Source organism: Typopeltis vanoorti, chromosome 13 (genome assembly GCF_054136105.1).
Source record: "Typopeltis vanoorti isolate ZY-2024b chromosome 13, IOZ_Tvanoo_1.0, whole genome shotgun sequence".
In the NCBI taxonomy this organism is placed as follows: Eukaryota; Metazoa; Arthropoda; class Arachnida; order Uropygi; family Thelyphonidae; genus Typopeltis; species Typopeltis vanoorti.
Genome location: NC_143561.1, coordinates 44,553,224 through 44,684,481, shown reverse-complemented (window position 1 = coordinate 44,684,481; position 131,258 = coordinate 44,553,224). Strand labels below are relative to the sequence as shown.

The 131,258-nt window shown below is 33.9% G+C and overlaps 2 protein-coding genes across 2 annotated transcripts; one reads left to right on the top strand and one right to left on the bottom strand.

Annotated features, from left to right (window-relative positions):
• The first annotated feature begins 10,237 nt into the window (after positions 1-10,237).
• Positions 10,238-83,322, top strand: LOC150100106 (uncharacterized). The gene is made up of 14 exons (XM_090403213.1): positions 10,238-10,270; positions 13,273-13,431; positions 15,687-15,843; positions 19,066-19,310; positions 19,409-19,689; positions 22,170-22,230; positions 46,209-46,270; positions 46,394-46,484; positions 62,093-62,251; positions 62,609-62,765; positions 64,433-64,659; positions 64,757-65,037; positions 67,792-67,955; positions 83,129-83,322. The coding sequence occupies exons 1-14, from the start codon at positions 10,247-10,249 to the stop codon at positions 83,320-83,322; spliced, it is 2,262 nt and encodes a 753-aa protein (XP_090259339.1). The 5' UTR covers positions 10,238-10,246.
• A 5,745-nt stretch (positions 83,323-89,067) lies between these two features.
• Positions 89,068-108,410, bottom strand: LOC150100105 (glutamate receptor U1-like). Its single transcript, XM_090403212.1, has 9 exons — positions 108,360-108,410; positions 106,379-106,479; positions 103,962-104,052; positions 102,463-102,621; positions 99,782-99,929; positions 95,241-95,493; positions 92,947-93,013; positions 92,516-92,796; positions 89,068-89,299 (listed from the first exon to the last, which is right to left on the bottom strand). Exons 1-9 carry the CDS (start codon positions 108,408-108,410, stop codon positions 89,068-89,070), a joined length of 1,383 nt encoding a protein of 460 aa, XP_090259338.1.
• Positions 108,411-131,258: the final 22,848 nt, after the last annotated feature.

The following is a 131,258-nucleotide window of genomic DNA, read 5'->3' as shown; positions in this document are numbered from 1 at the left end:
AACATGTATTTTTTATTTTCTCTGATTAAATCACTGCAAATATCGATATTTAGTATCGAACAATGCGACTCCATGGTTATACAAATTACTGGTATCCATGATATTGATATACGATTATAGGTTATGAATAATAATTTATGATTGACCAATATTAAAGTATATTTTTAGTTTTGACATTTTTATGTCAAATTTTGTCCCGTTTTCAATAAACACGTTACTGTCCCGTTCAAAACGGTATGTATGGTCAACCTACCAGGGGGGGAGGGAGGGAGTCCGTTGACTTCTTTCCAAGCAGTGCACTGTATTCTGTGATTATCGGTTATTTTTGTTTGTCTTCCACTGCAGTAGAACACTGTTTTTCATCTTCAGTGCAGTTTGAAGAAGAGATATCAGAATGTGGCATTTAACTGCCTAGTAGACTGGCTAACTCACCTTTGAGTAAAAAGCCCTGATAAAGGTTCGTCGCTAGACAGAAATCGAACGCAGGTCTTTCCAACCAAACGTTTCGTTGAAACCAAATGAAATACGAAGGCTCTATATATTTAGTATATAAAATTTAATCCAATAATAGTTATTTATGTGTCTTTAAAACACAAACTTTGCGGTATTGAATAATAATAATCGTTTATTTCTATTTTTCAGCTAATTTCAATTTTGCTTTAAAATAAATCTAAGGGATATTTTCATTGGAGGAATTTATATTAGGATGAAAACTCATTCAGGCCTGAATTTCAGAATAACCTATGGAAAGGTAAGAGTGAAGAAATATGTGTAATATTTAACCGTAATTGCGAATAAAGAATAAGAATCTCTCTTGTACAAAATTTAATCCTTTTTTGACAATTATTTACATTTTTTAAACTGTTTGTCACCTGAATTATAAAATGCAGCTTTAAATTTCAGCCAAAGCAGAAACTGAAACTTCAAGTAGTTAATGGTTAACCCATAATTTTTGGAAAGTCTAGAAACAAGTTTTACCGCAATCGAAAGGCGCTTGATATAAATTCCTTTCGATCGTTAAGAACTCGGGAGTTCAAGATTATTGGGTAGTTAACATTTTCCGATTACTAGCTGAATAATTTACAAAATAATCACTATATTTTTTAAAAGAATTCGTCTGCACAACTCTTCTTTTATAAATCTCACTACTTCGATTACATTTCCAAGTTATTCTAACTAATATTAGAATAAGGAAGCAAAAGACTGAATTAATAATCATTTAGCAACCATCGGATTTACAATTCCTTTTGTGATTAAAAAAATCACAGACCGGTACTTTGTCAATCTATATTTGCTCAGTACATTTGAACTGAGGATTTTCTCCTCCCAATTTCATCGATTTTACATATTTTGTCAGAAAAATATAGGGTTGTAGGTTGAAAGAAATGTCTTCTGTTCTAAACTTGGGTTTTTCTCTCAATGTACATAACTGGTGTGAGTACTATAGTTATGAAAAAATATAGCAGGAAATGTATAGCACTGTCTTCCCCATTAATAGTTCTTCAAGTAAGAGAAACACAGGTATTGTGCATAAATTGATTTTAAATTTATTTCTCCTCACTGATTAACTTACGATTCTTTAGGCTTAGTTACAGTTCCTCATAACTCTTATTTTTCTATACGAATTCTACCCAGTGTAATATCACTATGGTCTGATATTTCTCCCTTAATCTCCGAAATATCCCCATAGTCTGCTATATCTGCAGGTTATCTGTTTTGCAACAGGAATGAGACCCAAGTCTGTATGCATAAATATTCTTCTACTTCCGTATAATGCCAGCTAACGAACGGATCTCCAGTTGAAAATGTCATAAATATTCCCTGTTCATTGAAGTCCAAAGTAAATTAATTGTCACTCCCAAAACTGTCCCATCTCCAACGAGATTGGACAGCCAAAACGCACGCACACGCAAGCACGCACGCACGCACGCACGCGCGCGCGCACACACACACACACACACACACACACACACACACACACACACACACACACACACACACACACACACACACCATCATCATTTACTTTTACAGATTTTATTGAAAAAAGATAAAAATTGCAGAAGACTAGCAGAAATCATTTGGTCGCATTTAATTTCTATTTCTCATTAAAATTCCTACATTCAGTTAGTTAATTCTGTACTTTTAAACTGAAAACTGTAGAGTACTTTACAGTAAACTGAAGTTGCATAATAAATTATAATTGTGACAATTATACAATAATTGTAGTACATTAATCTAGTGAGGTATTACAAATGAAAAATGCTTATGCAATCATTTGAAACTGCTATAATTTATATATTAATATCTCATATAATATTAGTATAATATAAATAATATTAATTTTATTTCTCTCTTGAATTCAGTGGTATCCTTGGTGTATTATGAACAAAGATGGAGACCAAATAACACTGGATGGTATTTTAGGAGATTTTCTAAAGACTTTGTCAACTTCAATGAATTTCACGTACGTCTATTGATAATCACACAAAATTACACTTACCTCAAATCAGTTCATTTTAGACTAATTTGCTAAAAATTCATTAGAAAGAACTTTACACTTAATGTGAGCAAATTTCATTGTTTGTATATATCACTGTGATTTATATGTTTTTTTTTTCGTTATCATTAACGATAATAATAACGAAACAGCCACATGAAAAAGAGTTCAACGAGTTCTTATCATGAAAGAGTTGTTATTGTTTCTTCTGTATGTTTTTATGGTATGCGCAGTAATCCGTAGATAGAGAACTATGGAAATGTCTCAAAAATTAAGTCAACGAATGTCTCCGAAATACATGTAATCAAATAATTTTAGAATGGCTTTCAGATGACGCCAATGTAGTTAATAAAGCTCCTTCTACTTTTCTACTTCACTAGAGTAAGTAGAAAAGAATCTCTCTCTTTGTCATTCGTCGGTGTATTGAAGTTATGGTTGGTTGGCATTACTGAGAAGTAATATCCTGTGATATTTCTATTCAATAAATAAATAAAACATTACTAGATAAATTCTGAGTTGTTAAAGCTTGCTTTCATAATGGAAACGGTATACAGAGCTCAAACATTTGATTACTTTTCAGTTTTGTCTGGGGGTATTTTTGAGGGTCATCGACTTATGATTGATGAATCCTTTACCGAATGGGGGCTAAACTCTGAACATATATTTCTATTTAGGAGTTTTTTTTAGCTCCTAGAAAGGATATTAGGGTTTGGATTAGCTTGATTAAAATCAAAACGCGAATTTCCAGTACCAAAACATGTCATTTTCGTATAAGACTGGCTTAATCATCTTCAGAATCATCCAAATCGGATGACTACTGTTCCTCACTTGATATAATATCCCAATATGGCATTATGCAACTCCCTCCACTGAAGGAGTACATTAATGACATCATTACGATTCAAATTAAAAGCAAATAAAAGGAACTATAGTACGATCACAGATACGAGACCCTTCGACACCTGCGCATGTCAAAAGAAGGAGAATCCATTCTGATAATAGGGTAATCAGGACCGGTGGAAGCGGACATTCAGAGTATGCGGTACATGCGTGCGCCGCTACGAAGGGGCGCAGCCGCCGGGTCACGGTTTATAAGATCATTTTTAAGAAACAAAATTTTTATCATGAAAACAAAAAATTCTTAGAATGATCATTATTAAAATAAATAAGGCCGGATACGCCGAATAAAAATTAAAAAAAAAAAATTGTATATGGCCGGCTGTTTACAATTTTGCAGTGAGAGCAGGCTAAATGCTTGCCTGCAGAATCTAAAGTGAAACGGTGAACGGTTTTTATGCGCAGAAACGAATTTTTGTACAAAACATTTGTTGCTACGTAACCAGTCATATGGTACTGTAATAACTCGATTGTAGCTTAAATATTCCAAAGCACATTACATTCGATTTTTTACTTAGGTTAAGTCTCATGTGAATATTGTAAAAATAAACTTTGTTTGTCTTTGTATAGTTTGTTTCTGATGTTATTGCAAATAACACTCTGGAAGTTAATTGTATATACTGCTTTAATAAGAATATATTAGAGTGTTAAAAACAAAGGCAATGTTGATATCGCCGAAGCTGCATGTAATAGATCTATATGTGGCATTAGAAAGATTGTTATTAAAATTTGTTTGCATGAGAAAGACTTGCAGGCTCTAAGTGTAAACATCTGTTAAGTCAGTAAGAAAGGTTCAAACAACTTTCCGATGGCCGGCAACTTACAACTAAAAGAAAGTGGAGGAGAACAAAAGGCGTGCCGAACTTGAAACTTAAGATGAAAGAATCATACCGATTCTTTGGGGATTGCCAAACTTCATGCAAGGTCTCAGAGGAGGCATAATAAACAGGGACTGAAGCAAACAGAGGGGGGGCTGCCCGGATCCAGAGATTGCTGCAGAAGTAGAGGGGGGAGACCCGGTTCGAAAGAAGTCCACAGAGAGATAGGAGAGGCTACCCGGTTCCAGACGCTATCAAAGAAGAGGCAGCCCAGTCCCAGACGTTGCCGAAGAGAGACAGAGCTGCTCGGTTCCAGACATCGTCAGAGAACATCCCAGATCCAGCGTTGGTTGAGAGAGGAGTTTTCCGCTTCCAGAAAGGAGATTCTCGGTTCCAGACGTCACTAGAGAGAAACGACTTCTAGGCCACAGACAGGGCTTTCAAATTGCCGAAAGGAGAAGTTCCAAACGCCGTAGAAGAGAAAAGTTCCAGTCCAGAGAGGGATCCTGATTGACAGTTGCAGTAGTTTCATTTTTCTTGGAGGCAGCATTTTCAGTTTCTTAGAGGCGGCAATTCAAGCTACTTGAGACGGCAGTCGTCCAGGCATTTTCGGCGAGCCCAAGTAGAGGAGAAAAGGCGAGGCAAATTTCCCGAAGTACCTTCGCTCGTAAGTTTTTCTTTTCGCCGTGGGAGAATAACCTTTTTCCGGAGCTGTACGAGTCCCGCTACGTTCCCGATGAGATATATAGCCGAAGCCAAAATTCCAGATGAAGATGTGAGATGAAAGAATTGTCATAGAACTTTTAGTGAAAGACTTTTGACTAATTGTGAGATACAGAGCCTTTGTAAGTTGAAAACTTTTATATAATTCCTCTTATAGTTGTATTAGAAAGACTTTTAAGAAATATGTTTAATGTTTAATAAGGTTAAGAAGTGTCCTTAAGAGAATCAATTGGCATGTTAGAAGTTGATATCAAATTTGTAAAGATAACTTAACAGAGAGATTTAGGTAACCTCTTTGCGAGTAAGCTTGGAGTTTAATAAGTAAAATTTGTAAACTGAGAGTAGATAACGTTTTGTGTTAAAGAAAGTATTTAAAGTTGAGGAAAAAAGCTTCTAAATTTTGCTAAAGAGTTTTTATAGAAGGATAGAGAATGCAATCTCCCTAATGTTTAAATTCGTGTATATTTCATAGTAATGTAAATAAATGTTATTTGACTTTCTTGTAAACATAGCACTTAATAATATAAACAAGAGAGAATCTGAGAGAGAGAGAGAGAGAGAGAGAGAGAGAGAGAGAGAGAGAGAGAGAGAGAGAGAGAGAGAAGGCGTGCACAGCTAATTAGAATAACGGAGAATAAAGTATAAAGTATAAAGTAAAGAAAAAAGACATCACAAGTAATTAATAGAAATTACAAGTATACAAAGTTAAATAATAATAAAAGTTTACAATGTCGCAGTAATGACAGGATAGCAACAGTAGATTTATAACAGTACGTATCTCAGTAGGCTACTGATAGTGGCGCAGTGCGGACTATTGTTTCGTCTCTGTGGCGTGTTGTGTAATAATTTCTTGTGGGTATAAAATAGAAATGGAATCAAAAATTTAAAAAAAAGTTATCCGGTGCACAAAATCGTAAACGTCATGCTGCGAAAGAAGCATATATTAAGAAACAAACTGGGGCTCTTAATAAATTTGTTAAAATATTAAAATATTCTGATGCAGATTGTAACCAACTCGATACATCAGAAATCAGAGTTGACGAACCGTGCACATCATCCAGTTTGCATGAAAGTACTATTGCAACTATTAAACAAGATAACAAGACGCATCATTTAAGTGAAAAACAGTTAGGAGAAGATTTAGTTGTAGTTGACCAAGAAACTAACACATTGTTAGTCTCTATAAATTTAGAAGATCCAGGTGAATAGGGAAATATTGATGAAAAATTACGAGTTGTTTTAATTGAAATGGGGCCTGTTCAAAAGAAAAATATAATATATCCCAGATATGCATATGGTCGTAAATTTGGCGACACGTATTATAATAGAAAAATGGAAAACGAGCAGCTCGTACCAAGAACATGGCTCATTTATTCCGAAACTTTAAATTCTGTTTTTTGCTTTTGTTGCAAACTTTTCGCACCTACTGAATAAAGTAGTCTTGTAGAAGCTTATAACGATTGGAGAAATATAAGTACAACTTTGCATAGACATGAGACTAGTTTAACTCACATTAAAAATTTCTTAAAATGGAAGGAACTTGATAAAAATTTAAAAAACAAAACTACTATTGATTACCAGACTCAAAGCATGTATGAAATGGAAAAGAAACATTGGATGAGAACGCTTGATTGAAATTATAAAATTCGTTGGTAGCCAAAATTTAGTTTTTCGCGGATCATCTTAGAAATAATATGAAAGGAATAACGGCAATTTTTTAAAATTAGTCGAACTGTTTGAGAAGTTTGATCCAGTTATAGAAAATCATGTTGAAAGGCCCCTACAACGAAACAATAGAGTACACTATTTGAGTAAAGACAGTCAAAATGAAATATTGGAAACTTTAAGTAACGCAATCAGGGATACAATTTTAGTATCAATTCGAAAATCTATATATTATTCCATAATTTTAGACTGCACACCTGATGCAAGTAAAACAGAACAAATTACCATTATTATTCGCTTTATTTCCTGTGACAATGGAATTGTCAAGATCAGGGAAAACCTTTTAGGTTTTGCAAATGTATCAGATTCCACAGGACGTGGTTTATGTACAACAATAATGGAACAACTGGAAAAATGGAATATTCCCATTGAAGACGTACGAGGTGAAGGGTATGACAATGGGGCAAATATGAAAGGGAAAACAAATATGGGCTCCAAAATTTGCTTTTGAACAAAAATCCTCGAGCGTTTTATGTGCCATGTGCTGCTCATACTCTAAATTTAATCATTAACGATGCAGCCAAAGTGAATGCAGATACAATTAGTTTCTTTGCAATTATTCAAGAAATAAACAATTTCTTTTCATTCTCTTGCAAACGTCGGGCAATCTTTTTAAAGTTCGTAAAAAATTTAACATTGAAACAGCCATCAGAAACGCGATGGGAAAGTAAAATTAATGCAATCCGCCCTCTACGATATCAGTTAGGAGAAATTTACGATGCACTTTTTGAAATTTTAAATAATGAAAATTTTAATAAAGAAACTCAGCATGAAGCACAAACATTATGTGCTAAAATAAAGGACTACAAATTTATTTGCTCTCTTATAATTTGGCATGATTTACTTAATAAAGCCTGTGAGTAAAATGCTTCAAGACAAAAATATGAACATTACACTTGTTTAGAATCTATCGAAACTTAAAAATATTCTTACAAGAGTATCGATCATATACAAATTTTAAAGAAGTTCTAAAAACCGCAAAAGAACTGAATGAAGAGGTGGATGGAGAAGAAGAATTTAAAACTGGTACGGAAGTTCGATGACGAAAGAAGACAAAAGAATTTGACTACGAGCATCATGACGAAAACGCCACAATCGCCAGAAGATAAATTTAGAGTGAATGTGTTTTATACACTTCTAGACGTTGCAATGTGTTCGTTAATAGAACGTTTTGAACAACTAAAAACATATTATGATAATTTCAATTTATTGTATAGATTACTACATAATAACGAAGATTTACGAAAAAATTGTGACGATTTAGAGATATTCTCTTGAAGGACGGCGACAATAAACACGTAAATACAATAGAACTATATGACGAGTTATGTGCTTTCCGGGATATTTTTTGGAAGGCTAATTTAAATATTCAAAACCCTTTCGATATTCTTAATTTTATTGTGCACAATAATTTATCTTTCCCTAACTTTCTAATTGCTTTAAGAATATTATTAACCTTACCTGTTAGTTTAGCGAGCGGTGAACGTTCCTTTTCCAAGTGGAAATTGATTAAAGCCTACTTAAGAACAAGTATGTCACAAAAAAGGCTTGTTAGTTTGGCGTTAATAGCTATTGATAATGATATATGTGCGGAATTAGACGTTAAGACCATTATTTCTAATTTTGTGAATATGAAATCAAAAACCTTAAAATTTTAATAAAAAAAATTTCAAGTATATTTATGTAATTTAATTTATTTTCTGTTATTCTGTAAAGATATTATTTTTTGAATACTTATATTAAATGTTCTAATTATTTCTGAATTCTTTTATTATTTTCTCATCTATCTTGAGTTTCTTTTAATTTCCTAGAAGATAGTTCCAATTATAAAAATTTTTTACAAGTTACTAAGAATTTTGTAAAATGCAAGAATTTTTTTAAACTTTAGTTCAAATAAAATTTACTTTAATTAAAATTCATTTTAATTTTGTTAGCGATTCGGGTCGGTGAGAAGGCTATAATCCCTGTATTATTATATTCAACGATTAAAGTGAAGTGGTTTTTATCAAAATTTGCTTTAACGTTTGAGAATTTTTTGAATATTCGGGTTTTTAATGATTATCCTGCCTAGGCAACACCCCAGGTTCGTTACATTTAGCGAACCAACGTGTGGCTGTTCTGTCAAAATTTATTTAAGAAATTTAAAATAATTGAAATTTTTATTATCGTAAAAGAACCACACACACCCGGATCGTTACAGGGGCGCTTAGACAGAAATTGCATGCGGGCGACACTGAAGGTAATCATTACGTATTGTAGGATGAGTGTTTTTTATTATTACAGGGCAGAAAATTAACTTCTCTTTTATGATCTTTGTAGTTTTTAAAGTGGTAACTGTTTTCTTGTATAGCAGATGGAAAATTTTAGGTATAAAGCACGTGATTTCCCGTGTTGGTGACCAATTCGTATATCGCCTTATTTCTTTTTCCCCTTATATATATATATACAGGGGGTTCGGGATAAATTTGACATATTTATAATTAATTATATTTTTCCCTAAGTTACATGTATTAACACACACTTCTCTTCATTTAAAAGTTTGGACCCTTCTTCATTCACATACAAGATGTCAGAAAGGATGGATAGCTGGAACCCACCTGAATCATGGAAGAGAATAACTTGTATCATGATGATTCGTGCCCGCCATCAAAATAAGGATATTACGACTGCTGCCCAATGCTCCCTGAATACAGTAAAAACAATCAGGCATGAACTAGAGACTTGCAATGGTGACTACGAGGATGTAGCAAGAAGAAAGATCCCTAGCAGACGATCTGATTGCGTTCGTACAGCAGAATTCCTCGCAAATCTGCAGGAACAGGTGTTGAAGAACCCTGGCATTGGAATTCGGGCTTTGTTCGTGGAGTTGCTAACTGTAGTCAAGCCCTGGATAACAAGGGTAGCCAATGGTAGGCCGTATGTATGGCAGCAGGATTCGGCCCCTTGCCACACCTCTGGGAAAAGTCAAAAATGGTTGTCTGAAAATTTCTACGACTTCACCAGTCCAAATGTTTGGCCTCCAAACTCCCCAGACCTTAACCCCATGGATTATTTTGTATGGGGCGCAGTTGAAAAAGACACCAATCGCACTTCCAGTAATACAAAAGCCCAGTTAATGGATAAAATTAAAACAGTTTTTGCGGCCCTTCCCAGGGAGACTGTAGCATCAGCTTGTTCGAGGTTCCGAAGCAGAATTGAAGCTGTGATCGATGCTAATGGTGGTTATTTTGAGTAAATCTTGTTGATAGTATTGTAATTAACTCTGCCTGTAATGTTTTTTTGTCAATTCATTAAATTTAATAGATACAAAGAAGATTTTCTTTTTCCTTACGAAACTGTCAAATTTATCCCGAACACCCTGTATATATATATATATATATATATATATATATATATATATATATATTAAATGTACATTATGGTGATCGAATACGTCGCATGATACGAAGTTACATGTAAATAATTATGTCTGGAACTTCTCACTTGATGATATGCAATCATTTTTTTTTTTAATAGCTATTCCTTAATTAAATCTCCCAATAACCTGTGGGGAGCAAAGACTAATAATGGCACTTTTACTGGCATGTTAGGACTTCTACAACGTGGAGTAAGTAGCTTTCCAAATTTAGGAAATACTGTTTTATTTGATGTTTAAGAATTAACATTGTTTGTGGATATATATATATATATATATATAGATTGATTTACTCGGTTGTTGTACATTTTTATGAAAAGATTGAATGACTAGAATCGAGAGAAATGAAAGCAAAGTTTATTAAATGTCACTATTAAATAACCAGAGGCCCCTGTTCAGTGTTTTGAAACTCGGGGGTTGGGCGCCAGGGGGAGGACCCCTTAGTATATATATTTATATAATATGCATATCACTCACACACACACATATATATATATAATCAGCATGTATTGTCGAAACTATAGTTTGCAATAACTACAATCTGGATGGAATTGAATAAAATTTGAGATTTACGTTGTAAACCTAAAAATGAATGCATAGTAATTGTGCTTTAAAATTTATCACGAATCAAAATTAAGCAGAAGAAAATTAACTGTAACCTTAAGATTTTTACAGAAATACCGCCTCCCAATCGTGTTCTTTTAATAACATGATAACAGCATTCAGTGATGAGCTATGGAAATTTTAACAAAGGGCTTACATCGCCGAACAACAACAACAAAAAAAGCCCTATTTCACACCAAAACTTTTTATTAATACAGTTTGTGTATAAATTCCAATCAAAAAAGTATGAGAGGATAAAATCAACTTGTAAAGGCTATAATTTTTAAACAAATATTTCATGATCTAAACATGAAATATTTGCACACAATCATCTGTGTTAATTTATCTTACATAAGAAAAACATTTTTAACTATCAAAATATAATAAGAATGAAATCTTTTAGGCTACTGGTTTTACCAAACGATTGGCTACCAGAAGGGAGAAGGATAAAGATAGCGCATGCGCTTATTTTATTTTCGAACTTGGCCGCATTTGTTATAGAGGAGTTGAAACAATAATTCCAAATAATCTATACACTGCTGAATAGACTAATTTTTGTTAGGTTACCGTATGAGTTTGTTGCTTAATATGTTTCAAAAAAAATTTTTTTTTCAAAAAATAAAAAAATAAACAAGAAGAATAAGGGGCTCTCAAATTTGAGAAACAAATTAAGAAAACGCTCGTGCGAGCTCCTTATTGCTCACCACTGCCCGCATTATATATACAGTAAAACCCCTTTTTTACACTTTTCAGGGGACTGATGGAAAAAAGTGTAAATAGCAGGAAATGTAAAAAAACATTTAAAAAAGGCTAAAAGATGACTTACTGCTAGTATGTGAGCCTACATACTAGATTACAAAATTTAATAACTGAAAATAAATGAATTTACAATGTACTTACATTTATCTATTTAAAAAAATCTTTAATTGTTGATTGTTTTTGCTCTTCATTTTTTTTTTTTTTGACTTAGCGCCATATTGCTTTGCATTGAGTTCAATGCTTGACCTGTTTATTTACTATCGTGTTCAAAGTGGACACGGAGAGTCCACGATCTTATGCTAAATGCACACGCATGCCAATTTACACGTCGCAGAATTGTCATCTTTTCTTCTACCGAAATACATTTTTCTGTCTTTTTTCTCCATGTTACTATCCACTACCGCAACTTTCACACGGTAAATTACGGTGCCGAAATTCTGCAATATCAATTCGTACTGTGATTGAAAAATCACGGTATCGCTCATCACTACAGTACTGCTGCATGCGCGCAAGTCACCGTGATGGCGGAAACGAAATTACAGCCGAAAGCAACGCCACCTGAGAACAGAAATGCGCAGATTTCCGCTGAAATCGATTCGAAAATCGGTATTGCCACCGAGAAAAAAAACGCAAAGCACGGGAAATAACGTCCACATCAAGTTGTTAATGGCGGGAAAACAATGCATCGCGAGAATAGGCCTTAAGACGGGACCAACAGAAAATGACGTAAATGGCAGGAAAACGTAAATTGCTGGAACGTAAAAACGGGGTTTTACTGTATATATATATATATATATATACACATATATATATATATATCCTCAACTAAACCTGCCTTTTTTTACCCGGTTCCAGATCGGGAGTTAGTCGATCTCTGTCAGGGGCAAGTGGTTTTTTCTTTTTCTTCTGGAAACTTCAGTTTTTCATCCCGTAAACTCAAGGAAGTCGACCATAGAACCGACACTCTTTTTAAAAGCTAAAACAGTGTTACTATTAGGAACCACTAGATGGCAACACTTCTCTGTCGCCTCTCCTAACTGGATACTGGGTATAATTACTGATACTCTTGGGCCAGCTATCTCTGATTGGCTATCAGTGTAGGGTGAACCGTCCCCTCAGTCTCAAATAGTTAGGTAGGGCTAACCCTATACAGGAATAAAAGACGTTAGTTGATTTATTATTTTTTATGTATATAAGCATGTACTGAAAATGTCTTATGTACAGAAAATAATGATGTAATATAATAATAATATGACACTTCTATTTCCCAAAGGTTGTAGGAAAGAATCCTATCTAACATTTTGGAGACTCAGAAGCAGTCTCAAACCTTAGCCAATCTGAGACAGCTTCCTTAACTAGGGAAGACAATTGCTGCCACTTCACAGTTCATAATTCTAACACAATATATTATTGTCTGAAATATTGAGGTTATACGGTCGATTTTCTTCAGTTGTGGGATTGAAAACCCCAGTTTATGGGAGAAAAACCTAATTATCCGAGCCAGAAATCGACTACTTCTGGAATCTGTCAAAAATCCTTAATCAGGTATTTTCAATTAAATGGTAAGTTGCTAGTCTCATACAAAGGTAATGGTTTTTGTTTCTCTCGGAAGCTGGGGCTTTTGGTGTCTCAATACAAGCAAGGTTCAATTCTAAGTTGAGCTCTAGGTTCAACTATTTGATAATGAATGACATCACTATAAAATAATTCTATTACAAAACATCCCTTTTATAATTGCTGGCAATTATTTCCACTTGTTATATCAATTAAAGCACAAGCATACTTTTAATTCATTTATTATTAATTATTATTATTTTTTTAATTTGGCCTAGGATGCTGATATAGCATTGGGACCTTTTGGAATCACTGAAACACGTGCAGCTGTAGCGCTTTTTAGTAACCCTATTGGAGAAGGCTCTTTTAGTATACTGGGCAAAGGTTCTTCTGAAAATTTTAACATTTACTTTTTATTCTCCATGCTTCCAGAAAGCGTAAGTATAGAACTAAAATGCTGAATTTATGTGAGACCAAACTTATTTATAATGCCTCAGTTTGTTTACTTTCGAAATTAGCTTTATGAAAGATCTATTTGGATATAAATCTGCGTGATATAAATCTGCATTTTAGATAGAAATCTGCATCTCAGAAGATTCAGATGTTTGTGCCTTTCCTAATTTGGGATCAATAACGAGAGTAAGGTAGCAGACGAAATTAGATCACTACCAAAATGTGTTAAATATTACAAATAAAACCCGATATTGTTCAGTAAGTGAGGCTCTGTATATTTGGATTATGTATTTCTCTGCATGATCGAAATAAATACGTGAGATGACTCAAAGTAAAAAGCAATTAAAATCTTAAAAACAACTTAAAACGTTTGGATTATCTCACCTGTAAAATGTTCCTCTATGATTACAAGACACACTTATTATGTCAGTTATAAAAAGATGCAGGATTATTTCTTAAATATGATTACAAGACACACTTATTATGTCAGTTATAAAAAGATGCAGGATTATTTCATAAATATGATTACAAGACACACTTATTATGTCAGTTATAAAAAGATGCAGGATTATTTCTTAAATATGATTACAAGACACACTTATTATGTCAGTTATAAAAAGATGCAGGATTATTTCTTAAATATGACTTATTGTCAACCAAGCACAGATATGAGCTCTATAGATTGTTTTCATTGTAGGAAAGACAGAAAACATTGTGCTGCTTAGAAGCATATGCAATCGACCTCTGTTCACTTACATATAATTATACACGGATAAATCTGATTAAGGGATAATCCAGCTTCTTTTAGTATTAATCCGGAATGCTGTATTTTTATTTCGAAGAAACTGTTGACCGGGTGGATGCATTTTTATATAATAAATAATGAATATTATTTATTTTAAAGAATAGCCTTTTATGTTTTAAGAAGATTATCGGCTATCTGGGGTACATTATATGCCTTTACTTTAGAATGGTTACTACTATTTTATGAATGGGATCTTTTGGAAAGCCATTGCGCGTTTAACTAAAATAAAGAAAAAAAAATTGCGTGTGTAATCCGGCAATTTTTGAGAAAGGAAAGCCTTGTGAAATGAGAACAGATAATTTCGCTCAGTTATATACATATATATATATACATATATACATATACATATATACACATATACATATATACATATATATATATATATATATATATATATATATATATATATATATATATATATATATATATATATATATATGTAGAAAGTTTTTTACCTTGGGTATATTATGTATTCAAGATACCAAGTCATTTTATATAAACTTGGTTTTTAATCCTAATTCCCAAGTAAACAAACAGACAAGTAAGTCAAGTTTGCGCCTGCATGTAGTGCAAGTCTGAGGCAACTCGTGGTAACGTAGTGACATTCCGAGGCAACTCGTGGTAAAGGTGGATTAAGCTCCGATCACGTTCCTTAGTATTTTCCCCCTAATGTAAAGCACATCCCCTTGCAGAGATGTTTGATGTTATGCATTAAAGGCAATGGTCACTATCCATACCGGTTTCGACCTTTATTGAGGTGTCGTCAGTTGGAGCCAGACCTGAAAATGCTAAAAATGTCAGACTTGAAAAGGCTCTGCTCGGCGGTGGGGGAGCCTGTCACGGTGTAGAGCCAACTGAGTTTTTGACTTTCTGACTTTTATTTTTATTAGGTGAGAGAAATTTCATTGAGAGAGAGAATCTGGTGGGAGGCCCTCTCCCAGCTTACTGGAGGCCTGAAGAAGCTTGAAAATAGTTCCATATTTGGTCTGTAAAGCAGGGCTTCCGATTATGTAAAAATATTGAAAAACATTTTAAAAATATCGCAATCCCCTCTCCCCACACAGCAGTTTCCAAACAGATGAATAACATCCACGATACTTATATACGATAGATTTATAATCTCTCTTAGATGGAATTACATAAGAAAGACAGAAAAAAAAACAGTATGATGAATAAGTTCATATAGCCAACTAATTCGAAAACCGCAGATAACATCATCAAATAATTTGACAAGTAATACAGAAAAATCAGCGAATTGTTGATAGATTCTTAATAATACATTTTATTATTAAGACGGCTGTTGTTAACTTCTAGGCAGAGACAGTAATTTTTTTTAACTAGTGTTCACAATAAATAATAATAACCAACTAACTAACAACTGTTTTCTTTAAGATTCAGTGCAATTTATTTTTAAGGAATCTTGTTTTATTTTAGGTATGGATGGGTCTTCTTGGATCTCTTTTGGTAGTAGTTACAGCTTCATCAATAATAACAAATTACCGAATATCCAGTTCAGAAAGTAACAAAAAGAAACTGTTAGTGATATGGCAGCGACATTTTTGGAATTATTTCAAACTGCTGTTATCTCAAGGTAAAGTTTCAGTCTATGTCAGCTATTTGTCCCAATGAATATTATGTATATTATTAATTATAATATTGAGCAATGACAGATGGGAACAAAAAGTCAACAGGGTGTTAATTGAGGAGCAGAACTTGCACAATGAGGCAATATCCAGAAGTCTTATTAATGGCTCAGCTATTTAAGATTTCTGAAATGCCTTTCAGATGAAAGACAGTAAAACTAAAAAAGTATAAAACAGTATAAAACAGTGTATACATTTTGCATTTTATTATTAACCTCTCTAAGCAACCTCTTATCAACCTCTCTAAGCCCAAGGACCAGTAAAATGCCTAAAACAATTTTACGGACCACTAAGTTATGTATTTTTTTAAAAACCTATCTGGGGATTATCAACATTTGGGAAAAACTGTGCCATTTATAACATAATAAGTCTAAAAGCATGTTTTGAATACATATGGTCAAAGTTTAATTAATGAATTAATTACTTACACACAATAAGACGATTTCTGTATTTTGTTTTTATTTGAAGGAGTGATGAAAATTCTTACAAAGATAGGTTGTAGAAAACTGTTTGACGGTTTTCAATGCATCTTCAGATAATTCGGTAAATTCACATCTCACTGAAGGCGAGATCCAGAATCGAGTCGAACCAAGATCAGGGAATTACATTTTAAGCCCATTGTCACTTGAAAGCTCAGTTAACTATTCTTTTTTCGATAACGAAAGGTCGTTCTCGTAACTGTAAGCCTGAAATGGATCGCGAACCCAAAGAAATTTTTTATAAAAGTTATTCGGAAAATATGTTTCAAAATTCTGTTTCAGAGTTTTTGAGGTGGTTACAAACCCTTTCCAGAACTCAGAATCAACAAAAATATTATTTTCCACTAAAAAGGATGCCAATATTTTCAGCGAATTTCCGAATGAAGCAAAAGTTGTATATATTAACTGGCCATTTCATCGCAGAGTACTGAAAATAACTTGTTATTTAACAGTCGAGCCATAATAAAATTAACTAGCTTTACAGAATTATATAGCACAGTTTTAAATTCTGGTGGCATTCCTTTGGAGGCTAACGCTTCCCTATATATGCAACGATGCACCCAATTCATATTCGGAGCTACTTCCTTGATCTTAGAAACACTACTATGCGTGCTGGTAAGGGCGTGAGCTACATCCAAACAGAAGCCCATGCATTTTCCCCACTGGATCCCTTTGTGTATTATGTAATTATTGAGATTGTGAAATATTTTTTCTTCAGTTGTTCTGGATGACAAAACAGAACGAATATCGTCACGAATGTTGTTATCATGCGCATATCTTACATAGCATATTAACTGCGCATCATTTGTAACATCAAGTAGTCGCGTCTATTTGTAACACATATTAAGGCTCTTCTGAGAACTGAGATTCTACGCCACCTGCCATATTATTAATTCTGCGAATGACGATGTCATTTGAAAGAGGAATCAAATGAACATCTTTTAGTATCCTGTTGCCAAATATAGTTTTTACCAGTTTTTACCACATCTTTTATAGCTGGAAGTAGTAAATTTTCCTCGATAGAATGAGGTTTTCCTGTTTTCGCTATTTGCAAACTTCATGCTTCCAGCTCCTTGCTATTAATCGAACCCATGGTAGCAACTATATCTTTCTCATTTAATGTCCCTAAACGTCGCTGAAAAAATTCAATTGGCTTATTTTTCACACCACAATGTTTAGTTTCTGAATCTCGTAGGAGTTTCGCAGGCTTCATGCAGTCGTTCGACAACACTTCATAACACAGAACACATTGAGGTTTCTGTTCACTTTCATCTCCACACCAAGTAAACCCAAATCCCAAATATGAATTGTTATATTTCCTACCGTATTTTTTCTTTGAACTTTTTGTTGCTTCTACTTTAATAATATTAAATTTAACTCGCGGTTACAACACGTGTATCACAATTAGGATTAGCATTACCTCTTTCATTTGCTTTTCTTTTCAAAGTCCTAGTTCTAAGCCACTTTTCCATTATAAAAAAAAAAAAAAACGTTTTCGAGAAATATATAAATACTGGGGTTAATGACACTTTTTCCAAGTATCGCTTAGCACTTCTGAAGATATACTGAGTCTTGGCTGAAGAAGGAAAACCTTCAATAATAAAAGTCAATAAACAACAAGCAATTCGTTGAAATGTGGTTTCTTCATTTCAACGAATTGCTTGTTGTTTATTTGCTTACTTCAAATCTGACAAAACCGCAAGGCAATAAAATCATATTGTTCTTCACTTCACCCCTCTTTTATTACTCGTCATTCTGCCGCAACTTTTTTTTAAATATCCATTTTATTTCAATAATTTTTACTTACTTATTCAAGTTTGATTTGTTTTGTTTGGATAATTAAAAATATATGTATTTATTTATTTAATCAAGCCTGCCTGCAGACCACCTGTCCCAACAAAATGTTTGGTGTACACTTGGAGAAGTATATCCCGTTATCATCAGACGTGCTTAACTGGCTATAATTCCATTTATAACAACCTTATCTATGTGAATCAGGATTCTCAGTTCTGTTTTCAATCAAGTCCAAAACAAGAAACAAACTGGAGCCTGAACATAATATGAGGGTATCTATTTAAAAACTGTACCAAGAATAAAACTGTTGGTGGATAAGAAACAGAATCAAGGGTCTCACTAGTCGATTTTTCTGCAGTTTAATAAAGATTTTACAATTTTATGATTATGTAATTGATTTATTTAGCGAATCAAGTTTTTATGAAAACTTAATTACTGTTTATTTCTTATATTCTTTGAATCTGTATGGTAAATATATTAATTTATTTCTAATTATAATGAATAGGGAGTACCGGATAATTTACTAAAAGCCAAGGGGGGGGGGTACGGGCACCAAAAGGGTTAGGATCCCCTGTCCTAAAGGAACGGGCACAGGAAAACGATTTTTGTTCTCCCGGAAACTCGTTTTTTTTCGCTCCGTAAACTCATATTGTGATAGTCTTGAACTAGCTATCTCTGATTGGCTACTCATGCAGATTGAACTGCTTCCTCAGTCTCAAACGTTTTATAGGACTAAAATGGTCTCGCCTACTCCCTATATTGGAATAAAAGGCGTTGCTTTTTTTTTTTTTTTGACAGGAAACTAGGTTTCGAAGATAATCGTTACAGTTGTCTTTAGTAAACTCAGCTGAATGCAATATGAACAATATATGCTTTATATTTTTATATTTCTAACAGATTCCTATTTCTTTCAAGGAATTACAGAAGAACGCTCTCATTGCAAACTACAACTTAGAATAATTTTAGCAGTGTGGATTTTGGGACCAGTGCTTATCGTAATGAATTTATTTTATGGCATAATGACATCATCTCTTGCTGTTCATAAATATAAACATGAATTTGATTCTTTAAAAGACATCGCATCAAATCCTACTGTTAATCCAACAATTACAAGAGGAACCCAGCTCGAAGCATATTTTAGAGTAAGAGATTGTGCTTCAAGTTTAATCGCAATATTAAATATTTTTTCACATTTAAAGTGATTAAAATTTATAAGATGAAGTTCTATTTTATACTACAGGAAAGCAAAGATGTGCTTCGAAGAACTATGTGGAGTAGGATAAAGAATCATGTGATGCATTCTTCAACTACCGGGTCTGTAGATTACCTTAAGAAGGTCGAAAGAGGAACAGCTGTTCTCATGGATGACACCGTGAGGCTCACGGCTATTGTAGCAGATTACAAGAAGATTACTGGACATTGCAATTTTCATGTTGGAAAAGAAATATTGGTTCCTTATATGCGAACAATGGCTTTCAATAAAAGAATGCCTCCTCAATTATTGGAAAAATTTAATGTCAGGTAAGCAGGCGTATTTATTACAACAGAATGTTACAGTCCATGAACTTCATTACTGGCGAGGACAGTAATGAAGTTCATGGACTCTAACATGGACGGATATAGACCACATTGGTCTGTTCCAATATGGTTTATATCCATCTAATATCCTCTTTTGAGGTCTACCCGGCTTTCTCTTTCCACTTGGTTTATATTTTATTAATTGTTTAGGATATCAAGTGTTGGCTATTCGGTTTACATATTGTTTCCAATTTTGTTTGTAATTGTTTAGTTCCTCTTCTATTCATTTTATTTTTAGTTCTTTTAAAATATTTTTGTTCCTTTTTTGGTCTAATGATGTGTATTTTGTAGTTCTCATGAATCTCATTTCACTTGTTTTTATTTTTTGTTTATCTTGTTTCTTTATTAATTAAATTTCACCGCCATATAATGATGTAGGTACTGCTAAAGTATTGTTTATTTTCAAGCGTGTTTCTTTTTTTTTTTTTACAATAATTGGATTGAGTGTTCTATTTATCAGGCCTCTAATCTGTAAAAATTTTGAAGCTTTTAATTTTATATCTTTTTCGACTTCATATGATATTTCACATCTAAGATAACTTAAAGTATTTATCTGTTCTATTATTTTATCTGTTCTATTATTATTTTATCTGTTCTATTATTAATAATTATTTTACTTCTAACTAAAGTTTGTGCACAAAATGCCATTGTTTAAGTTATATCTTGGGATATTTTCATTCGAAACTGTTCTACACCTATAATGTTTAAATTATATGGTGGTTGTGGTGATGGTGGGCGATAGATGGCGTTGGTGTAGTTGAGGTTCGTTAGAGTTGGTGGATAGAGTGGTGGGGAGAGTTGTAGAGCAAGTGCCCTCCCTCGATGAGTCAATGGACTCCCTGGAGGTGTGACGTAATAATAATAGTAATAATAATAATCTGATATTATTACCTGATCATCTACAAATAATAGCGTATTTATTTTGTTATTCCTGGGAAATTACTATACCTGCGTTATTTCATTAATGTAAATATTGAAAAGTGTTGGAGTCAGAGAGCATCCCTGTCTTACTCCTTGGTTTATAGATTGTTTTTCAGATATTTTTTCTTTTCTTTTTATTTTTATTTATGCATTTCATAAAGTAAATATTCAATATTGCATGTAGTAAAGTATTAGATATATATATTCTTTGCAATATATCAAACAGTATATATCTTTTTACTTTATGAAATGCTTTTTCGTAATCTATAAACAAAATATGAGTTTCTAAATTAAATTCTCTTATTTTTTTCTATAAGCAGTTTTAAACAAAAAGCTGCATCCATTGTAGAGTGATCTTTTCTAAATCCTTTTCTATAGCAATTTTTCACGGAATATTTTCAATTTTGTATTAAGTATTCTACTACACATTTCGTAAAATGTATTCAATAAACTCTGTAACTAGCTGCTTTTGTTTTATCCCCCTTTATAAATATAGATATTACTATACTTGTATTCCATTCCTTGGTCTATTTGTATGTATTTTATTTAAAAATTTTAATAATCTCTGATGAAATTTTTTTCCAGAAAATTTATGCAGTTCGGAGTTTATCCCATTTTCTCCTGCTGATTTACTATTTTTCATTTTATTTAGGTTGTCCTTTAATTTTTTCTTCGCTATTATATCATTTGAAGCATGAAGCATTTTATAAGTTTTTGGTGTAATGCTTTTATGTTAGTATTATCTATCCAAAGATCTATAAAGTAATCCAACAATTCTTTTAAATCTGAATCTTTTTAATATTTTTAAAATCTCTGCTGAAAATCGTCGCTGAACTGGAATAATAATAATAATAACTCTTTATAGATGACAGATGATCCTAGACGAATTGGCATTCAAAACTACAATTATTCTCTACAGCCAAAGCTCAGTTTTAAAATCTTTTTGTAGGATTTACAGCGCTCCTAATTAGGTTCTTCAATAAAACAATAAATAAAAAAGGACACAATAAGATACATAACCTCAATATGTCGTTTTAAGTGTCACTGATAATGAATGATGTAATTATGCCAGAATGCTATTGAGAAACGCAAAATATTACTATGAATGTGTACGACGTAGTACCCAAAAATAACCGGAATTATTAATTTTTTAAAATTTTTATTAAAGTTTATAATATCATATTCTAGTCCCCTTCAAAGTACTCTTCACGGGAGGCAAAGCACTTGTCTCAATGTGTTTTTGCACTGCTAGAAACAGTTCTGGAACTGTTCAACTGGAATACTGTTTACTTGGAATACTTTCTGTGCTAATGAATGATGTTACTACACACAAATATTATTGTGAAACTGTGTTTATTTTATTTTTTTATGATGATTTAGACTTTTTCACACGTGTTTTTTTTTTCTTTTGATAGTGTAAATATTAATGTCTATGACAATTATTCTGATTTTGCTTTGCATTTATTTATTTATTTTATTTATTTATTTATTTTTTATTGTAGAATTTCCAGACTGTTTGAAATTGGAATTACTGATCGTTGGCTAAAGCTTCAGGAAGTTATGGTTAGATCAGATTGCCATCAAGTAAAAACAGACAAAGCTCTCTCTCTTGTTGGACTCTTCAAAGTTATTATAATATGGACTATAGGTGTGAGTTTAGCAATGACTGTTTTAATATTAGAGTGGATGTGGTTTAAATGTTCAACTAAACAGAATATCGTTCAAGATATTTTATGAACAAAATTCTTGATATACTTTAACTTGGTAATGTTAATTGTCTATGTTAATCACATGCTTTGTGCAGTTTAAGAAAAATCTTTCACTTCAAGCCTGTAAGACATTACACAATTGCATGTATAATCATATCCAGGTATAATTGAACATGCTTCGATGAACTGAATGGATATCATACCAAGTCAATATTCTAATGTAGAATATTGACTTGGTATGTGGTTACGTGGTCATTCATTAACGTAGTCAAGCATTTTTACTGAAAAAAAAAGTGAAGTTCTACTTGCATTCTGATATTTTAAACTAAATTAATTTAGTTATTATTATTATTATTATTATTATTATTATTATTATTATTATTATTATTATTATTATGGACCTTTAGAGGGCGCTGTTATGCGAGTTTTCGAAGATTTATGTACTGGTTTTAGTGAATAATTCTTGATGCATTTCTTGATATGTGTACGTTACATACACCATAACAGATTAAGAAATATTATAATTACTGCATGCAAAAAAAAGGAAATTTATATAAAATGATTCAATAACCAATATCGTTAAAATGAAAAGATTTAACACATTCAATGAATCATTTAAATATGTATATGAAGAAATGTAAAATACAGAACCGTCCACTCAGTCTCAAAAAGCTAGATAGAGTTAAAAGGTCTTTCCTACACCTTTAAGGGAATAAAAGGAGTTAGTTGTTATTATTATTATTATTATTATTATTATTATTATTATTATTATTATTATTATTATTATTATATGGAAAGATGAAAACGTGTCACAAATTTGATAAGAAATAGGTCTTAAATAAAAAATACTTAATAAATTGGTCAAATAAAAGCAAAAATGAAATGAAGTATAAACCATGATAGTTTCTAGCAGAACTGCAAGAAGCAATTCACAAATTATATAATTGCATCGCATTTAATACTTCTCAGGGTGAAAGCAACTGTGCGTATTGTAAATATTATTTACTGTGATGTAATATATGCACTGTTGATGTAATAAAAATAATCGTGAATAAAAATTATTATTATTATTATTATTATTATTATTATTATATATTCACTTATCCAATTTAGAAAAACTTCAGTGAAGAATCGTTTCAATGGTGCTTTGGAGACCCAATACACACCAGAAAATAACCGAATCCCTAATGTCAAAGCACAAAATTCTGAGTAAAAAGAATCTACGACACTATGTACCGTTACTAAGATACTATTTCAACAAGACAAACAAAAATAACAGAGGAAACCCATCAGATGACCACACCAAACACAGCCTTTTACACAACCAGGAGTTATAACAGTTTGTATGGAGGGAGGAACTTTATACTCACATAATTCAATAACTTGCTATATAAACACCTGAACAATTACAGAACATTAAAAGCTGAACTGTGGAAATTGTATCAGCACACTTAGAACTGCAACAGTTCCATACATTTCACATAAAACATATTAACCACCGTAACAAAGAGACTAATAAAAAGAAGAAAAAAAGTTAAGTTAATCGTTAATCCTACTGGCTTCAGAAAAGCTAACTCAAGCTTTGGAGTTATCTTAGTTGATTACTCCCCATCGTCATACTTCTCATTTTCATAAATATATCATTTCTGTTCCACAGATCACATTATCCTGTTATGCATGTAATCTAGTCTGAAATTGTTATTATTGGAGCAAAGTGGAGGGCACTCCTTTTCATTAATATATTATTTCAATTCCTTTACTTTACGTAAGATACACACATACTCAAATATACTTAATTATTCAAATGATGTTCTTAGTCTTCTATAAACCTAATTTATTTGAAACAAAAAAAACGAAGTATTTATTGCATAAAACATAATTAAATTAATATTAATATTAAAATTACTCAACGTAATGTAATAACATTATTTGGTAAAAATATGACTATTATTATATTATATATAGTGTCTCCCCTCATCTCATCTTCTTCATACCCTCTTTTACCTTGCGGTGTCGAGGGTTTATTAATCATCGGACCTCAAACCGTTCACATGATAAGGTGGTCAGCCCTGCTCCACGGTGTATCCTATCTCCTGTAGTGTTGAGTTCTCAAAGCCGGTTCCTGCTTTGCTGGATGAAAACCCCCAGGATAAACTGGGAGAAAAACCCTACTGTCTCCACGCCCAAGACCGGCTAACTTGGCTATGGCTGAGGAAGATCTTTCAGCTCTTCACGTCACCACTTTTTCGCCTATCAACCAATTTCTGCAACCCACAAATCTTCAACCTGTTCTCATAAGGTTCATTCGATAGACCTGCTATCATCTTGGTCACTCGCTTCTGGATCCTCTCCACTTCCTCCCCATCAAGAAGAAACTCTGGCGCCCGGATCTGGGCACAGTAGTCAAGATGGGGTCTTATCAAGGCTCGATACAGAGGAATAATAACTTGATTGTCTTTGCTCGTCAAAGTATTCTTCAGTAACCAAGTGATTTGATGAGCTGATTTAGCCACTTTTGCAATGTGCTCCATAAACTTCAACTCCCTATCCACCAACACTCCCAAATCCATGGCCTCGTCAATCTCCTGGAGTACGGTTCCACTAATGTGGTATACTGCTGCAAATTTATTATTATTAATACCCTTATTATTATTATTATTATTATTAGTAGTAGTAGTAGTAGTAGTAGTAGTATTAATACACTTATATAACCGTGAATTATATATGGTAAATTATCACTGTTATTATTATTAATAATAGCAATACATGAATGATTATTTTATACCAATCACAGCTTATCTAAATTATAAGGATATTTTAAATTTAAACTTTATACAGAACCAGAAGCAGTAAAATGTAGTATTGCTGTCTAAATTGTGCAGGGTATATGTATGTAATTACATGCAATTTATTTCAGAGATAATAAGTAAGTCTTCTTTTTATTATTATTATTAAAATTATTTTACATGCATCAATTATACTTATTATATTATAAAAAACGTTTGTATTACAGTGTGAATATATACTTCTGTGTACATGTAATTTTTGAAGGAGAATAAAAAAATAAAATAATATTTGCAAGCGTATACTTCTGTGGCTAATTGGTTCAAAAGACATACTTCGGTGATTACACCACATTTTGTTCATTATTCAGTTATATAAAACACTGAAATAATAGTTTCCGACAAGTTTCGTAAATCGTAGGATTTACATCTTCAGGGGTAAATAGTATAACTTAAAGTATAACTTTAAGTATAACTTTAAATAGTATAACTTTAAGTTATACTATTTACCCCTGAAGATGTAAATCCTACGATTTACGAAACTTGTCGGAAACTATTATTTCAGTGTTTTATATAACTGAATAATAAAAAAATGTGGTATAATCACCAAAATATGTCTTTTAAAATAATATATATTTTATAGTACTCCTCTTTACATCCATCAACACATATCAACAGTTGACTGCTAATTTAAAAAAAAAATTAGACATTAGATTATCATCTTAAAATACTACTTTTCCACAAAATATCGAAAAACACTAACAATTCCATATCGTATATTCTTATTATTATTCCTTACCTCCTCTTTTACCTATATATATGTGCATATGTAATGTATACATATATGAAATTTATAGGTATATGCAATGTAAATATGTATGGATGTACAGTATGCAATATATGTAAGTGTATTATCAACTAATCCTCCTAATATTAGTATGCAAAATTATACTACTATTACTATACTACTACTACTACTTTTTTATTAACTTTATTATTCATATCTACTTGCTTACTTCATACCGATGTGTACATATCAGCATACAAGTACTTTCACATATGATATACACATCTACATTGTAATCTTATGAACAATGATACTTAACAATTTTACGACTTTACAATTCTGTACTACACATCTGTACAGTTTGATACATTTACTTTCATTTTTTTAATAATTCTGAGAAATTACATATATATATTTCGTTAGCAGTACTAATAATATTTATAATACATTACAATTGTGAATAACAGATACTTGCAGGTTAATAATATTTTTATATAATAATAATATATATATATATATATTTTTTTTTTTAAATAAATTATATTTTTGTTCATTACTAAAATATTTACACATATATATACAATAGCTATCTTGAGTATAATTTTACAAAATTTTTCTACATTGGATTTCAGTTAAAATTTTTAATAACACTCTTTTCCTATGTATTGTGCATTTACACAATGTTAATATTAGAACGAATGTTCTAATATTAACAGTGATGATTATAAAGAATTTTTTTTTTTTTTGAGTGAATAACTAATATAATAATAATAGATTGGGAGGCATTTCTGCTTTCTTCCTGAAAGTTTTGTAGACTTATCTGAAGAAGATGATAGATGGTGGTGGTTTCATGGTTATGTTTCTATACTGGCCGCAAGCCAGGTGTTGATTTTACAGTTTGTTGGTACGTGCTTGGAAGGCTTCAACTGCTATTACACAGTTTAACTTTTTTTTTATTTTTGCAAGTAGGGTTGGATTTGGACATGGTGTGTTTGTTTGTGTCCTTGTAGTGGCGTTTTATGAAAGGGGTTTGTCATAGTTTTTTTTGTGTGTGTGTGTGTGTGTGTGTGTGTGTGAGAAAGAAACAGGAATTTCTCTAATTTTCTTTCTCGCTATAATAATAATATTAATATTAATATAAAATAATACTTTTTTTTGTTAATATAATAATAATATTTTATTGATTGTTAAAAATATTTACACATACAATAAACATCTTGAGTGACATTGCAACTTATAATTTTACAGAATTCAGCTCTAAGTGCTGCATTTCCTACATTGGATTTCAATTAACATTTTTAATAATACTTTTTTTTGCCTCTGTATTATGTATTTACAACACATGTTCTTCTAATATTCACAATAAAGATTATACAGAATTTTTGAATACAGAATATACAGAATCCGTTTATCTCTTCTTTAATTTTCATTATTACCAAGTACCTTATCAAAATAATAATAATTATAATAATAGTAATAATTTTTTTAATAGTAATAGTACTTTATTGATTGCTAAAATATTTATGTATGCAATAGACATCTTGAGTGACATTGCAACTTATAATTTTACAGAATTCAGCTCTAAGTGCTGCATTTTCTATATTGAATTTAACTAAAATTTTTAATAGTATTTTTTGCCTCTATATTATGTATTTACAGCACATGTTCTTCTAATGTTAAAAATGAACATTATTCAGAATTTTTTGTATAATAATTTTTTTTTGTTTATATAATTTTTTAATTATAAGAATAATTTATTACATTATTTTTTTATGTTACATAAGAGTATTGTATTAATGACATTATCGCATAATAATCAGTATCTTGTGTATCTTCTTTATTGCTGTATACTTTGCTAACTGTTTTATTACATAATCTGCTTCTTTGGTTATAAAGATTACGTGTGGTTGAGTGAGGCGAGTTAATCCCAACTAATTTGAAGCTTGGGTTAGCTTTTGTGAAAAGTGTGGGATTTAGGCTTCACTATTTATATTGTTGCTATTGTTTATGTATGGGATGTTGGCATTGGATGCTGGTGATTTGTGATGAGTATATTAGTGTTAATGGTATATTAACTTTGTTGGTATATTTTCCAGAGTTCGTGTTTTAATGTTCTGTAGTTATCTACGTGTTTTAAATTTCTTGGTAGATTGTTGAGTTGCGTGGATATCTAGTGTGACCTCACAAAAGAACCGTATGAATTGTTGAGGGGTGTAGGGATGTAGAGGGTTGTTGTGGGTCGTGTTATACGATATGTGTCTCTGTTGTTTCGATAGGTGATGTTGAAGTAATTCCTTGATAATGCCATGTAGTGTTTCAGGTTTTTAATGCTCAGAATTCTGTGTATTGTCGTATACTTTTCGGATATTGGTTGTTGCGTGTAAGGTATCCAAATCACTGTTGACACAATATTTCTGTGTAATGTTTCTAATTTTGTTAGGTGGCTGTTTGATGTATTTGCATAGACTGTTATTCCGTATCTGAGTAGGGATTCGCAGATACCGTGATATAGGTGTATAATAATAATTAATATATATTTTATATATATAATATAATATAATATAATATAATATAATATAATATAATATAATATAATATAATATAATATAATATAATATAATATAAATAATAATAATTAATAATAAATAATAATTAAAAACTAGATCTTGTGCAAGAACTCTTTGACAAACGTAACGAACAAATAACAAAAAAATCTAGCGAATATGAAGATTTGGTAAAACATAATAATTTAACAGTGATAGAAGTGTTGCAAACGGTAAAAGACATTAAAATCAGCATTAACACACTAACTGACAGGCAACACAAGTTTACGAAAGACGCATCCGAACTCGTCAAGAACTTAATTCCCTAAAACTACAATACGAACTTTTAAACCAACAACATAAAAAAGACCTTGTCATAAACGGTCTTCCAGAAACTGCATCCACAGAAAATATTAGAGACGTAGATTTAAAGTTAGGCCATGCAATTGACATCCCCTTACAGCTTAACGACATTCAGACCGTAAATCGGATTGCTACGAAGAGCAAAAAACAAGGCTTGCCATGACCTACACCAGTCATAGTTCGTCTTACAAGCAAGTCCACAAGAGACAATCTCATAAAAGCTAGCAGACAGAAAACAAACAGTTGCTATGGACTTGAACACATTGCAAGACAATACGGCAATCTTCCTATCGGAATATTTAACACCATTCAACCAGAATCTGTTGTACCAAGCAAAAAAAGCAAAAAACAGAAAAAAATTGCCAATGTTTGTGGATTAGAAATGCCAAGATATTTTTGAAAAAGCCACAAACTTCAAAGCTGATACAAATCAAAAGCTCAGAAGATATAGAAAAACTGCCACAGTGAAAATAAAATCTCCTAATTAGTTCAAAAAGAAGACCACAACAAAAATGAATGCGAACCATCAAGACAGATGTAATAACATCAAGAATATATCGGCAATTTAACTTTGATCAGATCTTTCAGATCATTCATTTGACCTCTCAAACATCAGCCTACTTCCAATACAGCAATCAAATCAATAAAAAATATGTAACCCGTGTCATCCTTAGATAAGCTTATTAAAAAGCTTCAAGGTTGCAAGCTGAGATATTACATCTCAACCGAGATCAACAGAAAGAAAAAAGAATTATTTATTACATTGAAGTGCTGTAGTTACAGTGCTAAAATACATTAAAAGCAAAAATTGTAAAATATAACATATTGTTATACTATAAATGCTGTTAAAAATGTATTCTTATTCAATAGCAAACTAAAAATTACCATCCATAGCAGGGATGCATAAACTTGTTAAGGCCGAGGGCCGCATAGTTCCACTGTTACTTATGGGAGGGCCGCCAAAAAAAAACTTGAACGTTATCTACCATATATTGTTTATTTTATTTATACCTATCATAAGTGTTACAAAAAAGGTAATAAAAAGTAAGTGAATTTAATTTGATGCGTGACATTACACTGATTTGACAATTGTTTTGATATTTGGTTCGAGTTTTGCAGTAGCCAACCGCAAAATTGATTCTAAATTTTCATCACTCAAGCGGTTCCTATTTTTCGATTTGTTAATAATCATGACTGAAAAAGTTTGTTCACAAATATACGTTGAGCCAAAGAGGCTTTCACATTTTAATGCATTATCTAGCAACCATTTATAATTTTTTTTTTTTTTTTTTTTTTACAATTGACACAACAATAGAAGTTTAATAAATTGCCTTCTTTAAATTTATTTCGCAGGTTCTCATCGTTTTGAATGTCGGTAAGTTCAAGCTGTACTGATTCGGGTGCATTTTCGGGCAAAATGGCAAAAGGATTGCTAAATAAATCTAGAGACGGTTTCACTTTTTTAAAATCAGAAAACCAATCCTTGCAGGCTGATATCAAGTTATCAATCTTTTCAACATACACAGTTTTGAAGTTGACATTGAACTTTTCAGAAACTTTCTTATAATTAGGAAAATGGATGTGATTCCCTGACTTCAGTTGAATTTGAAATAGATTTAATTTGCACTGAAAAGACAAAATGCGACCGTAAAGTTGAGTAACCAATTGATCTTTGCCTTGAAGTCGCGTATTTAACATATTTAAATAATTAGAAATGTCAACCAGAAAGGCTAAGTCACATAATCAATCCGGATTTTTTATGTCAGGGACGTTTTTGTTTTTTTCAGTCATGAAGATTTCAATTTCATCAATTAAATTCAGGAACCGCTCCAATGTTTGTCCACGACTTAGCCACCTCACTTCTGTGTAAAAAATTAAGTCACATATTCACTTTCAATGTCTTCAAGAAACTTTTTGAATTGTCGGTGATTAAGGCCACGGAATTTTATAAAATTAATCGCTGAAACCACAACTTTCATGACATGTTCAAATCCAAGTTTCTTAGGGCACAAGCTCTCCTGGTGGATTATACAGTGGAATTGTATCAACTCATCGTCGTGCCGTCCCAAATGCTGTTTCAATAATGTTACCAATCCAGAATTAGCTCCTATCATGGAAGGAGCTCCGTCAGTCGTGATACCTGATAATTTTGTCAGATCTAAATCAATTTTAGAACACTGTTCCAAAAGCCCAGTGAACATGTCATTACTTTTCGTTTGATCTTACAATGAACTCATTCCAATCAGTCCCTCACTTACCTCAAACTCTTGCGTTATTCCACGTGCAAATATTAACAACTGCGCTGTGGAAGTAATGTGAGTTGATTCATCAACAGCTAATGAAAAATAGGCAAATTTCTTTGAATAAGATGTTAATTGGTCCACAACAAAATCCTTTGCATTTTCCGACATTGCAGTAATTCTCCTTTGCAGAGTCATCCTGTTTAACTGAATTTTCTCAACATTTTTGGCTGATTCAGAACAAATTTTTTTAGCAGCTATCTCAAGGCAATCTTTAACGAAATCTTCGTCTGTAAATGGTCGGCGCCTTTTTGCTATAAGGCGAGATATTTCAAAACTTATTTCTGTTGCGATTTCCGAATCTTGAATAGGTTTTGTAAACATCACTTTCTGACCTGTCAATTCTCGTTTCAAAAATGAAATCTTTTGTTTAAGTAGTTCTTCGGGTAGATTTGAAAATGTAGAATGCAGACTTTCATAGTGTCTCCTTATATTGTATTCTTTTGGTATGGCTACAGCACTTTTGCAAATCAAGCACACGATATTATTAAACGACTGCACAAAACCATATTTTTCGGTCCAACTATCCTGAAAATGCCGTTTTTCATCCTGTAGTTTGCGTTTCCTAACTTGGCCCTGCTTTATCCATTGTAGAATTTATTTAATTTATTTTTTACCGGTTCCTAGGGGTGATAATTAATTGTAGCAAGCACCTACGAAAAAAAATACTCCTATGACAAATACTCCTATGCTTTGTGCATGTACCATGTTTAAAAATTACCTATCGTGTAACTTGTTAAAGTTAAAATAATACACGGTGAGACGGGCCGCCAGCAAATCAACGGAGGGCCGCATGCGGCCCGAGCGCCGCGGTCTGTGCATCCCTAATCTATAGTAACTATTATTAACACATTATACAAAAAAAAGGAAAATTTGTATGAAATTCATTGTTAAAAAAAAAACTAGAACAACATGTTTTGTAAATGCATAATATGCAATCATAATTTTAATAATAAAACTCATTGAATTAAAAAATACTATTTTTATTATTATTATACGTATGTAATGTTTAGAATTTTTAAATTTTGTAATTTCTATAATTTTATAATGTAATTATTATATGTATGCAAGACATAATAAAGTGTTAAAAATTATTATTATTATTATAGAATATATAAATAAATCATGGTGTCCCAAAAGGCACCATATTATCACCTACTCTATTCGACATATACATTAACGAAGTTCAAAAACTGGCCACACGATGTCAAATATATCAGAATGCAGATGACCTAACGCTACTAGCAGTCCATACAGACATCAACACGACTCTCTCCAAAGCAGAAGACCTAAATGAAATCACAACTTACTTCTACCAAAACTCAATTATAATCAACGACATCAAAACGCACATGTTAATCATAAGTAATCCGAGAATCATGCGCACCGCACCACTATCGCTACAATGTTACACATACTGCTGCATTAATAACAAAAACAACGGCCAATGTCCTGAAATCACACCAGTAACACATTCAAAATACCTAGGCCTTTACATAGATTTCCATCTCAAATCAACAAAACATATAGAATACCTACATACTGAACTATGCATTATTGCAGCAAAACTTTTCCAAGCAAACAACGACCTGATTCAAAACTCCAATATCACGGTCTCTGCGAATTGCCACTCAGGTACGATATAACAAAGTCAATGGCAGTAAAAGTAAAGTCATTCACTTTGGCGTGATTAGATATCCAATGTGGACTTATATTGGTGGAATTATGCTAGAAGAAACCGATGAGGCTATAGATCTTGTAGTGTTAGTAGATAGGAAGTTGAAGTTCAAGGGCCATTTGGCAAAGATAGAAAATATAACTCAAAAGATAATTGAAATGTTGAAACGAACGTTCACATGTAAAGATAAGGATGTCATTTTGCCGCTTTACAAGGCCTTGATAAGACCTCACTTGGACTGTTTTGCGCAAGTCTTGTCTCCTAGTTTCCGCTGTGATTATGATAGACTGGAGATAGTACAAAGGAGAGTGTTAAAAATGATACCAGGATTGTAGAATACTGATTATGAAGACAAGTTGAGAATTTGTGGACTTCAGACACTATCAAATATGAGAAAGGGGTGATATGATTGAGACTTACAAACTTCTGAAAGTGTTACACAGGATTTCAACTGATGGGAGTTTTCATTTTATGGAGGGTGTGGAAAGGACAAGAAGGCATCCTTTGAAACTGAGAATGAAGGCACCAAAGAAGGGAGTGAGGGCTAGATTTTTTTCTCAGAGGGTGGAACGTGACTGGAATGCTATTGGATGTTGTGAATGCAAGCAGTGTGAATGAATTTAAGAATAAGTATGATATCTGGTATGTGTGTGTGTGTGTGTGTGTGTGTGTGTGTGTGTGTGTGTGTGTGTGTGTGTGTGTGTGTGTGTGTGTGTGTGTGTGTGTGTGTGTGTGTGTGTGTGTGTGTGTGTGTGTGTGTGTGTGTGTGTGTGTGTGTGTGTGTGTGTGTGTGTCCTCCTTCGACCAATCTCTTACTCCCTGGACGTCTCTCTTAGTAATAATAATAATAATAATAATAATAATAATAATAATAATAATAATAACAACAACAACAGCAGTTATGCAAACACATCAAACAGCTATCTAACAAAATTAGAAATATTACATAGGAAAATTGTTTCAACAGTAATTTGGAGGCCTCATATATAACATCCGATCACCAAACCGCTTATGGAAAACAGAGAATGCTGCATTATTAACTGAAACACATTATAATATTACTAAGGAATTACTTCACCAACACCTATCGTTACAACAGAGACACCTGTCGCATAACACAACCCACAATAACTCTCTACATCCATAGACCCTTCAACAACTCATACAGTTCTTCTATGAAATCACATCTCATATCGACGCTACTCACAACCTCCCAAGAAATTTAAAACATAGACAATTCCTGAACATTAAAACACGAAATATGAAAGCTATACTAAAACAGTTAATATAGCATTAACACTAATATACACTTCACAAATCACCAGCAGCCAACGTCTACATTCCATCCATTAGTACCAGACAACATAAATAGCGAAGGCTAATCCAATCCTTTTCATAAAAATGAACCCTAACTTCGAAGATAGTGGGATTAGTTCGCCTCAATCAACTAATACTCATAATCATAGACTGCAAATTATTGTAATGTATACGTAAATAAGGTGTATAAAAATAAATGATGATACTGATATGGAAAAAAAAGTATATGTATTTATATTCAAAGAAAAATATTAAAAAGAAATTAAGGTACACTGAACTGTGTATACAAAATTTTGTACTGAACAGGAAATGTAATGTTTTTATTATATATATATGTAAATACTTTGTATGATAATAATAAAAAAAATATATTATTCAAAAAAATATCGATTTAAATACGATTGTAAAAAAAATGAAATCAATGCATTCAGCATTCCTGTTGCATGTTAACAGAAAAGAAACTGAAAATGTAAATTGTAAATCAAAATTAACTGTAAATTGCAACTGAAAAAAAAAAAGATTATTATTGATTAAAAAAAAGTTAAAAGTGAAATGAATCCATTCAGTATACACTGCTGATAACAAAAAGAAACTGTAAATATAATTTATGAATTAAAATGAACTGCAGAGTGAAATATAAATGTAAATGACAAAATGCAGAAAAGAATTATGTAAACATTTATATAAAATTATTCCACCAACAGTATCGTGAATACGAAAAATATCTCTCTCTTAACACATTAAACGAATCATTGTAAATATATCTGTTTAAAAAAATCTAAAATACATTATTAATATTATTATTCATGCATATTTAAATAAGATATTTACTTAGTATTCTGTACTGAATATTTGTAATATATAAAAATGTAATAGAAAATACTTCAACTGTATCTTTGTAAATATTCTGTATATGTGAAGAGGATAATAAACTTTTTAAAAATTATTATTATTATTGTTATTCTTATTAGTATAGCTTGCATAATAAACTGCCTAGCAGTGTTGGGAGGTGACTGAAGCAGACAAAATAGTTAAATTACTCAACGATCATTTTTGCAAGTGTAACAATGAGGTGGAGATATTGCAGTCGTACTGTAGATGCGATAACAGTTGATGTGGAAGCAGACGTAGATGAAATAGACGTGCATAGGATATTACAAACCTTGATGTGAAAATTTGTGAGATTAGATGGAATGTAAACCAGCACATTACGAGAATGTGCTAGTGGACTGGTAGCGTCTTTGACTGAATTGAGGAATCATAATCAGGACCCCAATAAAGAAGTAATAAATTATTGGCCGCTCTGTCTTTTAGCAGCCTTAATATGAGCCTTTGAGTTTCTTATTCACCTATTATTGTCATTAATCTGAACAGAAAATAATGCCTGAATTATCCATTGACATTTCAAAGAATGACTCATAGCATTGTTTTTCATCCAGGGTGATTTACAGTTTTATATTAAAGTAGTAGAAATAGAAAGTAGATATTAGTAAAAAATTTACTTTATTTATTTTTTAAACTAGTAACAAATAAATTATGCTGGATTTTATTTTATTTATTTTTTTTATTTTGCAATTTTATTTTTTGTATTATAGAAAATTTATCAGTAACGGATCAACACTGATTTAAAAAAAAAAAAAAAAAACGATTTCCAAATTCATGCAGTTTCGGAGGTTATATTCAATCTTTAGACTGTTTTGGGTACAGTCAATTTAAATATTACAGACCAAATTTCTTCTTCCGGTTTTATCAAAAATATTAAAATTAATAAGCATTAGTTTAATTAAATTCAGAATTTACAACAATATTCAACTAGTGAATATATTTAGCAATACGGTATTAATCATAAAGAGTGGTGTTTCATATCGTGTTGCCTATTTCCATATACCTCTAAATCAATCCTAAATTAGCAGCAGCTACATGCTTACACGTCACTGGTGTTTGGATACCGTATTGAAATCCAATATATTCATCACTAGCTACTGTTTTGGTGAAGCTTCATAGCATAATAAAACTGTATTCGTTGGGTTTGTGTTCTATGCAATTGAAAACTACTAGTAGTTGTAAGTATGATATATGTTATCATTATTTTGTTTTGATATTAATTATTACAACCATTTATTAGAAAAAGGAGTTACGTATTGGATTCTAGATCTTTATTTCCTTAGCAAACTATTATTAATAATGTAAACAGTAATTATATATTATTGCTATGGTTTAAACCTTGTCCTATGGTTAAGTTCATTGAAAATTGTAATATTTTCTGCTAGCTAGTAATCCATTATAAAAATTAACATTAAATTAAGAATTTATTAATCTAATTCATATATAAACTATGTGAATTAGAGTTCCATATTTCAGTTATAGTAAATTTAAATTTTGCACATCAGTTTTCTTCATACGGATTTTTTAAAAAAAATTTTTTTAATTAAAATATTAGACAAATTGGTGAGGATTAGTTTAATGAAAATTTCAGAAAATATATTTACAAATCAGTTCAGAATTAAACATTCATTAAGTATACACAAGCATTCAGTTCGTACTACGCTAGATGAATGCAAATTAACACAAGTACTTTTTAGATATTCAGAATTATGATAGAATATTCACAATGAATGAAACGTTAGAATGTCGATGTAAAATCGTTAACTGGTTTAACGATTTTATATCGACACATGTCTAGCTCAATTTTGCACAGTCAACTGTTTCGCAAACGATTCTGTATTGATCGCGTCTGCTAAGAGAGAGCAGGTGAAATATAAATTAATGTAAATATTAAACGAGGAATAGAAAATGAAAGCAAAATTTATTCTTTCCAACACACACACACACACACGCACGCACGCACACGCACAAATAAAAACATAATTTGCGGAATTCAGCATTAAACGTTTCTATATAAAAGTTTCTGCACTATTATACAGGTAGAGAGAGCTATTCAAATTATGTCCTCGAGAATAGTTCAACGTGTATAATAATAAAGTCTTCATGGAGTCCGAAGACTTATCGCAGGAGATCTAACGCTTACGTTTTACTCAACAACTATTGTACCTTGAATTGAAGACGTTCAGTGTTGAACACACACCACTTACTCCGGCAATACATTCCAGTCGTTCACCAGTTGCCATACAAAGAATCTCCTTTTCAACTTCTTAATTGACCTTTGCATACTTTTCAGGAATGACCTGTCGTTCTCCCATCACCAATTACCTTGTGCAACAATTACTTTTATGTAATCATATCACTTCCCCTATTGAGGGAATATTGTCTCAAGACAATATTCCCTCATTTGTCCTTATACTCAATATTTCAGAGTCATCATCATCATCATCATCATCATATGTTCACTAGACATCCACAGATGCCGTATGGTTACTCCGATGCTCGGTGGTGTGCCACACTAATCCTCGCCATGTACTCCTGTTGTATGTCTTTCTGGAGGCCTCAACTCTCTGAAGATCAGTCACTCCACACAACCATTCATTCATCTCAGTGACGGTCTACCACTTCCTCTTTTTCCAGGAACTTTACCTTCTATTACTGTTCTGAGAAGTCCTCCTTCCATCCTTTCTATGTGTCCAAAATATTTTAACTCTCTTTTGACAATATCCTTAAGCCTTAAAGTTCTACTGATCTTTTCTAACGCCCATTCATTTGTACGCATTTCAGTAAATATCTCCAACAGCCTTTTGTAACACCACATCTCAAAAGAAAAGTTTCACATCCATAAGTCGCTGTTGGGAAAAAAAATTGCATCTAAAATCCTCAACTTTGTTACCATGGAGAGATCCATCCTTACAGATTTTAGACAAGTCTCTGACTGTTGTTTTAGCCATTCCTAATCTTTTTCCGACTTCTTCTGAACAGCAATTCTTGATATTAATAATGGATCCCAGATATTCAAACTTGCTGACCTCCTCAATTCTTTCTCCATTAAGGTACAATTGTTTCTCAAGAGCTTCCCTGTTTCCTTTGCGAACCGTAATCTTTGTCTTGCTAGGATTGAGTTTAAGTCCTCTGTTATTACTGATCTTGTTAACTTTATCCAGAATTTGTCCTAGTTCTTCTTTGTCATTACAGAGGAGTATGAAGTACATATTCCTCTGTAATGAGTATGTACTCATTACAGAGGAGTATGTACAACATACCTCAGATTACTGATCAATCTACCACCTATCCTAATTTCTGTCTTGAGCTTATCCATTGCTTCATTGGAATATGGGAAGGACACACACGATGTCCTCCCCATATATACTTAAGAAGTGAGGAGAAAGTAAGCATTGTTGCCTAACTCCTTTTCCAATCTGAAGCCAATCAGTTAATCCAACACCTGTTCTTATTGTGGTCTCTTGTTATGAACCTGATAGTGTGTTGAGAAAAACCAATTCTTTTCATTATTTCCCACAGTTTCACATGCTGAACACAGCCAAAATCTTTAGAGTAGTCTAATAAACACATTACCAGAGGGAGTCTAAATTCTTTATATTTTTCTATGATCTGTCTAAGGCAAAGGATCTGATCTCTGGTGTGACCTTTCCAAAAACCTGCTTGTTCCTCGGCCATCTCTGCCTCAGCTTTGGCATCAAACCTATTTACACGATATTCAATAAAAGTTTGCTTGAATGAGATATTAAACTAATAGTTCTATAGTCCTTGCAAGCGTTCATATCTCTTTTCGAAAGTAGTGGTATGAAAATCGACTTCTTCCAGTCTCTAGGCCATGACCCTCTCTTCCATATCCTTATAATCAATCTATGAAACACTCTTATCCCTTCATTCGCTGTGGCCTTAATTAACTCTGCTGGGATTCCATATGCACCTGGGACCTTATTGCTGTTCAGCTGTTTAACTGCTCTTTCAACTTCATGCAACAGTGGAAGAGGTTCCAAAAATCGGAATTTTCCTCGTGAGAGGACGCCTCCAAAGTTTCTTTATCTACTATATTGTACAGTTCCTCACAATAATTTCCCCCTCTGTTTTAGGATTCCAATTCCTCTATTAGTATCCATTCCTGTCTTTGACGACATTTAATTTGGGCTTAATCTGATTTATGATCTATGCACAATCCAAATGTGACATGATTAGTGCCTTATACAGTGAAACTATTACACCTTTATCCGTAGTCGTCGGGATCTTTGCATTATAAGAGCAATTTTGGGGGTAACATTGTACCCAAGGTTCCCCCCCCCCCCGCAAAGGGACACTCAAGGTGTAGAAGAAGCGATGTGTCCCCTAAATGTGAATTCAATATTCACCAAGATACCCAAACCCTCGCCTCTTCTACCTCCTGCAGCAAAGTTCTTTCGATAAGATAAACCTTATTCCTCATTGCATCTTTTCTGGCTAAAATGTATAACTTTACACTTAGCGATATTGAAGTCACACCCTACTTTTCTGCCCAAAGCACAGCCTATTCAAATTCTCATGAAACAACATCACATAATACCTTCCTGAGATTGCTCTTCCTAATTTAGTATAATCACCAACCAATTGAATATCACATAACAAACCTCAAACTATACAATTGATAGGTAAATTAAACAACCTTCGTCCTAGAAGAAAACCCTTCGGTACCCCACTCCCCACTTTCTTTTTTCGGGACATTGCACTCCTGTACACACGCTGGCTTCTATCACATAACCATCATTGTAACCATGTTACCAATTTACTGTCCACTACAATACTGCTCAATTCGAAAGTAGTTTGTAATGTGAAAACTGTAATAGTGCTTTAGCAAAATCCAGATAAATAACTGTATAAACATCCCCTCTGTACAACACGTTACTTATCCTCATTATAAAATGTAACCAGGTTACTAAAAACAAGACCTCGCCCGAACATACCCATGCTGTTCTTTGAAAAGATTTCCATTCTCACCAGTGCTGGTTTGTATTCTGTATCTAGCCTCTCTATCGCTTATACCACTACATCTGACATATACATTGACCTACAGTTAGACACAACTGACTTGGATATCCCCTTATGCAGTGTGGCATTAATTTTCCTTCTTTCCATTCTTCTGGTACTGCTCCTGTTGCCGAAACCTTATCGCGGACACTTGCATATACATTGCTTATCATCTTCCCCTCAATACTTCCATTTTTAAAGTCACCTATTATTATTATTACCCTTCTGTCACTCATTAGTGTCATCAGTCTAAACATTTCAGAATCCCTTCCCTCTACATTTCTTGGCTTGCAACAACAACCCACTAAATATCCAAAATGAATGCTTACACCAACCTCACATCAAATGCTTTCTTCAAGTTCCGCGTAGAGGGGGGGGGGAGACACAACTCTTCTGAGGACATCAGTAATACCTCAACTCCTTGTTTATCTTTTCTGTCTTTGCGAAAAATGCTATAACCATAATACTGTATTCTATTTCAGCACACACGATCCACTTATCAGAGCATATGGGTTAAGTAGTTAATATACATACATATTATATAAAAACACGGTTTAGTTTTAAATATGTCATTGATTTATTTAATGTTTCATTAAACTTGTGTTTGGGATTCGCCTTGGTTGGCTGACTGGATAACACTTTCATTGTACAACCATTAGGTTGTGGTAATGGGTCGTTGCGGTTATCTTTACGTGGAAAATGATATTTCATCGTCCTGTATAAGACAACCATAACAATATTATTAGAGGATAAACATGAAAAAAAGTTTCATGTTTATCCTTTAGAACGGAGTTTCCTTATTTTATCACACTTAGCCCACCTACAGTACAATGTACGTTAGATTTACAATCTTTGATGTGTAGTATTAACATGACATACCTGGTGATATTTTATGTACTTTTCATTATAATTGAAAAAATAAATAAATCATACAAATGGTTGTTGATTTGCAACCAATGAAACAGAGGAACAGGAAGATCAAGGAAGCAGTTAAACAATATAACTGTAACGCTGTTTTTTGCAGACTAGATTTATACACAACAGACATTTACCAATTGGTAGAATACAGTGATCTAACTCACTGTATCTTAAGTAAATTTTATTGCTGAATTGTTGTTGCATACATATTTCTGTACATATTATCTTATTCATAGCAGTAATCTTTGAGTGAACTTGGACAATGTCGATCATTTATCAGTATTGCTGTTGTTACCAATAAGACGTTATTAAATCATCGAGAGCGACAATGTCGTCATCGCAGAAATAGCATGAAAATATTATTAGTACTAATAGTATTACAAGCAATGAAGCGAGTATTACCCATACGAAGTTATTGACAAAGAAGTGTTTGGAAAAATCAATTTAGGCAACCATGTGATCATTTACAAAATGTAAACAGGTGGACAATATGAATAGTAAATGAGTGCGAAGAGTTAGTGGAGCTTGCAAAGGGAACATAAGTAGGGTTTCGTTTCTTCCACACAGGATACAGTACTTTTAGTACCTAATTAAGCTTAGAAAAAATAATAATAAATAAAGTGGAAAGGAGCAGGATACAGTACTTTTAGTACCTAATTAAGCTTAGAAAAAATAATAATAAATAAAGTGGAAAGGAGATAAAGAATATTGCTAGACAATGAAGATTATCACAACTTATAGGAAACTATTGTACTATATTTGATGGAAATAAAACAGAATATCTGAGTAGGCCAGATCTTGATTACAAGCCTGGATGCTGAGGTTATTTTTCATCGAACCATTTGACTGGAACTGATCTGCAGCCGACGTAAGCAAGATGTATGAATTCAATATATTATGCAGTTAATTGTATATGTTCTCTTGCAGTTTGTCTGTTTTTAAGGATAAAGAAATTGAGTTTTTGGAGAAAAATTCCCATCACTTTCAAATGATACAACTTGTGATAAGTCGCCCGGTCCTAATATTTCATTTCAAGAAAATTCTTTCTATGTAGTCTAAGCATTAGAGTTGTTTTTTGTTTCTTATTTGAAAACAAAATGTGCACTTTCATTAGCGCACTGGCGATATTTGTCTTTCATCTGAAAAGATCTGGGTTCTAATCCCGTGTAGGATGTAAGGAACCCTTCATGCAGACTCTTCAAGTAAAGAAGAGTTAGCGCACCTTATACAGATGTGACAAGGAGGATGTTCATTTAGTGAAATAGGCAAACATTCTAGAGAATACAGCACAATTAAGAGCTATAAATGAACTAGCCTTATAGGTATAGTAGCTTTAGACATAATTTTAAATTTAAAAATATCCTCATTCTTCCAAGTAATCACTGTCAATCTGGTTGTGGAATTTTGAGGATACTGCAGTCTGACTGTAATTATGTCGCCTACAATCTGCAATGCAGTTTGGTAAGGCACACATTTGAATATGATATTTTGCTCCTGCACCTCTTTAGAATGAGACTGTCTTCTCCAGGATATATTTCATATATCCGATCTGCACCTGGGTTGCGTCTACAATGATACCCGTTTTCAAATACTTTGGTATAGAGATAAGATGCTTAAATATGCTTAACTATTTTCAGATATAAATTTTCTGATTTCATGGATTTTGCAATCTTTGTTGAAATCACATATTTTGGTGTATATAAAAATTTAGTTAAATAATTCGTATTCTAACATCTTTAATATACTAGCTCTGCTGTATTTTGTAATGATAGCTGTGTGTTATTCAAGTTTTACTTGAAAATAAATCTATGTGATATTTTCATTTCAGAAGTCTTAATGTAATTAGGATGGAAAACCATTCCAGCCTGCACTTCAGAGTAGCCTATGGCGAGGTAAGAGGGGAAAATAATATTTAAGTACAATTACATTTACAAGATAAGAAACTCTCTCTCTCTCATATAAACATTTTATTTTATTTTAAATTTAAATGCTTATTTTTTGTAAAAAAATGATTATTTTGAACTTTCAAAATAATCATTTTTAAAGCTCAAAATAATTATTTTGAAATGATTAAATTATTTGAAATTATTAAATTGATGTCTGTTTTCTCAGTTGAGAAACAAAACCTAATTCCGAACTTTACCACAGAGGAAAATTAAATTTTAAGGAGTTTATTTCCTAATTAGTCGACTAGAGTGAATAATGTCCGTTTTCTATGCGTAACATACTGAATAATACACTGCTTGGAAAGAAATAAACGTACACTATAGTGTGGTGAACAAACAGTCATGGCGCCCACCTTATCAAGATTTTAGGACCTTCTGCCTTGACTGCAGAGGTCAAGGCAGAATTTTGGGTGGTTCTGCCTTGATCGCACCCGACGATCCAGTTCATTCCATAGATGTTCAATGGTTTGGACTCAGGGCTCAGTGGGCCAATCAAGTGTGGTGACGTTCATGTTTATAAACCATGCAGTTACAGCAGCACCCTTATGACACTGTGCATTGTCTTGCTGAAGGACACAATGGTCAGTTCCTTAGAAACGCAACAAAGTAGAAAGCATTCGGAGTTCAATATTTGTAGCACCACAAACAGAGTTGTGTATAACGTAGCCTAGTCCTATGCCAAACCTGAAATAAAAAAAAAAAACAGGACATCATGACACCGTCACCTCCAAATTTCATAGCTGGGATTACTCACTCTGGTAAGAGATGTTCACCGGCATCCGACACGCACACACCCGTCCACCAACCATAGTCTGAAAAATATACGGTTATAGGTTAAGAGAAATGTATTCTGTTCGTAACTTCGCTTTCTCTCATTCTACTGTGTATGAATGCTATAAATATTTGTATATAGTTATGAAAGAAGGAACCAGGAAAATGGTTTCCTGGTGCCTAGGTAGGGTATCGTTGGGAAGGTCGTTTTGCTTTTTTGTTCACATATCTTCTTGACATGTGCACTGTCTTTACCATTAAGAGTTGGTTAAGAAAGGAAAAGTCAGAAATTGTGTATAACTTAGCCTCGAATCTCTGTTCATGGTGCCACGAACATTGAACTCCGAAAAGTATCTGAAATTCAGGACAATGCAATTCTTCCCACTTTGTTGCGTTTTTGTGGAACTGACCATTGTCTCCTTCAGCAAGACAATGCACAGTGTCATAAGGGTGCTGCTGTAACTGCGTGATTTGTGGACACGAACGTTACCACATTACCACACTTGATTGGCGCATAGAGCCCTGACCCAACCCTATTGAGCCTCTGTGGGATGAACTGGAGCTTCGGGTTGTCAAGGAACGTTTGCCCATAAGAGTCCAGGACCTCATTACATGCCTACAGGAAGAATTGTCCAGAATTACCATTGATTGATATTGTACACTTGTCGAAAATATGTCATTATATCATTGGCAAACTTATTCCCCTTCCCCCAAATTTATGGAAACTTACGAGTATGTACGCTTAGTCCTAGTTCCCCATAACTCCAATTTCCTACCTAAATTAGATCCAAATGTCCGTAGTAGGCAATCATATCCCATATTCCAACACGTATTTGAACATTCTGTACACTCAGTGGGTTATTTATTTTGCCCAGGGAGGGTTAAACCTAATTTTCCAATACTAGATAAATCTTCCATCTCCAACTGAAAAGACGCTATGAAACTTGATTCAAAATCACGTTCTTTCCAACGACTAGGTATTTGGAAAGGTCTTTTTACTTTTTTGTTCACATATCTTCTTCATTTGTGCTTCATTTAGCACATAGCTAAAATGATTTCTTAGGTATATTTCTTAGTATATTTCACACGTCTTTCTGAATTGAAACAACAAAAAAAAATGGCACTTCAAACTTAGAACTTAAATTGAACAACAGCCTATTATTTTCGACTTGTTTGTCTGAATGAATAACAAAGAAAATCCGTTTTTGATTTCCAAAACAGTAATTTTTCTCGCATCAAATCTGAAAAATATAGAATTTGGATTACTTACTCAATCGATGATGATACTGTTAAAGTTGTACATTTAGTAATAATAATTGTGCAAATTATACAATAATTGCTGTGTACATTGCTATTCTGGTGAAAGTATTAAAAAATGAAAAAAAAAAGCATTTATTTAAAAACCACTATAATTCATCTGATATTAAAGTTTTATTTCTCCCTTTGGATTTAGTGGAATCCTTGGTGTATTATAAACGAGGAAGACGATCAAGTGACATTAGATGGTATCTTAGGAGATTTTCTAAAGACATTGTCGTCTTCAATGCATTTCAAGTACGCCTAGTTTTAATTGCACAATGTTTCCAACGCTAAATTTAGTTCATTGTATCAATTTAGAATTATTGGTGAAAAATTCATTAGGAGAGAATTCGGGAATTAGAATAATCTTTTCTTGTTTATAACTGATTTATATGATTTATTTCATTATCATTATTAATATGTAATGCTAAAAACAAATCTACATCATTCAAAAAGTTCTCTTCATGATTACACTTCAATAATTACACTTTTTTTCTTGTGTACATTTTTATTGTATGTGAAAGAATCCATAGATAGAAAATTACAGAATGTCTTAAAAATTAAGTGAACAAATAGAGAGAGCAAGTCTGAAAAACATAGCTGGGATTGATGTGTACACATGAAATATTTCTTTGCCGAATTACGTCATCAAAAATATTTCGAAATTACTTTCAAATGATACTATTGAAGTTAGTGCAAAACTCCTCCGCTAGAGGAATAGAATCTCTTGATCATTCGTTGCCGTTTTGAAGCATTATTGTGGGTGTGCCTAGTTTGATTTTTAGTCAGTCAAAAAAAAAAAGCAGAGTGAAAAAAAAAGGAATAAATTTTATTTCAAATTAAAAAATTACGTGTTTTTGAGAAAATTTCACGTCTTTGATGTATGACGAAATGCAACCGTTTAACTGGATAAATGCACAAACCAAGCTGCATCTGTTTGTAACGTTTTTTAAAAAAAAATGATTATTTAAAACATGAAACATAATACAGCACACGTTTTCATGGTTTTTCAGAGTTTTGATAAGATATTTGAAAGAAAAGTTGCTCAATTTGGGGAAAAATATTGATGACTCGTGCTCTCGATGTTAGAACATAGAAAACATTTTTTTTAACCTACCTACCCACAAAGATAATGTAGGTTTATTCGCAGAACGATTCAAATAAAAAAAAGTATAAAAAGAACTTATGTATGCTTTTCTTTCTTTCTTTTTTTTAAACAGTTGGAAGTCGCAGTCATTGAGGAGCACACCATTCAGTCAGTAAACACATCAATTCAAAAAACGTAAAATGTGATTTTATTTTTAATTTGTCGTGATCGAAGAAGTTCACATGATAATAAGTCACATGTACTTTATTAAGTGTAAAAATTCTAATTTCATGAAATTTAAGCATTTTGTTTTTTTAGCTATTCATTAAGTAAAGCCCCCGATGATCTATGGGGAGTAAGGAGTAAAAATGGTACTTTTAACGGCATGTTAGGACTTCTACAGCGAGGAGTAAGTAGTTTTCCAATTATATATATATATATATTCATTTTTAATATAAACTGACTAAAAACCCGAGAATTATAACAAATTTAGATTTATTATTTGAAAACGCAACATGTTTCGTCGAGATTGACTTCATCAGGCGTTAAGAACATATAAAGATATTAAAAGACACTGAAATAAACATTGAGACACTCTAAAGCTATACAATTATAAAGTTATGATATTCGACTGTAAATTACAGTTATTATGAACTTGTGCTATAGTCCGTGTTAAAGTTCTATTGTTGTATACTTGTGCGTGTGTGTGGAACCACGCGATCTCCAGTACCTAATAGTAGAGCTGAAAGAGTCAGGCAAATTATAGCTGAGATTGTTGTTCATATGAAGAGGGTCCAAGGTGATTTCTTTTGACTCTACAATGCGGCGTTCTACCTCATCATGGCAAATGTGTAGGTTTGAAGTTGTTGTCCAATTTACTTCATGTTGGCGGCTTTCGTTGTTCGTGTTTATTGAAAACAGGATATGGCCTGACAGGTCAGTTGCTCTGGTTCTCTTATAAGCAATGTCTCTCTGGTACTCCTCGAGATATAGGAGAATAGATTTCTCCGTTTGGCCATAGTAAGGTTTTCCGCACTCACATGTGACTTTAGTAGTAGGGGTGGCACTTCTGACCAGATCAAGATCAAGATAAGATAAGGAAAGTGGGCGTGTCTTCCTGACGTCATTGTGAGTGACGTCATGATTTTGGAATTTCCATGTGGGCAAGTGTGTGAATGGCTTCAGTTCTTGTGTTTTGGTTCGCGTATGGGATTATGGGTGATTTTTTTGGTTCGCCTATGGAATTATGGGTGATGATAGAGATAAGGATTCGTGTTGTGATTGGTGGGACAGTTTAAACCAAATGCTTCCGTTGTGCGTGGCTTCCTGAGTCAGGAATTTCCCTGGGAGCATATGTGGTCACTGGCTTCAGTTCTTGTGTTTTGGTTCGCGTATGGCATTATGGGTGATGGTAGAGATAAGGATTCGTGTTGTGGGTGTGTGTTGTTTTCAGATGTAGATAAGTGACGTCATTTGTTATTTGTAAATAAATGTCGTCATTTGTTATTTGTAAATAAGTGACGTTGTTGTTTTGAATGGAAAGGATGATATTAGTGGATAAGAAATCGTGTCGTGATTGGTGGGACACTTCTGACCAGATCAAGATCAAGATAAGATAAGGAATCGTGACGCGAATGTTTGTTGTTATTGAGTTTGGAATGATAATTTAATTTAACTATATTCTATGTCACTCAAACATACAGTTTTTTTTTCTTCTATAGATGGTTGTACTAATTTTCCAATACATTTTGGGCATTTCTTTCCTGTTAAAGTGTGGGAATTCTTAGAGAAAGTCGTGATGGCTCTCGTGTTTCGAGTTTTTCTGAATAATTAATTATATACTTAAAAAACCTGTCCTTAAACACACATACACACACACACACACATATATATTAGATATAAAAAATCGCTAATGTATCCATGTTGATACTCTAATATATACCCTATGATTATTCTTATGGAAAAAAAAAAAAAAACTATTCAGTATTAGAATTACGCTTACCAAAAACATACGAGCAGTTGTTATGTTTAAGTTAAATGTGACACACATCTGTCATTGTCGTCTGTGGAAATTCTTAGAGTATGTCGTGATGGCGGGTGTGATTAGATTTTTATGAATAATTAATTATATACTGGTGTCACTCAAACATACGGTTTTTTTTTTATTTTTATTTGTTTTTTTTTATTTTATATAGATGGTTGTACTAATTTTCCAATACATTTGGGGTATTTGTTTCCTGTTAAAGGGTGGGAATTCTTAGAGTAAGTCGTGATGGCTCTCGTGTTTCGAGCTTTTCTGAATAATTAATTATATACTTAAAGTACCTGTCCTTAAACACACACACACACACACACTAGACATAAAAATTGCTAATGTGTCCATGTTGATACTCTAATATATACCCTATGATTATTCTTATGGGAAAAAAAAAAAAAACTATTCAGTATTAGAATTACGCTTACCAAACAACATGCGATCAGTTATGTTTAAGTTAAAAAAGTACTTACAGCTTTCCAGATGACTCTTCGAAATTCGATTATTCCAAAATAGTTCAATTTTATATCCACAACACAACACAAACACAAAAACCACAAAGAATGAAATTTCTGTAAATACTGTAACCTGAACTAGTTACTTCGTCCTTTAGATTACGGAGCGTATATGGTGAGGTTTCGTCATTGCAATATCCCCCAGCGAGCGCTTTTCTTCAAAGGGGATGACATGAGTCACAACCGTAAATTGTGAATTTATTTTCCAATTTAGATTACTATCCGAATGGTTCGTTCTCTGTTTAATTCCTTCCCACAGTTGCTCATGCTATGTTTCCTAAGCATGGTAGGAAAGTCTATGCGCCTTTTTGTTTAGGGTAAGTGTAATTTCCTGTTTCGAATTCCGAGTGCTGTTAAGGTATGGAATTCTGACAAGTGAAATTATTTTTTTTTTTTTTTTCAAATTGAATGGCTATTTTCTGTATTTTAAAATTCAGTTAACTACATATTATAACCAGAATAACTGAGTAAAATAAATAAATTGTGTGTGAATTACTTTCCCACACTGTTAATTTTCATTAAGCTAGTTTGTAGATAACTGAGTGACTCATTTCCGGTCAGCCAGTCATCGTTCTTTTCATAGCCGTATATAGCGCTTACTTCAAAGGTAAAATATTTCCAGGGTAGTGTATTAGTCAAGCTTTCATGTGAGTAATGTTTACAATAGTGTTAGGTAGCAAAGATTTGTAAATGACCTCATGTGATCTTTGAGACCTAACTTGTGCGCATCACTTCCTATCCTACACATATTGCACTCAAGCTTAATGTTGTGACTAAGAGTTTTCGAGGTGTTACTCTACTGATGGGTAGCAAAGGTTCGTAATTTGACCTTGTCTGATCGATGAGAACTAAATTATTCATTGTCACATGTTGTGATTATTGGTTTTCCATTGGTTCTGATTTTTCCCACACTGTTAGTTTTCATTCATTAACTTTGTTTCTAGATAACGAACAAATAAGACTTTTACTTCAATGAATCAAAAAAAAAAAATTCTCTGGTTACTTTGTGGCATGAAATTTCACAAGGAAAAAAAAAAAAAAAAAAAAAAAAAAAAAAATGTTATCTTCTTTCTTAAATTTGTATAACACATCTACGACACCCAATTTGTTCATTTAATTTACACATTTTATTGAACGAAATATTATTTACAAATTGTATTTACTGAATCTAACAATACAGAAAATAAATAAATTGAAAAATACATCAAAGGTTCTTCCATGGTTGTGGAATTACCATCGTATGGTTTTGACAATGTGATTCTCATCTGAAAGTTAATTTTCATTTGGTGGTTGTTTGTTGGGAATTTATTACTGTAGTAGTAAAATTAAGGGTTGCATATTTATATTTTCGAATCCAATACGTATACTTCAGAGAATTATTAAAAGCACAGAATCTTTCGTTATGTTTCCAAAAGCATTTAAAAGTACACATTATGTTTTCACGTTTTGGGCATCCAATTTCATTTAAATCAAGAACAGGCCTCCCTATTAACTTCGTTAATGTTTTTGATTTTTCTCTTCCTTTGGCAAGTAATATATGATATTTGCATGTTGATTCTATCATCCAATCTCTTAGTTTGTCCAAAGCTAGTGAACCAATTTCCCACTTCAGCTGATGGTTATATTTTATTAACCAAGAATTCTGTTTTTTAACTCTTTCAGGTAATTCTTTCCAACTACAAGGTGATTTTGTCACTGCATATCTTACACTAAAACCATCAGAAATACAAATTTCTTTAGGAAATAAATTTGAACTGCTATTCAACAAAAATTGTACATCAATTATCCCAATGATAAGTGAAAATTCGTATTTTTCACCCACTGTCGATTTTTCATAATCGTTTTCCTTCATTCTTCTTCTTCGATTACTTCATATGGCACCACAAATAAATAGTTATTTATTATTATTTCACTGATTATTAGCTCTGATCGTATACTTTATGGTAACTTTCGTTTACAAAATTCTAAACAATTAGAACTTTTCACAAAGAAACTTTCAATGAATTTGTGGCTCACCCATTATTTTTGCATTACCAAACACAAATCACAAAACAGCAGCTGCAGTGGATGAACGATTACCTTAAGTCCAAACTCACTCGACTCTCTGGTATTTCCTTATAGTACTGTTTACACTTACCATCCCCTACCCTGACCGTTCCTTCAAAAATGAACCTTTGCGCAGATGACTCAACGACATGTTTTCACATGCTGTTGGATATACTGTTGGTGTGTTTTTATCTTACTTTGTGTAGGGAAAGGTAAAATTTTGTATATGTGTTATCTGTAGAGTACTAACATTTTCTCTATGCCAAACTTTAAAGAAGTGTTAAAGTCACGTTTTGTTGGTTTAATTAGATGCTTCTCTCTTTCTCTCTCTGTAAAATAACCAAATTCTAACAGTTCGGATTTTCGATTATGTGAACGATTTGTTTTCAGATAACTCAAATAATGTCAATAGATAGCATTAGACAATTTCTAAAATAATCAATACATGGATTTTCGTTTTCAACACTTTTTTTTTTTCCTGTCCTGGCATTAATTTCACAGTTGTGATTTTTTAAAATAATTAAACAGAATTGCATTAAGATATAAAGTTGTGGATTTAAATATCAAGATCTAATCAGAATAACTGAGTAAAAATTCACTGTGGAAAAACACAACAACAAAAACACATCTTTGTTCATTTAAGTTTACAAATGCACATTTTATTTTGCTGAAATACTATTTACAAGTATATTCACTGAGAAAAATTCGAAACATGTAATTACCTAAAATATTTCACAATATTTAGTTAGACTCTTAACATTTTCCAAAGAGTTCAATGAATAAAATTTTTGTTACTCACTGTTTCTTGGTTACATTACATCAAAATAGCTGGTCACGCAAAAGAATTTTTAAATCAGATACCATGGTAACCACACTTCCATACGTTTGATATTGTGTCAGTCTGGAAATGACACCATGCCTCGCTAAACATTCTGTGTATTCTTTTGTCAGCAAATATACACAAACAGTTTTTGTAAAATGTTCGTAAATGTCCCAAAATAAAGAATCTTTATCGAATTGGATAAAATCTTGAAAATCTAATTTTACCATTGATGAATTTAAATGTTGAGCGATAATTTTTCCCATTAATCTGACAGATGGTAATTCAGTTTCCAAAAATAGTAAATGATTATCAATGTCGTACATTTTTGTTGAAAATCTCTCAGCTTCTTCACAACTAATAGAAAAAACCTTACTTCCAGCAGCTCCTGTATCATCAAGTATTAGTTCCCCATCTTGGCATTTCAGAATATAACAATCACCGAGGTCCATTTCGTAGTCAACTCTTCTTTGCAAGTAGCCGAGGATATCAGACCACTTCCTGCGTAATTTTTCCCAAGTGGTCTGGGATAAATACATCACAATGTACGTGTCTTCTAAAATAATAATCGGTTTCCATCCTTTTAGAGCTAGGTGAAGAGTTTTGTCTCGTGCTATTTTCCTGAAGAAAGAAAATTTCAATGACTTTTGTGGCTCACCCATTATTTTACTTTACTTTACTTTCCTGGATACCAATCACCACAACACAATACGATAACTTCACAGGATGAACGAATTGTCGTAACTGCAAAGACACTTGACTCGTTTATTTTTCCTTATAGTACTGTTTACCTGACCCTTAACCCTGACCGTTCCTTCCAAAATGAAACTTTTGCGCAGATGATTCACGGACATGTTTCTACATGGTGTTGGATAAACCATGACGACAATGACGGATGTGTGTCACCCTGGGAAAATTCCAAGATATCTTATCTCAAAAACATCACCCACAATTCCATAGCCAAACAAAACATGACAACAATGTCGTTATGTGTTTGGATATTTCTGGGGAACATATGTCTCTCATACTGTGATATCACAGAGGGTGACAGATGTCTTCCCTGCAAAGCTCCCCCAACCTAACCCCATCACCCTAGTCTCACACCATCCCCTCTCCTCCAGAAGATGTCTGCTCAGCCTAGTGGAGATGAGTGAGCTCATCGTTTGCGGATATCTTTTAGTGATGTCACCTCCAATTGATACTGATAACTTTTTTGGGAAAAAAAAAAAATTTAAAAAACTGGTTTTTTATGATAACTTTTTAGGAAAAAAACGCGTTTTTTATGAAAACTTTTTTGGAAAAAAAATAAAAAAACGCGTTTTTTTATTTTTTTTCCAAAAAAGTTTTCATAAAAAACGCGTTTTTTTCCTAAAAAGTTATCATAAAAAAAAATCAGTTTTTTAAATTTTTTTTTTTTTCCCAAAAAAGTTATCAGTATCAATTGGAGGTGACATCACTAAAAGATATCCGCAAACGATGAGCTCACTCATCTCCACTAGGCTGAGCAGACATCTTCTGGAGGAGAGGGGATGGTGTGAGACTAGGGTGATGGGGTTAGGTTGGGGGAGCTTTGCAGGGAAGACATCTGTCACCCTCTGTGATATCACAGTATGAGAGACATATGTTCCCCAGAAATATCCAAACACATAACGACATTGTTGTCATGTTTTGTTTGGCTATGGAATTGTGGGTGATGTTTTTGAGATAAGATATCTTGGAATTTTCCCAGGGTGACACACATCCGTCATTGTCGTCATGGCTTATCCAACACCATGTAGAAACATGTCCGTGAATCATCTGCGCAAAAGTTTCATTTTGGAAGGAACGGTCAAGGTTAAGGGTCAGGTAAACAGTACTATAAGGAAAAATAAACGAGTCAAGTGTCTTTGCAGTTACGACAATTCGTTCATCCTGTGAAGTTATCGTATTGTGTTGTGGTGATTGGTATCCAGGAAAGTAAAGTAAAGTAAAATAATGGGTGAGCCACAAAAGTCATTGAAATTTTCTTTCTTCAGGAAAATAGCACGAGACAAAACTCTTCACCTAGCTCTAAAAGGATGGAAACCGATTATTATTTTAGAAGACACGTACATTGTGATGTATTTATCCCGGACCACTTGGGAAAAATTACGCAGGAAGTGGTCTGATATCCTCGGCTACTTGCAAAGAAGAGTTGACTACGAAATGGACCTCGGTGATTGTTATATTCTGAAATGCCAAGATGGGGAACTAATACTTGATGATACAGGAGCTGCTGGAAGTAAGGTTTTTTCTATTAGTTGTGAAGAAGCTGAGAGATTTTCAACAAAAATGTACGACATTGATAATCATTTACTATTTTTGGAAACTGAATTACCATCTGTCAGATTAATGGGAAAAATTATCGCTCAACATTTAAATTCATCAATGGTAAAATTAGATTTTCAAGATTTTATCCAATTCGATAAAGATTCTTTATTTTGGGACATTTACGAACATTTTACAAAAACTGTTTGTGTATATTTGCTGACAAAAGAATACACAGAATGTTTAGCGAGGCATGGTGTCATTTCCAGACTGACACAATATCAAACGTATGGAAGTGTGGTTACCATGGTATCTGATTTAAAAATTCTTTTGCGTGACCAGCTATTTTGATGTAATGTAACCAAGAAACAGTGAGTAACAAAAATTTTATTCATTGAACTCTTTGGAAAATGTTAAGAGTCTAACTAAATATTGTGAAATATTTTAGGTAATTACATGTTTCGAATTTTTCTCAGTGAATATACTTGTAAATAGTATTTCAGCAAAATAAAATGTGCATTTGTAAACTTAAATGAACAAAGATGTGTTTTTGTTGTTGTGTTTTTCCACAGTGAATTTTTACTCAGTTATTCTGATTAGATCTTGATATTTAAATCCACAACTTTATATCTTAATGCAATTCTGTTTAATTATTTTAAAAAATCACAACTGTGAAATTAATGCCAGGACAGGAAAAAAAAAAAAGTGTTGAAAACGAAAATCCATGTATTGATTATTTTAGAAATTGTCTAATGCTATCTATTGACATTATTTGAGTTATCTGAAAACAAATCGTTCACATAATCGAAAATCCGAACTGTTAGAATTTGGTTATTTTACAGAGAGAGAAAGAGAGAAGCATCTAATTAAACCAACAAAACGTGACTTTAACACTTCTTTAAAGTTTGGCATAGAGAAAATGTTAGTACTCTACAGATAACACATATACAAAATTTTACCTTTCCCTACACAAAGTAAGATAAAAACACACCAACAGTATATCCAACAGCATGTGAAAACATGTCGTTGAGTCATCTGCGCAAAGGTTCATTTTTGAAGGAACGGTCAGGGTAGGGGATGGTAAGTGTAAACAGTACTATAAGGAAATACCAGAGAGTCGAGTGAGTTTGGACTTAAGGTAATCGTTCATCCACTGCAGCTGCTGTTTTGTGATTTGTGTTTGGTAATGCAAAAATAATGGGTGAGCCACAAATTCATTGAAAGTTTCTTTGTGAAAAGTTCTAATTGTTTAGAATTTTGTAAACGAAAGTTACCATAAAGTATACGATCAGAGCTAATAATCAGTGAAATAATAATAAATAACTATTTATTTGTGGTGCCATATGAAGTAATCGAAGAAGAAGAATGAAGGAAAACGATTATGAAAAATCGACAGTGGGTGAAAAATACGAATTTTCACTTATCATTGGGATAATTGATGTACAATTTTTGTTGAATAGCAGTTCAAATTTATTTCCTAAAGAAATTTGTATTTCTGATGGTTTTAGTGTAAGATATGCAGTGACAAAATCACCTTGTAGTTGGAAAGAATTACCTGAAAGAGTTAAAAAACAGAATTCTTGGTTAATAAAATATAACCATCAGCTGAAGTGGGAAATTGGTTCACTAGCTTTGGACAAACTAAGAGATTGGATGATAGAATCAACATGCAAATATCATATATTACTTGCCAAAGGAAGAGAAAAATCAAAAACATTAACGAAGTTAATAGGGAGGCCTGTTCTTGATTTAAATGAAATTGGATGCCCAAAACGTGAAAACATAATGTGTACTTTTAAATGCTTTTGGAAACATAACGAAAGATTCTGTGCTTTTAATAATTCTCTGAAGTATACGTATTGGATTCGAAAATATAAATATGCAACCCTTAATTTTACTACTACAGTAATAAATTCCCAACAAACAACCACCAAATGAAAATTAACTTTCAGATGAGAATCACATTGTCAAAACCATACGATGGTAATTCCACAACCATGGAAGAACCTTTGATGTATTTTTCAATTTATTTATTTTCTGTATTGTTAGATTCAGTAAATACAATTTGTAAATAATATTTCGTTCAATAAAATGTGTAAATTAAATGAACAAATTGGGTGTCGTAGATGTGTTATACAAATTTAAGAAAGAAGATAACATTTTTTTTTTTTTTTTTTTTTTTTTTTTTTTTTTTTCCTTGTGAAATTTCATGCCACAAAGTAACCAGAGAATTTTTTTTTTTGATTCATTGAAGTAAAAGTCTTATTTGTTCGTTATCTAGAAACAAAGTTAATGAATGAAAACTAACAGTGTGGGAAAAATCAGAACCAATGGAAAACCAATAATCACAACATGTGACAATGAATAATTTAGTTCTCATCGATCAGACAAGGTCAAATTACGAACCTTTGCTACCCATCAGTAGAGTAACACCTCGAAAACTCTTAGTCACAACATTAAGCTTGAGTGCAATATGTGTAGGATAGGAAGTGATGCGCACAAGTTAGGTCTCAAAGATCACATGAGGTCATTTACAAATCTTTGCTACCTAACACTATTGTAAACATTACTCACATGAAAGCTTGACTAATACACTACCCTGGAAATATTTTACCTTTGAAGTAAGCGCTATATACGGCTATGAAAAGAACGATGACTGGCTGACCGGAAATGAGTCACTCAGTTATCTACAAACTAGCTTAATGAAAATTAACAGTGTGGGAAAGTAATTCACACACAATTTATTTATTTTACTCAGTTATTCTGGTTATAATATGTAGTTAACTGAATTTTAAAATACAGAAAATAGCCATTCAATTTGAAAAAAAAAAAATAATAATTTCACTTGTCAGAATTCCATACCTTAACAGCACTCGGAATTCGAAACAGGAAATTACACTTACCCTAAACAAAAAGGCGCATAGACTTTCCTACCATGCTTAGGAAACATAGCATGAGCAACTGTGGGAAGGAATTAAACAGAGAACGAACCATTCGGATAGTAATCTAAATTGGAAAATAAATTCACAATTTACGGTTGTGACTCATGTCATCCCCTTTGAAGAAAAGCGCTCGCTGGGGGATATTGCAATGACGAAACCTCACCATATACGCTCCGTAATCTAAAGGACGAAGTAACTAGTTCAGGTTACAGTATTTACAGAAATTTCATTCTTTGTGGTTTTTGTGTTTGTGTTGTGTTGTGGATATAAAATTGAACTATTTTGGAATAATCGAATTTCGAAGAGTCATCTGGAAAGCTGTAAGTACTTTTTTAACTTAAACATAACTGATCGCATGTTGTTTGGTAAGCGTAATTCTAATACTGAATAGTTTTTTTTTTTTTTTCCCATAAGAATAATCATAGGGTATATATTAGAGTATCAACATGGACACATTAGCAATTTTTATGTCTAGTGTGTGTGTGTGTGTGTGTTTAAGGACAGGTACTTTAAGTATATAATTAATTATTCAGAAAAGCTCGAAACACGAGAGCCATCACGACTTACTCTAAGAATTCCCACCCTTTAACAGGAAACAAATACCCCAAATGTATTGGAAAATTAGTACAACCATCTATATAAAATAAAAAAAAACAAATAAAAATAAAAAAAAAACCGTATGTTTGAGTGACACCAGTATATAATTAATTATTCATAAAAATCTAATCACACCCGCCATCACGACATACTCTAAGAATTTCCACAGACGACAATGACAGATGTGTGTCACATTTAACTTAAACATAACAACTGCTCGTATGTTTTTGGTAAGCGTAATTCTAATACTGAATAGTTTTTTTTTTTTTTTCCATAAGAATAATCATAGGGTATATATTAGAGTATCAACATGGATACATTAGCGATTTTTTATATCTAATATATATATGTGTGTGTGTGTGTGTATGTGTGTTTAAGGACAGGTTTTTTAAGTATATAATTAATTATTCAGAAAAACTCGAAACACGAGAGCCATCACGACTTTCTCTAAGAATTCCCACACTTTAACAGGAAAGAAATGCCCAAAATGTATTGGAAAATTAGTACAACCATCTATAGAAGAAAAAAAAACTGTATGTTTGAGTGACATAGAATATAGTTAAATTAAATTATCATTCCAAACTCAATAACAACAAACATTCGCGTCACGATTCCTTATCTTATCTTGATCTTGATCTGGTCAGAAGTGTTCCACCAATCACGACACGATTTCTTATCCACTAATATCATCCTTTCCATTCAAAACAACAACGTCACTTATTTACAAATAACAACAAATATTCACGTCACATTTCCTTATCTTATCTTGATCTTGATCTGGTTTAAAGTGTCCCACCAATCACGACACGATTTCTTATCCACTAATATCATCCTTTCCATTCAAAACAACAACGTCACTTATTTACAAATGACGACATTTATTTACAAATAACAAATGACGTCACTTATCTACATCTGAAAACAACACACACCCACAACACGAATCCTTATCTCTACCATCACCCATAATGCCATACGCGAACCAAAACACAAGAACTGAAGCCAGTGACCACATATGCTCCCAGGGAAATTCCTGACTCAGGAAGCCACGCACAACGGAAGCATTTGGTTTAAACTGTCCCACCAATCACAACACGAATCCTTATCTCTATCATCACCCATAATTCCATAGGCGAACCAAAAAAATCACCCATAATCCCATACGCGAACCAAAACACAAGAACTGAAGCCATTCACACACTTGCCCACATGGAAATTCCAAAATCATGACGTCACTCACAATGACGTCAGGAAGACACGCCCACTTTCCTTATCTTATCTTGATCTTGATCTGGTCAGAAGTGCCACCCCTACTACTGACTTTGTATATAACTGGAAATTGTAGAAGGTTGTGAGATTGTTTATAGTTGCTGAAACTTGATCTTATTTTTGGAAGAGTCGAGAAGAATTTCTTTAAGATTCTACTCAGTTTTTTGGATAGTGTGCTGATATATGGCAAGGAGATATAACCTTTGGAGTCGTTCTGTGTCTCTACGTTGCTACGTTGACGGTGGGATAATTGTTTGTTGATACTTTTTAAAGAGTAGCCATTGCTTTTAAAGGTCCATTTAAGATGTTGTAGTTCTTTTTTTAGTTCTTCTTGATCTGACAGTACAGATCTTGCACGATTCGCAAGAGTTGATATAATACCCAACTTTTGCGCTGGATGGTGGTGTTAGGACGCAGGCAAATATCTGTCCGTGTGTGTTGGCTTTCTAAATATAGAGACTTTTATTGATTCAGGCGTCTTGGTGAGTTTAACATCAAGGAAACAGAGAGAACTATTTTCTTCAATCTCCATGGTCAATTTTATATCCTGATGGAGGTTGTTTAAATGGTTAAGAAACCTGTGAAGATTCTCAATACCATGCTCCCACATGAGGAATATGTCGTCCACATATCTAAGCCAAATTCTTCGTTTTAAACTAAAAGAGGAGATTGCCTTTTGTTCAAAATCCTTGAAAAAAATATTGGCTAATATAGGAGAGAGGGGGCTTCCCATAGCTAATCCTTTGACCTGTTTATATAGTTTACCTTCTAATTCAAAATAGCCAGAGTTTACACAGTGAGATAGCAGAGAGAACATTTTATTTGAATCTTGTTCTTTAAAATATGGAGACCTTCTACTGTCGGAATGTTGGTAAAGAGTACTACCACGTCAAAGCTCACCAAGATGTCAGAAGATTTGAGTTTAAAGTCCTTGATTTTAGAGACAAAATCTGTTGAATTTTTAATATAAGAAGATTTTCCCGCATAAGCTTTTAACGATGACGCCAGATATTTAGATAATCTATTGGTGGGTGAGTCGATGCTGTCTACTATAGGTCTCAGTGGATAGTTTTCTTTATGTACCTTAGGGAGACCATAAAGCCTTGGAATCAGTGGGTGTAAAGAACGGATGGAAAGCCGTGTATTTCGCGGAATTTCTGTGTTCTTTTGTAGGAGATTATTGGTTCTATTGTGTATTTCTCTTGTTGGATCTCTCTCAATTTCCGAATAACTATCTGACTCTAACAATGTTAAGATTTTTTCTTGGTAGTCTGTTTTATCTAGAACTACAGTCGCATTCCCCTTATCAGCTTTTAAGATGACGATATCCTTGTTAATCCGTAGATTTTTAATTGCAAGTCTCTCACCAGGGGATATATAATCAGAAGGAGGTTTTGCGTTGGTGATTGCAAGAATTGCTTCCCATCTTAGTTAAAAGTAGTTCTTTAGGAAGGCATTTTGGTGCCAACACAAAATTTAGACCTTTTTCGAGAATTTTTACTTCATCGGGACTTAGCACGTAAGACGATTTGTTAATCACGAAATTTTTAAATCTGTTATGACAATTATTTAGAGTAGACCTTTCTTGTCTTGACTTCAGTAAGTTGAACTTTCTGATTAGCTTGTGTTTGTTTAAGTTTTGATATCGTAATACGCGGTGTGTACTTAATTCTTTAATGTAATTCCAAGAATCAAGGTCTAAGCAGGCTGCTAATTGGTTTTCTAATGATGTTTTTTTCTGTAAAAAGCAAAGATAAATGCATTTTGTATCGCAAATCCTCTCCGTTAAAAGATCTAGTTTAGCTTTAGTGTAAATTCGGTGCGCTCTTTCTGTAATAATGATTTCTTTAAATTGTAGGAACTTTGTAATAATTGAGGAAAACTTACATCTTTTCAAGAAGATAAGTCTGTTGATATTAATTCCAATGCTGCTGAGTGTCTTCTGATATGCTTTCTTAAGTGCACAATTACCCTCGTCAGAAGGGTTATATTAAAAATGAGCATATTCCAACCCTGAGTTAATAGTAGTAGGCATATATATATATATATATATACATATATATATATATATATATATATATATATAGATAGATAGATAAGATAGATAGATAGATAAATATATATATATAGATTGAAAACATGGTATCGGATATACATATATACATATATTATGCGAGTTCAAGTCTTTCATCATTGGCCTTTAGAGTATAGATGTAGGGCTGAGATTCAAGATGTAGAAGTGGAAGACCATAGAATGATATAACGAAAGAACAACAAAAAAGTCTTAGTTGATCAGTATTAACTGTTTTGCTGCGGTACTTATTAAACATTCAGTCTTTAAAGCAAAAATCTCCAAAAAAAGAAAAAAAATACTAAAAATCTAAAAACTAGTAAAAACAATAAAAAATGGACTGGGGACAGCCTGTAGTCCCTCCTACCTCGAATAAATCAGATGAAACTATTTATAATGATGACAATGAGATGAGTAGTGTGCTGAGATTTAATAGACTTGTAAAATATATGATTGTTTTGGAAAGATGAGAACTTGGATTTTTACCCTGTACGATGTTACGACTTGTTGGTACCCTCTGCTATTTTGTTCTTCGCTTAAATATATTTTTGCTGTTCTAAGAATCATGAAAAATAGGAGGTTTCGATGGAGATTTCAGTTTTCGTAGGCGAAGAGATGTTTTTTTTTTTTTTGCAACACAGGACTTGCAATTGAAAGATATTTCTACTACTGTTAGGGGACTTCTGAAAGGTGTAAAACTATATAGAAGATTGAATGAATTTTTCTCCAAAGTTGAGGACTACTGACTGAACGTAATTAGGGCAAATAACGAAAAACTTTCCATGGAATCGGAATCCTGTGGGGCTTTGACAACGTCTCTCCCTTTTTTTTTTGGGGGGGGGGATAAAAATCGTGTAACTGCTGTCAGAGTCGGCAGGTACGTCTGCAGTAGATAAAAGCGTTAAATATCGAGACCAGTATAAATATAGATTTCAAACAGGCCGAGAGAACTCAATAATAAGCCCATCAAGGGCGGGGATTTTCCATGGGCAATTATATATGCATTTTGAAATATTTAATTGCCTCCATCCTAGTAGAGAATGGAGTAACTATGGGGAAAGCAGTAAAAATTTTGTTTTCAGTAGTTGCAAGTGACAGTAATAAAAACATAGATTTCTGATCAGGGTGGGTTTTTCTCCTAAGCTCAAACAAACTAAAATAGTAAAAGGATCTGCTGTTTGTTAAATACATTCTGTTGTATTAATCTGTAAACAATGGATCATTGTTTATGTAAGCGGAATTCATATATATATATATATATATTTTTTTTTTTTTTTATATATATATTTTTAATTTTTGTAGGAAGCTGATTCCATGCTTGTTTGTTTATATAATTAACCTTATAATCAATCCCCACACTATGAGTCAATTAAAATACAGGCAGGCACAATTTTAATTCATTTATTATTAATTATTATATTTTTAATTTTGTGTAGGAAGCTGATATAGCATTGGGCCCTTTTGGAATCAGTGAAACACGTGCAAAAGTAGCATATTTTAGTAACCCTGTTGGAGAAGGCTCTTTTAGTATATTGGGCAAAGGTTCTACAGAGGTGTTTGACATTTACTTTTTATTCTCCATACTTTCAAAGAGTGTAAGTATAGACCTTAAGTTACGAATTTTATGCACTATAAAAGATCTGCTCGGATAATTCTGAATAATAATTATGCAATTCATAAGATTCATATGTTTCAATCCCTAATTTTATAACACAATTTTCATAAATTCTTTTTGGAAAAAAATAATAATAAAAGAGAAATATATGAATTGCATCATTAATATTAATAGTTTACCAATAATAATATTTATTATTAATACAAGGTGTTGTACTCTTCTAGGTACAGTAATTAATTTTTATGATAAATTAGTTTCCGCATAACCAGCTAACTAACAACTTTTTTTCTTTAAGATTCAGTGAAATTTATTTTTAAGGAATCTTGTTTAATTGTAGGTATGGATGTGTCTTCTTGGATCACTATTGATAGTAGTTACAGCTTCAACGATAATAACAAATTACCGATTATCCGATTCAGAGAGTAAGAAAACGAACGTGTTAGTGATATGGCGTCGCCATTTTTGGAATTATTTCAAAATGCTTTTATCCCAAGGTAAAAGATTTCTCTGTCTTCCCAAATTACTGCATTTAAACTTTGTATTTTATAATTTTAATCTTAGGCATGAGAGGTTGCGAAATGTATACCACTTTAGTATCATGAGTGGGACAAAAAAGTTAAGAGAGAGAAGGAATATACTGATTTCTTTCGTTTCTTGTTTCTTTTTATTTTGATCAAGTGGAGATTGTATTCCTCTGAAAATCCCATGTTATATGAAATGAAAGAAGGAGAGCAGTGTCGATGAATCCGAAGTTGGAATTTTTAGTTTTTTTTTTATTTGTTTGTTTTAGACATAGATAAAATGGAGAAACGATGACAAAATTATACAGAAAGGCATAAGTAAGAAACAAATAGTCAGTGTGTTTGAAGATTATTCGTATGTCATTGTGTGTGTGCGCGCGCGCGCGCGCGTGCGTGCGTGCGTGAACGCGCGAAGTGAATAGGTAAACTTGGTGCTCCACAAATACAACCACTACATGAGTTCTGGATCTTTGTAACTGACTTGTTTCATAGTGTTAGATGAATGGCTGATGAGAGCAAAGAGAACAACAGAATGGATGTTGATTGAGAAGCAAAACTTACACAGCTACAGGATACTTATTTATTTATTTATTCGTATGGGGTTCACCACCCCCGTTCCTCCACCGTTCCTTAGCACTGGTTGAGCGCTCCTAATGAGGTATTAAGTATGTATTTTATGATCGTAGATCCGTAAGTGTGTGTTCACGAGCCGGTTTGCCTGTTCTGAGGCACGACAAACCCGGGTTTCCTGGTGAAAAAATCCTCCCCCCCCCGAAGAGACTGGCTAACTCAGCTTTAGTCGAAACAGACGAGATAAAGGTTCCTCACGTCATGGACGGGAATGGAACGTAGGACTTTCTGACCAAGGGCTTCGTCTATACCGACTAAGCTACGAAGGCTCTTACAGGACGCTATAACATGTAGAACAATTGTTGGTCTAAACTGTTCAAGATTTTTGACGGATGTCTTTCTGATCGTAGACCAAATGGGGAAATAAAGTGTACGGTTGGCATAGCAGAGGTAATTTCCTTTGGTTTATCTATGAAAGTGAATAGAGACAGATGGTTAGCTTTGTCATTGGATGATGCTAGGTTGGTACCATCTGGATGTCACATGAAATCTCCTTCCTCTCCCTTCTACGTATTAGGCTTACTGGTCTGTTACAAGGCTAACATAAGCCCTTCTAAGTCGTACCGGTCCCGAGGATAAGGTGACTAGCCCTATGCCTTTCTGTATATCCTGTGGCTGTAACTCGAGTGTTCACGCGGTCGCTTTTCCTGCTTGCGGGAGGGAAAAAAAAACCCAGCTAAACTGGGGAGAAAAACCCTGCCGTCCACGCTCAAGACCCAACTTGGCTATGTCTAAGAAAGCTGCTCACGTCGGCGAAGGAATCGAACTCAGGACACTCCTTTTCCAGGCATATGATTGCGAAGCACATAGCCACTAGGTTAACCGCGAGGTCTGTAACATGAAATATTTAGTCTTTTTTAAATTATAGACATCTACGTTTATTTAGTAACTAGGTTTTTATAATAAGCATTACAGTTTCCTTGAACGAAATCAGATGAATGCAAATATTAACATATGGAAATATGTTTTACATGTTCATATTTCGAAAGGATTCCTTTTTTTCCCCCAAGGAATTAAAGAAGGACGCTCTCATTGCAAACTACAACATCGAATACTTTTAGGAGTGTGGTGTTTGGGAGCAGTGCTTGTTATAATGAATTTATTTCGTGGTTCAGTGACAGCATTCTTTGCTGTTCATAAACATAAACACGAATTTGATTCTCTAATGGACATCGCGTCAAATCCTGCTGTTAATCCGATGATCTCAAGAGGAAATCAGCTCGAACCATATTTTAGAGTGAGCATTTGTGTTTCAAGTTTAATTATAATATCAAATTTTTACACTACATAAAGTAATCTAATTTTATACAGTGACATTGTATTTTATATTTCAGGACAGCAAAGATTCCATTCGAAGAGCTCTGTGGAGTAGGATAAAGAATCATGTTGTGCATGCTTTAACTATAGCGTCTGTAGATAATCTTAAGAAAGTAGAGGAAGGAACAGCTGTTTTAATAGAGGACACTCAATGGATCACGGATATTGTAGCAAATTACAAGAATATTACTGGACATTGCAATTTTCATGTTGGAAAAGAAATATTGATTTCTTATACGCGAACAATAGCTTTTAATAAAAGAATGTCTCCTCAGTTATTGGAAAAATTTAATATCAGGTAAGCGTGAGTTTTTGATAATACAATATGTTACTGTCAACACTGGAATTTCTGTTTTTAAAATTTTTAGGTTGATTTCCCATTTAAAAAGACTTCACTCATGAAGTAAATTAATATTCAGTTTATTAAAAAAACGTTTATTTTTTATAAGTTATTTAATAGTAAAATAATATTTAAGATGATACTGACTGCTGGCATTCACATTTGCTATTCAATATTATTTTGCGAGCTAATTCTCAAGTGTAAAGGGTTAATTCTATGATTGCATTTCGTAAAATGCGTCATTTCATATTAGATTTGTTTTATCCTTCTTTATTTGTGCATATAATAAATATAAAAACTGGAAAATTAATGACTGTGCATCATTCATTACAACCATGAAGTGATGTTGACCGGCTGAATCTACAAAGAAGAATAGGTGGATGGCGTCTGCTGCAAGTGAGACAGACTGTTGAAGAAGAAGAAGAAGAAGAAGAAATTAGTTTTTGAAAATACATCAATAATAGTACTGAGCAATAACACTGAGAAAATCCCAACACAACTGTCTTACATCAAGAACTGCATCCTCCTTTGGTGTATACTCAAGCCAAATAGCCTCAAGAAACAATCAATGCTTCCAAAACGGAGTTCCAAAGAGCAAACTGCTGGAAACTTGCAGCCAGCCTGTCCAAACGGCAGCCGAATCTTTTTCTCTCTTGCTGAAGCAATTGGTCGTAACTTTTATCCAACACTACTCCCACCCTATCATACCCAAATGACTCTAATGTATCATCATCTGCAGAAAAAGCCAATCTACTGGCTACACTTCACACCTCCAACGCACGCATAACGGATCGTAAATTCCCCACAACCAATCCAGATGCCCAATATACAATATCACTATATCCTTTCACCAGAAAGAGATCTGAAAAATATTGTCCAAATTAGACACACAATAAACACTCCTAGACCTTATGGCATTCTTCCAATTGTCCTGAAGGTTGGTGCACCAGAACTGATTTCTACCTTATGTCCTGTGCTGTATCCTATATACTCTCTTACTTCACTGGTATCTATTTTACAGCCTGAAGATTGGCGTATGTTCAACCCATTCCCAAGAAGGGTGAGAAATCACTGACATCAAAATACTACCCTATCTCACTCACCTCAGTTCTATTCAAGAAATGAAGCACGATCATTTCCCAATTTATACAGTACCTCGAGGACACTCACCTAATAAACGACCGCCAGTTTGGATTCCGTTGCTGCCGATCAACAGGAGATCTTCTCTGGATAAATGCCTTGGAGAAGTTTGGTGAATCTGAAGGGATTGCATTTGATATCTCCAAAGCTTTTGGCATTCCCGGGTCTGGCACAAAGGCTTACTAAACAACTCCCATCATTTGGTCTGTACTAGAACTTCCTCATTTATATTGTTCAGCGTTCTGTGTGGACGCGCACTGTATGTGTGTGATGGTAGACGATTCCTTATCCTCTCACCATTCAACTAATGCTGGGGTTCCACAAGGGTCTGTTCTCTCACAAACCCTCTTCCTTCTATATATCAAAGACCTACTTCGGTTGACTTCCAACTCAATACACAGTTTTGCATATGACAGAGCACATTGCACTCCACCTTTTCATCTGATAAATCTTACTCTACACAAATCACCTCAATCTTCAGAGCATCAACCACCACTGCCCTCAATTCTGATTTCTGAGTTCGGATAACCTCGTCAATTTCAATGCTAGTAAAACCCACTTTTGTATTATTTCTCACAGAAAGAATCATTTTTCTCTTAGTATTATTTTTGACAACACTATAATTTCCAAACAATTTGAGATTTCTCTTCTTGGAATTACCCTGACATCAATCCTCTGCTGGCATAAACACATCACAACCTTTGCATCCTCAGATTCTAAAAAAACTAGGATTTCTCTTTCGCTCAAGAAGTTACTTTACCTTCGAATAATTATTAACCTTATGCAAATGAGAAATTCTACCCAGCTATTGAATACTACTCTCACATTTGGAGTGGGACTCCTACGAGCTCCCTCAAAATGCTTGATTCAATGTAGGAGAGAGCAATTACATTGATTAATGACCCATGTTTTACCAACTCACTTCCCCCACCTTCGCACAGACTGGTTTTTGCAATTTGTGTATTCTACAAATATTTCCATGGCAAATGTCATCTGAAATAGCATCAATAATTCTCCCACTCGGTACCAAGTCCGTTGAACACATGCAGCTGCCGTCTAACATTTCTTCACAGTACATCTTCAAATCCATAAAACAAGTTCCTTTTCCATCCTTGTTGCTGCTGTAGTCTCCTTATCTTTTCTAAGGAATACAATATACACGGTTTCAAATCAAATATAAACAAATTTCTCCATTCACAACCCACTACCTATACAAAACGCATGATCTACTAAAACTGGCATTACTTGGAACAGTTCATATTTTACGAGGCTTGTTGATATTCTTAAATTCTTGGGTAGAATCTGAATTGCACTTTATCACAAGTGAAATCGTTCTTTGAGAGATATCTTGGTTTGATTGTGTTTCAATTATGTGAATATAGTCATAATAATAATAGTAGTAAAAATTGAATGTTACTAAATGCAAAAGCCACTTTGAAATTCATTTTTTATATTTGTTTCAGATCTTTTGCATACCTGTCTTGTGACTAATGTAAACATTGATGTCTATGACAAATTGCTATTCTAATTTTTGCTGTTCATTCTTTTTTTGTTTTATTATTATTATTCTAGAATTTCCAGACTGTTTGAAATGGGAATTACAGATCGTTGGCTAAAGCTTCAGGAAGTTATGGTTAGATTAGGCTGTCATCATGATAAAAAAGACAAAGCTATCTCTCTGGACAAATTCTCCAAAGTTATTATAATATGGACTATAGGTTTAGGTCTAGCATTATGTATTTTAATATTAGAGAATATATGGTTCAATATTCAAATAGTTTATTTATTTTAACTTGATAATATTAATTAATTATCTCTGTAAATCCAAAACTTTATGTAATTACTTCTGCGCATGGCAGAAGAAAGCGAATCCATTCCAATAATTGGGTAATCAATGAGTTTCGTGGGATGAGTGTTATGATTACACGTCGTAAAATTAGATTTTCTTTTATAAACGTTCCAGTTTCTAAAGTAGTGACTAGTTTGCTTGCACAACAATTGGAAAATTTTACTTATAAAGTACGTGGTTTTGCGTGTTGTAACGAATTCGTACATCGACAGAATAAACAGATATTTTTACACTTTTCCCACTTAATGAAACTTACACAGTCCAATTCAAAGCAATCCATTCTCAGATTCAGTGGCGAATTCTCCATGCTTGCTATGCTTGGTACGCAAGCTCATTAATTAAGAAAGAGTAATATTTATTTGTTAATAAATGAATGCATTTATGAGCATTCTATTTAGGCTTTTATTTTGGTAGACAAAATTTGCGCGGCAATAATTGAGCTTTGCGTTGTGTATCGAACGCCGATGCTTGCTCGTCTAGTCAAAGCTACCTTGGCTTGCTCGGTTGTCGGAGCTTACAGGTCCTCGCTGCAGCACTGTGATTTCATGCGCTCGCATAGCCATATCTGCTCCCTTCATCGTCTTAAACATAAGGCCATACACAGATCAAAGTAGCTCTAGCCAGTGAGCTTCAGCCAGCCTTTACAAGTGTGCGTGTTGCTTGGGAAAATTAAGTTATAAGTTTTATGACGATGTTATTGACTAGTTCATAAAGAAGAACCGTGGGGTAGAATTTGTATTCAAGTAGCTAAACTAAAAAAGATAGAATATCATTTGTAAAATAAATGTTGTATTTGTATGATTAAATGTGCATAAATTTCTAAATATATAGTTTTAAATGGTCAGTAATTCATTATTCTCCTAATCAGACTTCAATCACACTCACTCCCTGAAGGATAAAAAGAGCAAGCGTGAATTTCAAGAACAGCATTCGTTCCTGCTCAGATTAATATCTACAATTCTGAAGGACAGTTCCAGCTCTTTATTTCTCGCAACCTAAAATCTACTTCGACAGCTGAAGAACTGAGCTGAACTGAACTGCTCAGTTGGTTTATGAAAACAGCATTGTATCAAATTCACTATGAAAATTGAAAGATATAACAAATGATCATTTTTAGACATTATACCCATCCGCTCACCATCAGGTAATTTAACATTAGTTTATAGAAAACCCACTTTTACTGGACGTTACATTCTTCAACAATTTGCACATCATCCTTCTCAAAAGACAGGAATCATAATGTATTTAATTCAACGAGCTAAGACTAGTTGTTCAACTCCCCCATCAATTACAGGAAGAACTCTCAAATATCAAACAATATATGAAAAACAATATATGCCTTCTCCGAAAGGACTACACAGCATCTGTTTGACTGCTACAAATCTAACCCAAACAAGAAGGAATCAATACATGGGGTTCCAATCCCATACATATACGCCATTTCAGAACCGATTTCAAGAATTCTGTAAAAAAAAGTGATTTAGTAGCTACTTATATTCTTATTAATAAACTTTCAACGTATTTCCCCGTTGATATGTATGCATAGAGGGGATTTATGTGTATGTGTATAGAGGGGGGATTTTACCTCTATACACATAAAAAGTCTAACGAAAAGAATTTCTTAGCTGCGTTCTTCAAAATTGCAGCACATACAACATTTAGAGGTTACTTTTCTAAATGTCGTAGATGACAAGATAACGTTCGGACTTGTGTATGCATGTTATACCTAAACAAAGAAATTATATAAATTCGTATTATAAGCTGCACTATTATATTTAAATATACGCTATACTGAAATAAGTAATGTGACATTCCCTATTGTAAAATGAAAGAAATGCATATTCCTGTCATCACTACTGATCTATACGGCTATATAAGACAACCCACGCCTTTTAATAACTCTCAATGGCAAGTATAGAAATTACGTTATATCTGTTTATGATTGTATGGGCAAATGTCGGTGTGATGGATGCCTGGGAAATACCTTATGCGTGAGTACATTACTCTGATTATGAATTATTGTCGTGAGCTCTTTTTTTTTTTTTTCTGGAATGGATTCATATCTTTTGTTGTAGTGTCTGGAAGGATGATCATCAACAGATATGCAACACTGCTGGGTAGAAAATACCACTTATCGTAAATTTATGTAACAGATCGATGGCTCTTTAAAAAATGACAATGCACCAAGTTATACTGATGGTGCTACAGCTGCATGGTTGTATGGAAATGATCTGAAAAAAACTCCGATATCCTGCAAGGAATCTCAATCTTTAACCATACAAAGCACTTTTGTTATGAACTGGATCGTTTGATTCACACCGGATCACTGCATCAAACATAATTTACTGTTATTAATATTACAGAAAAATGGTCCAAAATAACTCATATATATATATATGAATCAGACGATCGAAAACCACCAAATTTTCTTTTACTGATAGTGCATTTTCCTGCACTATAAAAAGGGATTTTTTTACATATCAAAAGGGATATGTAAAAGGGATTTTTTTTCCTGCACTTTTTCACATCTGCAGCTGAGTTAAATTGACTGCAGGATTCACTATTTCAGCAACAAGTTTGGAAACCAAACTTATTACTTACTTTTGCTCCAAGATCTTTAAAATAATCGGTCAGCTATCGGTGATGACCATGAGTGGACACTAACAGGAACTCAGGCAATGAAGCAATGCATTAAGCATTAATTGCGTGTGTTCTTTTAGCCCTTATCACTGCCGAATGAGACGTGTACCTCACTTTCAGTTAAAAATTTCATATAAAGGTTCTTCGTGTCCTACACAATTCGGACTCATATCTTTCCAAATGGTTAACTTATGTTCAATGGATAAAGTGTTTATAAAGGATTCTCGCTGCAAAATGGATATGGATACTCACGTGGGTCATTCCAACCGAAGTACATGTTGAAATGTCCTAGAGACTGCACTATAGTAGCCGTTTCCTAAAAGCTGTACGAGGGTTTTGAGGAAATCTTGTCTACACAGGGAAATCCCTTCCTCCCCACACAAGAAAACAGATGTTACTGTTTAAATATAATGAACAAGCTAAATTATTTGAGTCCTGTCATTATCTTGAATATGATGAAATTTGTATAATTAATTTGGGCAGGTCATTTCCAACGGACAGGAAACAAATCGTTGATTATATATTTAACAAATGAATTGCTTATTTAAAAAAAGTGGAGGTGGATGGCTTAAATATTGAATTTACTTGTAAATCTAGTGAATAGAACATGAAAATCTAACTCACCACACGAATTACTAATTCGCTGTGCATATGTAGAGAAAAAAAGGGAACACATTTATTCAGAAATATCGTAAAACATTGTAAAAACAGATAAAATATTGTAAAATAAAACATCGTAAAAAACAGATAAAATATTGCAAAATGTAAAATGAGTGTTTCAGTATATTAGGATCTTCATCACAGGATCTTTATTACAGTTGAAATAAAGACAAGACCTACTTTGTGAAATTGTGTACCAGTGATGACATGCTTTCAGCTTTATTGTTATGCACTAAGTAATGGACGTTTTTAAGAGCGACTCTTGAGAATAACGTATTACTATAATGTGTTATTTTCAAATCATGAGCAGAAGTCTAATACGCTCTGAATAATTAGAACGATGTAGTAAGCTGAAAAACAACATATTCAACATATTCCGTGTCATACTTACAGCTGATTATTATCGAGCGTTTTTCATTTATTATTATTTTTTTAACGGAAATACAAAACTAATAATATTAATGCGCCCATGTAAGTCAAGGGAATATCGCTTGGGATTTTTTGTTTGCTAGTGTTGAAGTAAGCATGCTTTGACCTTGCCAGCAAACGTTTCAAACTGTGTCTTAATCATCTTGCTTTTAACTCTACAAATCGTTACAAAGAGGGATATTAACCTCCTTATCTGTACTTGTCAATATGTGTATCCAAGTTGTCCTATAAGCTATTTTGGTTTTTAAAACATGCCCTCTGATCTTCAAATTCTTACACCATGAACAAAAATCAAATCCAAAGCTTTGCCAGTTTCTTAATTCACTTCTATCAGTGCAAAAACACAGCTTCAAACTTTTGATTCCAAAGTGTAAATTATTCATTATATCCTACCATTTGTCAAACTAAACCTGTGGCTATTATTTCTCTTTATTATTTTTTTTAACGTAGCATGCTAATCTTTAGTTCATTTAGATGAATACATATTTCTTGATTACTGAATAAAAACCATAAAAATAAAACGTTATTTTATTATGTTTTCTGTCACTACCAATACGAAGTGCATTTCTAGAATAAAACAGAATTCAATAGTCAATAAATAAAAAAGAATTGACATTTACTTTAAGATAAATATATCCATGTAATCATTTCAAAACTCAAAATTGGAGTCAAATTTTATTAAAAAATAAAATTATATCGCATCCACCAGGAGTTACAAATAATATTACAATTATATCACCACTTTATGATAGTATGGTAATATTACAATTAGATTATTTTTTTAAGCGATTTCATTATAAAGTGCGAATTTCATGCATTTGTATTTGATTGTAATTTATATCTTAGCGATTTGACACGATACTACAGTATACGTTCATGTTTTGTCTTAAGCTTTTTCACGAACCATTGAAGTTCTTTAGCTGTGGACTTCACAACCGCGACTGTCTCGAGGATAAGGTGGTTGGCCCTATGCCTCCCCGTGTGTTCGTGGGGACGAAAAGGGTTTTTCGTCCCCACGAACCTCGGGTTTTTCGTCCCCACGAACCTCGGGTTTTTCGTCCCCCTGTTCTGGGGGACGAAAAACCCGAGTTTCCCGGTAAAAAAAAAAAAAAAAAAAAAAAAAAAAAAACATAGCTCACCGGCTAACTCACCTTTAGTCAAAAGAGATGAGATATAGTTTGCTAACGTCTTGTATGAAATCGAACCCAGGTCTTTCCGAGAAAAGAAGATTCGTCTGTACCGACTGAGCTACGGAGGTTCATATATTCATGTAAGTTTACTTATTTTTATGAAATATTACATGCAATTACATTCAAAACTGAGATTGTTATATAAGTTTCAGTAAATATCCCGAAACATTTGTTTGTCTTATAAAAGAAAATTTCACGATATAATTCAAATTTGATGTAAATTGGAACAAATATCATTCATTATATTTGACGCCAATTTAAATATGAATACTGCTTATATTAGGCACAATAAGTAGATTTAATACACTTGCAATGTTGTAACAATCTGCAAATAATTACTAAATCCCTTCAAATTTTTATTTGTTTTGATTCATTTGAAATCGTTGTGATATAAAATACAATTTTCATGCATAAATCATATACATTAAAAATTTAAGTATAGAAAAATACTAAAAGAAGAAAAAGATGAGAGAACAAAAAGGATAAAAGAAAACACACTAAAAAAAGTTTATAAACTAAAATAAAATAGAAAATTATGATAATTTTTGCATAATGTTTTTTGCAGACTAATACACCTAAAGTAATAAACGATAATACACTATATAATTAGCAGTGGGAGAAGAAATTAGCCTGGATCACTATTTTCCTTCCACCTGGAAACTGGCTGACGTAACTCCTATACATAAGCCAGGCAAAGACCCACACCTACCGCAAAATTATCGTCCAATCAGTCTTATCTCAAATCTGGGTAAGGTTGCAGAGAAGGTCATCCTCTCACGACTCCAAACCTCAGTAAATGACCTAAATATCCTCCCTAAAGAACAGTTTGGTTTTAGGCAACACCACCCAGCAAATCCACAGAATTGTGAAATACATCACCACCAGCTACAACTGGCACCAGTGCACAGGCGCTGTTTTCCTAGACTTATCCAAAGCATTTGACAAAATCTGGTATTTTGGACTCCTGCAAAAACTTATCTCAGCCGGTACCTCACTAAAAATGGTTCACTTAATCCATTCATATCTTCAGAATAGATCAATGCAAGTAAAAATCAACGGTTCTACATCCTCCCAGCACCACATCTTTGCTGGAGTGCCGCAGGGATCTCTACTGGCTCCATTGCTGTTTTCTGTATACATGTCAGACATCCCACACAATCCAATGACTTCCATTTTGGCTCTGTATGCGGACGATACGGCAATACTAACCAGATCTCTCAAACCCCATTTCATTACCAGAAAGCTTCAAGAAAACATTCTAAAGCTGGAGGGTTGGTTCTCTAAGTTGAGATTGGAAGTCAACCCCCAGAAATGCTCAGCCGTTCTTTTCTCAAAAATGCCAATGTCTCCTGTAGGAGATGTGTTACTATTCAATACTAAAATTCCCTGGCAGACAGAAACAAATTACTTGGATGTGATTCTCGACAAAAAGCTATCTTTCAATCAGCACACTAAGTCTGCGTGCACAAAGGCATCTAAAGCCATAGCTCAGATCTATCCGCTAATTAATAGAAACAGCAAGCTCAGCAACAGAATCAAATTGCAACTATACCAGATGACAATTCGTCCTCTAATCACCTATGCCTCTCCGGTCTGGAGCCACACCTCTAATGCTAACATTATCAAAATACAGCGAGTGCAGAACAAGTGCTTGAGAATAATTCTGAACGCCCCGTGGTATGTTAGAAACAATCAACTCCACAGAGACACAAATATTCCCTATATTTTCTCTTTTCTGCAATCCTTAGCATCCAAGTTTTTCCTAAAGACGTCCACACATCCCAACGATTTGGTTCAGCAAGCTGCAGCATACGATCCAACGGACATATTCAAATACAGAAGACCAAAAGCTATATTAGCCTCCTTTAGTGATGCATAATATCCATGCCCTTTCAGGGCGAGCAATCTGCTCATAAATTTTACCTTCACTGTAACCACAACAGATAGCGGGGAATATGAAAAGCATCTTGCTTCACCCCTAAAGTCATAAATGCCAATTGTCAGTTGTCAAAATTAGTCTGGGAGTCAGGAAGGAGAGAATCCATGAGATGTGGTGATTAATACCCTTGGAAGATAATGGATGGCGATGCTGTAGCCAATGAAGGTCTCACTGAGGCTCGGCTATTGCTGTTACCGTCCTGCCATGATCAGAGCTTTAATATACCCTTGGAAGATAATGGATGGCGATGCTGTAGCCAATGAAGTTCTAACTGAGACTCAGCTATTGCTGTTACCCTCCTGCCATGATTAGAGCTTTAATAGCTCAATAACACCTTATCCCTACACTGTCCTCTACAGATAACGGGGAAGATGAAAAGCATTCTTGCTTCGCTACTTTAAGCCAGTCCTTATAAGGATAAGGACTATAGATCATAAATAATAGTGACTGATTAATAAAAAAATATACATTTTGAGATGAAACCATGTAATTCTTGTGATTTCATTACAGTGACTGATTAATAAAAAATATAACAGTGACTGATTAATAAAAAATACATTTTGAGATGAAACCATGTAATTCCTGTGATTTCAAATAACAGTAACTGATTAATAAAAATATAACAGTGACTGATTAATAAAAATACATTTTGAGATGAAACCATGCAATTCCTGTGATTTCAAAGCTAGAGTAAGCTTTTATAAAGAGAGTGGAATATCATATTTACGTTCTTTGGTTGTTTTTATGGAGAAAATTTGACTTTATTATGATTTTTGTATATTTGATCCAACTTCGAAATACAATCTCATCGTATCTCCATCTGGCCTGATTAATGTAGAATAAAGAATATAATAATTGTTTTATATATAAATAGTTAAGCTCACTTTATATACAACAAGGTCTGAACCTTTAATGTGTTTGTCATTGAGATTAAATACTAAAAAATATTTCTAACTTTGAAATCGAAATTTTAGCCAATGTATATGTCCCCCTCTCCGAATAAAATCTATATATTAAAGATTTTAGAATAGGAAATTAGATTGAATTAAATTAATAAAAAATAACTAAATAGAATTAAATTCTGTTCTTAACTTAATATAAAAGATCTGTTTTTTCGCTTATGTAATATTTATATTCTGAATTTCTGTCAATCGAATAAACGAAATGGAACGATGCTGTTGTTACTAAATGCATAAATAATCCTGCCAAAGATGTGAAGTTGAGTTAACTTGTCTCAAAGGGAGATGGTGGGGTTTTTCCTCCCAGAAAAGAGACTAACTGACCGGAAGAACACAACACAAGTATCAGACATAACACACTGGCCTATTAGCCTGTCTTAGTGGTAAGGATATAAATTCATAAAAATACCATACAGCAACTGCAACACGTTCGACATGATAATTGTATTATTCAGTACCATCTTATATAAAGAATAGGGATAAAAAATCAGTTAACGCCTTTTATTCCCTTATAGGGAATAAGTGGGTGAGGACGTTTTAGTCCTATTTAACTTTTGGAGACTGAGGGGGCAGTTAAATCTCCACTTGTAGCCAATCAGAGATAGTGGCTCATAGCTCTCACTAATTTAAGCAGCCTGCAGTGAAGAGAAGGCTCAACAAGTGCCGCCATCTTGTGGTCCCTAACTTTAACACAATATTTTAATGTCTGAAATAGTGTGGGTTCTATGGTCGATTTTGTGTTTACGGGACGAAAAACCCGCTTGCCCATGTCAGAGATCGACTAACGCGGGAATCAGTCGAAAAAAGGATTAGAAAAAGTTTCTCCAGTCGACAAATAGAATCGAACTTGCGACACTCTTTCTTCAGTTAGTTTAGCGCAGGAGTGCAATCACCATTTCCATTCAGTATATTTTATTAAACCAATAACAAAGAAATACTAGCTGTAAAAATAAATACATCATATATTTACACATGCTTTAACCTCCTTAAGGGTATTACTATTTGTTACAAGTAATGCATTTGTAAATTTACTTGTCTTAGTCATTAACAGTGAATACATAGATGATATCACATTATTAGTTACATTCAGGTTTTAACTCTTAATTCCTTTATTTTACTGTTATTAACTATTTAGATATTAGCTATTTCGACACACCGTTATCTGATTATACATTTCGATTTCTTAAAGTTTACTTAGCATTCCAGAAATTGCCTCATTAAGTGATGCGCTGTCTCTCTCTCTCTCTCTCTCTCTCTCTCTCTCTCTCTCTCTCTCTCTCTCTCTCTCTCTCTCTCACACACACACACACACACACATATAAATCTGGTCGGCCATATGAAAGGTAGTCATGGTTAATTTGATGCAAAATGAATTCCTAAGGACTCCCATTCCTCTGCGTTAATTTTTTTTTCAAAAAGGATAGAGTTCCCCATGACATCTTGGAGGTATCTATGTAACTTGGGATACTTTTGCAACCTGTTCTGTCATACATATGGTCACACTCGCATGTCCAAATAGTATACATACTGCAGTTATAATAATTATGATTGTTTGCATTCTGATTAACTTTTTTTTCGTTTAGCCAAAATATTAGCTTTTCATTTATTATTTGATTCTGTGGCATTCATTTCTTTACATGATTCCCAATTTCTTCTGCTTTTTTACAATAAATCATCATGTGGTAAAGTGTTTTTGGCTGTTTACAGAATTGACAGGATGCAAGACCGTCCAACGGTATTTCTTTTACCACAACCCACGTTTTGGTTGGCAAACTTCGTGATGAACTTCAGAGAAAAAGGTTTTTATAGAATGGACTTATTGGAAGAGTAAATACATTGTTTAAAACGGAGTTTAGTTTGATCTCTCCTCTTTTTTGTTCTCGATGCTGAGGTACTGGGAAATGTTTCTAGTTAAATTTGCATATATTGCTCTTGATTTGGTATGTAGTAACTTCTCAATGCCGTAACCATTTCCACTGAGATACGCAGGCTTATTTAAAATAGGGATTCAGATAGCTTTTTTAAGATAATTGTTTATATAATTATATTAACTTGTTTCATTATATCATTTGTATTATGTTTATAATTATAATTTGTATTAAGTTTGTAATTATATATAGTATATATTTGTAAAATGGTATCATACGGCAGAATAACAACAACCTCTCTTATTTTGTCTTCGATTTCATCTGAAATGGAATTTTAGAACTTTCGTTGCTTTTTACAGTGTGTCATTAATTATCTCTATTTCCTTGAAAATGTTTTAAACTAAAAAAAAAATCCAGCACAATCTCAATATGCATGTCAAAATTAGTATGTTTAGAAGAAATGTTATTTGAGACTGGCTAACTTAGTCTCAATTGAAAAAGTCCACAAATGTTTCTCAAATTCATCTGGCAAAACTCAAACTATTTTTGCTGATGAGGGTGTGAAGCACAATCTGTCTTCTAAACGCGTTAAATTAAATAAAAAAAAAACTCATTTATTTAAATTGACATGGAATTACATGGCCTTTTTAATAAATCTCATAAATAAGTCCTTTCAGTTTTTGAGAAGGTTTTTTCTCAAAAGAAACTAGATTTTTTTTTCATTTTGCAAAACAACCTCTATAGAGTCAAAGTATGACAGGCAGCTAATTATCTGTTTTCTTTAAAACAACTTGACAGTTTTAAACCTTTTATACGCTGATGTCTAAAACCTCAGGACGAACATTATGTCTGAAGATTAGAATCTCAAATTAACACTAATCAGCTTGTGAAAATTTGTGTAATTGACAATTTCGAGTAGCAAGTGGGTCCACATTCAAATTTTCGAATCGCGCACAACGTGATCACGTGGTAGCATTCGAGGATAAAAGGCTACGCTAAACGAATTGTGTTTGAAGGAAGCTCTTTTCGCGAAGGAATAAAGTTGCAAACTTGGATGTCTTTTAATGTCTCAAATACATCATCTAGATCATTTCACAAGGGAAAGAATTCTTTGAAAGCTCGAAGGCTGCAGAATTATTGATACTGCAAGAGAGTTTGGAATATTACACAGTGTTCTATTCATCTGCTCTGGGAAGCGTTTCAAACCAATGGAATGTGTTCTAGATGTTTGCTAAGAGGTCCTCCTCCACCATTGAACATGAAGACACGGTTTTGATTATAACGGCAAAATGTAATCAACGCACTAAGGCAGGTCAGCTTACAAGTTGGCTCCATTCAAGCGCTGGTACGCGGAAGTCTCGACAAACTGCGGCCTATAATCTGCGTCCATTTATGCACAGTTCATTGCATAGCATGTTTTCAGTGATGTTGTATCCATAAAAATTGGACAAGACAACAATGGATTATGTACTTTTTACAGATGAGAGTTAGTCTTTCCTCCGATTCCAGAAGACATTTGATCTGGGATGAAAGTGGTAATGCTTACCATTGCGAGACTGTTCTTGAAAGGGATAGATATGACGGTGCTGGGGTCATGGTGTGGAGTATCATTATATTTAGTTGAGACGTACTGAGCTACAAGTGCAGGTGTACAATATTGCAACCTGGTGTACAATATTGCAACCAAGTTCGTCGACGTCGTGTTCGATTGTTCTGTGATGTTTTAGGCGAAGAACCCCTTTATATGTATGACAATGCAACACCACTAAGATACTTCTAGACTGATATTGGTCGAATTCGGTAGCCGGCAAGCCCCTCATATCTCATGAGAACACGTTTGGGACGCAATCAGTAGACGCATTTCTGCTCGGCTTGAAAATTCACTCCACGAAAACAACAAGGGCTCATCTTTGCTCTGAAGGAGGAGTGGGCTGTTTGACTCAAGCAATGTATAACACATTTTTTTGTGTAATATAATTTATTAGTATGTTGGCAATAGATTATGTCCACGTGCAGTCATGAATATGATTCATATACAGGTAAAACGTCGTCCTTAGTTTTTGGACACCTGTGTATAATAGCAATCTAAATTTTTGGGACATACATAAAAGTAGGCTAAACTCCCATGAAAGTGGTTAGTGTACGTGCTCCAACCAACATGGTTTAGAATCCTATTGTGGAAATGAATGTTTGCGATTGTCGTAATGTTGGAGATGAATTTCATCGCTCGCTTTGAAATCACCGCTTGGCTTATTGGAGGCCTGAAGTGGCTTGAAAAGTTCCACGTTTGTTCTTTAGTGTAACCCCTTTTGGATTATGTAAAAATAAGTAAAATGATTAATGGTAAAGATGGTTAATCAATGAGTACAACTGGTTAACTATCACGTTCTTCTTTATCTTAAGGTAAAGGATGTAATGGTTGATCTTCTATGTTATTTTAGAAAAAACTGAGACGAAGGTAATTATTATTATTATTATTACGCTACATCTCCAGGGTATTCAAGGACTCATCGCGGAAGGGCACTCTACTTTACTCTACTTCGCTAAATACATCTCACTCTCTTCACTACTACTTAATTCTCCTTCTAGAACACTGCACTACTACCATCAACACCATCTACAGGCCATCACCACCAAACACAGTATTTTTGTCTTTAAATTGGGTGTGTTTTGAAGGCTAATGGATGGGTAGTTTGACAGGAGACACCTAACGTCTGTTTTCTTTTCTTTTTTTTTTTTTTCGAATGTGCTGAATATATATTTTTCTTCAGTGTTTTTGTTTTTCAGCACATTACAGCTAAAATGTAAAATAATGCAAAATACTATTGTACGGGGTTCAGCTATGGGGTGCAACTGGATAGGTAGCTTTAGGATAATTAAAAGTATATTTAATATTAATCGTATTCTGATAATAATCTTAAATATACGAAAGTCCACAGACAGTATTTGGCAATGCTTCTGGCATGGTAAAAGTCATTTGAATTAGTCTTCTGTGCAGGAGTTGAAGGAGATGAGTGATATAAGAGATCAGCTTTATCCTAGGTTGTTGTTTATGATGTGCCATCTTGTTACAAAAAAGTTGAAATAAAAAGAGATAGCAGAAGTTGCGGAAGATATTCTTTATAAGGTAGCAAAAGGTGAGACTGAGAGAAAACTCAGTTCCTGTACTGAGGCGATTTTTTTCCATTTAGTCCTTGCAAAGTCAGATTTGGATTTATTAACAGATTTATTGTATGTACTCCATGTAGGTTGAGAATGATTCTGAAAAGGGGCTAAAATTAATTTCGTTTCAATAAATATTGAAATCATTTGGTACAGTTATGGCTTGCATCTTATTATTACTTAAATAATAAGATGCAAACAATAACTCATGTCTTCTAGGTTGATCACTAGAATTCGAATGGAAAGTAAGATGGAGTTGTATACAATAAAATCATTTAGGAAGACAACTTCTTCTCTAATGGATAGAGTGCATATAGCTAATACATCTTTAAAAACACATCACAAGTTATGGATTTATGACCTTTAACTTCTCTTCCCAATAGTGATATTGTCATCATCATCTTCTTCTTCTGCAGCTTATCCCACTTAAGTAGGGTTTCAGTTTTTAATGCGTCTCCTCCACATCCTCCTGTCTTGGGTTGTAACCATATCCAAGATCTTCATCCTCAAGTGCTCCTCTACCACTACCTCCATCTCTTCTTTGGTCGCCCGCGCTTCCTCCTCCCTTGCATATCCATCTGCATTATCTTTCTTTCCACATACTCGTCCTCACCCCCCCCCCCTCAACACATGACCAAATCATCTCAACCTTGCTCCTGTATCTTTGCTCCTAAGTTCGTAACTTTCACTGTTCCCCTCACATAGTCATTTCTCAGACGATCCTTTCTGGTCACACCGCACATCCACCTAAGCATTCCCATTTCCGCTATCTCCATCCTGCTGATGTTATTATTACTCAAAGCCACAGTTTCCATAGCATGCACCATTTCATTATTTCATTATTTATTTCATTCATAGAATTATTTCATTTCTTACCTACACTGTTTCGTCGTAGTCTTCTCTACTATCAATGTCTTGCTTCTGATTTATCTATTGCGATGATATTTGGTAACAGCATATTGCAGCTTTCTCTTGTTTGTTTAGTTCTTGATTTGGACCTTAAATATGTTACTTATCTCCTCTTTAACGTTTAGGCCATCTAACATTCATGAAACAGAATATGCCTAAATTCCTTATTTAGTCAGTTTCGTTTCATCCGTATATGTTTAGGCTTTCCTCAAAGATGTGTTTTTTTTGTGATGGATTTTTTTTTTTTTCATTTCGTTATCTTTCTAAGTTACCTATTTTGATGGGGTTTTTAGAATACGAATATCAAAATGGTTCATACTTTTCTTACTTGTATTTCTTTTCTTTTCTTTTTTATTCTGGGATATTTTTAATTTCATTGTTGCCATGTCACAGTTTGTAATACTTCTGTTTTTGGGTATTTTTCTTCTTTTTCGTCAATACCATGCGGTTGAAAATAGCTCATCAATGTATTTGTGTGTGTGTGTGTGTGTGTGTGAGAGAGAGAGAGAGAGAGAGAGAGAGAGAGAGAGAGAGAGAGAGAGAGAGAGAGAGAGAGAGAGAGAGAGAGAGAGAGAGAGAAAGAGAGAGAGAGGACGAACGATTGATTGGTTTGTGAAATCCAATGACCTTGTTGCAATAATCCTTTAAAAAAACAAGAACGATTATCAAGGACTTTACCTCTGTCCTGATCAAGAGTATCCCAATTAGCACATCAGTCTTGTTAATTTTTGCCCCAATTATTCTTCCCTAGATTGTGATCGCCTCTGAGAAAAATTAGAAAATTATATGAATGAATGATCAACAGACTGGATTATATACTAAACAAACTGTTAGACCAAACCAAACAGTTTTTATCTTAGATGTGAATTTAATAAATAGCTGTATAGGATTTTGCAATTCTTCGGGGACCCCTTGAAGAGCAATATTTATATGAAAAAATGGTTACTAGCATTGACAATACAGAATGGCTGCAGTATCTCAGTACAGGATTATTTAAATTTTGATAAAAGCCTTGATGATAAACGAAAGAACAAAACGATGCACTGAATGAATAAAATCATTATCAATATAAGATTTTGCCTTTGCCTCAACATAAATAAAAACACATATCACTTTCCCTTCATCCTTGTATTAAGCTACAATTCTTCTGAAGGAAAAAAAAACGAGGATTGTAATTAAGTATTATTCGCATGAACGCGAATTTTATTTCCGACTACTTAATTAGAAACTTTTATTTAATACCATGTAGGTCCTCGTTTATCCAGAATGATATCAAATATGTGATTTGACATAGATTCTAAAAGGTATTGGATTGCTATTTCGTCTACAATATCACAGGCATTCACGAGACAGTCCTTTAACTGTTTCGGATTTGACAGAAGATGACTTTGATCCCGGATCTGTTTTCCTAACATGTCCCACACATTCTCAATGGGGTTCAGATCTGGGTTTTGTACTGGGTAGTAAAGATGGTGAAAGTCGCTGGCAGGCTCACTGAACCACTTCTGAACAATTATTGCTCAATGGACAGTAGCTTTGTCGTCCATGGAACAACCGTCATCTGCAGGATAAAAAGTCGGCATTGCAGAGTGGACTTCATCGACAACAATGTTCAGATATTCCTTAGAGGAGACCCGACATTCGAGCAATATCATGGGACACGTTCTGTACCAACAGAACATGCCCCATACCATGACCCTATCTCCAGACCCCTTGAGTTGTGTTTTCAAGGCATGATGGGTTTATTGCTTCACGGGACTCCCTCCAAACTCTCTGCCTACCTTCGGTACAGAACAAAGTGTACCGTAAATCGTCAGGCAACATCACTTTATCCTCGTCTTCCAGTGTCCAGTCACGGTATTCATGATACCATTGTAGACGAACATTCCGGTTCTTCGCAGAAATCAGTGGTGTCCGTATAGACACGCGACTGCCGATACCGATCCGCTTCAATTAGCCTTCATTAAATGCTTCGGTCAATTGTGGCACAAAAAAGCTTATTTTGTCTTGTGCAATTCTTCTCAGACGGCGGCGACCTTTTTCCTGACAGAATGTCTTAGAACCCACAGTTATACTTCTTCGACAAGCAATATGGGTTATTTTTCCACTGATTAAACAGCGAAAAATAATTTAAAAATAGCGAGATATCTCTTCTTTTGAGAAACCAGTCAAAATCGTGTCTGCAGGTAGAGAGGGGCACCCGTAAGCCTTTTATAAAACTAGAATGATTCTTTCTCCCTCACATTGTGATTAATACTATTGACGATTATTGACCAGTAACATTCTTAAACAGTTGTCTAGAACATCATGAGGCACGTGAATGATGGTTACGTATATCTGCATAAAGTTTCCAATGCAGTGGCTGGTATTTGTATTATATAATATAATATACATCATTAAATATAATACGTCGATCAACAATGGAATGCACGCTACAGTTTTTCAACTCAGACCACTTACTACTAGTGGCCCATTGAGTGCAGTTAACCTTTCAAATATATAACTTAGCAATGAAATATCTGTTTACACACGTATATACTATCATGAAAAAAAAACTATACTGACACCAGTGTTTTTTCTTGAAAAAAAAATCCCGCATCAGTTGTATCCTATGTAGTACAGCAAAATGAAATGACAGTGGATGTGGTTAGGAATTTCTGGCTTCCATCGATATGTTTCTATATTATTATATCAAACAGGTCGTGTGACTGCAGCTGTGTTAAATCAGCTGTGGCTGATTTAATGCATCTCCTTTAAAACTTTAAAGTCATATATGCATCTCCATATATGACTGATTAAATCAGCTGTGGCTGATTTAATCAGTAATATATGGAGATGCAATGATCAAAAGAAACAAGTAGACTACATCATCTTAGGCGAGTGGTGCTTGTTCATGTCACATATCGTACGTGCAATACTGTATTCCTTCACTCAGAAATTCAAGGCATCTTTTTCGAAATTTTTGCTAGAACATTAAGTACTGAACTTCATGACCTTTTATTCCAAGACAGATATTAAGTCAAAGATCATTCTAAATAAAAATTATTACTATCATTTTCATTTCATTTACGCGGTAAAAACACGCTAATTAGAACTAGACGGTTTAAGGAATCTTTTTCAAACCATCTGAAGCGTTTACTATAGTACTTACGTAAAACGTTATTTACTGGTTTCTATTGTTTCATGGTGTTATGAGAAGTTTCTCCAAATTGGAATCCTTTCTAATGATGTTCAGGTAAATATACTCCGTATATTATGTTGACATTATGAACACGTGTCGCCTTTTCTGTGAGGCTTCTACGAAACGACCCAGTTGTTTATCAACATGATAATGCACTGTATTGCGTTGCTACAAGGACTATGGCAGTTTGAAGAAATGGAAATGCAAAAGTTAAAAGGGTCAGTACAGTATGTTGATGTAAACAGTGTACAGTATTATGGACACTGTGTTATCTTCGTCGTCTACATAATGGAGTATGTTGCTTGTTAAAGGAATTTTAATAATATCATGCATATGTTGCTTCTGTGTCTCCATAGGTTACCTGCAATTGTTTGCTTCGGATTGATTTTATGACGGTTATTTGATGATGTTCTTGTACTGCAGATATTTTTTTAAAACATCCAGACAGATATAGGTCTGGTTATATAAACACGAATTATAGTGATTTTGCCAGTGTAGATATGCAATGTTATCAAGAAATTGCATCGAGTCTCACGATTCGATCAAATATGCCAATGTTTGCCTAGACTCTCAAAATTAAGTTTCACAGCCAAAGTAGTAGTATTTTCTTGATCTATTCAACTGTTCAGAATTTGTCTCACACATCTAAGTTTCATCTATGAAACTTAGACGTCTAGGACAATTTTCCAAGTTTTTATTATTGTTAAAACCTGTGTACTGATCGGTATTGGCAGACTCGTATCTGGCTAATATTGCTCTCTTTGTAATTCTCAAGATTCAATCTAATATTGAAAAAAAAATCTCAAGCAGCAAGATAAAAAAGCAAAGAAGTAGTATGAATTTATCGATTTGCATTTTTTTTTTCTTGCATTCATCCTTCTTGCTATAAAGAGTATTCTTGTTTATTTTTAGCTTATTTCCTCTACACTATCTTACCAAAAGTCCCAAGGTATGTGCAGATGCGTCTTTACGAAATTAATAACGAATAATACAATGTGTCGTATAAGTTACTACTCATTTTACATTTTAGTCCATACCACACATTTTCTATCGGCTTCAAGTAGGAATTCCATGCAGATTACTGGAATGTTTCTCTGCTATTCTCTTCGAAGATACATGTATAATCATTTATAATTATCATTTATAATCATTGCTTTTGTAACGGAGTGGGCTGCTTACCACAGAATTACACAATGCAGAACAATTGTCATGACCATAAGTGTAAGGACAATTATTCTAAATTATTTTAATTTTACTGAATAAATTTTCAGTAAATTCATGAAATTCGAACGAGGAAGCGTACCATGCAGCAAAAACATCGTCAATATATTTGTACCAAACATTTGACTTAGGAGAAGAACGTTGAGAATCTGTTGTTCAAAACGTTCGATCAAATAATTTGCTTGAGTAGAGGAAACAGGAGATCACACAGTAGCTCCTTCTATCGGTTGATAAAGTTAGTTATGATAGCAAAGGTAACTTGAATTTATGATATAAATTCGAATGATTTTACAATATCAGGAGGGAAATTATTGTGTAATTCTATTGTGTAATTCTATTGCAGCAATCAGAAGGATGTTCGTGTTAAAATATCTGTGGGTTGTAATTGTTGATAGACGATTTGACAGATTTTGGAGGTTTATTGGTCGGACAACCAGTGCATTTCACAATAAATCTTAAGGGAAATATTTTCTTTAAGAATTTTGATGGTTTCTTTATCACAAGACTGAACTTCATCTAGGGAATTATTAAGTTTGTCGATTTGCAATTGAGTAGGATCCCTGGAAAAGGATCTATAGGTGGTAGAAGGATTAAATTTTATAGAATAGTTATTTTTATTTTGAATCACAACTGCACGACCTTTGTCAGCTTTGGTAATCACTCTGTTCTGGTTGCGGTTTAGAAATGATAGAGATAGAATATTATATTTCGATAAATTGCTGTGAGGAAGTAAGGATTTAAGTAGAATATATGCTGCTTGACAACGAGTTTTACTCTTCAAGGAATCAAGATCTTATAAAAGCTGCTATCAATACTATTTCCTTATTTGCTATTTTATTGAACACTTTGAACAACATATTCTCGATGTTTTTTCTGATTAGCCATCTATTTGGCACAGATATGCTGATGAAATGTTTTTGTTGTATTGAATTTTTCCTTATCGGAACTTCACGAATTTCTTAAGATAATTAATCCAGTATACTCATCCAGTAAATTAATCCATTAAAAAATTTACACTTGAAATAAAAGATAACAATTGCTTCCCCTTTCTAATCGTTCTTATTTTGCGTCATCCTATTGGCAATCTACACTTCTTCGCATAGAGCAAACTTTCTTTCTATCCAGTCAGAAAACTAAATTCCTTTCTAGCGCCTTTTCGGAAGACAAAGTATTCATCCACTCTTTTTTATTATGGGCAGACGGGATATTCAGAGGAACATAAAGAGTATATTTTACTTCAAGAGTCCTATAAGTCTGATTTGGCCAGCTACGCCTTATCCACTAGGCATACAATTCATTGGAATGAAATAAACTCTTACACGAAAGTTACATTCTTCTTGAGGTATTATATAAAGAAAGCTGTGATGCTCACAGTCATAAACAGAACCCAACAAAAAACTTAAACTTTCCTAATTTTGGGAGGTAATCGTAAGTAGCGCTCCATATTCTTGTATCTCCGAAAATTGTTTAAATTCGTTTCTTTGAAGTCTATTACGAGTTTGTTGTTGTAGATGGAGTAATTCTCCTGCAGTTAATAGCATATGTTGTCACGCGCTTGCAGTTTAAATGTCCTTATTGTGTTTTATCTCTTTTCAGCTGGCTAGGAATTCTAGCCGAAAATTTATATTAAATAATCTTTCCTAACGTAAGTTGCATATTTTATCGCTTTTTTTCAACACAAAGGAATTATAACTTTTACTTTATGTAAAACGGATAACCTATCATACTTAAAAGATGCTTTTATGTATTATAAACATCATAATTTATTTAAAGATCTTTTTATAAAACCAGAACAGGTATTAAATTAAGTATTACATTTAAATTCTAAATTTTTCTTAAAATTTTTACTTAGTGATTAAATCTTCTGCAAACAAATTTGTTTAATTTTTTTTTGTTATTAGTATTTATTTTATTTATTATTTTTTACAATCAGCTTGAATGAAAATGCTGAACAATTAACGGACACATATTTAGTCTTTCTTGAAAAATGCCTAGCAAAACAGTTTTGTTTACTTCAACGAATGTCCAGTCCGGTCCAGTGATGCACAAACGTTATTTGACGCATAATTTAAATATATCTGATACAGAGAATATTGTTGAGGAATGTTTTTATTTGTAATCTTTATATATTTTCTACTCAATACTAACTGCGATAAACATTAAAGAATATTATTAAGGGATATATCCAAATTTCATTAAAACAGTCTTAGAAATATGGTATATCTGATTAGAACCCTTATCATCCATCAACTAGAAATCAACTATAGCACGCGCTATAGTTGATTTTTCTTAAAGTGCAGGGAATGTAAACAAACTCTCCTTTCTTAATAAAAATATTTATTTACGTCAACAATAACTATCGGAATCTGATGACTTTTTAAAAATCATTTAATGTTACAAATATTTTTTCTTCTGTTGATCCAGTTTTCGCCTAGAATCGCATTAAATCATTCAACGGGCCACATCAGGTCCACGGGCCATACATTGTGCATCCCTGATATAGCCGAATAAATACAGAACACCAGCTGAGCTTTAAAAGCGCAATCAATTCTGACGTACCATGTATTAACCTGTCAAAACAGTTATCTCTTAATGCTAATGGAAAAACCTTTATTGTTTAATATGTAAACATAATTGTTTAAAAACATAATAAACTCCACTGAAAAAAATGTTCTGTACAATATAATTTTAATAAGCTAATTTAACATGAACGTTTTAACATAAATACGTACGGCTGTATATGTTTGAAAATATATTACGATATTTTTATTATGATATACATGACTTGTTTTTAATTTTGAGACTAACCTAAAGTTTCTGAAATAGCTGCTTATTTATTAATTACTTACGATGTTTTTTCGCTCTTAAAGTTACTTGAGAAACTATTATTTCAATTACCAAAACACAGAACGATATAAACATTCCATTGATCCAAAGAAAGAAAATCGTGCTGATTTCTTTTAGGTTTAACGGCTTAATCGTGGTATCAGGAGCACATTTCCACATACTGAAATTTGCATCTAAATTGTATAACCATTTCTGGGGCACACCAGCTTGTAAAAACTGTCCAACTCTAAAAAAAGATTTAAAAAAAGGTATAAAATTGCTATTCGTCAATATGCACGGATGTAAATGAAAAATAAAAAGTTTTAAGAATAATAATTAGAAACAGATAAGCAGGTTTTCCTGTATGGGAAAATGCATTGATGTGTAATGTAAGAATTAAAAAATATTAAGATTGGGGACACATTCAGAAAAAAAATGAGCATTTATATCCAAAGTAGAATTACATTTTATATATAAAAGAAGAAAGAAAATAAGACTAATTTATAATTTAACCAAAAAAAAAAAAGTTTTTCAAATTTTTAGGATATAATAAACTTTGTCAATACACCTTTTCTTTATTAATATTATTAGTAATATAATGGTAATACTTAGGTTGCTATAAAGGGAGATTGAGTAGAATCAATCGACCGTGAGATGCGGTGATTGATTCATTCAATCCAATACCCTTGGAGGGTAATGGATGGCAATGCTGTAGCCAATGAAGTTCCAACTGAGGCTCGGCTATTGCTGTTACCCTCCTGCTATGCTATGATCAGAGCTTTAATAATAATAATAGCTCAATAACACCTTATCCCTACACTGTCCTCTACAGATAACGGGGAAGATGAAAAGCATTCTTGCTTCGCCCCTTTAAGCCAGTCCTTATAAGGTCTATATAAGGCTATAAAGGGAAATCAGTAGCGGAGAAGAAAAACCCTTGGATGGTAATGGATGGCAATGTTGTAGCCAATGAAGTTCTAATTGAGGCTCGGCTATTGATGTTACCCTATTGCCATGATCAGAGCTCTAATAGCTCAATAACACCTTATCCCTACACCGTCCTCTGCAGATAACTGGGAAAATGAAAAGCATTCTTGCTTCGCCCCTTTAAGCCAGTCCTTACAAGGACTATAAAGTGAAATTAATAAAAGCAGATTTGAACTAGCTTTACTCCGCTCTTTTGCTCTTCAGTGATAATTTATTCATTAAATAATTGTCAACAAGGTGAACTTCTTTGATAACTACTGATGTAATATAAACTATCACTTGCAATATGAGCGTCCTCATAGAAAAAGTGCATTATTTCAAATATGTCAAAGTTTCTTAATTACGTAATTCCACAGTCTAGCATAATGTGAAAATGTTTGTTAAATACAATTAGATATTTTATAATAAACTTCATATATTTATAAATGTACCTATTCATGAAATGTATTCTATTTCACAATGGCCACATCACAATGGAGATTGTGATGTGGTTCTATCTAGTCACCTAGAGAGGATCCAGAGACGAGTAACAAAGATTGTTACAAATTTTTTGAATACTCCAAGAGAAAAGATTGAAGGTCTGTGGGCTCCAAAAATTAGCTGATAGGCGTAAGAGTGCGATATGATAGAAGAATTACGTTATTAAAAGGGTTTTATAGGATTGATACTGATGACGTTTTTCTGTAGTGCAGGGAGGGAGAGAACAAGGGGTAATCCTTTGAGTTTGTTGTAAAAGTGTCTTTGTTGTTGTCGTTGTTGCTGTTGTTAGTGTCGTCGTGTGTGATTTTCCCCATCCGTCCCTTAGGACATGTTGGGCCCTCCAATGAGAGATTATAAGTATGTATTTTTGACTGCAGATCCGTAAATTTGTGTTGACGGGCCGGTCTAACTGTTCTGAGGGACGAAAAACCTGAGTTTTTCCTGGTGGAAAAAATTCACCTTTAGTCGAAAGAGACGACCAGATAAAGATTCCTCACGTCATGGAAAGCGTGTGATAAACAAGGATGTTAGGACTAGATTTTTTGCTTGGGAGGGTGGCGAATGCTTTCCAAAGTTGGTTGTGAGTGCTCTGGGAATGAGTTTAAGGAGAAGTATGATAGGTACTGTGTGAATAATGAGTAGTGTGTCAATGTAGGGTCTCCTGCGATGAGACTTCTGACTCAATGGAGACCGTTATAATAATAATAATAATAATAATAATAATAATAATAATAATAATAATAATAATAATAATAATAATAATAATAATAATAATAATAATAATAATATCAACAACAACAACATTATAAAGAGTGTTCTGACTTAAATTAGAAATAAATAAAATGTTAAGATGTTTGAATTTTGATCTTAGCTTTGATGTTATAAGTCAAAAGTTAATTATTATTCCCAAGATTTTTTTAAAAATTCTGTTTTTGGTTATAAAAACTGCTCAATATCATTAATTCAAAGATGACTTCAATCCAGTATTACCTAACATACACTTCGAAAGAAGTCAACAGACATTCCCATGGGCAAGGTACATCGTACTGTGTAACGAGTCATGCGTTTGTAACGGGTAAATTGGTGGAATATGATGCTCCCAAGTCAGTGTAACTATGTTCATGTGAAATGGCTGCGAGAAGGGAACTGACGGAGTTTGAAAGAGGCTTTGTGAGAGGGTGCCATGTTGCAGGCCTAACTATTGCGCCATTCCAGCTCAACAGTCAGTCATACCATACCGAAATGGAAGCGCGGAGAGTCAACTGCAAGTGCTACCCTCAGTGAACCACCCACTATACTCACTGAACGTGACTGTAAGGTGCTACAAAGTATGTAAAAACTCTGTCGCAGCGTTGTATGCAGAGGCTCGCTACACGGGTTTCAATGACAGGACCACAATATGAAAGCCCCGTATTGATCGAACAAACATCGTCTTTTGTGGTGCAAAGCACGTATACAATGGGAGTGAAAGCTCGGAAAGCTGTGTTACGGAGTGACGAATGACGCTACGCCCTCTACCGAGCACATGGACGTAAGTATGTAGAATATAGATATGGCGGATGTCCAGTGAACATCTTGCATAATTCCAACTATGAAATTCTGAAGTAGCAGTGTGATGGGGTTGTGATTGTCCTTCCTGATTTGGCCTCGAACCTCTGGTTCTAGTGGCATGAACATTGAACTACATGAGGTATCTAAACATTCTGGACAATTCAATGGTCCAGAATGGTCGCATTAATCGCTATCGTACTTACGGAAAGTATGCCCTGTAGGATTGTTACAGTCATCGCAGGGAAAGGAGGTTCTACATCTTATTAAGGTGAGCTCCATGGGTGTTTCTCACTCTATGGTGTCCGTTGACTTCTTTTCAACCAGTGTATATAAGCTACTGGATATTATCTACGAATTGACTATGATGAAATACTGTAAAACAAACACAAGGGATCCTATTTAATCATAAATCTTACTATATCACGGAACAGATTTAGTTACTTACTTATTATTCACTTTTTCAACAATCCTTCTGGGCATATCTTTCTTCATAGCCAATACGCCTTGGTAGTGATTAAATGTTTCCTTTGCAATATGAAAGCGGCAGCTTCCTTGATTTTTTATAAAGTTGGTCGCTTTATGTTGTAACTCTATAATGTCTGCAAGAATAACATGAGTTCCTTTTTCAACCTTCTTCAGCATTGAAGAAGATCGGACTTCAGAAAAACTTCGAGTATGATTCTTCATGCGTTTCCAAAGGGCTAATGAAAAATCATTGCTGCTGTCCTAGTAAAAAAAAAGAATCCAATGATGAGAAATAATAAGCAATTTTAAAAAACTATTTATGTCATATACAGTGATATATACCGTATGATATTCTATACATTAAACTGGACGTTAATAAAAGCTTTCACTGGAGTTAACTTCACGACTAACCTTTTGTATTCTTAGACTACGGACTTCATGCTTAGCCATTTTGCAACCCATCATAGATATATCTACTCTATAATATAAAATGATAAGCTTTTTTTTTGTAACGTTTTTGTGTCACATTTTTGTCGAGGTATTTCAAACGTTTCGAAACTAAGGGCAACAATGAGTGTCGAGTCTTCAAAATTCGAGTCATCAAGGAGAATCATCAATTCAAGGAGAACAAGCCTACTCCGGAAATCAGGAGGTAGGCGCCAAGGGGGGTGGAATCCCCCTTTCAAGTCTTCAAAATTCGAGTCATCTAAATTCAAGGAGAACCGACCTACCAGTCCAGAACTCGGGGATGGAGCATGCGCTTGGGGGATCCCCCTTTCGAGTCATCAGAATTCAAGAACTGACCTACCAGAACTGGCTCCAGAACTCGAGGGGGTTGGACACTGTAGGTGCCATGGGAAGGAACCCCTCCTTTCCAGTTTTCAAAATTCGTGTCATCAGAATTCAAGGAGAACCGGCCTACCAGTCCGGAACTCGGAGGGATTGGGCCGTAGGCTCCAGGGGGGGGGGGAGGAACCCCCCTTTTCGATTCTTCAAAATTCAAGTCATCTGAATTCAAAGAGGACACCAGGGGGTATTTTCCGGCGCCCAGCCCCCCCGAGAACCGGCCTACCAGTCCAGAACTCGAGGAGAGAACACGCCGGGAGGACACTCCTCCCTTTCGAGTTTTCAAAATTCGAGTCATCAGAATTCAAGGAGAACCGGCCTGCCAGTCCGGAACTTTTTTTGGGGGGGGCGTTGACGTCAGGGTCGCCCTAGTATATATATATATATATATATATATATATATATATATATATATATATATATTTGTATGTAGATTTACTAGGTTTAACAACTCGGTGTTTAGTTCATTTAAATTATATATATATATATATATATATATATATATATATATATATATATTGATTAATCCTATTTTATTATTTTACTTAGCTAATCATACTCTATGGAAAATGATTCCTTAATCCTTAAAAGGATTGGCTTAAAGAGGCGAGGCAAGAATGCTTTTCATATTCCCCGTTATCTGTAGACGAGAGTGCAAGGATAGGTGTTATTGAGCTATATAAAGCTCTGATCATGGCAGGAGGGTAATAATAGCAATAGCCGAGCCTCAGCTAGAACTTCATTGGCTACATCATTGCCATCCATTACCCTCCAAGGGTACCATTTTCGTCGCCTTGTACGACATGCATGGGCTGCAGTAGAGCTATTCTTATCTCGGCCACCACACGGGTAAGAAAAATTATCTTAAAGTTCTTAAAAGAACTGGGCGATGGACTGAGTCCTTGACTCTTTATCCCGTCATCTGATTGAAGAAAATCTGTGTGGATAGAGTGTTATTGAGCTAAAAAGCTCTAGTCATGGCTGGGTAACAGCAATAGTCGAGCCTCAGTTAAAAAAACGTCATTGGCTACAGCATTGCCATTTGTTGCCCTGGGAAAAAAATTCCTTTTTTATCCCAGGGTAACAAATGGCAATGGGAAAAAAAAGGATTCTTTTTCCAGGGAAAAAGGTATAAATCCTTATAATCCTTATAAGGACTGGCTTAAAGGGGCGAAGCAAGAATGCTTTTCATCTTCCCCGTTATCTGTAGAGGACAGTGTAGAGATAAGGTGTTATTGAGCAATTAAAGCTCTGATCATGGCAGGAGGGTAACAACAACAGCCGAGCCTCAGTTAAAACTTCATTGGCTACAGCATTGCCATTGATTTCCCTCCAAGGGTACTGGATTGAATGAATCAATCACCGCATCTCACGGTCGATTTACCACCTCCTGGAAAAAAGGTCTAACCTTTATTTCTATTTATTATAAATATATTACATAGGAATTCATTTGGTGTTGGTTTCTTAATAATTAATTATATGTGAATTTTGGAATAAAATATAATTATAATATCGTATTTTCTTGCATTTGTTTATTTATTTTTCTGTTTCTTTGTTTTTAAATAGCAATCTAATAATTATCTGAGAAATGTTGTATACTAAAATCTCTGTTGGGCTAATAGTTGGTTACAAATATTAATATTCAACTTGAGCAGTTCGATGATTACATCGAATATCAATTTCAAATAGTTTAACATATAATAATTTATCAAATTCAAATAGACAACAATATGATAACAGTACTGATATATAAAATAAGGATTTTTAGTGTAATTAGCAATGCTATACTTTAATTTTTTTTCACAAATTTATTATGATATTGATTTATTTTGATATATATTCTGATATTAAAAATTTACCGTGAATAAAATTTACTTGCCTTAAAATATGCTTCTGTTAGTGATCCTCTGGTAATAACTGGTATAATTTGCGATTGCTGGTAGAGATCTTGAAGGGAATCAATCTCCGGTAAAGCTATATTTATGGCTATCATTGAAGTGAGAGTACCACGTAAGATAGACATTACGATAAAAACCGGACCAAGTGTCCAAAATATATGTAGCAATCGTATCGATGTCATTCCTCTCGAATAGTTTACACGCTGGATTTTACCTGAAATTAAGAACGTCTTTTAAATTCATTTCCAAAATTTTAATAGCTTAATAGCATTTTCATGGTATTATGGAATACATGAAAAACACTTACGGCAAAATTCAAAACACAGTTTCTGAAAAAAGAGAAAGTAGGAACATATTAAGTATCTGAAATAAAATATTTTTGCAATTGAATTTCGTATTTGCTATTAAACTATAAATCGATTAATTTAGATAAACACATTCGATAAAATACATGAAAGAAAAAACACCCATATATAATTGTCATATCAGTACTACAAATTGTATTTTTAATTTTAATTTTTGAATAAATTTGAATAAATATATTACATTACACAGACAAAGGGGAAAACAAAAAGCATTTTATGCCTCACCCAGCAAGCCAGTAACGTTGTTGTTGTTGTTGTTGTTGTTGTTGTTGAATAAATAAATAAATATATGGTGATTGGTTGCAGGGTGATGAAACAGGTGATACTTGCCGCTAGATACACACGGTGAAGAAATTGTTTTTTTTTTTATTTTTGATTATGTTTTTTATTTTCAGAGGTGTTCCATGATTCTCACATTGCACTGGCCCCAACCCAACTCGATATCTACTTACTCCGTCCCCACTCTGCACGAAACGTGCATGAGGTCAAATTGCTGTGTAAGCCCACTAAGGGGACAAATGATGGATACTTAGTTTAATAGGGAGGTAGGAAATTAGAGTTGAGGCCAAGTGGGAACACAACTCTCCCACCTCAACACTACGCGTTTTCTGATCTGATCTGATCTACGAAACTATGCTAGTAGACTTTCTGGTCTACAATATTTTGTGCTGGTAGGTCGTTTGATCTACTGGAATTTGCTAGTGGACTTTCAGGTCTGCAGGGCAGTTTGCGGAGCGGCTTAACAGTGTTTCATGGACCAGAAATGACTCCAGCTAGCCGACGTCGTGAGATTAGATACGGAGAGCATAAATGATATCTTGCAGCCGTCATGTGCATGAATGTTTGTGATTATATTATGGAGACAACTACCGTGTTAGAGCGAAACTTTAGTTGAATATAAACCAAATAAACACTCGACGTTTCGACCTTCCTATTAAGGTCATCATCTGGAGCATACATATATATATATACAGAGAAACAAGTTATCCTTTGAGGAGTGCCAAAGAAAAGAGATTGAACGAAGAATTCACCTTGGATGAATGGATGGATGGATGGATGGCTTATGGGAAAATGAGAGACATATTCAGAAGTGACATCCCTATGAGTCTAAAAAGGAAAGCTTTCGACCAGTGCATCAAGCGCTTCACACGCTCAAGAAGCTGTTGAAGAAGTTTGAGTCAGAGTGGCAAGATTTTCTTAATTTGTATGCCCAAACACGTGATCTAGAAGATGAAGACGAGGAAATGGAAGGGGAAATCTCAACTGTCCCACCACCTAAGAATCCCCGACGGACGGGCTTCCAGGGGGGGGGGACACACAAATAAAAGACATAGGACTACAGATGATCACATGGAGGAAGATTCATCTACTCAGGATGTCCCGGATAAAAAGGAAATAGTCCCCCCCCCCAATTATTCTACAGGACAAGGAAAAGTGGACTCAGTCTCACAGACCCTCAGGGAACAGGATATAGTCTACTCCTAGACTAAAATGATGGACAACTCTATATTGCCTCATCACACTTTCGCTCTGGCTAGAGAAAGAAATCTCAAGGTAATTCCCCGAAGAGTTGCTGAGGGAATCACAACTGATGCGAACACTGGAGACCTCATCAATCAGGGCCTGACCCCAATTAAAGTAAGCAGGATGCTTAGAACCAATAAAAGGCCAATGCCATTAATGCTTGTAGAAATCACCAACATCCAGAAGCGGATTTATGAGTTGAAAGCTGTTCTGCGAATTAAGAATAACAATAGAACCGCTCAGGAAAAAGGCATCAGCATGGCAGTGCCATAGATACCAAAAGTTTGGTCATGCCCAAAAATTATGTAAGGCAGAATACAGGTGTCTGAAAAGCCATCAAACCAGCACCTGCACCAAACCAAGATCAACGCCAGCCAACTGCAGAGGGCCTCATCCCGCCAATTACAAAGGGTGCATTCTCCGCCCAAAAAAACCGTGGGGGGAAGTAAGAGCTACTCAGCCACCCACAAAACTGAGAGGATCATATGAAACTGCAAATTCTTAAGAATCCTTCGTACCAAAAGTCAGTCCCTACCCCGCATGCAGCTAAGCACGGAATGGCACACACCGATAAGGAAAAAATTCGAAGGTCTAATAAATAGCCTGGAGGAGCAATATAGAACTTCTTACGAAAACCTAAATATTAACCTCATTTACAAAGTTCGTCGATAGGCTAAGCGCATCTTTAGACAAAAGACAACTCAGACAGCATCACACCCCCCCACTACTCCAGCAGAAATAATCAACATCATAAAGCATTTAAATACTAAAAAAGCACCAGGTCCAGATGGTATCACCAATTAAACTATAAAGGTTCTCCCTCGAAAGTCCATTGTGCATCGAGTTAAGATGTTAAGATGTTAGGATGATTCCCAACACCTCATGGTTTATTAGAAACACCCAGATCCATAGAGAGAGACCAGAATTCCATACATCTTTCTTCTTTCATGATCTTACTGAAAAGTTCTTCACCAAAGCAAGCACGCACCCTAACCCACTAATCAAACAAACCGCTAACTACAGTGCAGCAGTTTACTGCAAACATAAAAGATCCAAATCAATTCTACTTCCAGTTGAACTCAGCTAATACCACTGCCCCTAAAGGGCAAGCATAAAGCTCCAAAGCATCCCGCACACAAATTTCCTCACTCAGAAAAAGGGGAATATGAAAAGCATGTTTGCTTCAACCATCTAGTCAGTAACGTTGCTGTTGTTGAATATTTAGTGTTTAACATGATCGTCATCCAATAGATGCTGTCGAATAGTTTTAAATAAATTAATAAGTAGCGATCCCATATCTTTCCACGATGAATAATTTTCTTTTTTCTCCATATGCGTATCTCCGTCTTTGATCAATATTCTTCGTTTTTCTGTTGGTAATTTAAAAGTAAATGTAAGGTGTAGGCTTGAGCTTTCTTTTTATGCGATAGAACAGATTCTATTTTTTAAAAATTATTTATGCATATATTTTACAACTTGTGTTTAAGAAACTTATTCGTTTGTAGTTCTCATAAAATGGCATTCAGTTTCATAAGTGGCACTCACATATACTGAAACTTAAAAAAAAAATCAGATGGCTGCAGGCTTTGATGGTATAAACATAGACTTATTACACAGTGCATGAAAATTTCCTACAAATGTGTGAATTACTATTGTTAAAAATGTGTCATTTCAAGAAAATGGCTAAAGCCTTTTTAGATAGTGCATATAAAATGTATAGTAATTAATAGAAGACTGAAAAATATCTCTCATGAACATTGGGAGAACAATGGATTTATGGCATTAATATTGCACAGATTATGTATATCTTAGAAGGCTATTTTTATTTATTTATTTATTTTTTTATTTTTAGCAGCGTTTCTCTAAGTCTGCCAGCCTACCTCCCAGGGTTCGGCAAAAACTCTTTAGGGTATGCGAGGAACTTTTCTTTTTACTTGTATATTTTTGTCTTTGAACTGTCACACATCCATAAGTGCAGTTCTATTCTATAATTAATTTTTCAATAACCAAAAAAAATCTAAAGGAAGTTTTAAACAAACAGTGTCTTTTGGCATGCATCTGCTGACCCTTATTAGGGTGTCTGATTGTCGACACAACTGCGTTCGAATCAAATAATTCGAACTATTTGCATTAAAAGTTTAAAATGCAAATAGTTGGAACGGTCCTAACTCTTCACTAAGTTTCATTATTCAACTTTTTTTATTGTTGAAAATTTAAATTTCATAAATTTTGTTTCTACTGTATGTTTATTGGATTTCTATATGGATATCAAACTAGAAAAACAAAACTAGCAATCAAAACTAGGCTAAAAGTGATATTAATTAAGAGGTTAATTTTATTCTTATGTCCTTTAAAAAGAAAGAATAAAAGGAACCAACAACATGTTATATATACACTCAAGACAAAAATGATCGTGTGTTGATCTTTTTGTTTAAACCGTCGTTTCTCTTAGGACAGAGAAACGGTGAGCTTGCCAAGTCACTAGAAAAACTTTGTTTTTACTTCACGTTTGTAAATTTATTACAACGTAAAGATTCATGTTTGAATGAAATATTATTATAACTTTTGCCTAATTGCCTTTGATTTTATTGATTGATTACAATTCGCTCTTACCTTGAAACAGCAAAAGTGCACAGTAGTTCCACAGATATTTTCCCAGTACGAGATATATTTTCTGGGATTTCCGACCATTAATTATTAGATGAGTTCCTAGTGTGACAAAGCTAACAAGAATCAACGACACAATCAAGGCAACCCACACCTAAAATGGTTAAAATAAGAATATCCACTGATATTTTTCCACCGTAACTTTTTTTAATTGCAGTATTAAAAAAATGTAGTCATATTATTCATAAAGTTTTAAAATCAGCTAATAATTAATATTATTAATTATCTAAAAGTTAGTACATAATATGGAATATTTAATCATTTATGGATGGTACACATGTGTTGATAATCTATGAAAGAAAAAGAATATTGTTAGTTAACTAAAATATTTCGCTGTCTGCAATGGTGTGCGATGATTCAGTAAAAACTAAATCGGTATATTTCGGTAGAAAGTAATTTATCGAAATAGAATCTATTACAATTTACATTCGTAAAGCAAATTATTTGTAACTTTATTACAAGTTTATTCAGTAATAGAGTTGCACGCATATTCTAAAGAACAGAAAGACGAATGTTGAAATCAAAGTAGGAATGTTCGAAATAGGGTGCACATTTGCCCGAAAAAAAATATATAAATAAAGCAAAAGGAACACTACCCAACTTTATTACGGAAAGAAAGAAATAGTATTAAAAAATGATAATTGTAAAACAACTAAAACTAAATAATTTATAGTTTTTTTATAACTAAACCGGAAGTATATCTGAATGATAATGGACGAGCTCGAAAATGAATGGATTCCGTTGTTTCGGATTACATCTGAATCAACTTGGAGATAGGATACACTGACTCTTAACTGCTTCTTCTTTGGTCGTTTTGATTCTTCTTTTGCAAGAGATTGAGCATGGAAGAAAAAGATATTATATCTTTTTTTTTTTTTTTTTTTTGTAAGGAAAAGTTTATGTTCCTTACATAAAGGAACATAAATTTTCTTTTAAGAATAAATTTATATGGTGTAAAACACAGTAAACGATGCGTTTCAATGGGCTTCTATTTTGTGGGGAAAAAAAAGGAAATTAACATGTTCCAAAAAAAATTAACAAAATTAACAAAAGAAAATTAACAGAAGAAAATTGACAAAATTAACAAAAAAAAAAGGGAACTGACATGTAAAATCGCGATTTATTGTCATTTTTTTCAAAAGAAAAGAGCAATAAATCGGAGAATATCAACTGGAGAATAGCTAGAATGCGACTCGACTCTTGAACTACCAGGAAAAAGTTAAATTCTGCGAGATGGTTAGGAAAATCCGTACTTCAACTTCAGAAAGGCCAAGTCTATGATGCCAAGGCATTCAGAGAGATAATGTTGCAGGGTGTTTATCGATTCTATAAAATACTCATCAGACTTCCAGAAGGGTGGCATGAAAAACAGATTATTTGTTTAGTATAGCAAATTGCGTTTAAACCATACTAAAGCTGTTGATATTGTGGATTTTTTTTCTTGAGTTAAGAAACTATGGCTATGAGATTAAGTAAGCCCAGTTTCCTCAGGATAAACACTGTCACATGGCTATGCAGTGAACCAACTCACCTTCACTCGAACAGTCTCTATACTGGACAGGATTCAACTGAAGTTTTTGAAAACGGAAGGCGTCGTGTGACTAATTTACGAAGGCCCTGTTCATATTATAGAGACGGTGCAGATAAACCATTGAAGTCGTCATTTTAGTCTCAGTAGGAACTTGCACATGACGACTTGAGGTGTAAATCATGTAATAACTTACATAGCATGTTTCCAAAATATTCACCCGATTTACAGCTAATCATCCCTGTTTTTTCTAAACATCATCTCCAGTGCTTCTCATACGATCCCTGCACCAAGGACCAGTCCGTTATGTGAAATTACCTTTATCCCCGAGATATAAGGAGTGTCTTTAGGACCCATTTAAAAAAAAAAGTGATAATTGCACATCGGACCTGGAATGTTGACAACAGAGTCTTGAGGATACTACAGGACAATACTCATGTTCGGTGTATCTTCTCTATTATAGAACTGGTGAAACATTATGTCTTCGCCTTTCTTGCATCTAACTTCCCAAATATTGCACTCTGGAATTTTCTCATTTTCCACTGTTGAAAAACGCACTCGTAGTCAGAGGAGGTTGCTGATCCCAGAAAAGTTCCTTGGATCTTTTTTTCAGAATTCGTTCTAGGCTATCTTACAGGATATCAATTACATTAGCACATATATTCATTAAATACATTTCTAGTTAAAAAAAATGAAATAAAAATAATATTCGGAAATAAAATGCATTTCATAATAACAAGGCACTTTTTAAGTTTATATTCACCACAAACCAATCGACACCACTTACTGTTAATATTTCTTTTTGTTGATCGATTTTACTTATGAAAAGTTAGAATTTACATTTTTGGCTTCTTATTTATTATTTTATTTAACATAGAATCTTTCTTATTAATCCAATTAATATAGACCGTAGCTACAACGTATGTTTCATTACCATGAAACTATACATTGTAGCTGTATAGTTTCATGGTAATGAAATTATACAGCTGGTAATGAATAGTTTCATTATTGTAATGATATTATATTGGCAATGATAATGGTACAAGCTGGTAATGAATTACACTTATTGCTTTATTTTAGTTTCCTAATTTGTTCTTACCTCTGATGAAAACACTTTGAAAACAGCAAACATGTTATCGTGGGGAGGAACACTTCTTCCAATAATTCCATGAGTGCCAGAACCAATAGTGATACTGAAGATCGACGCTTCAAACCGGTTGAAACTTGGTCCGAAAGGTCCTAGAGCGATGTCTGCTTCCTGATAAATTAAATTAGCTTATAGGGATTTTTTTTTATATATTTCTCTTTGAATATGTATTACGAGAATGCAATTTAGTTAAAATGAATATAATGTGCGAAATAAACCGAAATACTTTCATCTGCATTTATACACTAAATGTATTATTATTATTCACAAAATCGAAACACAGTCAAAACAAGATATCATTCAAACAACAATCTGACTGGCAATAGAGGGCAATTTACATTCCACCTAAGAATCTAAGAATATTCTGTCAGGTAGAGTCGTAAAGTATGGACTGTATTTTGTAGATAAGTTGTGGTCAATACGTTTATGTTTAATTCTTGTAAATAGTTGGACAGCTTCTTTGAAATTGCACCAAGTGCACCAGTAACTATTGGGATGCCTGTGTGTGTTTAAGCCACAGCTGGCTAACTTCGATTGTCAGATCTCGATATTTAACAGTTTTTTTCCCCCAGTTCTTTGTTGTTGACATTGTTATCAGTGTGTACTGGGATGTCAATAATCCAAACTTGTTGATGTTCAATAACTGTGATGCCAAGACTATAGTGTTCGAAAGGCTAATAAGTGTGTATACTAAAGTCCCAGTAAATGTTTGCTATTTCGTTTTCCAGTACTGTCTTTATTTAATGCTGCCACCAGTTATCAGAAGTAGGAAAACCATTTTTTTTTTTTTGCATACAAGCCAATCACACTAGAAGACTCGAGATTTGCATGGAGATGTTGAGTCACCTTTCCTATTTAGTTGTGAAGGAAGAATAATCTAGGTAACATGAACTATGATTCACAAAAAATGCAAGGCAGTGGTGGTGGAGTAAAATTTCTTGACACTAATTAAACTCTTTATATCAGTACAATAAATAGTTTAACGCAGCGTACATGCCAAATGAGTATTTCCAGAAATTCGTCAGTTAGTCGACGATGCCCTCTGTTTGGGAAACCTCATATGGGTTCTAATCCACTCTACGACAAGAAGACTCTTAAGAATAGGGGTTTTTCAAATCAAGATAATTATTTAGTCTCTTGTGGAAATATTTTTTATCTCACATAACAGAAACAGCCCAAGTAACCAGACGAACACACATCTAACAAACCCCATACCTTTGTTTGTTGATTCTGCGTTAATTTCATGGAGAATCCCCAAGTTTATCCAAGATCTATGCTGATGGTCAGGGTAGTCTAACATGATGCTGGATGTTTCTAATATACTAACCGCTGAGTGTATTTCTGCTCAAGTTTTATGCAATCGATGCCAATGTTTATTGAATGGAGTGATTTGTTTTTATTATTGATTGAAATCTATTACTATATGTAAAGAAAGATAAATCTTGTTATACCTTTCTGTGCAAGAGTCCAATCATTCCACTGAAGTTGTTACTGGATCTCTTAACTCCCCATTCACCATCTTCTGGTTTAAGTAGAGAATAACTGTGAAATAAATAAAATGAATTTGGGGATTGAATTTTGAAGCAAAATTCAATAATAAAACTCTACATTTGTCAATTTCTTGGTAACTCGATGCAAAATATTTGACTAATAACAGGAAGGATGCCGCTCTCTTATTATTAACACGGAATAGTTTCCTTTCGTTGGGTGTTGAACTTACACCCTCTATCCAAAAAGAAACCGAATTTTTCGAAAATAGAAGAAATTCACTAGTTGCCCTATCAGTTGTATCTTTTTGTTGTCAAACGCGGCAACCCTAATTAGTGTGGTATCAACTGTTTATGACATTTGTTTAATTAGAAGCCGAATTATAGTGTCAAGAGTGAAAGTGTGTTTTGACTAACGGTCGGTCGTCACGATATTCATTCCGTACGCGACGAATTCTCGCTAACAATCGCTTCAAAACTTCGAGATCAAACTGATCATTATCCCTTTGGCCAGGAGGAACGAATTTTTGTGAATAGTGCCCTTGGAATCGTAGAAACAAATCAGCATTGTCTTTACTTTTGACTTCTCCAAGCGACTTTTTTTCGGATGCCCCTCATCTGGTGGTTTCCACTCAGCGCTCTGGCGCTTCGTTTTTGGCTCATACTCAAAACAACACGTTTCTTCACCAGTAACGATCGGTTCAAGGAAATTTGAGTCCTTACGCGTGGCTTTAATGAGGTCACTGCAGTGTTCAATTCAATACATTTTTTGGTCGTCGGTCAACTTCTGGGGAACAAATCGCGAATTCAATTTACGAAGGCCCAATCGCTTGGTCAAAATGTTGTGCGTAGTTGATTTTGGAATCACCAATTCATCTTCAATCAAACTTACGGACGATTTCGAGTTTTTTTTCTTTGATGAAATCACGCACTTTTTGGATGCTAACTTCGCTCAGTCCAATTTTTGGACGGCCCGGCTTTTCGTCGTCCTCAAGCTTCTCACGACCACTTTGAAATCGCTTAAACCACTCGTAAACTTGGCTACGGAATACGCATTCATCGCCGTATGCTTTTTTGAAGCATTTGGTGCGTTTCGGTAAAAATTTTACCAAGTTTAACACAAAAGTCAATCGCAGCTCTCTGTTTGAAACTGATTTTCCGACCGTTCGTCAAAACGCAATGTCACTCTTGGCACTATAACTCGGCTTCTAATGCAACAAATGTTATAAACAGTTGACACAATAGTAATAAAGATTGTCGCTTTCGACAACAAAAAGATACAACAGGCAGCGCCACTAGTTTCTCCTATTTTCGAAAAGGTTGGTTTCTTTTTGGACAGAGGGTGTATAAAATCCCAATCCACTTGCACCCACACATATTATGAATAAACGTAACTTATATTGGTCACTCAGGCTACTGTTATTAATAATAATAATAATAATAATAATAATAATAATAATAATAATAATAATAATAATAATAATAATATGAGTACTCGAATACACCCGTACAGTTAGCCTTGCACTTTAAGTGTGTAAATCTACACTCTCATTCATTAATGATTTACTTTCAAAAAGTTTGGATATTAGGAATTTAATTAACATCACCTAATGAACTGTGAATAATCTAATAAAAATTGACTGAATTATGAAATTAGTTTTATAAAAAACTAAAAATCACATTTTACTAAAATTAGTCAATATTTTATAATATATAAGCTTAATTAAATTATGAAAAAAAGGGATCGAACTATCTCGCATCTTAAACAATCGTACATCTACTTCCAGATCATTGCGTGAACTAGAGACACGAGAAAATTTCCCATGATTCCTCCAAATGGTGCCTACAAGCTTGTTAGGCCTATAAGCACCATTTGTTATTGGTCTTGGTTTTTAAGTCTTTGTATGGATGAAAATAAGAAAATTCTTTATAGATAAATAATTTTTTCTATGCTTTTTTTTTGTTTAGTTTAGATTATATGTTGTTATTTTTTTATTTTATTCGATTTTGTGAAGTTTAATAAAGTTTAATACACTTTTATTGAATTTACTATTCATGTTATGCGAAATTACTTAAGAAAATTAGCAATGAAATTAAATAAATAAAATTAAACAAATAGTATTAATGTGATAAAATTTTATTTCATATTTTAAAGGTTCTATAAAATATATATAGTAAATGAGAAATAAACTTTATTGAAAAAGAAACCAGTGACGTATTATCTACACCTCTTTATTCCAGTTTATCCTGGTTTTGTATAAAAGAGAATGAAGGGAAATCAATTGGAAATTTTCTCCGTCTTGTGCAGCTGTTGTATCGATCTGATTCGATGTTTTTCATTACCTGAAATATTTCGGCAATGTAAAAGCTAATTAAATTACCTGCAATTCAAGGTATGAACCAGAGATACGAGAAAATCTCCCATGATTCCTCCAATTCGGATTTCACTTCCGTGAACTTCTTCTATGACCCATGGAAACCACTGCATAATAAAGCATACATGAAAATAATTATATTCATGAACTCAGGCTCATTAAAATGCACTTATGAGAGTATAAAAAAAAAATTCCTCTTATATGATTCAATTTCTTGGATTTATACAAACTTTATTAAGACATTATATACAAATAAATTACAAATTCCGGAAATGTATAATTTTATTCATTTTGAATGCTAATTATTTTAATAATTTTATCTTTTGCTAGAGAGGTCCTTTCATTTAGAGAATTGGTAAAAGTCGAAGATGAGTAGATTCTGCAACCACTGTCTCATTTTCAGAATCATTGTGTACCATACATTGAAAACAAAAACAATAATCTTGCTGATCCTCGCTGTTCACATACATCTCTGACTCACGTGGATACTACAGATCTTTCTCTGTGTCCCAAACCACAGGAGGAATACGAGAATACTTTTCTCTTTGTTTTCTGAAGGACCTTTTTACGTTTATCAGGGGCGAGGAAAAATACTCAGACCAGATTTTTTTTTGTAGAAATAGCATACGATATTGAATTATTTTTACTGATCTTTTTCAAAGTAACCCTTCTGATCATTATTATGTAGAGATTTCAACAATCTTGCCTTTGTTAAATGCATCGTTTCTTGTAAGCTAGTTTTGGAATCTGGCCAATATCGTATTCAGCTGAATATCTGCGACATCTTGCAAATACTTCCCTGTCGAATGAGAAAGAAGAAACTAGTCGGCGAGAACACCCTGGTGTTCTCGCCGACTTGGAGTATTTACCTTTTGAAGCTCGTTTTATAGATAACTTGGTGAACTGACCTTGTGGAAAAAATTCTTGAACCACAGAACCAGCCTCAGAGAAAGTCGATCAGAATTATCTTGACATTTGATGAAACATGCGTAGCATTTTATCGAACTTCTCAAGATAATAGCAGGAATACAGTTGTAACAATTTTTTTCTGTTCCTTCAAAACACTCATGCCAAAATGAAATGAGATGTGATTATGCCAAATTTCGCTACTTTTAGTGGTTTTCTTACATCGTTTCTATCAACCATCCAATGTATATGTGACTTTCGTTTCTTAAAGCGACAGTTCATTTGAAGAATATGGCAAGGCTATACAGTATTTGATTTTCATTCTTTGATATATACTATCTCAGATGTGTGTGTGTCTGTGTGTATGTGTGTGTGTGTGTGTGTGTGTGTGTGTGTGTGAGTGAAATGAAAAAAAAAACATATCTATCTCCATATGATACCAACTAATTCACTTTTAGCCAAAGAAGAAGAAGGGGGGAAAAACTTATGAAGGTTCTCGAAATTTGGATGACATTTGAACCTAGGTCTTACCAACCAATGGGTATCATCGATATTGATTGAACACTATTTATGCTTCTGCACACGCGCCGTGGTTGCAAGAACAAGGAACTCATTTCCATGTAAGAGCTTAGGTGCCTAGAATGTAACGATAATTTTCAATGTTAAGGGGTTTCATGTTTCATGAACAATTGACTACTATGTGCTATATTTCTGCTTTATAAAAGTGGTAAGATGCAGAATTATCTGTTACATGTCCAGCCAAAGGATATGTGACATATTCGAGAATCCAGGCTTGGCTGTCATTAATATTTGGAAGCTGATTTTTCGTTATTATGTTTTTCACGACTTTATCGTTTTCAGCTGAATAATGGTCAGAGTTCTGTCAGGTATGTTTTCAAATTGGCTTCAAGAATCTCCTAGATCATTTTCGAGTAAAAATGAAATTATCCAACTATCTAACTCATATATATATATATATATATATATATATATATATATATATATTTATTTATTTATAATTTATAACACACACACACATATATATGTATATATAAATATTTTTAATTAATTTGGAACTTACCTCTACGTAAGCAATCCTTAAATGCTTCATGTGAATTAAGCTTCCAGTCATATTATTATCTACAGAAAATCATATTAAAATTCAGTGAAGTACTAAAATTTTAATTAATTAATCCAACTTACCTTTACTTTATGATCAAAAGTACGTAAATTACTAAGCCATGACCTGTTCCTTCACAAAACCTATTTGTTTACTAATTTGTGTTTTTATTTCAAAATAGTATGATAAAATGTAATTTAATTTTATAATTATTTTTATTTAGATAAATAATTAATATTTAAAAAAATATTGCAAATAATGATTAAAATAATGATACACGTAATTGTAATTTTGATCAATAATTTCATAATGATGTTAATTTTCCTTATCATTAGTTTAGCGAAGTAAGTAGTAATCTGGTCACTAGTGACCAGATCAAGATCAAGATAAGAAAATGAATCGTGACTTGATTGGTTGTTGAGATGATGACATCATTGTATGTGTAACATCATGGGTTTGGAATGTTTGGAATTTTTCTGGTGACCATCTGTGTGTGTCACGTCATGTTGTTTGTTTTGTTGGTGTATGGAATTGTGGGTGATGCTAGAGATAAGTATTCGTGTCATGATTGGTGGAACACTATGAACCAAATAGGGTAGGGTGAATGTGGGGAAGTGAGGTCAGTGTCCTGGATGTGTGTTGTTATCAGATGAAGATAAGTGAAGTCATTTGTTAGTTGTAAATAAGTGACGTTATTGTTTTGAATGGAAAAGGAAGATATATTAGTGGATAAGGATTCATGCTGTGATTGGTGGAACACTATGAACCAAATAGGGGTAGGATGAATGGGGCAAGCAACGTCAGTGTCATGGAATGTGTGTTATTATGAGTTGTAGATAAGGAAATGGTTTGTGTATGGCATTATGGGTGATGGATAGTGATAAGATAGAGTTTGGAATTTCGCTGACCTCCCCCTTTCTGGCAGGACATCACATAGTGTGTCTGGTTTGCATATAGCATTGTGGGTGATTTTAGAGATAAGGAACAGTGACGTTATGTGTTTGGAAATTTCTGGGGAACATATGTCTCTGTGACATCAAAGTGTTTTGGTTTGCCTATGGAATTGTGGGCTATGTTTTCAGATAAGATATCTTGTAATTTCCCAGGGTGCCACAGACACATCCATCATCGTCTTCTAGTTTTTTTTGGATGTCTATAGATGGTAGCACAACTTTTCCGATAAGTGTGATTTTTTTCCTGTTATCTCAACCACACACTTTATTATTTTTTTTCGCATATTCATAAATCATTCAAATTGTTTGATTTGTCTAAAATTTAAGATCTTAAAGTTCAATAAATAAATAAATTGTGTGTGAATTCACTGTGATTTCAAAAGTGATCTTACTTAAATATGCATAACACATCAATGACACCGTTTGTTCATTTAAGTTTACACATTTATTTCACAGATATTCGAATAATTTGATTTGTCTACATTAAGATCTGAAACTTCATTACTTTTGCTAATTAAAGTTATCTTTTTTACAAAATGTTTTGACTATTGGTATTTTTAGATTACAATCAAGATAAAAACCAAGCGGTGTTTTAAAAAATAAATTAAAATAAATGGAGACTTAAATGGATTTCTAGACTACATACAAAAGTTGTATGTAGTGTAGAATTTCTAATGATATTTACAGTGTTTACAGTCTTTCCAGAATGAGGACATCTTGGAACTATCATGGTTTTCTGACTATTCTAAATTCTTGATTTTTAACATATATTCACAGCACAAAACACAAAAACACAAGGTCTGAAATGCAGTTGACTCTTTTTCCTTATAGGTAAATATGTGCTTCGTTCCTTTCCTTCACTCACGGTGGCACTGTATCATTTTCATTCACCAATTTGTTGTCTGTACTTGCGAACTTTTTTGACTGGGGGACTTGGAATTCTCCTGGTCTTACTTGAGGGCTTCATAATACTTCCCACACGCAATCCAAACTTCACATTTTTTGTGATTCACATCCTCCCTTTGATGTTTTATGTGGTATTATCATTTTGGTGTTTGAGTATGGGAACGAAATGTTTACAGATAACTCAAACATTGTAAATAGGTGGCATTAGACAATTTTCTAAAATAAATAATTACAGGATATCATTTTCCCCAATTTTTGTTTTCTTCTTTTCTACACCAACCTTTTTTAAAAGTTTGGTAACATGATGGGTTAAAATATCTACAGTCTCTCTGTAAAATAACCAAATTCTAACAATCGTACTTTAACCATGACTGTTGTTTTCCTAGTCTGGTGGTGGTGGAAACTACAGATATAGTTAAAAATTGTCACTTTTCAGGTGAAATCTTCTCTACTAAAAATTCTGGATATTAATTTAATACCGGATTCCTTTTGCCTCCAATAGTTGACACAGTTTCTTGAAATATTTGAGGAATTGCATGAACAAAAATGACTTTCAATTCACTGAGTGGATTTTCAAAAAAAAGGAAGAAAGAAAGAACAGTCTCTGATTAGTTTGTGGCAAGAAATTTCACAAGAAAAAAAATAATTTATACTTTATCAATTTCAAAAGACACATTACATTATTATTAGCTATCACATCTGTCTTTTTTTGTTCACTCTATTTTACTTTAAATATCAGTTAACTACATTTTTCTAGCCAGAATAACTGAGCAATAAATAAATAAATAACTGTGTGAATTTTTTCCCCACACACTGCTTATATTTTCATTAGTCTTTCTTGAAGATTACTCATTAATTTCCGGTCTTAATTTTCGGTCCTTTTTCAGTTCCCATGGTGACTAAGTGATTTTAACATTCACATGAGTTGAACTATGGTTTTTACAGTAGATGCAACAATTTTCCATTAACTCAACATGTCTTTTCCTGACTAGTATCATCCAGTGACCGACACATTCGCATCTCTAGAAGGGTAGAGATGTGATTTTTTTTTACAATAATTAAACAGAATTGCATTAAGGTATAATGTTATGAATTTTTATATCAATTTGTAATCTGAATAACCGAGCAAAGTTTCACTGTGGAAAACGCAACAATAGCACACATCTTTGTTCATTAAGTTACAAATGCATATTTTATATTTTATATTGCTCAAATATTCAATCACCAAATGCTACCAGTCACACTTTAATTCCAAAGCTCTGAACTTATGTAACTGAAATTTATTTATTTTTCTTTCTTTAGCATTAGTAAGTTTCAAATAAATATTTATGATCACAGCAAGCAAGAAATTCATCAGCTTTTCAAAGTTTTGAAATTCATACCCATGTTGTCAAAATTAAAATAAGTAAAGAAAGAAAGTAAGTAAGAAAGAAAAATAAAATGTTTACCTTCAAATAACTATTTACGATTGCAGCAAGCAAGGAATGCATCAGTTTTTCAAAGTTTTGAAACTCCTACCCATATTGTTTTCATCATTTGGTATCATTTAAATGAAGAAAGGATCTGCCTATTAAGTTCGTTGATGTTTTTTTTGATTTTTCTCTTCAATGATGAGTATTATTTGATATATGCATGCTGATTCACTTGTTATCTGCATGCTATGATACCTTTTTATTTTACACAACAAACTTTTTAAGAGGTTAGTAACTTGATGGGTTAAAATATCTAATGTCTCTGTCTGTAAGTAAACTAATATAACAACCTTTTAAGCAAACTAATATAACAACCTTTTAAGTAACTAATATGTCTGTCATATCTCTTCTTTTCAGCTTGTTAACCAATTTCTATAACCTAGAAATCTTGTCTATCCTCATATGAAGCATCACATAAATCTGTCACCGTCTTGACCAGTCGCCTCTGGATCCTTTCAGTGTCTCCCACATTTCCGAGAAACTCACTGACAATGATAACAATAGTGCAGATGAGGCAGTATCAAGGCCTTATAAGGAGGTGTAATAATCTGTTTATCTCTGCTTAACAGGGTTCTTCAATAACCAGCTAATCATATGAGCTATGTTATCCACTTTTACAACGTGACCTCTGAACTTGAATTCAAAGTCCACTAGTACCTACCCCTCCCCTTCCTAAACACATAACTTCATTCATTTCTTGCAACCCAATGTACACAGCTGGGAATCTCTTCATCCAAAAATGCATAACCTTACACTTTGCAACATTAAACTGGCTGTCTTTCTCTTTACTCATATACAGGTATCCCTCGATTAACGCGGTTCATTAATCACTCGATGTTACTTCGTGTATCAAAATTGCGTTAATCAATCTAATAATCAATGGTAAAAATTACAATTCGTCCATGATCGATTATTGTATTAATAATTCGTTTTATATAATACTCTTTTAGGAAAGATAAAAAATGAATGCAAAGTAAATGTTTAATAAATGCTTGTACCTACATTATTTACTGCAATTTTTTTATCAAAAGAAGTTATCGAGAGTCGTTTGAACAGTTTTAGTTTTTTTCTTATCGGCATAAATTCTACGATAACAAGCAAAATGACTCTCCAGACCTCGGCAAACAAGGTCTGGAGAGTCATTTCAAATATAACTCATGATGGCGAAAATTAAGTGGATATTGAATCCAACATTATTTCATAGCCCAATATAGAAACAACAAGAATTTCGTGCCGAATATATAGACACTAAAAGTTTCGGCTGATGCAAGCATAACCAACCTCATGGGCAACTCGTAGTAAAGGTGAAGTAAGTTTCAGATAATTTTCCTTAGTGTTTTCAATAATGTAAAGCACATCTAGAGGACATGTATGATAAATAAGCCTTTGTCTCTCTGTTTCAGTAATACATGATGGTTTATTTATTTTCAGTTACAATCTAAAAATTATTGAACAAAGAATAAAAAAAAAAACAACTAAAACATATTATTCTGACATCGGAGGTCGCGGTATCTCTCAGATACAATTTACTGTCAAATATCACAAACCTTTACATAACATGTGCTAAACCAAACTGCCAGCAAAAAAACAGTTTGGAATATCACTCTACCATATGAATGCACAGCTACTTATGACATCCAGGCTATACACTGAATTGTGTAAGAATATTTATATTAAACATTTTGCATGTATCTGTCAGATCAGCTGCTAGCTCCGCATGGTTAAAGGCGCGTTAATCAAAACTCTTCCCGCGTATATCAAGGAATTGCCGCAATTAATTTCGCCGCGTTAATAAAATCCACGTTAAGCAAAACACCGTTAAGCAAGGGATACCTGTACTGCCAGTTTATATAAGTTGTCCTTTGCAACATCTGTGCATTATTCTCATTAACTGTTACTGTAATCAATTTTACATCATCATTAGCAAATAACTGAATATTCCATTCATTTCTTATATAACACTTTAAAATTACATAAGAAATCTTACAAATACATAATAAAATTATTAGAAATATCTAACAAAATCTGTTTGAACTGTAAAAAACACTGCAGTAAGTAAATCGTGACATGTTTTTTAAAAACAGTTTATCCAAAATAGACCGGAGTAACTCTAGTACAGGTAATGCTTTATTAGATACAATCCAGTTCGTCCATTAGAATCGAATCCACAGAGTTGTTCCTGGCTATGTAATAGATATTGATGAGCAATCTCTCTCTCTTTCTCTTTGTGGTGTGTGTGTGTGTGTGTGTGTGTGTGTGTGTGTGTGTGTGTGTGTGTGTGTGTGTGTGTGTGTGTGTGTGTGTGTGTGTGTGTGTGTGTGTGTGTGTGAGCTTCTGCATGCGTACTTCCGTGCAATAAATACGATATGGAGTTATCTGTGTGACCTTGAGAGCTACACATACCGACCACTGAATTGAAAACATTTATGCAGATGTACATAAACGTTTCTTACACAGCGTGCATTCAAAATAGTTGCCTAGAAAACATCACCATCTGTTCTAGGCAACTTTTTTAGAGCTGCTGCTCAGTAACCGTCAATAGTGTTTATCACAATGGGAAAAATAAAATATCTTTCGGAGTTCGATAAGGGCATATTGTAGGTGCTCGTCTGGTTGGCGTCACGATTTTAAAAACAGCATAATTGAGATATCCTGGATGTTTAATCAGTGGAAAAATAACTCACATTGCTTGACTGAGAGGCGAAGTGGTCTTAAGGAACCAGATCGTCGTCATCTGAGAAGGTTTGTACGACAAACAGAACTTCTTGTGCAGCAATTGACCGAAGTATTTAATGAAGTCTGTTCTTGACCCATATCTCACAGAACTCTGCCCATGGAATTGAAGAGGATCCATGTTGGCAGTCGCATGACTATGCGGAAGCTACTGATTTCTGTGAAATTCGTATATAGTGGTGTCAGGAACGCCATCACTGACACTGAAAAAAAAAAACTCATGTGGTCCGACAACTCGTGGTACACCTTATTCTGTACCAAACAGTGTGGCGGGAGCCCCATGAAGCAGTGAACCCAGATTGCCTTGTAAACACAATTCAATGTTCTGGAGGTGGTTTCATGGTGTGGGGAATTTTTTGTTGGCACGGAAGGGTCCCGTGATATTCTTGGATGTTTGGGTGTTCTTCAAAGAATATCGGAACATAATTGCTGATAAAGTCCATCCTGCAATGTTGAATTTTTATCCAGCAGGTGAGTGTTGTTTCACGGACGACAATGCTACTGTAGATCGCACAAGAATTCTTCAGCAATGGTTCAGCGAGCAGGACAGCATCTTCCCTGGCCACCACAAAGACCAGATCTCAACCGTATTGAGAATGTATGAGAAAAATGTTAGATAAACAAATCTGAGAGCAAATTCCTTTTCCATCAATTCTGAGTCAGTTGAAGGACTCTGAAATGAACGCCTGGTATGTTTCAGACGTATATGCAATTCAGTACCTTGTGGAATCTATGCCAAACTGCACATATGCTGTAATTCGTGCTAGAGGAGATCCATCGCGGTATTAAATGAAAGTTTCTAATTCAATGGCAGTTGGTGTCAGACTTACAGGTGAGAGTATCACTGGAACTGCGATTCGGCTTCATAGTGAAAGGTTTTATATATGAAATGTATTTATATTTTTTTAGTTTTAAATAGATTTTAGGTAACGTAAATTGATGAACTAATTACATAAATATATTGTATAATTACTCGAAAAAAAAAAAAACAAACGAGACAAAAAAAAATTGCTGTGTTATGAATAATAGCAAGAATGTTTAGGGAAATTTTTGGTATAACCGCAAACATAACAACAATATTCTCTGGATAGCATTTTCATATGGGATTGGGATTTGTATAGAGTTTATGATTGCATGGGTGTAAATTAGCATTTTGCAAAAAAGAGAAAGCCTACTTTTTTGGATGCCGAGGAAGATTTTGATATGATGTATTTGTGCCAGGAGAAACTGGGTAAAGAATAGTCCAAGCAGAGAGAGAGAGAGAGAGAGAGAGAGAGAGAGAGAGAGAGAGAGAGAGAGAGAGAGATCTGATCCTGTCCGGTGGTCTGTGGTATTGAGAGTAAGGTAGATGAGCTGAGATTTGTGTTTCGATGGCATTGAAAGGTTAGCAGTTTGTCCTCACTCCATTGAAGGACGGTTCCTAGATCAATGTTTAAGGCAATGGTTAATGATGATCTTGAAGCTTCGAATGTCTGAGCATTTCCATTCTTTTCCAAATGCGTAAGATGAGCGGAAAGTACCATCACCTACAAAAGCTGTGAATGAGATCAGTGGTGATTGAGATTAGTTCCTTTATTTAGTAGTACAGAAGAAACAGAATAGGTGATAGGATACAACATTTAGGGCTTTTTTTTGCGTTGGAGAAGTTTGAAGAAAGGGATTCATTCACAATGACATGAAATGGTTAAGACTAAAAATTTAAAAATTTGGGAAAGATAAAACCTTAATAAAAAAAAAAAAGGTTTGCCTCACCGACAGAAAATAAACAGATAACAAACAATAAAAATAGAAATAGTTAAAATCGTGTTAACAGAATGAAAAAAAAAATCAGAATGATTTTAAAACAGAAATTTAGAAACTGGGTGCTAAAAGACCAGTTGGAATATCAAGAAAACGATAGAAAGATGGAATGCAGTAAACATGCTCACAATATTTCTAAGACCTAAGTGGAAAATGAAGTACTTTTACTTGTTCTATAGATTCTCCATTGAAAACACATATAGTATTTTTCTCGCTGCTGCCTTTTTTTTTTCTTTCTTTCTTTCTAGTGTCTTGCCAATTTCCATACTAAATTTATTACAGCAGTTATCTACTTTAATTAAAAAAAAATCTGAAAACTTGTAGTAAATTTATTTAGGAGTACATCCAAATCTGCATAAAATGACGACCTGAAATTAAGATCTCAGATTTAGTGAGCTTTCCTTCTTAATGCCGTCTATAAGTGCTTTTCATATTCCCCGCTTCTTCATATCTGTAGAAGAAAATGTATGATGGGGTAATATAGCGCTATATAAGCTCAGATCATGGCTTATTGTTGTTACAGGAGAGTAACAGCAATAGTCGAGCCTCAGTTAAAACTTCATTGGCTACAGCACTGCCATCCATTACCCTCCCTGGGTACCCATTTTAGTCGCCTCGTAAGACATGCAAGGCTACAGTTAAACTATTCTTATCCCGCCCACCACACAGGGTACATAAAAAAAAAAAAATTTGCTAGATGGGCGAAGCAAGAATGCTTTTCATCTTCCCGTTATCTGTAGAGGACAGTGTAGGGATGAGGTGTTATTAGCTATTAAATTAAAGCTCTGATCATGGTAGGAGGGTAACAGCAATAGCCGAGCCTCAGTTAGAACTTCATTGGCTACAGCATTGCAATCCATTACCCACCTGGATATCCATTTTATTCGCCTCATACGACATGCATGGGCTGAAGAGGAGCTTCACATAATGTTCTTCTGCAAGTAACGTATTAGAGCAATCTATAATAAAATAAATGGTGTACCTTTAAGAATTATTATATTTTTCAATTTTTAAAATAATTTAGTTTCAAAATATTAAAAAGTTTGCAGTAAATATATATGCTTTATGAATCCTTAATTTTAATATTTCATTTAAATTTTATTCACAATTTCATAAATCCGAAAGCGATCATGGACAAATCTTTGTTTCAGAATAATGATTGTCATAGGAATAATACTTCCGTAAACTGATCAATTAACCCAATATAAATTCAATAGTGTGCATCATCTTTCATTTTTATGTAATCTTCCTAATATGGAATTATAATATTGATTATTACAATATTTCATTATGATTCTTTCGTTACTTTTTTGCTCAGAAATTCGTCCAAACAGGATAAAAACTTCCTTTACGAATTAAGCAATAAATAACACTTACCTTTCTTCATGAAGTAATAAATAATACTTTCTTTATGCATAACCCATTGAAGTTTATTTCCTAAACAGGTTTTTCTGTTTGGATACAAATAACGTACATTTCCACTTGAGTATTAAACTTCCTTTGTCAAACAACTCTACCTTCCCATCATAGTCTTATTGTTTTGTAATTCCGTGTCGTTGTTAGGAGTTACCAGTGAGAGACTTGTGTAGTATGTCGAAACAAAAAATGGTTCTCGTATATGAATTGTCGTTAGGGAAATACTCTTTAGCAACACAGAACGAAATGCAAGAAATGACACGCAAACCCAGAATTCGAATTGCGTACGTAATCTCATTACGTCTTCAGTAATATTCATGACCAAACTGTAGACAAATGTTTAGATATATTTTGAATTAAATAAATCCCTCGTCTCCAAACGTAATTATCTTATTTATTGCTTTTTCTCTCTCCTTCTTTCACATGAAATTTAGACGTTAGTTAAAAATTCGCAGCGGATTTTTGAAGCAGTTTTATGCATACAAAAATTTTGAGAACAATATATTATTTTATTAGGAAAGAGTAAAAAGGAACTTTACATACAGTTTAGCCTATAGCTATGTGACTCTACTGCTAAATTGCAGATTAGGCACTTCAAAATGTTTATAAGAGCAATCTTCATTTTATGTTTAAAATCGGACCCAAATCAGAACGTATGATACAGTTGCGAGTAGTTTGGTGGATGCTTAGTTAGTGTATCTAAATACAACCTATTGTCGCCTTGGAAACATGGAATTATTACAATGTTATGTGACTAATGTTTGAAAAGGATAAATGTTATTATTATTGTCATAATATCAGAAAATAAAACTTAAAATCATCATGTAAAAGATATAAAATAAAATGGATCTGCCAGAAATATACAGGGTGGCTATAAAATAACTTTCCCTCTTTGGAGGCATCTGTAGATAAAACCAATAAATCTTTTTTCCCGGAAATCATCTCCGCATGCCTTCGAAAATCTCAATATAAAATGTGGTCTCATTCCGTGTATTACTTTTAGCTACAGATACCTCCAAAGAGGAAAAGTTAATTTATGACCACCCTAAGTAGTAGTCAGGGCAGGTCACAAGTGACCAGATCAAAATCAAGATAAGATAAGGAATCGTGACGTGATTGGTTGTTCAGATGATGACGTCATGGGTTTGGAATGTTTGGAATTTTTCTGGGGAACATCTGTGTGTGTGACATCACGTTGTTTGTTTTGTTCGCGTATAGAATTATGGGTGATGATTAGAGATAAGGATTCTTGTCGTGATTGATGGAACACTATGAACCAAATAGGGGTAGGGTAAATGTGGGTTCCCCACATTCACCGGTTTCGACCTTTATTGAGGTCTGATCAGTGAGTAGGTAGACCTGCAATACCAAGGTTTAAGTGAACAGAACTTACATATACTCCTACTAACGAATTGCCATACCGCTGTACCCATATATTATTATTATTATTACGATAAAGAGGCTATTTTTCCGGCGGCCTAAATTCAGTTAAGGGGATAATAAATCCCTCATTATTTTAAAGCCGGATATGAAATTCGGAGATCGAAGTCTATCGAAATCTAGGAGTTTCATGCCGAAGAACTATCGGCGAGTCCAAGCGTAAGTCAACACCTGGGTAGTACAACACTAGGGCAACTGAAAGTTTATTTTTCACTTGGTTTGACAATAATAAATTTAGTTTAATCCAAGTGTGAGCAAACAAAGTTTGCGCCTGAAAGTATCTTCTGGACTGGGGTAAGGTAGTACAACATCGGGTAACTAGTAGCAAAAGTGAAGCAAGCTAATATCACTCCTATCTCATTATCTTCCATAATGCAAAACACATACAAAACACATGCAAAACAGGTAGAGATGACCTTGCTAATGCTTCTGCTGGTTATCTCCACTTGGGCCTGGCTCCCACTGAAGAGACCTCAATAAAAGTCGAAACTAGTCTGGGTAGTGGCCCTTCCCTTAATGCATAACATCAGACATATCCGCAAGGAGATGTGTTTTGCATTATGGGAGATACTGAGATAGGAATGTTGGTAGCTTGCTCCACCTTTGCAACGAGTTCCTCGGTGTTGTATTACCTTACCCCAGTCCTGAAGATACTTTCAGGCGCAAACTTTGTTTGCTCACACTTGGATAAAGGATTAAACTAAATTTATTATTACTAGGGCAACTCGGAGCAAAGGTGGATAGATTTCGATCTCCGAGTTTCGTATCCGGCTTTAAAATAATGAGGGATTTATTATCCCCTTAACTTAATTTACGCCCGCGGAAAAATAGCCTCTTTATCGTAGTAATAATAATATACGGGTACACCGGTATGGCAATTCGTTAGTAGGGGTATATGTAAGTTTGGTTCACTTAAACCTTGGTATTCCAGGTCTACCTACTCACTGATGAGATCTCAATAAAGGTGGAAACCGGTCTGGGTAGTGATCTCTCCTCATAATGTAAAACAGCAATACATCTTCTAGGAGCTGCGTTTTACATTATGAGAAAATATTAAGGATTGTGACGGAATTTGCTCCATCTTTGCTCCGAGTTGCCCTAGTGTTGTACTACCCAGGTGTTGACTTACGCTTTGACTCACCGATAGTTCTTCGGCATGAAACGTTTAGATTTCGATCTCCGAGTTTCGTATCCGGCGTTAAAATAATGAGGGATTTATTATCCCCTTAACTTAAGAGGTATAATTATTATTTATTTTTTTAATGTGACTCCAGCCCATGAAAATTTGTTGTGGACCTAGAGTACATTCCTACGATCATGGGCTGTTATGAGAATAATCATTTATCCATTAGTGCTTTTCATTTAGTCAACATTCCACAATTATAAAAGTTCATGTGTGTGTTTGACTCATCTTGTTTTTGAAAGTGCGACAATTTATTAGCGTTTTTGTATTAAAGGGTTTGTTGCGTGCCCAAATGATAGCATATATGGTCGTTGACATTTGTTCACTTCAACTAATCATTTAAAGTTACACTTAATGCAGAAAGGAATGAACAGTCAATTCTGAATATTCCTAATGTAACGTACTTCTCTAAAAGTCAATACGGAGTTGGAAAGTTTTTGTTTCTTTTTCTTTTTTAATTTTTTTAACATCTTACTTTTTTCTCAGTATAACGGATCATTTTTTATGGTAAAGAGTTGTACAAATTCCTTATTTTTCTAAATTAAGGATTATTTGCTATTTCTGTTTTCACTTTTAGTTTTTTTTTTTTTTTAATCTTAAACTTACTATCTGCGAATATAAGAACAAAAACTTAAATACTCTATGCTCGATGCAAATTTATTTCATATTTAATTATAGGTATATTTTATATAGAACTATCAGTGCATGGCTCAATTGATTTATGCTACGATATTTTGACGCACTCTGACTATCAAAAACTAAAAAAAATAAAAATCGGTATCGTTGTTAAATATATGGGAAGAATGCATAAAATTCCACGAATGAAAAGGATATTTAATTCCAATAATGACAGGAGAAGGGATACTAGAGTAGTTTGCAACATCCTAGAGTAGTTTGCAACTACATGGTAAAATGTGGCTCTACGCTCTCGCGTAGAGCCGCACTTTACCGTGTAGGCATTCGAAACCGAAATCCCTACGGAACAGGTTGGTTACTCCTTATTCCAGGAGTGTCTTATGGCTGTAGAAGTGTGTGTGTGTGTGTGTGTGTGTGTGTGTGTGTGTGTGTGTGTGTGTGTGTGTGTGTGTGTGTGTGTGTGTGTGTGTGTGTGTGTGTGTGTGTGTGTGTGTGTGTGTGTGTTCACGGGGCCGATTTGCCTGTTCTGAGGGACGAAACATCCGGTGAAACGTTTCCGGCTGAAAAAACCCCCTAACTCCGTATGAGACTGGCTAACTCACCTTCAATTAAAACGTCATTAGGATTCTTTGCATCCTACACAGAATTCGAATCCAGTTCTTTCCAACGAATGAGCATCGTTGATAACGACTGAGATCGCTAACCTAGAAATGCTTAATACCACTGTAATCAATATAAGCAGCCTAAATTCTGACTGAAATTATTATGAACAATACGACTTCCTTTTTTTTTAACAAAATTCGCCTTCCTATACACCTTTTGTTGATGACACATACGGGGAAAGTTATTATGGCCATAATTAAGGAATAATGTTGTCAAAATCTCGACTTATTTCGAACGTGCTGAAGCACTAGTGTTGTAAATCATGCTGCTGATAAGTGATGATGATGATGATGATGATGATATAAGCCTGTATCTTTCCAACTGCAGGGTGAAGACCTGTTCCATTGTGGGAGGGTAGTCTACTTCTCCCATGGCAACCCACTGCATATTGTATGTGTGTTTAAACAAATCACTTATATAACTTATATAGCCTTATATCACTGATATCCTATATCACCTATATAGCCTATATAGCCGAATGTTAAAATAGAAAGGTAATTTATTTTCAAATGCAGTACTAGTTTCGTTTTTCTAGAAGACTTCATGTGGTGCATAGTACATAGAAGGAAAAAGCAATACATAAAACATTACTTTGGTACATCACCAAAGTTCTAAATTATTAACGAATTATTCATATTAGAATGGATTCGTGCACGAGAACAACAACGCAGCTAGTGCGTTAATTCATTCTATACCTTCATGAAATGCCATTAAGGTATAGAATGTTAGTGCATGTCAATTTACAATGTTACCAGTTGCAAGTTACCAATGTCAATGCATGTCAATGAAGCCTAAGTTTCGTAAAGAAGGGAGAAATGAATAAATAACATAATTACGTTTGTTATCAGGAAAAATATTTAAATATTTGCCTAAAGTTTGGCCACAAATATTACTGAAGATGTGATGAAATTACTTACGCAAAATCGAATTATGAGTGTGTGTGTGTGTGTCATACTACACAAGTCTCTCACTGGTTAATTTCGGTAATGACAGGGGGGGTTCATCCTATATTCATTTTATGCTAAGTCTAACATCTATCTCTATATGACTATCCGGCTTTTGAAGTGCTTTTGCTGCTCTTGTAAATTAGCTCAGATGGGTAATTTTTCTGACATGATGATATAATTACGTATATTTCTAACAACAATTGAGTGCTTCCAAAAACCATTTCTAAAACTGCAGAGTTTCTTGATAAGGGCTTTCTTCATTCCTCTTTTGTAGATCTCATATCACCTGGCATATAAAACGTCACATGCAACATACAGGATTTAAAGAGCCCTCCACTTTTAATTCTAAATGTTTGCTTTAATCTCTTTCTTTTTCTTTCACCTCTTTGTGTGTATGTGTGTGTGTGTGTGTGTGTGTGTGTGTGTGTGTGTGTGTGTGTGTGTGTGTGAAAATAGGCAGTTTTTAACGAATATTTTTCTCTTTCCTCCTTCCCAATATGTTAAATTTTATTTAGTATTTCATTATTAATTATTTTTTAATTTATTTTAACATCTATTCTATAAGACTCTTATTTTTAAGGCGTAAACAACATCAAAATATTTTAATTAGCTTCAAGAAATCCTATATTTTCTATAAATCCTTTCCATATAATTTTATGCATTTAAATCCACGTAAATAAACGACGTATGGATCGAAAGGAAACCGAAAAAAAAAATCTTCCTTATATTGAGATGTGAAATACAACTTTTGAAGTTGGGACTTTAAAATCCGAAAGCGTCTATTGAGAATGTAGTACCAATTTAGATTGCTTATTGAGTCAACTTTCCAATTTAACAGTGAACTACGCGTAGAGTTGTTTGACAAAGTCAGTTTAATAGTCAAGTGGAAATGTATGTTATTTGTACTCAAACAGAAAACACTGTTTAGGAAATAAGTTTCTATGAATTTCATAAATAAAAGGAAGTACTATTTATTATTTCATGAATAATAAATAGTACTTCCTGACAAAGTACTATTTACTGACAAAGTATTAATCACTGACAAAGCCCGGTGAGGGGCTTTGTCAGTGAATGCTTTTCTTCGGAATTTGAACCGTTCTGCTCGGTGGTGGTGATGTTTCGGCCACTATTGAGTGGTCTAGGGATCGTCTTAATTTTTAGAGATTGGCTTTACTTACGTATCACCAATGTAGCTAATGCATGTCGTACGATGCGACTAAAATTGGTAACCAGGGAGGGTAATGGATGAAAATGCTATAGACAATGAAGTTCTAACTGAGGCTTGGCTATTGCTGTTACCCTCTTGCCATGATCAGAGCTTTATAGCTTAATAACACCTTATTCTTACACTGACCTCTACAGACAACGGGGAATATGAAAAGCAATCTTACTTCGCCCCTTTAAGCCAGTCCTTATAAGAATGAAATAGGAGAAAGATGAAACCCTGGGAGAGTAATGGATGGCAATGCTGTAGCCAATAAAATTCTAACTGAGGCTCGGCTATTGCTGTTACCCTCCTGCCATGGTAGTCAATGAAGTTTTAACTGAGGCTCGGTTATTGCCGTTACCACGCCATGACCAGATGTTATAGCTCAATAACACCCCATCTATACATTTTCTTCTACAGATAACGGGGAATATGGAAAGCATTCTTGTCACCCATCTAGACAAAAATATTAATGAATGAATCATGTGATGTGTGTGGATTAGATTCTGATGATTATTTGTACAGCTTTTTTGTCGATTTTTCTTGTCGGAAGGGAGAAGAAGAGATAGTCTCATAACCGTGTTCGATTTGATTTTTGTTTTCAGAGTGTTTTGTGATTCTCACATTGCACTGGCTCCGACTTAACTTGAAATCTACTTTCTCTTTCTCTGCACGAAATGTGCATGAAGTCAAATGTCTGTGTAGGCCCCCACCGGCAAAGATGAGCAGTCGTGGAATTCTTGCTTTCTTATGGAGGTAGCAATTTGAGTTGAGGCCAAGTGAGAACACGGCATTCCCATCTCTACTTTACATGTTTTCTGACTGTCGGAATTTTGTAGGTAGGCTCCACTTCTACGTGATTTCGCAAGTGGGCTCTTGGGCCTACAGGATTATTCGCACGCTCTTGTATTCCAAATTTTGTATACCAGTAAATCTTAGATACGTCAATTATGAGTGAAATTGATCCTAATGATTTCATAGAGAGAGACGTGATAGGAAGCTAGTATTGAAATTATTGAAAAGGTTATTGAAAACGCTCGAAGTTGAGTGGCCTGGTTTCCTAAATTTGTATTCCATGTCAGGAGATGAAACGGAGATTGTAGACCCAACTCCAGGGGGGAAGCAAAATTAGATCTAGATTCCACACCCACAGATTATAGAGAGGTTCATGTACGCAAGAAGCGTAAAACAACAGAAACGCGCAGGGATGACGGGAAAGAGGAAGACGGTTCCATTACTGACTTTCTACCTCTCCTAAAGACAAGGTACCTCCGATTGTCCTTCTCGAAAAACACAGATGGATGACTCTAAGGTCCACTATGGCAGATATGAAAATAACATATACAGGGGCTAAAATGTAGATGATGGCATAAAGATCCAGCCCTCCACAGTGGAAGATGATCATAAATTAACCAAAACGATGGATGAGCAGTGTATGGAATACCACACATTTTTCATCAGAAAAATTTAAAGGTGTTCCGAGGTGTGTCAGAGGACATCCCCAAGGAGGAGATAGCAGCAGATCTCTGCTACCAAGACTTACTACCAGTTAATGTCAGCAGAATGCTAAGAGCTGACAAGAGCCCGATGCTTTTAGTCCTCGTAGAGATGCAAACCCCTACGAAAACATTTATATTACTCCAATCTGAGGGCTCAGGATCACACCTGAACCTCTCAGGAAACAAGCTTCATCTGGTCAATGTCACAGATGTCATAAATATGGACATGCTCAAAAGCTATGTAGAGCCGAATATAAATGTTTAAAATGTGGTGAGGGCCACCCCACTAACACCTGCACCAAGCCAAAAACTACCCCGGCTAAATGTGCGAACTGCAGTGGTCCACACCCAGCCAATTACAGAGGATGTATTTGCTATCCAAACAACAAAAGAATAGTTTCAAATAAACAGACTAACACTTGGATGCAGACATCAGAAACTTTGGTTCTCAAAGTCCAGCATGGGAAAGTAGAATCGCAGCTGACGCAGGCTGAGACTTTACTACAATTTCACTCATAATTGAATAATCAAGGTCAGGTAAAGATATATGCCGATATGGCTCTCCCGAAAAAAGGTAACACAAGAAGATCTGGGCCAACCACAATCACATCCAAACTTAACAGCAATCATTACAACTTCTCTCGCAAATATGCTTCAAGACTTCAGTAAATCCAACCCATCATTAAATTCTGCATAAAGATTCCTGCACGAAACACAGTCCTTTCTAACAGCACTCACCGATGATCAAAAATAGACTTCTTACAAATTAACTACAGATTATAGCTTGGAAAGCCAATTGCCTAATCAGTAAGGTTTTATTAGAACTCCAACTATTCTCACGGAGATATCATCCAGGTATTATTTTAATAAACGAAACCCATCTAAGACCTGAAGAGGCGGTGGCACTGGCATCTTTATTAAAAATTACATTACATACCATTCATAACCAATCCTTCAAACACTAATCTTGAGTAAACAGACATTCATACCAACACAGCCGTAAAACTTAAAATCTATGCTACCTAAAACTCACCCGTCAAGAACTTTGCTTTTCTGATTTGGATGTCATCTTTGACATTATGGAGGCCATCATCATCGGTGGGGATCGAAACTTCAAACATCCATCATGGAACTGCAGAACTACCAACAAAAATGGCTGCATCCTCATTAGATACTCAGGTTTTAGCTATGCTGTTGTGACAGGTTCCCTCTGAGCCAACTCATTACATTCCTACCGGCACTGCTGACATCCTTGGTATTGCCATTCTACAGAACATTATATATCAGTATAGCCTCAGAACATTAAATGAATTATCGTGAGATCATAATCCCCATTCAACTTCAGTTAGGAAAAACAAGAACAACTGTCTAACCCCCCACCACCCCAAATACACTCTTTCATAGCTTGGGAAAAATTATCTAAAGTATTTCTGAATATATCAGACCTGTTTCCTGTATAAGATCTAAGGAAGAATTTGAAAAAGCAATAAAAATCTCACAATCCAAATCAATCCAGTTCTAACAGCAGCCATCAAAACTACAGCTGCCCTCAAATCCAATCATCTATCAGAAGACATCATGAATTTAATAACAGAGATAAACAAAGCAAGCGAAATATATCACACACATGTGCTCCTAAAGATAAAAAAATCCTCAGTAAACTAAATAGCTCAGTCAGAGATGCTCTCAAAAATCATAGAAACTAACTTTAGGAAAACAAGTTAACATCTATCACCCCTGCTGATCAATATCAGTTATCTTTCCCGTCTCTAATCAGACCTAGGACTTGTACATAAGGACGCAGAAAAAGCAGAAGCAATAGTAAGGAATTTAGAAAAGCAATGTTGACCAGCATATGAAAACGTAAACATCAAACATGTATACAGAATTCACCGGCATGTCAGATGCGCGCTAAAACTTCCTGACAACAATTCCTGTTTGATCAAGCCTAATTGACCAGTGGAAATAATTGCCATCATAAAGAAACTTAAGAATAAAAAAGCCCCTGGTCCTGATGGCAGTACAAACAAAGTTATAAAATTGCATTTTTTCCCCCTTTCTTTTAGGCTTGCACGGTGATCCGAATGCATTTTTGGAAATTATGGAGACAACTACCGTGTTTGAATAAAAACTTTAGTTTAATATTACTAAAATTTTACAATTCGACGTTTCAACCTTTATGTCAAGGTCATCTTCTGGAGCGTACAAATATACACAAGAAACAAGCTATACTACAATCATACTGGTTCGTTAAAGACACTGACTAACCGCTACCACAATTGTTGGCCTGACCTCTGGTGGAAAAAAAAAAAAAAGTTATAAAATTATTGCCACGCAGGGCTGTTGCACATCTTACTAACATAATTAACGCAATCATTAGAATACAATATTTTTCTTCTTCTTGAAGAACTTTATACATAGTCCCAGTACATAAAATGGGCAAAGATCCACATCTACCTCAAAATTATCGAGAGGGTATGACTCCAAGTCTGCTTTCAAATTAGCCTGCTTTCAAATACAGGAAAAGTTGCTGTAAAAAGCATTCTCTCCAGACACCAGGACTCAGTAGAAAAATTAAAAATCATCCCACAGGAACAATTTCGTTTTCGCCAATATCAAAGCACCACCCAACAAATACATAGACTGATCGAGTATATCACCACAGGATTTAATTAGAAACAACACACTGGAACTGTATGCCTGGACATCGAAAAAGCTTTTGACAAAATTTGGCACTACGGATTATTATACAAACTCATTATTGCTAACATTCTGCTGAAAATGGTACTGCTAATAAAATCCTATCTCCAAGACAGATCAATGCAGGTCAGGATAAATGGTACTGTTTCATCCCAACGCCATATTTTAGATGGCATTAAGGTTCCATAAGGATCCTTAATGGCCCCGATTCTGCTTTCAATCTGTATATGGCAGATATTCCGCATGACTCCATGTCAGCCATCATGGTCCTTTATGTAGTTGACACGACTGTATTAGGTAGATTACTTCATCCATACCTTTTAACCCAAACACTTATTCTAGTTTTACAAGAAAACCTTGTAAAACTAGAATAATGGCGATTACAAGTCTACCCGCAGAAGAGTATAGCTGTGCTCTTCCTTAGAAGATTAGCATCTCCCAAAGGGGATATCATTCTGTTTAATACCAAAATTCCATGGCAAGCAGAAGACAAAATCTCGGAGTACTGTTGGAAAAAAATAACCATATTCAGATCATTTGTGCAAAGGCATATAAAGCCATCGCCCAGCTCCACCCCTTGATAAAAAAACAAACAAAAAGCAAACAAAACAAAACAGCAAATTAAACACAAGAATCAAACTGCTTCTCTGTTTTGGATGGTGATTTGTCCTATAATTACATATGCGTCTCCAGCTTGCAGCCATACCTCCAATAGTAATATTCTAAATGCTCCATGGTTCGTCAGACTTTCAGATGCATCGGGATACAAATATCCCATTTATCTACTCCTTCTTACTCTCTCTTTGTTTGCTAGAGAGAGAGAGAAAGGGTATCTATATATGGGATATATATACCAAGCAATTATATACCAAGTTTACTACTGAGTGTTCCATGGAAAATTCATTTAAGCATATTTGAGAAGTGGCTAAGTAAAAAAGAATACCGAAGAAAACAAACTAGTGAAAAGAAATTATTATTTGAAGACAAAACTTAAAAAACAAATATTCTAAAAATTATGGGAGTGTATCAAGGATCAATATTTAAGAAAAATACATTTCTCTGACATTTCGATTTCCTTAGTGTTGAACGAGAATTTTTGCTTTCTTCAAGTTTTTGCCTGGTCTGTAAAGAGAACCAACCAGTTCGAAACAACTGACAAGCCAGTGAATCTTCATCAAATGCACTAATAAAAGGCGAATATATGGACGCTTGGACAGTTTCCATGTCTTTTAAGTAGTCTAAGCTAAGGAAACTCAGGGATGCCGAGAATTGTATTCTCGTAAGCTCTGAAGTCAACTCACGAAACTTTCATAGTTTCTACAAACATTCGGCTTTGAAATAATGTTGGATCTTGTATCTACTTTGCCTGAGTAATTTTACATCGCCGGAATGAAGCTTTATGACTCCTCTTTTTAGCAATTAATATTTAAGATTTTTTTTTAATTATGGAAAAGGCAAATGATAAGGTGTCTAAGAGAAAAGAAAATGCTACACTTCATGTTGTAAATTAACAGTATCGTTATGCATCCTGCATTATGTGACGTGTTTATTTAATAACTACATATATGTTTTTTTATTATTATGTGTTGTAGTTCTCGCATATCAAAAATGGGAAATAAAACTGAATAGTGGAATTATATACCAAGTTGGCGGCATGGTTGGCCGAGTGGTTAGCGTATCCACTGTCCAGCCTGCGGGCTTGAATACCGCACTGTCCATTTGTGATTGTCTGTGTAAATACCAGTGGTAGCGGTAGTGAACCGGAGATGGCGTTGGTGTGTTGCGTTTCGTTGTAGTTGGTGGATTGAGTGGTGGAGACAGAGAGTTGTAGAGTAAGTGACCTCCCTCGATGAGTCCTTGGACACCCTGGAGGTGTCACGTAATAATAAAAAAATATATATATTATACAGAGTAATACATACCTACAATTAATATGTATGCCAGAACTTAGAATAAAAGGATGCATAGGAAAATAATTTGATGTAAAAACTAGTGTAGACCCTATCACTCGTTCTATCTGTCATCTACTTATAGAGAGCATTAAAAGGAAAACTCACTAAATCTGATATCAAATTATGAAATCTTAAATTCAGGTCGTTATCTTATGCAAATTATGATATACTTCTAAATAAATTTACTACAGGTTTTCAGAATTTTTTAAATTAAGGCAAATAACTGCTGTAATGAAATCAGTATGTAAATCGCCAATAAAAATAGAAAAACAAAGCAGCAGCGTGAAAAAATACTATTTCAATTGAGAATCTACAGAACAAGAAAAAAGTACTTCTCCTCTTTCCACTTAGGTCTTAGAAATATTGTGAGCATGTTTACTTAAATCCATCTTTCTTGCCGTTTCTTGGTCTTTTAGCACTTGGCTTCTAAATGTTTATATTTTTCAATCAGTCTGAATTTTTTGCACTCTGTTAACACGATTATGGATTCCCCATTCGAGATCCTCACCCGATCTCTTAGCCTACATCACCCACTGCTGGACACATTTCATGGAAAGGTTCTAAGAAACTTGTGCTGTCGCTCTCATCGAAGCCTGATTAATAAATTTCCATCCGTTGTTCCACCGATCAATGCATGGCATGTTGCATGAATCCCTTCCTTCAAGCTTCTCCACTAATGCAAGAGAGCCTAAACGCTCCATCCTATCACCTACTTTGTTTCTTCTGTACATAAATGAACACGTCTCAATTACCACTAATCCCATTCACAGCTTGGTAGATGACTTTCGACCCATCCTACTCGTTTAACAAAGGATGGAGTGCTCAGGAATTCCAAGCTTCAAGACCATCATTAACCATTGATCTACATACTATCCTTCAATGAAGTGAGAACAACCTGGACACCATCAATGCCACCGAAACAGAGTCTTGACTTTTCTCTCGCAAAAAAAAAAAAAAAAAAAAAATCTCAGCTCATCTACCCTTACCCTCACTAACACACAGACCACAGGACAGCATCAGATCTCTCTCTCTCTCTCTCTCTCTCTCTCTCTCTATCTGTGTGTGTGTGTGTGTGTGTGTGTTTGGACTAATATTTGCATCCAGTTTCTCCTGTCACCAATACATCCTGCCGATAGCGTCCTCTGCATCTAAAAAATCTAGGCATTCTCTTTTGTCAAAGATGCTAATTTACACCCATCCATCTCTCAAACTCTATACAAATTCCAAATTCACCCATGCATAGAGTATTGGTGTTTAATATAAATGTTTGCGGTTGTACCAAAAAACTTTCCTAAAATTCTTACCGCTATTCAGAGAAGAACAATACTGCTCATAGATGATCCCTCTCTCTTC

Coding starts and splice junctions, on each gene's coding strand:
- LOC150100106 (XM_090403213.1), top strand. CDS start 10,247: ATGTTAGGACTTCTACAACGTGGA. Junction 10,271..13,272: donor TAGGACTTCTACAACGTGGA/GTAAGTAGCTTT, acceptor AATTTGGCCTAG/GATGCTGATATAGCATTGGG. Junction 62,766..64,432: donor CAAAATGCTTTTATCCCAAG/GTAAAAGATTTC, acceptor TTTTCCCCCAAG/GAATTAAAGAAGGACGCTCT.
- LOC150100105 (XM_090403212.1), bottom strand. CDS start 108,410: ATGACTGGAAGCTTAATTCACATGAAGCATTTAAGGATTGCTTACGTA. Junction 102,622..103,961: donor TTGGACTCTTGCACAGAAAG/GTATAACAAGAT, acceptor TTAATTTATCAG/GAAGCAGACATCGCTCTAGG. Junction 92,797..92,946: donor GTAGTCTAAGAATACAAAAG/GTTAGTCGTGAA, acceptor TTTTTTTACTAG/GACAGCAGCAATGATTTTTC.